Raw genomic sequence first — 144,179 nt, forward strand, 5'->3', positions numbered from 1 at the left:
ATTTAATTCTTTCACGACTTTTACTATATTACCTACTCCACCGGTAAGCGCGCCTAATGCTGATAAACCAGCAAAAATAGGAATTAAAGGTAGAACACCACCCTTTTTCGGTATTGGTATAGTTCTTGGTGTTTTAGTTTTCTTATTTTTAGATTTCTTATTTTTTTTTTTGCAGCTGACAGACATGTTTTTACTAATTTTGTTATATTATTTTCGTTCATTTTATTTTTGATGGAATTTTTAGCAGCCAAAACCATTTGTTTAAATCCGCAACCAGCTCCAATCTTGCGTTTGACCTTCATGGCTGTAGTAACTAGCCAAGACGCCGCTTTTTCCTTGATACCTGTGTTTTTCACTTTAACCTAACCTACACTTCCCAAGCCTGATTTTCTAAAACTTCGTCTGCTCTATGACGATCAGTTAACATATTACTTTCTTCGTATGCGATATCGTGCTCTCTGGCTAACTCGTCAAGTCTGTTTATACCACGTTCTCCTCGTACTAATCTTTGTATTAATTTGGTTCCGGGACCGGCAAATCTATAAATAATTATTCATAACATTTAGAACGGATTTATTATTAAAAAATAATAATATATTGTAGTGACTTACCTATAACCATGTAAATGTAATTCCACGGGTAAATGATTTATAACAGAGTTAATAAGTCCAGAGCCTTTATTATTGTTTCGCTTACAAACGTGAGACATCGTGTGACGCTTTGTTGGCTGGTTTAAAGTAGCATGGACATAATATTTTCTCTGGGACGAAGGGGGAAGAGGGTGCTTGTGTTATTAGTTTCCAGAGTTGAGTGTCTTTCTTTTACAGTGGAATGATTTTTAGTTGAATTAAAATAAACATTATCATGTAGAAAATTACTTTTATTGTTCGGCTTGTTTCGATGTTGAAGTTTTCTATCGACGTTGCATCCTCGGTAGTTGGCTGGATGGTTGGCTGAGCATAGGGCGCATTTGGGAGGTCAATCTCTTGATTTGGTATAGTCTGAGTGCTGAGTAGCCACAGTATGAACGCGTGTGACCATAATCTTGGCAATTGAGGCATTGACTAATTAAGTTCGGTTTATAGGATTCTTCGACTTTTATTTTTGTATGAAGAATGCTGGAGAATTTGAATATATCGTTCGAATGTTCAGTGGGTTCCAGATCGACAAATAAAAGGGGGAGCGGACATTTGGTGATTTTTTGAAGTACGTTAGTGACCTGCCCAACCTCAAAATGGCGCAATTCTAGCTCAGATTAAATTAGTTCTGAGGATGTAGATGGGATGTATATTGCGATTTGCAGATGATGACTCAAGTGGGTTTACGATCTTTTAGCTGGTAGTTTTGATACTGGGTATCCTTTTCATTTAATAAATGTATCAGAGATCTGTATGATTCAGGATTGGCCGTTCATATTTTTAGACGATCTGAGGAGGATTTGTAATAAAAATTTTTAACTACGACGACACCGATCAAGGTTTCACACATTTTCAAAAAGTCAATTATGCCTTTTACAAAAATCGGCGGCAATGGTTTAATTAGATGTTTCTAGCAATATTATATAAATAATATTATATAAATAATATTATATTCACAGTGGATGATGTAAAAGCGAATAGGCTTACAAATTAAATAGTACTCGATGTCTTGTGTATTTAGGGTTTTACTTATTAAAAATTATTATATTATCAACTGCACTGTCATCGTCGTCTCGTTTTTTATCACTTGAAAATGTACGGTTTTAAATGTTGTTCTTTTAAAATATAATTAATATTTAGAAGAAAAAAAAATTTAAAACATTTGTACCTTAAAAATGTAGGCATTAATAACAAGTATTGTAATAACTGTTTAGTATATTTATAAATGTATACAATTATATGTTTATATTATAATATGTATTATACTTAGGAAGTATATCAAGAGTTATATGTGGCAGTTGGTGTCAATCGGTGATAGCAGTTGCCGTTTTGAGATGTATATTTTTACCCAAGGCGACCAAATATTAAATATACTTTTTTTTTTTTATTGGGTAACCCCAGGTTAGGTAACATCGGCAACATAGGCCATTGGGTGTGGGGGAGAGCACTGTAGGTTTTTAAATTGGGTAGGTTGGTACACGTGTGTGTTGTGTTTTGGCAGAATTTCTAATGGGGCACCCGTAGGTTTCTGCCGTGCCCCGGGTGGGGGGATGGCAGCACTTGTTCTCCGGACACCGTGACTTGCCCGAAAAAAAATGACGCCCGCGGCCAAGGTATCGAACTCGGGTCGGCTGCGTCGCAGCCGACGCCTTAGTCCGCTCGGCCACTCCATCCCCCCTAAATATACTATTGTTTATTACTCTAACACAGTAATACATGTATAAATTAATAAAGTATTCTTTAAATGGTATGGGTTATAGATAAGGAGATTAGCCAGTGTCCATGCTTACGTCTTACGATTAAATCACTAAAAGTCGTGGTATAGCGCATACGACAAGATAGTCGAAACATCATACAGGTATGCCTAGAATCTAGACGCCTCGTACATCAATGTAGGTCACATCATCGTGGTTATGTTATAAAATTAATTATAAAATATATTAACTATAATATAATTTAGTAATTTACTAATATGAAGTTCCATACCAATGCATTCTAAAAAAAAATATAAAATACTACATTGAATAAATTATTGTATATTTAAAATTGACGAATATCATTGATTGGATATTACATACGTTATACTTATTATAATTATATTATGAAACATATCGATTTCTTAATTTTGGTACATATTTAAGCAATAAAATATATATATTATAGTTGTGAGTTTTAAATATTGTAAAGGTATGCCAAGTACAAAAAATGAAGCCACTTTACCATATTTATTTTATATAACAAACACACTAAACCTTGAAATTTTAATAGAAAAATTATAAAGGTACGTCAAGTTCATAGACAAAGAAGCTACTTCATCATCATGGCTGTTTTATGGTTTGGTCGTTGGACAATCATTTGTAGATTTCAAGTATTTAAAAATGAACGAATGAATAATTAATGTTATTTTCGTGTCAATAATTTTTTATGAATCCACCATGATATATTTACAATAATACAATATACATTATACATACACACAAGCATATATTAATTTGGGGTACAAGTATGTTGCTACTTGTTTCAGTACATAAACATTGTTAGAACTAAAACCAAGTTAAGGAAACATTTATCTGATATGTTATATAATTTATAATAAAATTCGCTATCACAGATATATAATACAAATTAGATACACTTCCTAATTAAATTTCTAAAAATTATAGCTGGCCAAATGAAAATACAAAGGCCCCAACTCTCTCATATGACTGGATGTATTCAGTCATCAATCGTGTTGAAAAACAATTTGCGAAAGTTTAATTTATTTAACTTCCGAAGGAAGTATTGGGAACCCAATGCAATAATTATATACGTAGTTACGTTTATTACAAGTAATTTAATTTGTGGTACGTACGAAGTACATATTATGCAAATATGCGCCTAAGTATATATTAATCTTTATATTATATAAACATATTTTCTAAAGTAAAAACTATATAAATACGTCTTTTTTATCACTTGTTGTTATTATTTTCTCTAAGTAATATTTAACATAAATATATGAATTGCAACTCATGACCGTCCCTTCTCCGTTCGCATTTTCAAAAAATGTTCAAGCCGTGGCGCAATCGCTAACTATACCCGCAATGCAAAGTTTTGAAAACGATTAAATGGTATGACTCTTCTTATCAAAGAGGTCCATGTTTGCAATATCGTCATTAATAAGAACCAAATAGCAATACATAAAATACAATTTATTTATTTACTTTGTTTACTGGCATATCTGCATACTTCAAAGAACCAACTGTATTAGATTAGATCTCTATGATTAGAGAAGTCAGCCATTTTACCTAATTCGACATTGAAACCAAGTCGGTTATCTAGTATTGTATGAAATAATATATTATGGGTTAGAAATAATGTTAAAAATAGGTGTTGAACAACAAGACCTGAGAATCATCCACAGTCTTTACAAGAATCAGACAGCTTTCATTAAAAAAAAGGAGAAATCACAACTAACGCTCAAATAAAAAAATGAGTCCGACAATAGGGTGTACGTTATCACCACCACTTTTCAACTGCTACATCGAAGAAGTTATAAATATAGTGAAAGCAAAGCTAACAAGACTCAATATTGGAATCAAAATTGGTGGAGAAATTGTTTCAATGATACGATTTGCCGATGACATTGTGGTAATATCAGAGAGTGAAGGTGACATACAGCGTGCAGTTGAAGAAATGGAGAGATGCTCAGAACATCAGAAATGAAAATAAATAGTGCAAACACGAAGATCTTAGTCTGCGCTAGAGACCCGAAAGTATACATAGATGATAGGTAGTCAAAAACTGGAGTAAGTAGAGGAAATGGTATACTTAGGGAGCAAAATCACATCTGATGGCACAATATATATAATATAGTATTATTTGTATTATTTGTTTATTTTTCGTTTTTGCAACGACAAATATGGTTAAAATGATCAAGATAATACAAAAAAAAACTTGTTTTTTTTACATCGGGTTTTTTTTATTTTACATGAAAACAATTGATACTGAACATGAAAAGGAAAAAACGATAAGAGGCTTGCACAAACGTACTATAAAAAGGCGAAATAATTTGAAAGCACGACGGAGAGGGAAACTTATGGAGCGGTCTGACAACCGGTGCATGCAATGCCAGAATAACTCCGACTATTGCCCCATAGGATGCGAGAAGAGATTGGATCGATACAATTCCAGAATAACTCTGACTATTTCATCATTGATCGACTTACAAAACACTCGAAAAGTTTGGCTGGGTCGACTTCTTTCCTACGACGTCAGAAAAAGTGTAATCAACCGGTGGTCGGTCCGCCGGGGCTTATTATACCTATCATTGCACATTGGCGTTTGCAAGTCGGCGGTCTCGTGTTCTGTGACTGACTTTGTATCGACCGGTGCTGACGTGCCGTCTTCTGTCTTCTGTGACGAGAAACGCGATGCCTCAAAAGTGCTACGTCGATAAAAACCATAATTCGTTATAATATAAGAGCAATAAGATAAATAATAACATAGAATAATAATAATAATGTTACCATAATCATAGTGGGTATACGACAAATAAAAATAATCATACATAATAATAATTATGTGTTTATCGCATGCAGCGCAAACAATAATAATATTAGTATTATACTGTAATATTTATTAATTAATATACATATGTATACTGTATTACTGTATACATTATTTTAATACAATTAGGTATATAGATAATAATATTGTTAGTTGTTACCGTCCACTGATCCATTGCAGCATATTATATCAAATATCACTGTTAATATTATTAAAACTTTATATGAAATCATAGTTATAGTTATTATAACTACAAAGAGCGACTATCAACTTTGCTTTAAAATGGATGTACGTAATGTAGTTTCTTAATACATAATAGGTACTATATTATAATATAATACTCCACATAAGAACCTATTTACTTTGGTGTTTATGTTTTATAACAACTAAGTAAACTTTTAAATAATATTTTCGTAAACATCTGCTTAAAATCCATTTGAAAAATTTTAATTTTAATAAGTTATAGTAGTACTTTGACATCAATTTGTAATATGATGAGGTAAAATAAGAACCAGTTATATTTTTTTACCACTCAACATGACTATACATAATAGCCTATATAGTATACAGCTTTCATAGTGGCGCCTTACATTAACTGTACCTATATGATTATTATTTATGAAACATGTTATCAATTTTAGATTCTGAGCGAAGCGATGAATGTATTGATTTTACAATAAAGTGTTTTTTTTTTTAGTTTTTTTTTTTAATTTAATTTTTTTTTTTCTGTCTGTCATCACCTTTTAGGACAGTCAAAGTGCTTGGATTTTCTTCAACAGTAACTTTTCTGATAGGAAAGTGAATCTCAACTAGATTCAAACTAGAGTACCAACTGTACTTTGGGGGGGATGGGTCAAAAGTAAAAATTTCCCAGTAGTTTTCAAACGCGACATGAAAAACAAAAGAAAAATTAAGGAAAAACGGGAATTTTTACGCAAAATCTGTTTTAGAGAAAATCGTTTTTGGTTTTTGGTGCAACTCTAAAACAAATCACCGTAGGTACATGAAATGTTGACTGAATGTTTATATTAGCATTTTCTATACACCATAACATTTTCCAAATATTTTGACTTATTTTGAGATGTATACGGACATTTTCAGTTTCCATATTTTTTAGTTTTTTTTTCTATAAATATCAATAAAATTTTATCTGTTGGGTAAAAAAGTTTGAAAATTTAATAGAAGGCTTCTAGGTTATTGTTTCAAATGCAGATGAAAAAAATTAAAAATCCTTAGTCACAGTTTTTATTTATAAGCGTTTAAAGTTCAAATCATGACAAAATACTAAAAAATCACAAAAATTAGCAAATTATTTTGAGTTGAGGGTTTATAAATTTTTTTCTTTTGAAATCTACGATTTGAAAATGTAATACAAGATTATCCATAAGTTTGTTTACCCTTATCAAAAAAAAAATGTCTAAAAGAAAGTCAGATTAGATTTTTATAAGCGTTTGAAATTCATATTTTTACAACATTCACTCGATTTCTCATGTAACGATTTTGCTATTTTATTGTTGTTCAAAAACAAATGACTGTAGATACATGAAAATTTTACTGAATGTTTATATTTTCATTTTCTATACACCATACAATTTTGAAAATATTTTGACTCTTTTTGAACTGTTTACGGACATTGTCAGTTTTCAATTTTTTTAGTTTTTTTTTCTATAAATATCAATAAATTTTTATTTGTTGGGTAAAAAAGCGTGAAAATTTAATATAAGGCTCCTGATATATCGTTCTAATAGCAGTTGAAAAATATTAAAAATACATATGCACAATTTTTTTTTATAAGCATTTAAAGTTCAAATTTTGACAACATTTATCAAATTTATAATTTAATAATTATTTTTGTAGTTGAAAATTTATAAAATGTTCAACTTTTATAGCTAATGATTGAAAACTTAAAACAAGGTTCTACGTAAATAGGTTATACGGGAGGAATACGATTCCGCACGTTTTTTTTTTTTTTTGAACACGATTCCGCACACTTTATTGTTCATAGGAATACAATAGGAATTGGGTGCAACGTTGTCAAATTTATTACAAACGGCTTATTATATATATTTATTATATAAATATTATGATGTAAAAAATATATAATAAAAATAGTTATCCCTAGTAAATAGATATACCTAGTGAGCCGTCATTACAATTTAATAAAAAAATAGTTATCTCATATACCTATAGTGAGCCGTCATTACAAAACAAAAATATGATGTAAAATAATTTAAAATAATTTTTTCCCTTGATACATAAAGCCAATAGATGTTAAATATTTTGTAATATTTTTATGCGTTTTATAATTATTAAAATGTCCTATAACGTTACATATACATTTTAAATCGAATGATCCCATTTTACTGTGCATGTTTCTAGCAATTGAATTGATTTTTGTCATAGTTTCAGCTTGTATTTCCTTTAGTACAGATATTACTACATGCGTTGGTGGGTGAGCACTGTGAAATTGTCCGTTGTACATTTTATGAAAACTTTCTGCTCCGTTTGTGGTTTTAACAATACAATTTTTTTCAGTATCCCTAAATAAAATGTATTATAAAAAATAAAATGTAAGTTACCTTGGACTAATTGAAGGTTCACTTGCCCATAATTCAGGGGGGAATAGACAACCAGATTCTATGTACGACTTAAGTATGTAATCAGAAAATATATAGCCATTTTCGTTTGGACACGTACTCATGAGTTCTAAAAAGCCTTCTTCAACCTTTTCCACTGGGAGAAACGGTAATCCAAAAAATGATTTTAACCAAATGCCTAATTCATCTCCATCTATCAAATATGAAGTTCTTAAAATATTGTGTTCTTGTATCTAAATATAAAATATAAAATATAAATATAAAAATTAAGTAACAATATTATTTAATTACCTTACGCCACCAAGCCTGACCTAAATGGAACCTACATCCAATGATAGCTATTCTAGGAAACATAGTTTTTGCGGCTTCATGTGCGGCTTTTTCAAAATCCACATGTAATTTGTGGATACATAGTATGGTGGATAAATATTCAAAACATATGTTTTTTAAAAATGTCTACATTTGAATGTAAGTTTCTTCACATTTATCGGGTAAAAAGAAGTATACAAGTGGTATATAAAAACCATTTTTAAATCCATGGATTGTATAAAGTTGTAAAAAATACTTAGGAGCGTATTCAAATGTGCCATCTATAAATATATCATCACACTGTGTGAGTAAATTAATATTTGTTCTCGTCGTAATACAAATGAAGTTTTGATTTTCAGAAACATGAATAAACTTTTCATTTTTAAATCTAAAGCGATCTTCGTTTTGCATTTCTATAAGTTGTGTGATAGCATTATTTAATGACTGTGGAAATGTTGGGTAATCTTTTCGACGTAAATCATACATACTTTTTCGAACTGATTTAATATAATTATGAGGTACTTCATAATCCGATTTTAAAAGCCCGGTTCTTATAATTTTTGAAGGTCTTACTGAAATCGTGTCATTAGCTTTTCTTTTACAATTTTCTCGCAAAATTTGACGCTGGATTTTTTCTACAGTATCTAATGTATGCTTGTGTTCTCCCAGTATTTCCAATAGAATTGTATGTTTTGAGTCAGTTAAAATACTTGCAGTTCATGTTTTATTTACGCACCTCCATTTCACTTTTCCGTCATTTCGTTGACGAATATGCCGATATTTACATGTATTTACCAACGCTAAATCGTTGCCCTTTTCAGATTTTATTATCTCCAATTGATTCTCCATGCCTATCAATATAAATTTTAACACTGTAAAAAATTCGTACACACGCGCTGCGTTTTAACTAGACAGTTCTGACTAGACTAGTATACTTTACCATCGCCATACTGACAACACCAACCAACAACTATATTATGGGTAATTTAACAAAATAATCTCGTCATTACGAGATTATCGTTATAATGTTAGGTCGCATAACAAATATTAATCAAATCATATAGACTCGGATGCTCGGTAAATTATAATGGTTGACATATAGAACACATGAAAACTTGTATCCGGCAGGTATTGATAATTATGTCAAAAAAATATAATAAATGTCATGTATTTAATTATGTATTTATTTATTTCTAATAATGTATGTATGTACCTAATGTATTTCTAATAATTTAATGTATTTCTGATAATGTAATGTAATATGTAATGTAATTCTAATAATATATTTATAATAATAACAAATATTTAATAATAAAAATAATAAATAATTAATACATAATATTATAAACATTTTTTATTTTATATTTCCAGTATCCGAACTTTTGCGTATCCGAACTAGGTGCGGTCCCAATTAGTTCGGATAATCAAGGTTCTACTGTATATAAATTACTTTATTCACAATAATATCATCAAATATACTTAGTAATATCATAGGCTGACTGACCGTTTCCGCTCAGAATCGTTTTTCTTATACAATGATATTATATCATTGAATTCAAATTTTGCACCATCCATTACAGTGACCCACTTAATGTCACCTACTGTACAGCAGAGCGACATCCACTTACCCACCTTTTTTATTATTACAATTTTAAAATTATTATTTACATTTTTAGAACACAAAAAAAACAATTAAAAAATGTTTAAATAAATATTAAAAATATTGTCGTAGCGGTTTTAAAAAAATAGCATTTACCATTAATGTTAAATGAAAAAAACAAAAAAAATCCTAATGTTCTCAAACTGATAAATTTAATTTAATTTATGTTATCCAAATAATGAAAACGCTACGACACCGATAAAGTTGTTCCCTAGCGTTGTGGAATTTTGGTAATTTTACTATAAATACCGAGGGAGTGGTTCTATCTCGGTCAAAAGTAGTATTTTGCCATGTTGTACATTTCTACGGAGACAACGCATGCAGGTATAGCGTCCTCTTAACCTGAGTATATTATATCGCTGAACATTTTTGATTGGTACACCTCCATCTCAAAAGATTATCTTTTTTCGATCTCCAAATAATTTATATTTAAATTCGGATAAAATTATTGTTAAATTATCAATTTAAGAAAATTGAACACACTGTGCGACACGAGTGATCAAACCCTACATAAACCGAATTATTTCTACAGTTATTTTGGAAAATATATTATTTATTTTAATAACCTTATATTTTCCCCAAATGCTAGAAATATGTTTGAAATGTCACATCTATAATTGTCAGTATATTATGGGTAAAACTATTATTTATTGTTCTGGAGCTAATTTATTAATTGATAGCATTGTCAATAAACTGGACTTGGTTCACGGCTTGCGGCTCGTTTAAGTTTGATATAATAATATTTGGTGTCATAATATACGTGAAAATAATAAATTACAAAATGTCAGCAACATGAATGCGTCAACGTCACTTACAATTTCGATGCTCAATCATGTTGTTAAAAACTAAAAAGATATATAATATGGTCAATCGTGCCTTACCGACACAAAAAGTCGTGATTCATGAAATAACACTCAGTACACAATTAAGTGAACAATATAATATTATAAGTTATAACATGTAAATAATACCCAAGCTAGCTGAAATATTATAAAAGTCGTGCAATTTAAAAAATGTGGGCACACTGCTGTTTATAAAGGTGTTTGGGGAAAATTAAACAAATAAAACAAATAAAAACAGAAATCGACAAAAATAAAAATACGTGACGTGCCATCATGGAACGGCACAGATATTGATGTCGGGGTTTTTCTCATTTTTTTTTTTTGCTCTAGCGCACTAACTTTTTGCATATAGGCACATAACATTTGAACACAACAAATATATTTATACAAAACAACAGAAGAAAAATGAGAAATATATTATCCAAACAAAGTGGTTCACATAGCATGATCAAAATGAGCAAATGTGCTCAAAATATTTATTTGAAACTTATTTTCGTACGGTGACCATATCAACAAATTATAATTGCCTTGTATTTAATGAAAAAACGCTTGCCAAGTCAGGGATTGGCATGTAAACTTTCTTGATTTTTAATTTTTAGAAATGTATTAACTGATATGACTGGTATAACAATTTGAATCCAGAAAAAAAAAATGTCTATATGAACAGCCCCACAAAAAATCATTTTCATTTTCATTTAGTGATATATATCTCCGAAACTGGAGAGCGGATTCGGGATTTCGTTGTTTGGGGTCTTGTTGGATTCACATTGGTTAGGAGAAGTGCAGTGAAGATTTTCAGAACTTTATCTTTAATAGTAAATTCACTACAGAACATTAAAAAAAAATTGATAACAAATTTTATTGGGCGTATTTTGATGGTTTTCAGATTTAGTGCTTTGTAGTGTATTAAAAATTGGAGATAATGTTCTAAAAATCTTCACTGCACTTCTTCTAGCCAAAGTGAATCTAACAAGATCCCAAACAACAAAATCAGTTTTCCAGTTTCAGAAATCTACCTCGCTAAATGAAAATCTAGCAAAAAAAAACTCTTTTTTATCTGTGAAAAATAAAATAATTTTTTTTTTAAATTTTAATTACACATCTAGTATCTAATTGAAAACCAACTTTCTAGCTATCATAGTTTAGAAGAAAAGTTAATATATAGAAATTTTGGGACTGTTCACGCCAACGTTTTAATGGATTCAAGTGGTTATACCGCTTGGCTGTGATATAAAATCTCTCTAATTAATAGTTTATATTAAAGCTAGCTAAATTACCCACCGGTTAGGTTAGGTTAGAAACGCTTACAAACGTGAGACATCGTATGACGCTCTCGCAGACGTAAGGTAAGACTTTAAGGAAAAATGCGCTTTATCGAGTAAGCAAAAAATCTCCGAATTTATAATATTGATTCTCCTGAGACAATTTAACAGAGACATGGAGAGCTTTTTCCAAATACGATAAGGTCATTGGTACTTGGGAGCTCGGGGTGTGGTAAAACCAATCTGATATATTTTCTACTAGTCGATGAAAATGGGTTACGATTTGAAAAAACATAATATATTAGTATATATTATATACTCCAAAACGCTGGAACAACCTAAATATAAATTATTAAAACGTATTATTGATGGAATACACGGTATTAACATTTTACTTTTTTCGAGAATGATAAAGTAATTTCACCCGAGAAAGTTTTACCAAATTCAATTTTTATCATGGACGATATTTTCGGTGAACAGCATTATGTAATAAGAGAATATTTTTCTCGAGGTTGTTATAATAAAATGATATATTCTATCTAGCCCAGAGTTACTCAAAAGTCCGTAAACAGCTGATACGTGATAATGCGAATTCAATAGTATTATTCAAACAGGACGAAACAAATTTAAAACATGTATACAATGAACACTGTTCAGTTAATATGTCGTATACACAATTTAAACATTTCTGTGTTACATGTTGGGACCGTGAGAGATTTACATTTGTAATTATTTGTAAAGATAGCGATCGTGATAACGGACGTTATCGTTTTGGAATTGATACTTATGTAGTTATATAAAATGAAACAACTATTAAATATTATCATTTAAAACGTAGTCATGTGTTAGATGAGCTAGTTAAAGCTAAGAAAAGTAATAAACGTAAATATATCGCATTAAAAACCGGTTCGGATAATGTTCAACAATTAATGACACAGACATTAAAACCAACTATCGATCCTTTAACTAAAATATTAAATAAACCTCGATTATCATTGAACAAAGAAAATATTAATAATAAATCGAAAAACTCAATTTTGGACTACTATCAACAAGAAATTGAAAATTGGTTTCAGTCTACAGACTTAGATAAAATCTATGGTCCGAAAAAACTTCCAAATGGACATATAATCTTGGGTAAAAAAGAAGTAAAATTCTTAGAAAACACTATACTTATTGACGGTACTATTTACCCATCAACATCGGGTCTTAATCAGTTATTATTTTTAAAAAATCCACTTATTTTTACTGATAGCGATTTAGAGGTATATAAATCTATATTGACTCAAACATCGGTACATTTATCTACAGTTGGAAATAAAATAAAAAAGGGTGGCACTAAATATTCAACAATTATTAGTAAATTATTCCCCTCGGATGGCTATGAAATTACAGAAAAATAACTTAGAGTATTGGGACAATCCAAACGAGTTGGTTGATCGATTACGTCTACTTCTCACGATTTTTGACAAATTATATGCGGCCGGACTAATAAAGCGAGTTCCTGATGTCTAAACGGGAAAGAGCTAATGAACTTCACAAGCCAGCAAGGAAAAATTTCACTAGGCGTAGAGTTAACGTCTATGGGAAAAATGATTTATGGCAAGCCGACTTGGTTGAAATGATACCATATTCAAAAGTAAATGGTGGTTACAAATACATCCTGGTTGTGATTGACTGATTTACAAAATTTTCTTGGGTGATACCATTAAAGTCTAAGACAGGTAAAGAAGTCGCTAACGCAATTTCTACAATATTACTTGATCGCTCACCAAAACTTTTACAACTCGATAACGGAAAAGAATTTTATAACACCACCTTCGACGCTTTGATGACTAAGTATAACATACACAAATATTCAACTTTCAGTATTCTAAAAGCGAGTATAGCGGAAAGGCTTAATCGTACATTGAAAGGGAAAATGTATAAGGAGTTCACTGCGAGGGGGACGCACGAATGGGTTTCAATTTTACCAAAGTTACTTGACGAATACAATAATTCATACCATAAGACTATAGAAATGACACCAATACAAGCAGATTCCGACCCCGTTTCAGTGGTAATGAAACAACGTAAAATTAATAATGTAAAAATTAAGTTCAAAGTTGGTGATAATGTTTGTATAAGTACACAAAAAGCGTATTTACAAAAGGTTATTTACCAAACTGGTCTACGGAAATATTTGAGATTATCAAAATAAATAAAACATTACCCGTTACTTATCAATTACAAGATTATATGGGTAAACCTATAGCTGGTTGTTTTTACTCTGAAGAAATATACAAGACCAATTCCCCAAACAAATATTTAATTGAAAAAATTATACGTAAAAAACAGAATCAAATGTACGTCAAGTGGTTAGGATTTGATAATACGCATAATAGTTGGATAAATACATGTGATGTAAAAAAAATAGTGTCAGTCGTTTTATAACTATGAACGTGTTCGGTAGTTCTCAGGCGAGTGATACTAAAAGAAATATATCAGATATTCAGTCAAGTAACAAAACGATTTTAAAAGATGTGAAACTCCAACAGAAAGAAATCGATACTTTGAAAAATAATATAGTTAATCTAAGTGATAAGATACAAATTCTGGAAAATAATATACAATCAAGTAATAAGTCTTTATTAAATTGTGAAAATCGTATGTCGGAGCTATTTGATGACTGTGCTGAAACTAGTACAGCAATCGGTATCCAAGGGCTTGACGTGGTCCAATTAAAAGCTGAAATAAATCATATAACCAGAATATTTGATGAAAGTTCATTACCGAATCATGGAACTTATATTTCAGAATTAAATTCACGTTTGATAATCTTGGAAGGGGAAAATATTAAGAAAACGTAATTTGACATTTTAGTTAGATTCATATGGTATTCTTATCCAATTGTCATGCAGTTTTCTTTTAATGAAAGAGATATTCTCTAACGGAGCAGGTTTTAGGCATAAATAAAGTTCGATAATGTTAGTCAATAATTAGTTATTTATACCTATAAAATCCAAATACCACTGACTCACTGATCGCTGTATCTCAAAAACTACTCAACGTACGGACTTGAAATTTGGAATAGAGGTTCTTCTCATATTTTCACCGGGCAATAAGAAAGGATTTTCAAAAATGTTTTGTTTTAGTGGAGTAATTAACGATTATAATTATTCACTGCCAATACGTATTGTGCGGCACGGCAGCCCGCGGGTTTCCAGCTACCTGCAACCTATCCTTTTTGTCATCGTCGTGTAGATAAGAATAATGATTCCGAGAATAAAATTGTTCCGAGAAGTTTATTGATAAAAATAATCTCTTGCATCGCGCGTACACCAATACTCCTATTTATACTACTATATAAAATGAATTCGGTTTTTTTTTGTTCGGGATAAACTCCGAAACTACTGAACCGATTTGGTTGATTCTTTTTTTGTTGTGTTCGTAATTGTCAGGACAAGGTTCTTATGAAAGAACACGTTAGAAAAATCCACCAGAAAAGTAGAAAATAGAGATGTCAAAAATACAAGTGGAGCCATCTTTTCAGAAAAAAATAAACTAAATAATAAAAAATTTAGTTTATTGTTGCAGATTAAAATAATAATAGTGTACTATATATTGGTTGATATTGGTTAATCCGGCAGTTTTGTTGATTTGTATTATTATTTTTCGTTAATATATATATATGTTACGGGCAATGTGGAATACTGGGCAATGTACACATTGCCCGGTCAATGTGGTCCTGCCAAGGCAATGTGAGCCACAATGTTTTTTTTACCAACTAACATAAACGAATATTTTAAAACAATTATAATACTAATAATAATAATTGTTAAATAATATTGACGGAATTAAAACAATAATTAATTATAAATATTTTGATAAAATAACAAAAAAAAAATAATAATAAATATTATCATTTTATTTTTATTATAAATTATACATTCATTATTACCTATTTATTTTCACAAGATTTAGAAGCATGGAACTTGGAATTACATAGTTTGTCTGCTTTTCTACACTTGCATTTATTTGTTTTGCAACCCTGTGTACAAGTACACCTATCATATCCCTTTCCTCCCAAATTAGAAAAGGAGCGGGCTGCTTATCGCAATGAAATTGAATTTGCCGGTACGTCTTCAATTTGTACAAATTTCTTTTTACAAATCGTGAATCGGTTCCTGCTGTACAGTTGTTGCAGTTTTCCTTCAGTCGTACCGATTTCGTAGAAGTTAGCTTTCACTGAAATATAGATATTTTAAAATGTTAATAGTGAGATAATATATAGTTTAATATTATAATTACTTGACATAATCACTCCGAGAACACATCTGAGATCACTCTGTACTCTATCTACATCAGAAATTTTTACTCTAACTGACTCCCCAATATTTCCTTGGCAAAATTGTTTTTCGGACATTTCCGTCATTTTTTTGGCTTGAATTTTCAGATTATTTAATGACTCTTTCCTGTTTTGGTTAATTGACGTTTGTCTTGTTTTTGTTTGTTTTTCAATTATTTGATCTTCATCATCTTCTTCTTCTACTTCTACTTCATTATGTTTGTTGTCGTTAGAAAGGATCTGTATTGACTCTAAGGCAACCTGAAGTTCTTCGGTTTTTAATTTCGCAATCATGTTCACAGGAAGTAATGAAGACGTTAAACAAATTTTAGGGGCTGTTCCAAACATCGCTTCATATGGTGAATGTTTTGTACTATGGTGGTAAGCACGATTTTTCATTGACTGTATGAATTTTAAGCCATAACTCCATTTTTTTGTTTTATTATCTTGAATCCATGATGCAAGCATATTTTCGACATTTTGGTTTGCTCTTTCAACTGAACCTTGGTTTTGGGAGTGTCTTGGCTTACCGTGAACTATTTTTAAATCCTTCCACATGGTACAAAGTTCAGATATTATTTTATTTACAAATTCACGTCCACTGTCGCTTTTTAATATATCAGGTGCCCCAAAAAGGGTAAATATATCCAACAAAACATTAGCAACTGCTTCGGCACTTTTATGTCTTAGAGGCCTAAGTATGAAAAATTTTGTCAAATGATCTTGGTAAACACATATAAATTTATTATCTCCATCTGGTTGATCTTGCATATCAATAAGTTCTATTTGACATCTCGAATTCATTTCCGAAGAAATCATTGGTTTAACTACCAATTCTTTTTTCGCTGTATTTCCTTTTCTCTCACATGTCTCGCAAAAATTTAAATATGACGTTATTGTTTCCCTAGTTATATTTTAAAATTTTTTATTTATTTCGTATTCCATGTGATTTCTACCACCATGCCCAATAGCTAAATGTACTTCATGTACAATTTTAAGTAACTCTTCATTAAAAGCTTATCATTTTACACAATTACCTTGTGCAGTTATTGGAATAATTAATTTTTCTTCTCCTAGTACTGTCATTACGTCATATTTCTTCATTAATTTTGAATTTGTTTTCTTCTCTAGCTTCAATTGTTTTAAATAATTAGTTATTTTATAATATTTAGATTAACTAATAATAGTACTGTTTGTACTACTTTTTTCGTTTCGATAACTTTGTTCAAATGTTCGTAAAATTTGGATTCCATTTTTAAAACACGTACAACGTAATGAAGTATAGTGTCGTGTACAGTTCAAAAACTCGACTAGTCATTATAAAATATATCAGTTATTGTTCATAATAATATATCGTTGAATTATTTAACAAGACAGTTATTAATTTTATCATTCCGATATGGCCATATCCATATCGAAAATCTATGATTCTTAAATAGGCAGTACGATAGGGAACAAAAACAAGTTTATACACTGTGTTTCCAAAATTTTATAGTTGAAATTATTGTTTTAAAATATTCGGTATATGATAAGATTTAATAAAATTAATATTGATTGTTTAAAAAAATAAAAAATTCCTTATTATTATTATATTTATAAATTGGTAATAATAAAATTATAATTTATAATAAAAATAAAAATAATGTCAGTCAATATATTTTAACAATTATTATTATTATTATAATTGTTTTCAAATATTCGTTTATGTTAGTTAGTAAAAAAAACATTGTGGCTCACATTGTCCGGGCAGAACCATATTGACCGGACAATATGTACATTGCCCAGTATTCCACATTGTCCGTAACATATATATATATAGGTATATATAAATTAATGTTTGTGTGTAGATTAGACCTCTGGGAAGAAGATAGATTAATTTAAAAAGAGTTAAATTTGGTTTTTTTTTATTCATCGGATTTTAGTACGATTAGGTTAGGTTAGGATATTGTATTAATTGATTATATTAATCCACCGTAGGTGGAATTAAGTAAAAACGACAAACTTCGTATAACTTTGATACTTAAGAGTTAAATCATACATTTACGTACAAACAGCACTGGGTCCGCGATCTACCGCAGGTAGATTGCCTACCTGATAATCTACTGCTGTAAATCAGAATTCCAGGCAACAGAAAAGTTAAGATAAATTTTGAACACCATACACTGAATATTAAATAACGGATTGAACAAAGTTTGAGTCATATAGGGTTGGTACTTTTGACTGGCAACGTAGTGCACGGGATCAGCTATTTTTGATAAAAATATATTTATCATTAATACCGCTAGAAACATTTCAATACGTTTTCATTAACCATTTTGTATATTTACTTGCCAATCACATTAAACGATAAAATTTGAATAAAAAATTATACATATCATCCTCCGGAGGCAAAATAAACAACCAATCACGGGCGAAGCTGTGACGGGTCGGCTAGTATATATATATTTATAGTAATTTTTGTATACATTTAATAAACTGAAATTATGTCGTCAGCTATCGCAGACATGCAATGCGTTCTTGGTGCAAACAATAAATATTTTATTAAAGAATTATCTATAGTCGACACAGAAACATGGCGAGTCAGCATTGGATTTTTAAAAATTCTAAATCTAAGCAGGACAACAAATCTCGTAAAACTAATAAGTGGCTAGAACATAACTATCATACACTAACTATAGAATATGGTGATATCGAGTATGAAGAACTAAGTAGAATATTGAACTCTTTAAAGTACTCATGCATTTACGTCAAAGGGGATCAGAAAAAACAGTTTCTTACAGAATTTATACCTATCACGTCGTACTCATCAACATCAAAGACCTCGGATGTCCACGTTTGGACCAAATATGTGACGATTAAACTCTACCTTGTTGTATTTTTCTTATGGAATTTAATCCAAAACAATGTACATTCTATAAAGTATTTGCTATATATACAATATACATACCATTTATATATGATAACATTTACACGATTATCAATTTTATATTTATATTAATATCACCATCCATTGATCTGAAACAGAAAACAACCCTAACCTAACCTAACCTAATTATGCGTTCGAAATCGTGAAATAATGTATAATAAATCGTCTTGGATAACCGTGCCCTTTAATAATACGTCATTAAGACTAATGCCATTGTCTGTTTTGCAAGACGCGTCGAACACTACCCGCAACTTTGTAGACGTGCTACTGTCCTTTCTAACGGCGTGGTGGGGCAAGTAACACGTTTGATCATTCCTTTCGATTTTGCTCTCATCTACCCGCTCCATGTGGTTTAATGACTCATAATCCTTCATAAAGGAAAAATATTCTTCCTTTAATTTCTTATCCTTTTGGAACTTACGTTCTATTGCTAAGAAGCGACGTTTTGCGATCTCGTACGATCCTCCTAATTTTATTGAATCGACCCGAAATGGTAGGTGTACGACAAAACGTCCCTCGTCATTTCTAATAACGGTCTTATTAAAATATTCTTGACAAGCACGTTCCTCGATCGTATAAAGTGGTGCATCGCTTACGTCTTCAATCAGCCAAAATCGTTGTAGTGCGTTCTCTAGTGTGGGTTCACTATCGATCGCGCTAAAAAATGTGTTCGAAGTCGATGCCTTTGATAAACTATTTTCCGATATTGCTCCAGCGGCCACCCATCCAAATACTGTTTCTTGGAATAACGGCCCGGTTGCCGAAGGACGTATTTGTCCGTCGCATAAAAATTCATAAAAATGCGTTGCGCCTAATAATATTATGTCGATTTTTTGGGGCATATTAAAATGTGGATCAGCCAATTTAATGTTATCGGGAACATAACATGTTGCTTTTATATTTTTCGGAGGTAATTGACCCGTAATCCTTAGTACTACTATCATTGGTAGAAACACAGCGTAATCACTTACGTGGGATTTTATTTTTAACCATACTGACGACGACGCATGGTGTACTTTTTCACCGATACCACTAATTACGTGTTTAATTTTATCTCTTTTTAAACGTAGAGTCTGCACCATCTATTCTGTTATAAAATTCTTCTGAGACCCGGAGTCTAATAAAGCACGACATGTTTTCGTGTAGGGACTCACAGCTAGAGCTACTACTGTAGATAATAATACCTGTTCGCCCGACGCGAATGCGTGGGCGGTCACAGTGTTTAACGCAGGTGTTTCTCCTTCAGCTTTACTGTTTGTTTCCGATGTTTTCGTCGAAATTTGTTGATGTTTGTAATTGTTTATGTGTAACATTGTATTATGTGGCTTGGCACACTTTAGGCAATTTCACCCAAGACATTTCTTTTTGTCGTGACGCCGGAGGCAGATGTTGCACAAATTAAGGTCGTTTACCTTTTTAATTCGATCGATCGCTGATAGTGTGATAAACTTGGGACACTTGTTTATAGTGTGCGATAGTTGACATACGTAACATTTTATTTCCGAGGTGTTTACAAATGAAGTAGATGATGTGGTATTTTTTGTACTTTTTTTACCTGTGTAATTATTATTTTCACTAAAATTTTTCGAAACACTGCATATTTTTTTAGATGATTCAGCTGCTTCTAATACGTGGAAACGTGCTTCTAAAAATTCGATTAATTCGTTGACCTTTTTGATTTCGTCTCTCCCGCACTTTGTTTCCCAATCACTTATAGTGACTGCGTCTAATTTAGTACATATAATATGTGTCAACAACGGTCCCCACTCTGACGGTTGTTGATCCAATGCTCTTAAGGCCGATATATGACCACGTAAACCATCTGAAAATTGTCATAAACTCGTGGACGAGCTCGCTTTCACTGTAGCTAAATACCTTTTACGTGTGTTTGTACTAATAACTTTTTATTATTGTATCTCGTAACTAAACTGTTCCAAACGTGTTCATAATTATTAACTGTGGTCTCTAGGTTCTTGACACAGTTCGCCGCATCGTCAGATAACGAATAAGTGATTTATATCGTCCGATAAATGAAGAAATTTTTCTACTGTTTTCAGGTGTTTGTTGTTGTGAACCAGTGCGGTATATATATCATAGAACGGAGCCCATTCGGAATATACACCTGAGAACACGGGTATTTGTAATGCAGCTAATTTTATCGATGGTACGGCACTACTTATCTCTCTTCCATCGATTTTTTCTTTTTCTACTTGTGCGGCGATGGACGAGTTTTCTTTCATTTCTGATTGTTGCAGTCTCTCTTCCGCTTTGGTCATTGCCTTGAAATATAACTCTTCGAAAATATCTACTTGATATTCTTCATGTTCATTTACATCCTCCTCATCCCGAATCTCCGATTGTACCTGTTGAAACTCTTCCCATGCCTCTTCAATCTTCGATCGTCGTATACTTATTTGTTTAGGATCGTATTGTCCGGAGCAGACACATAAGTCCAAAATCGTGTTAAATGATCAGTGGTATGATGATGATAATAATGAACTATGTTTAGAAGTTTTGGAAAATGTTCAAAATGCTGAGCTATGCGATGTGCAAGGTAAGATTTATCATGATACTATTATACATGGGGTTAGGGATAATTAGATTTTTATTCTAAACATTCTATGATAATATAAGTTTTATTATAAAAACTTATCAAACGGTTTGTGAATCGATAAATGGTATAATAGTTGGAGTATTCTGGCATTGTATCGATCAATTCACTCGTCGCATCCTATGGAATAATAGTCGGAGTATTCCGGCATTACACCGGATGTCAGACAGCTTATTAAGTTTTAATAAAGAACGATTTATAAAATTTAGTTTTGAGATTCTTTTTCAATATAAGTTTTAATTTAAACTTATCATACGGTCTTTTTTTTTTACTATCGTGGGTATGACAGATATTTATATTTAGATTTATTTTATTAGATATTAAATAGTTTTATTTTTTTTAATTGTTAAGATCATTACACCATGTTAGGTAAAAATCGTGTACATAGGAAAAATACAATAACTGCTCGTAATTTTAAAAAAGCACGTATGGATATGGTTAAGACAGGTGGATTCGTTGAAACTAGTTCATCACATAAACGACTTGCTATTCATTATTTTGCGAAAAATGTTAATAATATTCCGAACTTTCCTGAATTTCTTTTCTCAGTAAAATCTGATTTAATAAAAATATTAAAATCATCACTTGAGAAAAATCCTATCAAATTTAATCTGAAGTTAGAGGGCACATACAGAAGACCCGACGTAGAAAACTCATCAGAGAACAGATCGTTTATGTGTCCAGCTAAAGCACTTTATGCAGAGACTGATTTGGTCGAAAAAATAGAACAAACGTTTACCACGTTACTTGAGCAGGAAGAAGTGTATTTGTCAAGAGGAAGTGGTTTTATTTTAGAAACAGTAGACGGGGTTATATTGACGGTGTGTAGGTATACACCAATGGTTGGTTCATCTGATGTTCAACCCCCCGTAGTTAATTATGATGATAATAACGATGGTGAAAATGTTGACGGTAATAATGGCGGTAAAAATTTTGACGGTAATAATGACGGTGAAAATGTTGAAGGTAATAATGACGGTGAACATTTTGACGATAATAACGAGGGCGAAATTGTGTACGATAATAACGAAGGTGACATTAATATAGATAATCCACAAATTTTAAATTATATTAATACATTCAACCCTGAAACTGTGTCATCATATTTACCATTGCCAGCTATGATTGAAAATAAAAATGGAACAATTAACCCCCAAAATAATGACCGCAAATGCTTCAAGTGGTGCGTTTTAGCTAAACACGTAACGGGTAGAAATAAGTATTACATAAGTAATAATTATTACCAACATGAAAATAAATATGACTTCGCCGGTCTCTCATTCCCGACACCCATGTGCGATGTTAAGATATTCGAGCGTAACAATCAGAACGTGTCAATAAATGTTTATGGAATTGAAAAAAAATTCGATCCCTCATTAAAGTCTGAGTCACATATAGTTTTTCCATTAAAAGTCGTAGAAGAGGAGAAAGCTGATCGTTTAAACTTGTTATTTATTACCGATAGGGAAGATTACCATTATGTATATATTAATAATTTTTTCAGACTTATACGAGCACAAAAAAACTAGCCATAAACAAAGTGTTATATTTTGTAAGCGATGTTTCACGTCATTTGACGATAGGTCATTGAAGCATAAATTGAGTGGACAGGCAGCTCTGAATGCACATAAACTTATCTGTGGATCTCATAAGGCTGTATTCCCCCATATTACCGGTGGCGGGTGAGTGTACGGAATTTAAATCGTGGGAGAATACACATAGGCATCATTTTGTGATTTATGCTGACTTTGAGGCGCTCCTTGTGAAGACCGATGAGGCGAAAGGTAGAAACATCACCATAATACAAAAGCATGTCCCTTTGAGTTATGGATTTATAGTGAAGGCATCCGACGACGTGCTATAGAGCTATTGGAACAATATAACATACCAACGACGCCTATTATTTACCGTGGTAGCGAAAGTAGGCAGGATGTGGCTCGACGTTTTGTAGCAGAAATTGTGGGTATTAGTAGACGAGTGGAAAAAATTATTGGAGACTAATATCCCAATAAATATGACTGAGGACGACACTCGTAGGCATAATGCGAATAATAACTGTAATTTATGTAAACAAAATTTCACAACTGTTGTTAAAGTCCGAGACCATTGTCACCTTACCGGCAAATTTCGACAGTCACTTTGTTTTAAATGTAATTTAGATTTGAAACAGCCGAAATTTGTTCCATGCTTTCTACATAACTTGTCCAATTATGATGCTCATTTTATTGTCACGGAACTTGCATATGATGCAAGTAAGATAGATGTCATACCAAACAGCGTGGAAAAATACATATCATTTTCCAAGTATATATCAAAAACATTTACCATCCGTTTCATATATACGTTTAGGTTTATGGCGTCAAAATTATCAACACTAGCAACCAACCTATTAACACCGAACTTTGAGAAATTCCGCGAGACATCAAAATGTTTTGCAGCAGTTGACATGACACTAGTGACGAGAAAGGGGGTATATCCATATAAGTATACGGATGGGTGGGCACATTGGAGGAAAATACGTTACCGGAGAAAAAGGAATTTTTTAGTACATTAACTGAGACAGGGGATCAAGGATGACGAATATGATCACGTGGTGGAAGTGTGGAGACACTTTAGTTGTAAGACGCTTGGTTTTCGGATCTATAATTGAAAATTGACGTATTACTGCTGACAGATATTTTCGAAAATTTCCGCGATCTCTGTATGAGTACATATGGTCTGGATCCGGCATACTATTTTACAGACCCCGGGATGGAATTTCCCTGTATGCTGAAGAAAACTAAGATCAAATTAGAATTACTGACTGATTACAGCATGCTTCTTCTATTCGAAAAAGGTATGAAAAAAAAAGTTTAAAAGTTTTTATAATTTTCTGAACTTTTTATAATTATTTGAATTTTTTTTTTAGGTATTAGAGGTGGCTTGGTACAGGTAAGTATACGGTATGCAACGGTGAATAATGAACAGACCCCCGATTATGATGATAGTAAACCTAAATCATGGTTGATATACCAGGATTGTAATAATTTATATGGTTATGCTATGGGTGAATCCATGCCCTATGGCGGGTTTAAATGGGTAGAGCCCACGCTGAGAGGGTTGAATGATTTGGATGATTCATCCCCTATAGTCAGAATTTATGAGGTAGACATAGCATATCTAGAACAATTTCACAATCACCATAATGACCTACCACAAAATGCCATACCTAAAGGCTCAAAAATTAAAAAATTGATAGCAAAATTTGAGAAGAAAAAAAAATTATATTATTCACTATAGGAATCTACAACAGGCCATTAAAAACGGTCTTATAGTTGAAGAAGTATATACATAATTTTTTTTATTATAATTCAAGTTTCAATAAAATTTTTAATAATAATAATTGACGTTTTGAAAACAATGTAACAAAAAAATTCTCCCAAATAATTGGTTTCGAAGTTATAATCACTTGAAGTTCGCTATTTTCCGTATTTATATACATATTATATGCACAACGATCTAGTTTATCACGTCTTACGAATTTATATACATTTATTTTAGGAATTTAAGTATTTTAATATAACTAACTTAGTTATATCATAGCTATTTTAGTGAAATCCCGGGAAAAAAATCCCCAGACTACAATATTACTCACAACCACATGCATTTGGTTGAACAAATATTTTTTAAACGTTAATTAGTATCTATAATTAATATTTAATTACAAATACGTACCTATACTATTTTTTCAAATGAGTACGCACCGGACGGCGGACGAAAACCGGTCGAAACGCGCGCACGTCCTCCCCACTCCCGACAATTTCAGCTGTCGTTAGTGGTACCACCTTGTGTACACAGTGAGTTGTATTAACACAACACTTGACGGCCGCTCGTACGTGTAAAACGATATATTCTGTTGTTTTTATGCGCGCTCAGTTAATTTATTGCATTTTGGTTTCAATTTATGCGTTTAAATTATTTTTTTTGTCGTGCACCGCTTATTCAGCGAAACTATGGATGACCGGATAATTGTTACACCAACTAAGCAAAATCCAAAGGGAAAGGTTAGTATTATTGTGATTAATTATATTATAGAAAAGTATATAATATATAACATAATATGTTACTTGCAACGTAAATAATACTATTATTATCATACATTTATTTATTCCAGTTTGTTTCATCAAGTCAAAAACTTATGATTATCAACGCCTACAAGATGGAGTTGAAAAACAATCCGAAAATTACGACCAGGGAATGTCGGATAACTCTTTCCGAACAACTTGGCATTGGGCAACGAACAATTTCGAGCACTATAAGTGAGTACAATACCTCAAAAATTGTAAGAAATCGTTTAAAGACGCGTTCGACGATTTGTGCGACGATTACGACACTGTGCGTCGTCATGTACACTCCTTTTGGTACAACAAAACGATTCCTACATTGGCCAAAATTTACAGAGTTGTGAAAGACGACTTACCTTATATTTCAGAAACAAATTTTTATCGTCTTTTAACAAACATGGATTTCGAATATACCAAACGAGGCCGAAATAGTGCCCTTGTTGAAAAAGACGAAATAGTTGTATGGCGTCAACGGTACCTGGAGGATATACAAAAATATCATGAATAAGGGAGACATCTGTACTACTTGGACGAAACTTGGGTCAATGTCGGAGAATGTACCAACAAAGTATGGGTAGACAAGACCGTTAAATCGTGGCATGATGCTTGTGTTGGGAGCCTAACAACGGGAGCGAAAAATCCAACCGGGAAAGGTAAACGACTTATTATTTTTCACATAGGATCGGAAGACAGATTTGTACCAGGTGGACTCCTATGTTTTGAATCAAAAAAAAACACAAATGATTACCATGATGAGATGAATGGTGACACATTTCATCAGAATGGATGCAAAGTATACTACCGCGACTAAAAGAAAACTGTGTCATCATTATGGATAACGCATCATATCATTCTGTGAAGACGGACAAAATACCTTGCACCTCAACCAGAAAGGCGGACATAACTAAATGGTTTGAAGAAAAAGGTCAAGTAATCGACAAGCCTATGGTAATTCCTCGACTACTTGAAATGGTAAAGAAAATCAGACCAATGCGTCTATAGGAGCCGACCAATGGCGACTAATTAGAAAAGAATTACTAATTTTGTGGGAATGGTGTGTGGTCCCGCCTCTGATAACGATGCGCGACGCGGTTTTCTCATTTGAAAAATAGTATATATTATAATATTATACTATTCCTTCTAAGGTTTTTTTTATTTTAAATAGGTTTTTATGAAAAACCTATTGTATTTATTAATTAAACTAATTTTAAAAAATACTAGACAATTGTCTGAACTTATATATATTTTGTACCTGCAAGTGAGTATAAATTAACATATAAAAAAAATTAAAACATTCTTGTTGAGCAATTAAATAAGTCTTTTTACTGTAAGTAGGTGCCTCGTGCCTACATTCAATAAATTATTGTTTGATAATTATTATTATTATTAACTATATTTTGTATAATATTTTTGTATACTATGTTTTTAACTGTATTTTTAGATTATGAGCGAAGCGATGAATGTATTGATTTTACAATGATGTGTGTTTTTTTTTTTTTTTTATTTTTTATTTTTTTTTATTTTTGTGTCTGTCATCACCTTTTAGGACAGTAAAAGTGCTTGGATTTTCTTCGATAGTAACTTTTCTGATAGGAAAGTGAATCTAGTTGGTACTTTGGGGGGTCAAAAGTAAAAATTTCCCATTAGTTTTCACAAGCGACGTGAAAAACAAAAGAAAAATTAAGGAAAAACGGGAATTTTTACGCAAAATCTGTTTTCGAGAAAATCGATTTTGGTTTTTGGTGTAACTCTAAATCAAATGACCGTAGGGACATAAAATTTTGACTAAATGTTTATATAAGCATTTTCTATACACCATAAAATTTACAAAATATTTTGACTCTTTTTGAGCTGTTTACAGCCATTGTCAGTTTTCAATTTTTTTAGTTTTTTTTTCTATAAATATCAATAAATTTTAATATAAGGCTTCTGATATATCGTTCTAATAGCAGTTGAAAAATATTAAAAATACATATGCACAATTTTTTTTTATAAGCATTTAAAGTTCAAATTTTGACATCATTTATCAAATTTATAATTTATTAATTATTTTGTGGTTATAAATTTATAAATTTATAAATTTTTAACTTTTATGGCTAAGTATTGAAAATTTAAAACAAGGCTCCACGTAAATAGGTTATATATAAATTACTTTATTCACAATAATATCATCAAATATATTTATTTCATAGGCTGACTGACCGTTTTCGCTCAGAATCGTTTTTCTTATACAATGATATTATATCATTGAATTCAAATTTAACACCATCCATTACAGTGACCCACTTGTAACCTACTGTACAGCAGAGCGACATCCACTTATCCACCTTTTTTTTATTGTTATTATTTGACGTATCGATCATTCGAAATATTTTTATATGCTATACCTATTTGTGAAGTTGTTAAGTTAGTTAAGTTGAATTACACATAATACATTATCGTAATTGAAAACAAAATATTATTTATGATATATAATTTTTTTAACAATATAATATAATATACGTATTTGTAATTAAATATTAATTATAGATACTAATTAACGTTTAAAAATATTTGTTCAACCATCTGCATGTTGTGAGTAATATTGTAGTCTGGGGATTTTTTTTCCAATTACCATTTTAGTGATGGGCACTACCGAATAGTAAAGTTTGTACTATCGAATGTTAGTACATATATATTATGTAGGTAGTAGTATTGTACATATTGTATATGTGAACAATAAATGGACATTTCCCACCCGACTGTTTTCGGTCTAGTATAGGACATTTCCCCCCCGATATATTTTTGATGCGGACATTTAACCCCCCCCCCCCCATTTTTTAAAAAGTTTATTGTTATAACAAATATAATTTAATAATACAATATTATTTATTATTTAATATGAAATTATTTATTTTTTAAATAAAATATAAAATATATAAACATTTTTTTATTTTCATAAATATAATAGATTACCTATAAATTAATATGTTTGATCAATTGAACTAATTGAAACAATACAAATTTAAAAAAAAATAAGTATAAAATAAAATATAATTAATATTCAATAAAAATGGCTATAAATTCCGAAATAAAAATGATACAATGTGTGAAAAACATTCAATTACTGATTCTGTTGTTGCTTCCAAACACATATTTTTTAGCCTATGTTCATATTTATTAAAACTGTACCAGTTTGGATATTTAATAATTTAATAATTTCTTTTGAATTTGATTCAAGTAGTTCGGTTAATCAAAAATGTAAAATATACATCTATAATTTATTACATTTATGAAAATATTTGACAACAGGCAAAAAAAAATGGGGGGGAAATGTCCGCATCAAAAATATATCGGGGGGGGGGGATGTCCTACTACACCGAAAACAGTTGGGTGGAATATGTCCGCGATTCGTAGTTTATTTTTTATTAAATAATTAATTAATCGGTAGTTTTATTCCAGGTCAACAGAATAGTAAAACCGAAGAACTATTCGATAGTTTTATTCATAGACTTAGTAAAAACCATGGCTTAAATATACGAGGTTATTGCAGTAGTACCCCCACTTAATAAGTAATTGAAAATAAAAGCTAATATATTATTAGCTATTATAACAGCTGAAATATTACCATATGTACCTATATTAAATAGTGGTGGATCCAGGGGGAAGGCAAGGGGGGTATTTGCCCCCCCCCCAATCGCCGTAGTTTTCTTTTGTTTTACACTGTGTTTAGCCAATTTTGTAGCTAATTCTCCAAGAGCTAGACGAATATACTAGTATATAATTTATACTCACAAAATCATGTATGACCTGCGTTTAAATGTGTAAAAAATGAATGTAAAATATGAAAAAATTGGTGTGTTTCTAAGATGTAGTCACTTAAAGTTCTCGATTATCCGCATTTATGCATACACTCATTAAAGTTCCTAAAAAATATATATAAATTCGTAAAAGATGTGGTAAACTAGAGCGTTGTGCAATGTGCATACGGAAAATAGCGAACTTCAAGTGATAATAACTTGTATATGTTGTTCATATTTGAATTACAACAAAATAAAAAAATTGCTACGTGATAATTTTAGTTAAGCTAACTTCAAACGATCAAAAAATTTAATTTGAGTTGCTTGTAGGCATTTTTTTGTTGATAAAGGTAGACAAACTTATGAGTAATCTTGTATTATATTTTCAAATTTTAGATTTAAAAACAAATTTTTTATGAATTCTCAATACAAAATAATTTGCTAATTTTCATGTTTTTCCGTATTCTGTCAAGATTTGAACTTAACATGCTTTAAACTTTTTCATGAAATATTTTCAATTTTTCAGGAAAAAAACCAGTTTTTTTTCGGAAAACTTTTTTTTTCGGAAATTTTGATCCCTAATTATAACGATCTCGTGGTCAAAATAACGTAAAAAATTACAAACTCGCTACAAATCGCTCAAATCTTAGATTTAAAAAGAAACATTTTTATAAATTTCTAACTCAAAATAATTTGCACATTTTCGTGAATTTTACGTATTTTGTCAATATTTTAACTTTAAATGCTTATAAAAAAAATTGTGACTGGATTTTTAATATTTTTCATTTGTCTCTGAAACAATATATTAGAAGCCTTCTATTAAATTTTCAGGCTTTTTTACCCAACAAATAAAATTGTGTTGATATTTATAGAACATAAAACTAAAAAAATTGGAAACTAAAAATGTCCGTAAACAGCTCAAAATAAGTAAAAATATTTATGGTCGTAGGCCCAAATAGGAGGGGGACTTTAGGGGCTAAGCCATCCAAAAATGTCCATAGTCCCCTCAAACATTTTCTACATTTTGTTTTAAGCTTATTCGGTATTATCAAAGTAAGGCTTACCCCCTTGGTGAACTTGCAACATTTATCCTAAAAAATGATTTTTCTATAAGTTACTCTGAAGTACTAGGAGCCTGCATGCTATTCTTAGTATTGCCAGTTACAGTTGCCCCTGCAGAAAGATCATTTTATAAATTAAAACTTATTAAGAACTTTCTGAGAAATTCTTTAGCACAAGATCGTTTGACTAATATAGCTATACTTAATGTTGAACAAATTCGTTTGTGATAGATTTTTTATCATTTTAAATTTGGTAAAGATTTTTTTTTATAATATAATTGAATGTTTAAATATAATATAGGTGCAAATAATCTTTTTGCTATGCAATACTTTTTTAGAACCATATATTATTACATAAGCTTTAATTAATAATGGTCACTGGGTATATTGGGCCTTCACATTATATTTTTAGGCTTATTAAAAAAAAAATCACCATTATTATTTATATTTTTATAAGTAACCTATAAAAAATATTATATACATAGACCTCGGGGGCCCCATATATTGACTTTGTCTGGGGCCCCAAGAATCCTAGTTGCGGCACTGCCCCCCCCCCTCCCTCAAATCCCAAACACTATTTGCGCTTATGTTTATGCCGTTTATGGTGTATAGAAAATGCAAATATAATCATTCAGTCAAAATATCATGTAGTTTACGGTAATTTGTTTTAGAGTAAGTAAAAATCGATTTTAGAAAACTACTGGAACATTTTTACTTTTGACCCCCTAAAGTACTATTATCAGAAAAGATAATGTAGAAGAAAATCTAAGTCCTTTTACTGTCCTAAAAAGTGATGACGGACACAAAAAAAAATTAAAAATTAAAAATTAAAAAAAAAACATCATTGTAAAATCAAAACATTCATCGCTCTGCTCAGAATCTAAAACAAAAAAAATATACGTAATATTATAATTTATATTTTATAATACTCTTATCGCACAATTATCAACAAGAATGATGTTGTAAGCTTGGCGGTAAGACAAGAAGTTACGAACAATTTCAAGGCCATGAAACATTCTAGACTCAATAACGTTGGCCGCCCGAGAGTGTCGCTTCAATAATGTTCAATGGTGTAATATGAATAATATGTGTAAGGGATAGTCCGTGAATTGATAATATTTAATCAATGGTTTCGCCGTTATCGTAATTTTTTTCATCGTAGTTTTTTTATCTCTCGTCCGACCAGCAGTTTTCCACTGCCTTGTTCGAACGATTATTATTTCATTATTCTATTATAGTAGTTTACAAAACATTACATCATCTCAATTCCATTTCGGACTGGTACGTCGTCGAATTTCTGTTGGGTTTCACGTGCGTTGCGCACTGTCCATCAATAGTCGGCCGTACGGTAGCCGTTGCCACCATGATCAAGTCCAAGTCGTTTCTGTACATGACGTGCTTGCTGAAGGAGACTCGGCGGCCTTTGAGCGCCAAACTGGAACCCATCAAAATGTCGTACACCTCATACGAGTCGGCCGCCGACGGTGAACGAAAACCTCCAATCATCATCATGCACGGTCTATTTGGCTGCAAGTCCAACTGGAACAGTCTGTCCAAAACCCTCCACAACATGACCCACAGAAAAGTGAGTATTCAAATTATAAATTCATATTATGTTGTCTCCGTCTGGCGACCGTACAACGTAACAAATTTGATATTCAGCAAATCACGTTTAGCTCCGTTACTTTATAAATTAGAGTGAATTATTGATCTCTTATAAAATTTAATTTAAGATTATTATCAAGAGCATCTCATAGGCTTTTTGTTATATATTCATTTTAAAGTGAGTTATTACTATATTTTAAGATATACCTACAAACAATTTACAGTTTTAAAATACTCATAACTTAATTTAAAATTAAAATATAATAAAAAGCCTATGATATGCCTTAGAACTTAGATAAAAATCTTCCCTTTACATTTTATAAAATGTGAATTCACTCTGATTTTTAAACTAAACGTGATCTGCAGAGCTTACAATTTGTTATTTTGTACGTGTGTCAGACATTGACAACATATTTGGGTGCTATGTCCTCTTAATAAATATATAAATAATTATTGCAATAGGTAATAGTAATACATTATTAGGTATGCTTTTATTTTCAGTCTTCAAATAGGTAACCATGAAACCTAACCTAGGTAACTATTTATAATTTAATTAGTAATTGGTAATTACTTATACAAATTTAGACATTAGTATTGTCATATGTTGTTTTTATTTGCTACTAGCTGATCTATTAAAAATTGTATAAATTAAAAATGAACTCTTGTTATTAATTATGAAAAGTTATTTGGTATAATATTATGATTATCTGAGTTAAGACTTTTATTGTTGTAAATTATGAATATTATTTACTCTTTTAGCTCATCATAACATAATATTTTAGTAAATGTACTTATAAAGAATTTTAAAATGTATAGAACACCTACTAATAAAAAGTTAAGTAAAAAGGTCAAACACCAACCTTAGATTAGATTAGAAATACCTTCATTGAGTAACAACTATTCAATTAGTTTTAATAGTTAGGTATGTACTTAATATATTTATGAACTATTGCTTTTGTTAAACAAATCTTAAATCATTAAACTGAATATACACCTAAAACCAATCTACAGAATTACTGATTGTTGAATCATATTTTTCTAATATAATTATTTATTGTTATTTTATCTCCTAAATACTTTTGTGTTATCTTAAATTACTAGGTATATGTATAGTTTTATTTTATTCAATGAACTGAACAAATTGTGTTTTGGTCATATGTTAGGTAATTGTTTCATGACGTTACATTGCATTTTAGATTCTGAGCAAAGCGATGAATGTATTGATTTTACAATGATGTGTGTTTTTTTTTTTGTGTCTGTCATCATCTTTTAGGACAGTAAAAGTGCTTGGATTTTCTTCAACAGTAACTTTTCTGATAGGAAAGTGAATCTAGTTGGTACTTTGGGAAAAGGGGAGGGGGGAGGGTCATAAGTAAAATTTTTCAGTAGTTTTCAAACGCGGCATGAAAAACAAAATAAAAATTAAGGGAAAACGGGAATTTTTACACACAATCTGTTTTTGAGAAAATCGATTTTGGTTTTTGGTGCAACTCTAAAACAAATAACCGTAGGTATATGAAATTTTGATTGAATGTTTATATTAGCATTTTCTATACACCATGACATTTTCCAAATATTTTGACTTATTTTGAACTGTTTACGAACATTTTCAGTTTCCATTTTTTTTTAGTTTTTTTTCCCATGAATATCAATAAAATGTTATTTGTTGGGTAAAAAAGCCTAATTAAATAAATTTAATATAAGGCTCCTGATATATCGTTCTAATAGCACTTGAAAAATATTAAAATTACATAGGCACAATTTTTTTTTATAAGCATTTAAAGTTCAAATTTTGACAAAATTTATCAAATTTATAATTTAATAATTATTTTTTAGTTAAAAATTTATAAAATGTTCAACTTTTATAGGTAAGGATTGAAAATTAAAAACAAGGCTCCACGTAAATAGGTTATATATAAATATTACTTTATTTACAATAATCTCATCAAATATACTTGGTAATATCATAGGCTGACTGACCGTTTTCGTTCAGAATCGTTTTTCTTATACAATGATATTATATCATTGAATTCAAATTTAACACCATCCATTACAGTGAACCACTTGTAACCAACTGTACAGCAGAGCGATATCCACTTACCCACCTTTTTTTATTTGGTTCATAGAAATATATATCATATTTAAACATGATAATTACCTATCTAATCTTAATAATTTATACTAGGTAGTGAATTATTACCTAAACACAAAAAAAAATACCTATGTAGCTATAATAACATTATTTGGTACATAACAACTACCTATTTAACTTTTAATTGAATTATTATTTCAGAACTAAAAACACCATAAATGTCCTTGAATGGAATACCTATATAATTACTTTAAATCTGATAAAAAAAAAAATTATAGCATTTGCATTAAAATTAAGAACATAAGTAGATAGTACCTATTCAAAATTTGGATTATCAGAATGGATCCAAAATGGAGATATATTCCGGAATAGATTTTTAGAGAAAATGTTAGAATTTTAAGTGTACAGAAAAATGTGATGGATTAAATAATTATAAAAATGTGTTATTTTATTTTCAATTTTATATTATTCATTAAGTATAATTGTATTGAATCATATCACATGATTTGTTTATAAGATGTTTATATTTTGTTTTTTTGTTTCAAGGTGATTACTGTTGATGCACGAAACCATGGAGACTCACCACATACTTTAGAGCAATCATATCAGCTTATGGCTGAAGACGTTAAATTTTTAATGGAAGACTTAGGTGTGGAAAAGGCTTCATTGATTGGTCACAGCATGGGTGGCAGAACAATGATGTACTTAGCAGTCATCTATGTAAGGTTTGTTTTGATATTAATATTTTTATTGATGACATGTCAGCTAAAAACTAATCAGTAAAATATATTTAGCCAGAACTTGTGGAATCCTTAATACCAGTTGATATATCACCAATAAACAGTAAAGAAGTGAGTGATATCCAAAGTGTTATAGATGTCTTAAGAGGTGTTAATTTAGAAGTTAATGGACCCATATCTAAAGTTCGGAAATTGGCAGATGAACATATGAAAAGTTTGATAGAGGTATGTTATGTTATAACTTACAAGTATAACCAATCTGTATTGTTAAGTTCAAATAATTATTATATAAGCCTTTTAAGGTAATTTATTTTTTAATTAATACTTTTTTTTAACAAAATTAGTCTTATTTACTTATTTTATATTTATATATTATTAAAATTGGTGAGTGTTATTAATGGATGACTGCTCACATCAAAGAAACATCGTTAAATATTTTATTTTTATTATTAATTGTGTACGTGATTAATAAAATCAGTATTCTACACTAATCACATCAACTAATTATTGTGCTCCTAAGGTATTCATTTTGTAATTCAAATAAAGCAAAAATTAATAATATTATTAAGAGTTATTGTCGTTGTATTAGTTGTAAATCATCTTTTGTATTAGTTACCTGCATCTTATTTTTCTAGGATTGCGACGAAACGACACGTCAGTAATATTTGATATTTGTGGTAGCAATACGGAGGAATCTCACACGCATGTATCATTTAATAATGTTGTGACTGAAAAAAATGTTTATTTTTCATTCAAACAAACAACTGTAATTCCAACCATACGTTTCAACAATTACCTTGATTTGCAATCTGTCAAAATATTCTAATTTTCCACAACATGTACGATGGATCAATAGAGTCACATTTTTATTATTGTATTTAGTTGATTAAATATTTAAGTTTGAAATTTTGAAAATTTTAACAACATTTTTTGCAATCTGAATTACAAAAATTAAAAATGTGGCCCCATCGATCCCTCGTACATATTACGGAGAATCCGAATATTTTTTTCAGAATGAAAATTGTGATAATTGTCAACATGTATCATTGAAATTAAAAAATGTAGTTTTTGAAAATAAAACGCTCATTGTATGAGGTCCCTTACTAGTATTTAGTTATTATAATATAATACTTATTTAAGTTTCACAGATAATAAATTTGTATGTACATTTATATCTAACATTTGTTAATTCTTTTCCAGGGTATTAAATTATTTTTTTAGTTATAACAAAGCAATTCTATAGGTACTAGTTATGACTTTTAACAATTTATTTGTTTAAATTACTACAACAAAAAGATATAGATTTTTAAGAAAGATATTTCACAACGATATGTTTCAATTTACTAACAATTTTATTATAAAAAAAATAATGATAAAATATTTAAAAAATATTAAATCCTTTAACAAATTTTAGTTATAAGCACTGATGGTAATTTAAATTGATTATATTTCTAAAACTTAGGCAAAAACAGTAAAAAAACTTAAATATCTATCTAAACTCCACTCATATAATAGTTTTTTTTTTTTATGGTACCTTCAGTTTGTTAAATTTTAAATTATTTATTACTTCATTTTAAATATCTGACTTTTGTTATCTTTAATATTTATTTCTCTCTGTATTTGTTTATTAATTAGGTTAGGCGAGAGGAACTATTTAATTTCTTCATGTCAGATAAAGGAATAAATCTAAAGTTCTTTGGCATGTAGAGATCAAAATAATTATATATTTTTAAAGGAATTTTGAAATTTTAATAAATTACTGATTTGACATTAGATTTAATAACATATTGGATTTATTTTCATATTTGAATTAAGAATTAAAATGTATACAACAATTATTAGAGAATAGCTGCGATAGTTATTAATATAAAATATTATATTATAATCATATGTTTATAATAGTTAATTATTAATATTTTTTGTTTTTGTGTTATACAGAGTCCAATACTTCGACAGTTCCTCCTAACCAATCTTATCGAAGTGAACCAAAAATACAAATGGCGTATAAATTTGGAATCCATCAATGTTAATTTTAAAAATAATATTGCAGTGTTTCCACCTATTGAATCAACATATGATGGTCCAACATATTTCATTGGAGGTGGAGATTCAGTTTTTTTGAAACCGACAGATCATGAGGCCATCAAACAGATATTTCCTTCAGTTAAATTTGATTATATACCTGGTGCTGGTCATTGGTTACATGCTGAAAAACCTCATGAGTTTTTGAAATTAGTCACACAATTTTTAGCTACTGTGTAGAAATAATATTTTTATTTTGTAACTTGTTAATAGGTTTTGTGTTCAATGTTTTAATTTGCAAATGTTACCTTAATAATACTAGGTAAGACTTGTTCTGTAAAAAAATATAATTGTTTATTCATTCAAACCTTTAAGTCTGAAAAACTGTTACCCATTTATTAAGCTATAATGGTAAAATTTGTTATTTGAAAATTTCAAATAAATTCCTTTGTTAAATATCATTGTTATAATTATTATTTGATTATTATCAAACAATAAGACAAATAGTAGATAATCTATATTGACAATATTAATGAGTTGCCAGTTGACATGGTTACAGAAAATAAGATAGTTATTATACAGACGACTTTTAACAAAGTTAATAATGGTTATGAGGAAATTTTTTTTAAAAAGTTTTCATTAAAATTAAGTTTGTGGTCAGTATACTTAATATTTGTGCCCTCTCCTCTACTGACCAAAAAATGGAAAAAAAATTTAGAGGTGTCAACAAACATTGAACGCTAGAGTATTTAGAACAATTCTACATAAAAAAGTTGGAAAATAAATAACGCAATTCTATTAATTTCTAGAATTTTACTAAGTGAAATAAGTCCCTATTGGACTGCAACACTGGTAAATGTCATATAGTCTAGTAGAGTGCATTAGCATAGTGACCCGGAAAACCAAATTGGACACTTATATCAATCGTCAATTCTTTTTACATTTCACACTTTCCAGTTCCAACCACCTTTTATAAGGATGCTGGTGAGTCTTACCTCAACAGGCCTTTTTTAAGATAGTAAGAAATATCATATACCTATTAAGTATGGTTGAAATTGGTCCAATCGTTCCAGAGTTAAGCTGTAACATGCATACACACTTCCATTTATACACAACTTATACATTAATTGTTTAATGATGATTTTAATCTTTTATATAGTTATTTTTATAAAGTAAAAATTCTTTTAGCAAGTACCTGGGGAAAAAATAATGCAACGTTCGGACATACCAATACGGTACCTAATATTATTAATAATTTTTCTAAAAACTAGTTTTGTTGAATTTTGTCAAAATTTGAACTTTAAATTGTTATAAAAAATAATCGTTTTTACGTATCTTTAATGTTTTTAATCTGCTACTATAACAACTTATGAGGAACCTTATACTTATTCAACTTTAAAGCATTTTGAGTTTTGACCGACTGAAAAACTTTTATCGACATTAATTTTTAAAAAAATTATAAAAATCGAAAATTTGTCTTTTACTTCAAATAGCTAAAAAATAGTCAAAATATTTTGAATAATTTGTCGTGTTTGGAAAATAATAAAATAAACATTTGGTAAAACTTGCTAGTATCTACGGATATTAGTTTTTGAGTTAGGTACACCAAAAAAACTAAATCGATGTAGTCAACAACTGCAGATTATGCTTAAAAATTCACGGTTTTCCTTGATTTTTTTTTTTTGTTTTCCCGACTCATTTGTAATTAATTGTAAATTACTGAGAATTCTCTACTTTTGACCTCCAAAGTACCAACTAGATTCACTTTCCTACCAGAAAAAATGCGATGCAGAAGTTCAAAGCATTTTTACTACCCGGCCAAAAAGTGATGACTGAAGATGACACATAGGAAAAAACACACTTCATTGGTAAACCAATTCATTCATCGCTCCGCTCAGAATCTAATATTATTGACAGTAAAAAAAAATGTATGTACTTTGAAATTGTAACAAAAAGTGCATCGAATTATATTTTTGTTTCTATAGGAAACCCTGGAAACCTATATAATACCCACGTCGTCATGTTAAATTGCAGATAACATAATTAAAAATAAACATAGGTTGTAACGTATTATTTTATTTAGTTGATTTAAGACAGCGTGGAACTCTTCAGTTCCTAATTTAACTACAATATAGAAGTTAAAATATATTAAAAATATGAGTATTGTTGGTCAAGGAGAAAATACCCATAGGGTAAAAAATGAAATTTTAGAACGCCGGAAGTATATACATTTTAAGATAAACCAACAATTGTTGTTGCGCGACCTCATGGTGGCCAATTATCAGCGAATGGTGGAAGAGTGTGTTGTGTACGAGAAGGAATTGGCAAAGATTCGTTCGGAAAACTCACGTTACAAGTTCGTCGGGAAGTGTCTGATGAACAAGGTCGTAGAATTAACCGGTTGCAGCAAATTCGCAAAGAGTTTGACTGGATCCGGCAAAGACGACGAAGAAGCCGCCTTGCAGTTGGAAGTTAGTCGTAAAATATTGTATAAATAAATGATTAGTATTTCAGTTGTTAGGTAGGTAGGTATAGGTACCTATTATTATATCGGCTCAAAATTAACAAAATATTTTAAAAGAAAAATGGTTTGTGAATCTCACATTATCATAATATAATGTGTATAAATATAATGATGGCACATAATTTACATAATTTTCATATCAAAATATTATATATATAATATACTAGCTGATCCCGCTGGCACTTTGTTGCCCGTTAAATGTCTATATGTCTATATGACTCAAACTTTGTTCAATTCGTTATTTAATATTCGGTGTATGGTGTATGGTGTTCAAAATTTATCTTAACTTTTCTGTTGCCCGGAATAAAAATGCTGATGTATATTATCAGGTAGGCAATCTACCTGCGTTATATCGTGGATCCCGTGCTGTTTGTACGTAAGTGTATGATTTAACTCTAAAGTATCAAAATTATACCACGTTTGTTATTTTTACTTAATTCCACCTACGGAGGATTAATATAATCAATTAATACAAAAGCCTTAGGCAACCGTACTAAAATCCGATGAAAAAAAAAAACAAATTTAACACTTTTTGAATTAGCTTATCTTCTTCCCAGAGGTCTAATCTACACAGAAACATTCATTTTTATCTATATCTATACTAATATATAAAATGATAGCGTTTGTTTGTATGTTCGAGATAAACTCCGAAACTACTCAACCGATTTCGAAAATTCTTTCACCAATACAAAGCCACATTCTTTGTGAGTGTCATAGGCTAATTTAAAAAGGGAAGTGATCACAATCAAAATGTTTGTTTTTTAATGGTTGCTATGGGTTATATATCTACATAATATATAAAATAAAAATAAGTGTACATTTTGAATAAATTTTATAACTCAAGATCCACCAAACCGATTTCGATAAAAATAGACAGGACATATTAAGATTGATATGTAGATGGTTTCTGTGAAGTTTGTACGCTGTGGGATAAGTGGTTCCGGAGTTATGGCCTCTTAAGTGCACACCTGGCGACATGGCCAAATATAACAACAACGTCAACAACGTCTATACAATTATTTTTATCTATACATTTAACTTCACAGAAACCATTTACATATCAATCTTAATATGTCCTGAAATTTTTATCGAAATCGGTTTGGTGGATCTTGAGTTATAAAATGTATTCAAAATGTACACTTATTGTTATATAATATATAGATATGTCAATTGATAAATATTAAATTTAAATATACTTAGCCAGTTAGCCCTCATATGGATATAATATGTTGAAAAGGTCTAAGGCCCATGTATATTTTTAAAAGTATTTTTTATGAAAAACCAAACACATTAAAATACAATTTTTTTGTTAACCAAATTTCAATTTTCTATAACCACTATATAATACCGCTATAATTTCTATAGCGGTTATGACTTATGAACATATGAAAATTTGATGATTTTCTAACCAACATTAATAATTCAACACTTTTAGTTAAAAAAAAATAGTGAGTGAATTATAGACTAGATAATGTTATATATTATTATTATTAATAAAAGGTGGGTAAGTGGATGACGCTACGCTCTGCTGTACAGTAGGTTACAATTGGGTCACTGTAATGGATTATGTTTAATTTGAATTCAATAATATAATATCATTGTATAAGAAAAACGATTCTGAGCAAAAACGGTCAGTCAGCAGCCTATGATATATATTACCAAGTATATTTGATGATATTATTGTGAGTAAAGTAATTTATAAATAAACTATTTACGTGGAGTCTTGTTATCAATTTTCAATCCTTAGCTATAAAAGTTGAACATTTTATAAATTTTTAACTACAAAATAATTATTAAATTATAAATTTGATAAATGTTGTCAAAAATTGAACTTTAAATGCTTATAAAAAAAAATTGTGCTTATGTATTTTTAATATTTTTCAAGTGCTATTAGAACGATATATAAGGAGTCTTATATTAAATTTTCACGCTTTTTCACCCAACAAATAAAAATTTATTGATATACATAGCAAAAAACCTAAAAAAATTGAAAACTGACAATGTCCGTAAACAGCTCAAAAAGAGTCAAATTATTTTCAAAATTTTATCGTGTATATAAAATGCTAATACAAACATTCAGTGAAATTTTCAAGTATCTACGTCATACATTTTTTAATTACAACAAAATAAGAAAATCATTACATGAGATATCGAGTGAATATCAAAATGTTGTAAAAATATGAATTTCAAACGCTCATAAAAATTTAATTTGACTTTCTTGTAGACATTTTTTTTTTGATAAAGTTAGACAAACTTATGGATAATCTTGTATTATATTTTCAAATCTTTGATTTAAAAAGATAATTTTTATGAATTCTCAACTCAAAATAATTTGCTAATTCTCGTGATTTTTCTGTATTTTGTCAAGATTTGAACTTAACATGCTTATAAATAAAAACTCTGACTAAGGATTTTTTTCATCTGCCTTTGAAACAATAACCTAGGAGCCTACTATTAAATTTTCAAGCTTTTTTACCCAACAGATAAAATTTTATTGATATTCATAGGAAAAAAAACTAAAACAAAATGGAAACTGAAAATGTCCGTAAACTGCAGCTCAAAATAAGTCAAAATATTTGGAAAATGGTATGGTGTATAGAAAATGCTAATATAAACATTCAGCCAACATTTCATGTACCTACGGTCATTTGTTTTAGAGTTGTACCAAAAACCAAAATCGATTTTCTCGAAAACAGATTTTGCGTAAAAATTCCCGTTTTCCCTTAATTTTTCTTTTGTTTTTCACGTCGCGTTTAAAAACTACTGAGATATTTTCACTTTTGACCCCCCAAAGTTCCAACTAGATTCACTTTCCTATCAGAAAAGTTACTGTTGACGAAAATCTAAGCACTTTTGTCTTTTACTGTCCTAAAAGGTGATGACAGACACAAAAAAAAAAAATAAAACACACATCATTGTTAAATCAATAAATTTCATCGCTTCGCTCAGAATCTAAAATGTTGTAAAAATTATAATAAGGATTATAACACTAAAATAAACAATATAGGTACCTATATATATATCATACAAATAATAAGTAATAACATAGTAATTCAATATTATTTTTGGGTAGATCGCGTATGACATCACTATTCACTACCTATGTCCTATACCTACTTGTCTTTTATATTAATATGTAATATTTATTCCCAGTGGCATCTATCATAAATTATAATACTCTTATGTCCGTAATCTATTGATTTCATATAATATGTGTGCAAAATTTGGAGCAAATTGGTCAGAAACTGCGGATTTTCATATGCGTCATCGCAATGAAATATACCTTACCAGATTAATAATATCTGTATTGGCTGACTATTATCTTTTATAATTTATAAATCTATCCATTTTTGTTTTGCTTTAGTTGAAATATTATTATTCCAATAATTTTTTTGTTTTTTTCAAAATCGGTTGAGCTCACACAAGTTCTAACCTCTAAATATAAAATAGTCGTTAGTTGTTACTCAATTTAAATTTATGTATAGTAAAATAATATATAAAATACAGGAAATAAGACACTGCAGACTACCTATTTCAGAAAACACTAACGTTTATGAAAATATTTCTTTTACATAATTATGGTACCTAGGTACCTACCTACCGCTCGACAAATATTGTTTCTCTACTCGGCTCACCTATACTTTAAAATGTAAATACTTTTAAGTTATAACTAATAAACTATAATTGTCTATTAACAATATTCTGCTTCAGAATATTAAATCATAAAATATCTATGTCGTCATACAAAAGAATTTAATTTATCTAAAAATATTTTTTTTTAGAAAAACGTTGTTTTGTTAACGACTTTTATAACTATGTAAAAAGATAGGTTCAAAATCATATGTATAGTTTTACATTAAATCACCAGGTATATATTATGTAATTCTTATTATTTGCATAGATTTGTCGATTAGACTTACCTCCCTTTAACATTATAGGTACTATATAATCCCTATTATTATGAATTCGGATTACAAGTTACCTACTTAAAAAATAACAAAATAATTTTATTTTAACAAAAATTATGCGACGAATGGAAGTTATAAGGTATACAACGAAAAATAATTTAAAACGCGAAAGCTACTTATACTCGCGTGTATTTTGATTAATTAATATTCCTACGTAACTAAAACGTCCCAGTGTTTACAGGTGTGTAGCAACAAACTGTTGGCCCAGCTGGCGACGTACAGGGAGCGGGCCGAGGCGGTGTCCAGAAACTTGGCCGACGCCAGAGATCAACTGGCCAAGGAGTCCAAGTTGGAGGAGTGCTTGAAGCACTGTGCAACCAACTTGACGGTGCTCGCCGAAGCCGACCGGACGAGGCGGGACAGCGAAGAGACAGAGTTGCGGACGATGGCTAAGAGACTGACTGCTGAGCTGGGGGACGCGCGGTCCGACGTGGATCGGTTACGGATGGCCGTGGAAGAGATGTCGGTCGTGGCGATGGGGTGCAATCCGGCGCCAGTCACGTGCAGCGGCGAAGAGCTGCGCAAGGACAACAAGCGGTTGCAGGCCGAACTGAACGCCAACTTCGAGAAAGCGGCCAAGCTGCACGCCAGAATTGTCCAGTTGGAGATGATGCTGCAGTAGACGTGTTGTTCGCGGGTATATGATATGAGTTATAGTCGTAGACATAGATATAGGTTAGGTACCGTAAATATATTATAAAATGTTCAATTTCTAAACAACCGACCATATTCATATGTTTTATATTGGATAGGTATTATAGGCGGTATTATATTCTTCGGTCTGTCTTCGGACAGTCAGTGAGGTGACGAAAGAGGAAAACCTCGTGCAGTGCACTGTCCCGGGAAGGTATTTTTTCTGGGTACCTACAAACCTGCGAAATAATGTTAAAAAAAAAAGTAACAGAAAAGACATTTCATTGTTGAATTATAAGTATTATGATTTATAACTAAAACAATACTACATAGGTACCTAATTAGTAATTATGTTGCATTTGTCGTCTTTGAGGTCTATCTATGCTATAGGAATAATTTATGATTTATTGAACATTTTTTTCCTGCATAAAACCAAACCGTTGAAAGATACAAATTTTATCAAATGATATAATGGAAAATTTACTTTTATAAAATTATATTTTTTTGAATACAATACAATCTAACCAGAAAATACAATTTTCGAACCAGTTATGGAATGGAACTTACCTATACCTTTATTGGAAACTTAAATTTCAGAATAATTAATATTTAATGTTTCATAATAAATTGAGGTAACCTTGTTGTACTACTCGCAGAATATTATTCCACTATAATCGGATCATCTATAATTAAGTATTAAAAAACAATTTCCCATAATAAACGATACCAACCTGCGAAATGAAGTTAAAAAAGTAACAGAAAAGACATTTCATTGCTGAGTAATAACTAAAACAATACCATATTATTATTTGTTCCATTTAAATTTACAATTCGAAATTTAGTGTTAAATAGGTATTTCAGAAAGTTACATTTTTTGAAGATTTTTTGTTCACTTGAATATGTATTATCTTCTATATTTGCAGAATTACGAACAAACATTATTATTTTGTATAAAACATTACTAACATTACTTGTATAAAATAATAATGTTTGTTCGTAATTCTGCAAATATAGAAGATTATACATATTCAAGTGAACAAAAAATCTTCAAAAAATGTAACTTTCTGAAATACCTATTTAACACTAAATTTCGAATTGTAAATTTAAATGGAACAAATAATAATATGGTATTGTTTTAGTTATTACTCAGCAATGAAATGTCTTTTCTGTTACTTTTTTAACTTCATTTCGCAGGTTGGTATCGTTTATTATGGGAAATTGTTTTTTAATACTTAATTATAGATGATCCGATTATAGTGGAATAATATTCTGCGAGTAGTACAACAAGGTTACCTCAATTTATTATGAAACATTAAATATTAATTATTCTGAAATTTAAGTTTCCAATAAAGGTATAGGTAAGTTCCATTCCATAACTGGTTCGAAAATTGTATTTTCTGGTTAGATTGTATTGTATTCAAAAAAATATAATTTTATAAAAGTAAATTTTCCATTATATCATTTGATAAAATTTGTATCTTTCAACGGTTTGGTTTTATGCAGGAAAAAAATGTTCAATAAATCATAAATTATTCCTATAGCATAGATAGACCCCAAAGACGACAAATGCAACATAATTACTAATTAGGTACCTATGTAGTATTGTTTTAGTTATAAATCATAATACTTATAATTCAACAATGAAATGTCTTTTCTGTTACTTTTTTTTTAACATTATTTCGCAGGTTTGTAGGTACCCAGAAAAAATACCTTCCCGGGACAGTGCACTGCACGAGGTTTTCCTCTTTCGTCACCTCACTGACTGTCCGAAGACAGACCGAAGAATATAATACCGCCTATAATACCTATCCAATATAAAACATATGAATATGGTCGGTTGTTTAGAAATTGAACATTTTATAATATATTTACGGTACCTAACCTATATCTATGTCTACGACTATAACTCATATCATATACCTATAGCAAATATTATACGTATGGATATCATAAATATACATAAATATATAATGTATAAACATATTTTGTTTATTACGCCGTGCCAGTTTGTATTAAACTATTTTAATTTTTTTATTACAAGCGTATACCCAATCGTTCAGTCTTAAAAATTGTGTGTACATATTATATATACTAGCTGTCCATCCCGGTGTTGCCCGGGCAAAAGTTACCTCAGGTGAAATAGTTGGAAATAACCAATATTATAACTTATGTGTAAAAGTTCAAGGACTCAAAAATGCATTAATTGTATATATATTATAGCTGATCCCGGTCACTGCGTTGCTCGTTAAAATATGTAGGTACCAACTCTATAGGATTCAAACTTTGTTCGATTCGTTTATTTTATATTCGGTGTATGATGTTCAAAACTTAAAAATGTTCATCGATCATCTTGAATATATAACTACCCGAGAGACATGCTTGTATGTATCGTATGCGTGAGACACATAGTATGTTTTCAGGTAGGCAATCTGCCTGCGGTGAATTGCAGACTCCTCGAAGTGCGTACGTAATTACGAATGTTTTATTAACACGCGTTGATATTACGTGTGCATGTGTCGACAAACTAGTCTTGGGGATACCGCTTTTACTAAGCTACATAGCTACAGGTCTAAAATTATATTCATTATTCAATCATGACCAATAGCAACCTTACAATAAACAAAAATATATTATTATTTAGTTTCTGTTTTTACTGGATAGTTGGCACCTAAATCCAAATTTCCTACTTTTCCGGTAGATTTTCTTAAAATTATCTTACTTAAGAGTTAAAAACCTTCTCCTGACAATATTACGAACACAACAAAAAAAGAATTAGCCAAATCGGGGGTCAGGGAGGATCGAATTAGTAGTGATTGTGGAAACCCAGAATGCTTGCCATGTTGCCAAGTCTACGTAACAGACCATTATTTATAATAATTGATAACTCCTTTATTTGTTAAGTTAGAGAATCGATCAAATGCCAGAACCTTCTCCGCAATGAGCTCTTTAATTTAAAAAAAAAAATCATAACGATCGGTTCAGTAGTTTCGAGAACATAGGCCTCAAAGGTTTTCATTTCACATTTATTTATAAAGATTATATACAAACAATATAAACATACACGTCACAAATAATGGCGTTTTACATAAATTATGAAAAGGTATATAGTAGGTATCTATATAGATATAGGTACGCATAGTATATTATATACTGACTCGAACCCTTTAAAGAATAAAAAAAAAGAAACTACAACGAAAACTCGGTATTGTCTGTCTATTTTTCATTCGCTGTTTTCAGGATGTCCCATGAATGTTTAAAATCCAAAAATGCATCTGACGCGTATAGTTTGGCATTTTACGAATCCCAATCGGTGTCCATTTAACTGTCACGCTATTTAGTAGGTAGGTTCCCTATCTAGAAATGGTGTTTACAAGGGGTCTGATGGTCGTATTGTCAACAACATTTTTATTTATTTAAAGTTCACTGCGCCGCTACACCAAATGGAATAATATTGTTGTGAACGTATATACGCTTTTCTAATATATATATTACCTATGTTTTATTTTCTTGGTGCAAAACTTTTATATACCGCATTAGGTGATAGGTGTGAATATGGCAGTTACGAGAAGTAATCAATTAGACCAAAACAAAAGTCTGGTGGTAGAAAATTATTGTTTTGAAAAAGTAGAAAGCTTTAAATATCTGAGAGTTGATATAAATAGCCGCAATAATTACCACGTGGAAATAAAACAGAAAATAAAAGCTAGAAACAGGTGTTATTGGGCGCTACGGAAAACCTTCAGATCTAATGAGATATTATCAAAAAAATAAAAAACGCAATTATACGAGGTTTTATTATATTATTTATGTTACGTTAGCTACTATAATCTGATTAATACGAGTATAATAAACGAATAAGATCACACAAACACAAATACACAATAGGTTTTATATATTATTTATTATAAAGGTATGAAGTCATTGACTTCATGTCAATTATAAATATTATGTACCTATTGGACCTTGTGGACTTTTTTTTATTAACTATAGTAATATCATTAACTGTGTATTTATGATTTGAATAACTAGATGCAATTTTAAGCACCTAACCGATAATCAAACGATTAGCAAAAATAATAAATATTTTTTAGTTTTATTAAAATATATATTATACCAACTCTTAGCATTATATTGTATTATAATCGATTATTGTCATCAAATATTCAAATCATGTTTATAGTACAGATTTCTATATTCTGCTTAGCATTTATTTTTGCGTTTGTAGACTATTTAGAAAATAAAGTTTTGTTAAGAACTAGAATACCTTTTGTTTATCATTGTATATCATGAATCACAAATCTTATTGCAATATTTAAATATGCACAGATTTTTTTTTATAAGCGTCTGAAATTCACTTAATTAGCCAACCTATGAGTAATTGAAAAATAAATTACTATAACAATAATAAAACATACTTAGAAATATAGGCTGATAAATGGTCTCCGTTCCAAATCGTTTTTGTATACTATACAATAATTTATCATTGAATTTAAATTTAACCCATCTATTACAGTGACCTACTCGAAGAGGATTAACACTTGACTACTATACAATATAAGTAAACTACTAGTAGTTACTACCTTACTAGCAACATTTTCTATATTCTAAGTGTATATAACATTTATACCTAATTATAATAGATGAGCATGATGAGTGTATTTTAAAAATGTTATTCCACAAACATAACACTAGGTATTGACAAAACATTTAAACTTTATTAAAACAAATCTCAAACTATACATTGTCAAACATTTTGGGACATTATTCAAATTTCTATAGGGTTATAGCTTTTTAGGTTTAAGTTGCACCGAAAAAACCAAATAGATTTTATTAAAATCTGGTTTTGAGTAAATATTCCATTAATTGTCTTTATTTTCCCAGACACTTTTAAAAATTACTGGGAATTTACTACTTTTGACCTCCCAACGTATACCTTTCCTACCAAAATAGATGCTGAAATTGAAAATCAAAGTATTTTTACTAACCTAAAAGGAGATTACAGAAACAAATATATATAAAAACACACATCATTATAAAATCATTACATTTACCGCTCCGCTCAGAATCTAAAAACATACCATGTATCTTATATTGTAGTGAGAAACTAAAAATTGTATGAACAATTTGGTACAAAAGTCTGATACATCCACAAATAAAATATACATAACGGTTATATTTGAATGTTTATTTAGTAATAATACATTTTAAATTATCATATTTACATTTTATTATTTGAATTATCGTAATACCAATATTTACCAGGTACCTATTCAACAGAAAAAAATTGTAACTAGTTGTAGGTCAGTCTTGTAAATATTATATTTTAACTGGCAATAGTATTAATTACGGTTCTTAAATCTCTCACTTTTCTCTCTAAATCTAATATTGTAGATCCCCTGAAAAAATAAAATTACATTTTAATACATTTCAACTGCAATACAAATACACTTAGGCATATAATATGTTACAGATTAAAATAGTTTACTTATGTATACATACATTTCAGATAAATTTCCTTTAATAACTAGTTCCTGTTCAAGAGTTAGTTTTAATGAACGGCCTCCATATAATTGTTTATATACAGCTGCTGCTGATTCGGATTGCACAATGTTCCATTTGTCTCTGGCTTCTTCAATACGTTTATTCATCAAATCCATCTTAGTTTTGTACGCATCCAACAGTTCTCTTTTCTTTTTTATTGATATACTATCAGGTGCTGCTGATACTAGTCTCAAAAGCATCGATGAAGCTCTAAATACAATTTTACAATATTACGTTAAAATATACAATAATATATAAAATAATTTAAAATTTGTGTAGTTATTTATAGAAACCAAAATATCTTTTGCTTTAATGTTTTTTTTTTCGATAATGTTAGAAGGTTTAACTATTCAAGTTATCATAACCAATTACTCAAGCCCTAAGGCCTAAATATTTACACTAATTAAAAAACTTAAACATGTTTACTATTGAATACAGAATTAAGAGAACATATTATCTCAGTTTGATATTTATTAGTACTTAAAGCAAACAATGAAAAACTCAAAATTTACCTTTGGGTCAATTTTTCTTGTTTGTTACTAATTTCATCTAATTTTTCAGCTTTATTTTCTACATCATCTTGTAACTTTTTCCGAGCTTCTTCCAATCGCTGCATTTCTTGTAATTGCCTTTCCTTTGCTTTAGCTAGCATGCGCACTCTTCGTTCAATTTCTTCAGAAACTATTTTATGATTATTTAATGTACCTCTTCGCATGTTCATAGTTTGTAAGACCATCTAAAAATAAAAGTTTAAAAATTAGCTTTCTTTACGTAGAAAAAATAAATAGTGCAATGCTGTATATTAAGTAAAAGCTATATTTACTTGTACTACAATCTCTTTGGGAACATCTGGACCTAATTTCAGAATAGTATTTCTGGTACCATTTTCTTTTTGCAGTAGTGCAGATATAAATGAGCTGAAGTCATCTTTGTCAACCTAAATAATACAAAAAATAATTTTTAAAATATAAAATAATCATACATATTAGCAATTGTTAGATTTTGATTTAGATTTAGAAACAATTTTGATTTGTTTTTTTACTAATGTAAATCAAATTTTTAGTCATCAAACCTAATTAGACAATTATAAAAATTTAATTGTGGAATATGATGTGAATGTACAATCTTACATTTTCAGAACTATCCACTTGGTCTTCAGAAGCAGGGTTATCTTCATTCGTATACATATTAGCAATAGACAGTTTGTTGTAATGGAAATCCGGAACAGCCTGAGTTACAACTTCGCCATTGCTCAACAAAGTGACTAATAGGTCTGTAGGAAAGCTTAGGATGGCAAAACCTTTAATAGGTTTCGTTTCACCGTTCATAAGACCCGTGCAAATGTAATATTCTACAAAACTTTGTCCTTGTATGTCGGGTGATCCACGGAAGTCATCTGAAAAGCACGTAGAATTAAATTAAAAATGTACTTTTTTAATAATCTATTTCACAATACAACTTATAGGTATATTGTTGTTAATAATACATAGATCTATACATCAATGTAAATTTAATCTTGTTGAGAATATCAAATATAATATATGATACAATTATATCATATTCAATAAGTGTAATTTTTAGAAATGTGATTTTTTTTTTGAAGTATAAAATTTAAAGAAAATTACCGACAGTAAAAACAATGACTTAAAGTATACAAATATCGTAAAAATATAAAAAATTAGACTAAAAAATAAAAAGGCACAAAAATGCAAAATAAAATTGATATATTCTTCATCTATGGACCATCAATTGAGTTCTTAGCCAAGATAGAATTTTATAGGGTTTAAGGGGCGAAAATTGAAAAAGGCCATCAACATCCTATCTTTAGGTAATATTGACTATTATATTAAATAACTTTTATTTTTTTATTTAATAATTATTATGGTCCATACCAGGGTTGGTTTTTGAAAACTCGTCCAACAACTCGCTGAGCGGTACGGTGACCGAGTGTACGCCAGTGTTGTGCAAACACCAATATCTGGAGGTGACAGCCGCGTCTCTTTTCAACTGTATCGTGTTGGAGCTATCGTATTCGCCATTGTCCTCAATGTTCAAGCCCAACTCTAGTTCGATGGTTTCGATTATGTGCAAACTGTATTCGTGTTGGTATTCACTGGGCTCATATTCATCTTCGTTCTAAAACACGAATGATATTGAAAATTCGAGATGTATATATTACAGATTACAATACTAAAATATAACTTAGGCTAACTAGAATAGTACGACGAAAGATAGCACTACGAAAGCAACTCCGTTCGGAGACATATAAAACCTACAACAATACTAGGTAGAATTATTTATCAAGGAAACGGTATACGAATTGATGAGCTGTGTAGGGTTTATGGGTGATTATAGCCATTTTACCAACCAGTCAAATGTGACTAACAGACAACGTCCAAGTTTCGTTTACATTTTTAGTTGCATATATTAATATTTCTTTTTTTTTAAAATTTTTTATTTCTAGGTATCACCTTTTGCGTCATCGTATTCTATATTTTGTGCGAGGGTTTAAAAAAAATGTATTTCTCTGATGTGTCACTGTCTTCACACAAACAGGACTTGACCAATTTCTCTATTCTAATATTGTAATAATAGTATATTAGATTGCTATGTGAAAAGTATTCAGGATTTTATAGAAAAATTGTTTTTAAAAGGTGGTTTAAAAATTCGAATGCAATATTTTGTTTCATTTAATCGGTGTATATAGCACCTGCGGGTTAGAAAACAATAAAGAAACATCGTTAACGGTTAATGTATTATTTTACGGTTAGATTAAACCATCGTTAATTATCGTTAACCACAATAGGGGTTAAGCTCGTTTGACAAACTAATTCGACGGTTGGTTTCACTTAATAGTTTCCAGATCTTAGTGGATCAGAAACTTTTGCGGACCTCTAAACTTTTAACATTTAATACCAACAATCGGTTGTACTATATACAGGTACATCAATTACTATTATACACAATATATACAACAAACCCCGCAGTGTATATATCATTACGGCGTCATTGACTAGAATTGATACCTACTAACTGTAATACTGGGATTTTGATGCCCTAAAAAGTTGCATAAACTAAATATATATGCAAACATTTCAAGTAATACACTAAGAATTAATTAAAATAGTTTAACATTTAAAATAAAGAAATTTCTTAGCAATTATTAAAAACAAAATTTTATAATATGTTGTATGATTCAAATGACGTTAAATTAATAGAAAAAAAAACAAATTGCAACTTGAAATCACCACCAAAATCCCAGACCCACCCTTTAAGTAATAATTCAATATAATGAAATAATTATAAATAGTAACGAATGTGTGAAACACTGACTTTGGCTTGGGTGTCCGGCAACAAGAGGCAATTGTACAGTTCACCAAAATTTGACGCTATGACAACCGAGGGCGGTATGGTGTCCATGACAAGAATGGAACATGCGTCCTCGCTGTAGTTGTCGTCGGCAGGTGGGTACATAGTCAGCGGACCTGTTATTTTGGCTGACTTTATGTTCATCGAATCGTCGACGGTCGTGTTCATACATAAGACATCACCTGCGGATGGAATCATAATATATATAAGTTAGTTTAATACCATTATTAAAATTCTCATATTTTCAAAATCAAAACAAATATCTTGCAGTATTGCACATATTGACACCCACCCTCCCAATATCGGTAAAAAAAAGTTTGCTCGTAATTAAGTTTAAACCCATTCGGTAACCGTGGAAATTTAATTAATTTTAATTTAATCTGAAATCATAATAAATATATAAATATATGTAAACACAGCAGCTAATGTTTTATGTTTGTAACTATAGGTATTTATACGACAAATATATTATTATGTTGTGTAGGTATTGCAAAAATGTAAAAAATGTATTTTTAATTTTTCAGGCTGACCACATTAAGTATCAGGTTAAATAGTACTTTTAAATTCGTTTAAACTCTTAGGTACCCCATTCATATATAATATTTATTTATTTAATTTTGTTTTCTTACTAAAACATATTCGGCTTCAGTGCATCATAGAGAAAAAGTCATGAGGAAATTCTATTGTAATATTATACCAGGTTAATCTTACCGTTTCCTTGCAGCACGAGTATGGGCCACATGATTGATGGGTCAGATTGGATTCGGCTGCCGAGGAGTACAGGTGGCGCAAAATCAAAGTCCACAGCCGTGTCACCCAGCGAAGCCAATATCCGAGAAGTCTGTGGGCCAAGTCGCCAAATGGACACGAGCTTACCGGTGCCTTTGTCAACTTTGAACAGCCGCAAACAGTTTTTGTTGTTGGTGAGTACCACGAGGTGGTTATCCTCGGGGCTGCCTGGATACCACCGGACTCGTTTTACGTCCGTCAAGTGTTTGGTTATGAAGAATTTGTCTTGCAAAAGCGATGTGCTATAAATAAATAATATTATACCTTTGTTTTAATATTTTTTTTTTGGTACACGTCATTGATATTAGTCCAACTATAATCGCCCCAAAATCTTTAAAATATGGTTCCTTGTTCACTTTTATAGTTTTTTAAAAATTCATATTACAATGATGATTATTGAATAGGAACTAAGCAAGTAGGTACCTATAAATTTTTCGATCGTCTCATTCCTTAAATTATACGCGAATTTACTATAACGTTGTTTATACTGTTTATAGAACGCATTTACGTATTTAAAAAATGTTTTCTGGCATTGTTAATTTAAAACTCCCTCAAATGTTGTCCAAATATTATAGTTAAAACGTATAATAAATATATATTATTTTTGTGAGTTCTCCAGGAAAACCATTTATACTGAACCTCATGATGTATATTTTTGATATAGTTGTATAAATTATATGAATTCACATCAAAAGATCGTAATTAAATTGCTTTTTTATGATCACATAACTCAACGAACTATACGCAAAAAATTGAATAGAGAAATAAAATCATCAATATAACTATAATACAATATATAGTCAAAGTAGAGAGACAATATTGTAAGCAATTAGAAAGAGAATATTTCGTGTATGAAATTGTAAATTAAAGAATTAAGTAATTCGCCCCGTAGCATTTAATAACGCCGGAAGACGATTACGTCGTGTATACTTACACGGTGCGTTTGGATACAATAACGGATGTTTAAAGCGCACTTGGAAGTTTACCGAGACGGAGCAAATTTGAAATTGCGAGGGACGACCTAAGTCGGTCGTTGACAGAGCAAAAATGTTTTTGTTGTTGTATTTTTTTAACAACGACTCATGTACGGCATATAAGATAATTCGCAGAATATTCACTGGGAGGGTTCATCTCGGTCGAAATGTAATTGCGCGCTGGTATTTTCGTTCGTAAACAAATACGAGGGGATTCGGATTTAATTTCCATTCTAGTGAAATTCATTAGGAAACCATGCGTTTTACAGTCATTAATAAATCAGCCGAATTTCGAATAGAAACCATATATACACAGTTGTTACAATTTGTTAAGTCAATAAAGTTTAACGTTATTAGTAAAGTTTACGTGGCTCCGCCACGAGGTGCAGAGGCGGATATGATGGTTTAGTATATTATATACAAGAATAGGCATATATTATAATATATTGTACCTGCAATACGGAGTTAACGATTATGGAAGCAGTGGACTTGAATAAAATTCTATCCGACGACAAAACTCCTCTCTCGTGTAATCTTACTGTTATTTAATATTTAATAAACCAAATTATGTACCGCAGCGGCGACCGATGGCAACCGTAACACAGGTACCATGCAGCAGCAGGACATACACGACCAAACGAGTGTATTAAAACATTATAATATTATAATAAGGGCGAGTTAGTGGAATATATATGAGATGGTTGGACATATTCCTTTTCAACGAGTTGAAATAAATAAAAAAAAAAAAAATATTATAATGTTAATATTTGTCCGTTATTGATCATGATGCATTCACGCGATAATGATTAAGTGCCGAATAACACATATGCATCGTTGTCGGCAACGTAAAAAAAATTGCAGTAATGTAAGATTAGGTCAAATATTTCTTATATCTATAGGTATGATATTTGTTGAAAAAAAGTACATGTATACTATTTTTGTGCGCTTATATTTTTTTTAGTCAGTATTTAAGGCACTCTATATCAGCACTATAAGCAACGCGATAAAATAATAATAAGCCGTGAAAATTATTTGCATAAAAAAACAAAAATAGTCAACTCAAATTAGCTGACTATTGATAATTGATCGAGATGATAATATATAAATATTTCAATCGAATAAATTATGCACCCGCATAAGCTAGCTGTTCACCCCTTTTTGTTTTTAGCATAACCTACTTTTGTTTTTTTGTTTTTATCACGTCCATCGCATTATCGCAATACCGTTCGAGTATCTATTATTCGTGTGTATAAATTATGTACAAACTCTAATTTGTTTTTCACTCGTTTCCCGGCCGTCAATTAGTGCTGAATGATATCGAGCCAACGTCAATTCGTCCCTCTTTTTACCGATATTTCGAAAACGTCAGGAGCACAAAAAGGGTGTGTACTCTTGGCAAGTCACGCCGGATGTACCGCTTTGTTGATAAGCGCGCGGATTTGATTGCGCGTTACTTCCGGCCAAAATTGGATGAAAAGTAATCGGAGCAAAAGATTTTTGGCCCAGTTTTAATAAAACACGCGTTAAGCAGCCGAGTGTACACACCCCTCTCGAAAAAAGAACCAAACGGACTAGAAAATGCGCGAAATGAAATATATTATAATAAAAACTTTTGGGTACCTACCTTAAAAATGTCGTGCTTATCCTGTCATAGATAAATAAAATATCGTAACACACAAAGTACCTACTTATACGAGACCACGCGTAAAGATAATTAAATATAATTAGATTTTTGGAAATAGTTGTTTCTAAAATGTTTTTAGTTCGGTCAGGTTAACTTATTAAGATTGTGTACAAATAAAATAAGTAATTAATTTAATTCTTTTCAAATATAAAAATATGACTATAAGTACAATTTGACAGGATTATATTATAATATTATACTATATAGCTATAACTAGCTAACTGCGTACAATTACAGAGGCCTGATAAACAATATATAGTATGTTCGTTAGTTTGTGAAAAAATTTATTTTTTGTATGTACGTTCCGAAAACCAAAGAGAGACCATTGTATTTATAGGTACGTTAGGTGTTTGTTTATTACGTTTTAATATTGAATATCTGAAAATTAATTTAATGAAGGGATTATTTTCTATGTCCTGCAGTCGTTTTTGGTTGTTATATTAGGTAGCAAAAATGCGTTGGTTAGATGCGTATCCATAAGAGACGTTGGCAATGGTGAATTTTTGTTTCTTTTAAACGTAGTTTTTAACGAAACAGGGCATTTTAACGCACAGCTATGTCAGAAGCGGAAGTAATAACGTATCGTTTGGTGTGCGGATTATTGAATAATATGGTGCAGTATTCGATGAAAAAAAGGGATGTTGACATCAGAAATAATATATATGATGCTAATATATCGAATACTCAAACGTTGGATTGATTTATTTTCGCAAAATGTTCTCTTAAACATTCATAACGGAATAATTAAATTTTATCATTTAGTATAATATTTTCAGACATTTGTTGTTAGACGCTGTATTGCAATTATAGTGTTATTAAATTATTCATTATAATATTATTGTGTAGGTACGAAAAAGCCGGGAAGTCGTGTAATCACACATATTTTATACTATAGATACGTCTATATGATGCGTTGTAGCCGTCTGCCTTTGCGTGTGCGTGTGGTGTAGCAGTCGTATTATGGTCGCGGTATAAAAAGTGTGTTTGGTGGTATCGATTATCGGGAGCGGGTGGACGTTGCAGTGTCAGTGGCGATGGCGTCGGCAACGGTGCCTTAATAGCCGGTCCATTAGCGTAAAAGTTAATCGCCGTTCCGGTGCTCGTAAAATACACTCGGTGCGCCAAAAACAAAAGTATGTGCGCATCATCCGATACTCGGCGGTTCTTTATTAAATGCTTTGCGTGTACGCTCATGCTCAGATAAAGTATATATAGCGACCGACCGAGCACAGGACTACATTATACACTATACACGCGGGTCCCGTCGAGACATCGGAAGAGGTATCATTAAGAATCGCTGCGGATCACGTGTGCAGGCCCCAGCTTCCGGCAGACTTATATTATAACGCGCGAGCCACCACCGCGAAATCCGTCGTTCCGCCCGGCCCCCGGATAACCTATAAAAACCCGTCATCGCCGTTTCTTATCGAAAGAAGTTTCGTCTATTATTTATGGAATTCATTAAAAGTTCTCCGAACGACGTGACCCTCGCTCTTCTCTGCAGCAGCGGCAGTAGCAGCAGTAGCAATAGCAGCGGGCGCGTGTAGGTGTATAATATAGTTACACTCCCCCTCCCCCCGCACCAGCGATGCGATATTACATATATTATATAGATCGCGGTGTGGTTTTTATAGGCGTTCAAAAGCCCGAGATAGTGGATTTGACGTGCGTGCGTACGTATTAGAGACAGCTGAAAAGTAGGTATATATACATATAAATAAGTATATAGTAATATTTTATAGAGGGCTCGCGATGTTCGGAAAACCTCCTATATCACGAATATACGGTAATAATAATAACGTCACCGTCGTGAATAATAATTACTTATTAGTTAGATGTATGTACATATATATATATATATATATAATATATATACACCGTCAAAAGAACATAACCCCGTAGGTATGACGTATAAATATATGTAGGTAACAATTATTTCTGGTCGTACATGTCGTTTTGTGTACACCGGAGTCACCAACGTTCCAGTTTATGTGTAATATTGCCGAAAACGGTTATTAAATATATTGTATCGTTAAATAAATATCGTTTGGATAGGTATTCGAAATGCTATTAAAACTGTACAAATGTGTACTATATAGTATATACCGCCGTACATTATATAGTTAGTCGTTACGCTATTAATAATTATATTATTGGTTTGCATGCAAACACGGAACACGCTCATTACTTTGATTTATAGATTCAATTCATATATAATAAGAAAATCCATACTCTGGTCTCTCCTTCACTCTAACAATAATCGAAAATACAATAATCGTGGTCTACATAATATAAATTATACAATATACCTACATACGTGGTATGCTAGAATATAATAAAAAAAAAAAAATAATAATAATAATAATAATAACAGTTATTTGCTACTTATTTGTTTTTAACATTATTACAACTTAAACAACGAGTTGAAAAATAAATATAAATACTAGGTATAAAGAAAAATGTTGTTAAATTTGCATTTTATAAAATAATAAATTTAATTTTAACTTTGTTTTCAAACTTTTTCCAAGATTTTAGTATAGTTTTATTTTTATTATCAAAACTAAATTCTTGCATGACATTGAGGTCGATATATAATATTATCTTAAATATAATATATATATAGCGTTGTTGTATTATTTGTATTTTAAAGTTCAGTAGTATTATAGATTACCTCCTTTACTAAATGCAATAATTATACATATAATCTTTTATTCTGTTTTAATAATTTCTGAAGATGAAATATAATATACCCTCACGCTGCCTCTGGTAACACTATAACAACTGTCAATTATTGTAAAAATACATAATTTATAATCAGAGAGAGCAATATAATTAGTGAATCATACAATACCCTATATATAGCGTGGTTATACAAAGGAAAAGATTAATGGAAGTTAAAACTCGGAGAAACAATAATGACAAAATATTTAAATCACTTTTTCAGTTTCCATCTAATTATCACAGCATTTTAACGTCCTTCACGTGACTAATCAATCAGTAACCATATTGATTGCTAAAGCACTGTTAAATAAATGTTTGAAATTAAGTTTGAATTATACTTAACTATAATTGAGAGGTACCAAACAATTTCTATCTATGTATAATAGATGTAATAAACATTGTTTCTATTGGCTATAATAATACATTAATACCTATATGAAATTACACAAACTAAAAAATTTAAAATACTGATCAAAATTACTTAAGATATTTTATCATAACACTTTTCTCGATAAACATCTCAATTTGATGGATATAGTATACAAACTAAAATTTTAACTGTAAGTTTTCAGTATATTGTATTTTTATCTAATCGGAATATGCATACAGGATATTATATTATTTAATTTTATTATTTACCTATTCATTTTTAATTGTTACACACCTATTGCAAAACTGCTACTACTTTGCTAAGTATTACTAAATTATAGTTCACAGTTTCTTCAAGAGTAAATTGCAGTGAGATGTGTATATAACAGTTGAAATGATAGAAAACGTAGCAATTTAGACTCGGTTATTATATTGTGCATCAAATCTTATGTTCCATACCAATTTAAAAACAAAAACACTAAAGTAGCTATAACCACTAAACATTATAAAAGATTGTACTGAAAATTATACCAATATAAATCCATTTGATATTACCTTTTAGATTCTGAGCGAAGCGATGAATGTATTGATTTTACAATAATGTGTGTTTTTTTTTTGTGTCTGTCATCATCTTTTAGGACAGTAAAAGTGCTTGGATTTTCTTCAACAGTAACTTTTCTGATAGGAAAGTGAATCTAGTTGGTACTTTGGGGGGTCATAAGTAAAAAGTATTTTTAAAACGCGGCATGAAAAACAAAAGAAAAATTAAGGAAAATCTGTTTTCGAGAAAACCGATTTTGGTTTTTGGTGCAACTCTAAAACAAATGACCGTAGGTACATGAAATGTTGGCTGAATGTTTATATTAGCATTTTCTATACACCATACCATTTTCCAAATATTTTGACTTATTTTGAGCTGTTTACGGACATTTTCAGTTTCCATTTTTTTTTAGTTTTTTTTTTCTATAAATATCAATAAAATTTTACCTGTTGAGTAAAAAAGCTTGACAATTTAATAGAAGGCTCCTAGGTTATTGTTTCAAAGGCAGATGAAAAAAATTAAAAATCCTTAGTCAGTTTTTATTTATAAGCATTTAAAGTTCAAATTTTGACAAAATACGGAAAAATCACGAAAATTAGCAAATTAGTTTGAGTTGAGAATTCATAAAATTTTTTTCTTTTTAAATCTAAGATTTGAAAATTTAATATAAGATTACTCATAAGTTTGTCTACCTTTATGAAACAAAAAATGTTTACAAGAAACTTAAATTAAATTTTTATGAGCGTCTGAAATTCATATTTTTACAACATTTGATATTCACTCAATTTCTCATGTAACAATTTTCTTATTTTATTGTAATTAAAAAACGAATGACTGTAGATACTTGAAAGTTTCACTGAATGTTTATATTAGCATTTTCTATACACCATAAAATTTTGAAAATATTTTGACTCTTTTGAGCTGTTTACGGGCATTGTCAGTTTTCAATTTTTTTAGTTTTTTTTCTATAAATATCAATAAAATTTTATTTGTTGGGTAAAAAAGCGTGACAATTTAATATAAGGCTCCTGATATATCGTTTTAATAGCAGTTGAAAAATATTAAAAATACATAGGCACAATTTTTTTTTATAAGCATTTAAAGTTCAAATTTTGACAACATTTATCAAAGTTATTATTTATTAATTATTTTGTAGTTAAAAAAATATGTAAAATGTTTAACTTTTATGGCTCACTAGGCTCCACGTAAATAGGTTATATATAAATTACTTTATTCACAATAATATCATCAAATATACTTGGTAATATCATAGGCTGACTGACCGTTTTCACTCAGAATCGTTTTTCTTATACAATGATATTATATCATTGAATTCAAATTTAACACCATCCATTACAGTGACCCACTTGTGACCTACTGTACAGCAGAGCGACATCCACTTATCCACATTTTTTCAATACACATCCAGAGTCAACCCCCGACCCGATTACTTTAAATCGTGAATAATAAAGTTTTTATGTTTATGAGTAAACTATAGAATCACTTATTTGATAATATCTAATTGTACCAATTATTTTTTTTTTATAGAAATGCATAATATTATTTATTGGACGCTTTGTAACAGTAAGACAAAAGTTTTTCAAGCACTTATTATAATTTTTAATTGTCTGAGAGTCTATTAAATATTAGATTGTAACGCAATATTATTATTTCCCAACGGACGGTTGGCGGTGTGGCTAATAACAATATCCAAAAGTCCTAAACAAACTACTGCGGGATTTTTAACATTAATCTCACGTGCTTTCATTTATACCCTTTGGACCTTGGGCAACCACCCGACACACAATAATAATGTATAAATTCTTAATTTATTATGCGACCGCGAAACTGGCCACCGAAAGGAGGCATATATACATTCGCGATTCCTGCGGTCAGATTGCGGTTGGTGGAAATGGGTATATTACACACAGAGCATACGTATGGATTTAGAATACTAATTTTAATATTTCACCAGGAGCCAATCCGGAACTCGGTTTTCCCAAAACCCCTTATTATATAACCCTATGGTATATACCTATCTGTCGTTCCAGTCCCTCTAAACGTCCTTATGAATACCGCTATTTGGTTACATTATAGTCTCACTTTCAATGGAGATATATTTCCTCTAACGCGAAATTTCCAATCATAAAAAAACACATTAGATTTTAATCTTTATACATTTATTTGAAAATACTATATTCTTCTTTATAGACCTAAGTATTATGCTTATGGTCTAACAAAGTGTAGGACGTAGGTATTTATAAAAACATTGACTTAAGTTATGCAAACGATTTCCTATACTATCATAATAGGTATAGTTAAATATTAGCTACAATATATTAAAGATTATGTTATTTACTTGTGAAGCAAGTTTAAATTTTATTTTTTATACTAATTATTTCGTTTAATCAGTTATGTTAGGAGTTGCTATAATCATGTGATGTATTGTGTTGTTTCAACCATACATAAACCGATTAATATAATCTTCAAGTTAGGATATGTAAATGAATCTTGTGGGATTTGAAAAATAGAAGGTATAAAAAGACAATGTACCCAAACATTATGTCTATATGACTAAGGCTAACCTTATATATTAACCCACGAATTACGAGACAAATAAGACAATAATAAGTATGTTGAGTAGAATACCATGGTAAATTGTATTTATTTTATAGAATATATATAAAAAAAAACCGTTTATGATTATTCGCCTAAATATATTTTCAACAAATATTTTTATTAGATGACCATTATTTACACCAAATTTTCGACAGTTTGAAATATTAATAATTTTCAACAAATGATACAGTCATTAGTACATACTACATAATGATTGTTACATTAGGTAAACAAAATTAAAAATGTTTCCACCAATGGATTAAATAGAATAACTGTAGATCTACATTATATACAAATGATTCAGTATAGTGCAGCCAGTGCAGGTAATGTATAAATAAATAACAATAAGGAAATTAAGTTGATAATGTAGATAATACAATTATCTATATAATAAATTTATAAACCATGACTTATAACATTCGTTAATATAACGAACACATCATAATTTTACTTTCGTATATTTATATACCTAGTATATTATGTAAAAAAGATAAAACGAAAAGAAATTATATACTAGAAAACTAATGTCATAAAATGCAAATTTAAAAATAGCGTTAACATATAAAATTCTCCTTGTTAAGTAAAAAGGGGTTTTTAGATATTATTTATGTTTGTTATTGTATAGCTATAAAATCTATTATAATTTGAGTAGTTTCAGTATTTTATTTTGTCATTATTATTTTATTATATAATTATTTTGCTTAGTGAACTCATAATTTAATTTTAGATACAATTACAGGTAGGTACATTAAACGAGGTAAAGAGAATATTGTATAAGGCAACACAATTATAGTATATAAGCCTGTTACCATATAATAGAAGTAAGTTGTTAATAGCTTATTTACCTACGTTATATAATTATAGTTCGTACTCTATACAGATAAATCCAAAGTTATTTACTTATAGACTAAAGTTAAGTGGTTATAAAAAAATGAAACAAGGGTGTTTTATGGTGAAAGGATTCTGGTACAAAACAAAAAACAACTAAAATAATACATACCTTACATATGAACCCCATACGGTGGCGACATAATGACATGATAACAAAAAGCTATATTATATTAAACGTTATAAGTTTATGTATATAGAAGTGATAATCGAATTTCGAGAGAAAAAAATCGATCGCATGCACATACTGAAACGCGTGTATGACAATAGACTGTCGGGGACATAATATTGTTTAGTTCATATAATTTAGATATTTTTATCTGATCTGTCATACATACTCGTGACGTGGATACGACGTCGGCGGCAAAGGGTTAATTTTCCGGGCTGGCGGATACGCGGGGGCTTTTCCTATTTTCCATAACGTCAAAAGAACGCTCTTGGACTTTTTGACCGTTAATGAAATCTCCTCCTATCAAAGACCTCGCACGTCCTCCGGTCTACACCCAAGTAAAACCCCGATGTTTCTGTCACACAAAGCTATATCGCTTTGAACCTAATTTATGCTGATTCCCTCGGTTCCACGCTAGACGCGTACATATAATATATATTTCTCCTTCATTTTATTATTATTTTTATTACTCTTTTCTTTTAGGTCCACGCAGCAGAGTTCATTTGCATAATAATGTACGTATAATTTTTACCTGCACGTTATGCCTTCTCCTTGACTGCCACTAGTGTCATACAGAGATTTAGACCCCATCCGTTTCGGAAACCTCATCACTGATACGCCTTTGGAGCCCACAAGTGCACACAGCGTGCCAGGTTCATTGATCAATATTTCGTCAACGTCAAATAGGGGTGGAGATACAGGAAAGAGTTTCTAGAAAAAAAAACGTTTGGTTACAATAAAACAAAAAACAAAATTAACAAAACATATCATAAATTAATATATTATATGTATGCACTTAAGCCTAGCCCGAAGGGTAAAGAATATCGCGGTGACCCAGTCGGATTAGTAAGTAAGTAAGGGACATGTGGCGTCGTTTTTAAATACACAAATATACATATTCGCGTATTTGAACGCGAGCTTGTGCGTTTTTTCCCTCCAGGTTTTTGTAATACGTGTCGTATAATCCTTTTTTGAAAAGGGAAAGGATTAAAAAGCTCGGCATTTACCTTCGGTCGGGAAAAGAAAAATGGAAATCTGAAAAAAAAATCTATCTCTGCGGTGTTGTTTACCAGCATAGCCACCGATATTACGATTCAGTTTTCGCAGTAGGTTGTCTTTTGAATATAAAATAATACGTAACAATACTACATAATGCAACAACTATATTATTACTATGGTAGGTACATTGAATGTCCGCATTCGCATTTTCCCCCAAGCAAACGGCACCGCAGACTGCATGTAGCTGAATTGCCTATACACAACCGCCGCGTGTTATCGAAATCGACAACAATATTATTGTTGCAGTTAACCGACCGCCGCCGGTGGCTACAGAATCGGTAGGACGTTCTTATTCTTTTCAACTTTTCATTTCAATGCATTCGGTTAATTGCATACCCCTTATCAATGTATGCCACTCGTTGGGTAAATCAGTTTTGGCTTCTTATTGAACAATGCAGTATAGTAACTTGCGCCTGACCATACCTCCACTAAAATATAATATTATTCGATAATCGATAATGTAAAAATAGGTAGACTATTACAATTAAAACCATAATTTTTTGTTTTCAACATTGTATTGGATGGAACTTATGACTTTGTGTCTATATTGTTCTAAATTTAATTATTATTCACAGGTTCCATTCATGCAACACTTTTTAAATAAAATAAGTAATATGGTGAGTTGATGATGGTCTCGAATATCAATAATTACAATTGTATATTACTGACAAACGCTCAACGAACTTATAAATATTTAACAGACTCTTAATAATAGGTACATAACAGTAAACCGCAAGATTGATACACTCACGTAGGTATGCATTTAGTTGTTTTAGATGGATTATGTGGAATTTAATATTAACAATCGTAGTATCTACTATTTTAAATTTCTAATATACCTATAGATTTTTTGTGTACGGTCTTTATTAATATCTTAAATTAGATTAGATACGTGAATTATTACTGACGACAAAATTAATAAACAATATTAACAAAGGTGCACATATTATATTATTATGTATTATGAATTATGATATATGATGGAAATTATTGTACAACATGATAATGTACTATCAGTGCACAGTGCACACGCAGTTGAAGTGTTTTATCTCCTTCCTACTACGATGGATCGGCACTACAAAAATGTTGTAACGTTCGGAATGTGTTTGCGCCAGCGCGCGCGTGTGTGTAACCAAAGGATAATAGCACATAGTTTCCAGTCTCTCGGAAGACATAAATTTTCAGGGTCGTCCCTTTTGTGTGCTCTGCTGAAGAAGGCCGCCGAAATAGAAGCATATACACATACCCACACACGCGCACACATTACTATCCCGGTGTATATGTGTACACACATAATGTTGTATTAATGAAGAACAAGAATTTCATTAACCAGTGTCATTTTATAATGCGTGCACGGAAGAGAGCAATACATTATCAAAAAGGGGGTCCTCCATATTCGCGTTTTCCCAGTTTTCCCAAACGTTAATTAAAAGGGTAACAAATTGACCGAACCCGCCACTCCTCTTCCTCCTATCACACCATTCCGTTATAAATAACCACACCGAGCGACGTTTGTTTTATTAGATTTTCCATTTAATTTTCATAAGCACGCGGGACATTATCGGTATATAAACCCGAACAGCAGAACAGGATGACATATAGAATTACCACTTATTTACTGAAATTCGATATGCTATAAAACTATTCTAGTTATATACATAGTTATTGAGCAAATATTATACAATTAATCAACAATCTGAAAACTGTATGCAATTTTAATGCGTTGAAAACTAAACGGTATTATTATATTTTATTTATAACATAAAAATATGCAATTAACATAACAACTCATGTTAAATATTAATACTAGGTATATACGCGACTTATATTAATTGTATAATTATTATACTATAGTATATTATGTATCAATCAATATATAAAATATAACACGATTGAAACTGGTATTTTTGTCACGGGTTGGCTCTGTCAATGAACCAGCTCACCTTAGAACAGGTTTGTTGCATCGTTTAATAGACCTAAATCTTACCCCCAGAAAATTGAGCGATAAAATAGAAATTTACCATTTCTACGGAACCATTCACTTGAACGTGTTAAAAATCTATGATGTTTATAAGTTGAATATACACCTAAATTGACTGGCTCATGAAGTTATTACACTTAAACCGAAATACACTAAGCACTATGTCTAATTAAGCGGTATATATTAAACGATTTCCCATCTCCGTCAGATTTGTCCTCAAAGCGAGGTACATTGATGACCGACACCCTGATCAGAGGAACACTCCGCCCAAAATACACCAAGCATCTTATTTTATATCAGTTAATTTTTTTCCCGGACGAAGTAAAATAATACTGCTAGCTGTCAGCTAACAATATATTATATTTGTGAAAAATTAAATTAGTTATAATTTGCATACGTTTCATATTTTAAATGCATATATGCAAGTTGGAATTGTAAATTGTAAATAATATTTAATTTAAAAAATATTCTAAAATATAAGCAGTCTCACTCTACTAATGCGTCATTAATATCTAACATTTATAATTTATAACAAAATAGGCGCATGCAATAATATTAGAATATATTTTTTATTTTGCAGCTATAACCATTTTAAAACGATTTCTACCGTCATTAAGATCGTTATGTTGAGATCGTTTATAAATTGTAAAAAATCAAATACAGAGATTAGCTTTTACACATGACAATATATTATTTTTATTTTCATCGCCCGTAAAAAAATGGCAGTCTCGTTAAAACTTTTAAAACTCGCTTTGTAAAAAAAGGCGAGAAGCACATTAAAATCACCGATTTTACGGTCCAAAGATGTGGGTTTTTTTTTAAATCAAAAGATTTTCTCTTAACGTTTACGAGTTAGCCGAACCGTTATCAGGCTTTGATTTTCACTATTCTTTGACGTATTTTATTATTGATAAAGTCATTAGAGGACTCGAGCCGCCAATTACAGTATTCAGTCGGTAAAGAGCGAAAATCACGCACTTATAATACCAAAGTAAAAGGGAAAAGAGTGGCATTTTTATTTTTCATATATTATTATTAAATTTCCAAAGTCATGATAGGAGGAGGAGGAGGAGGAGCACCCACGTCAAAAACAAATCGAAAAAAAGTGTTGACTTTTTGTGGTGCGTAAAGAAATGGAGTTTAAAAAGACATCAAAGTCGAATAAATGATTCTAAAAATCAAACGGAAACACACTCGAAAAGTAATTCAGTGGTTTTGAACAAACGGAAGTGCAGCGCGATCAAGAATAGGGTTTTTAATGAACACGCACGTTTAAAAATTAATTGGAACATATTATAGTAATTTTGAAAAACTCTGTGTAATAAAAACGATATGTTATATGAACGAGTACATCTATATATGCAATATGCATATATAATATTATATACAGCTATTGTATTGTGTACAAACCAGAGGGGTGCCGCATGACTTGACAGGAAGTGCGATACATGACTATAGAAAAGGAGTAACTATTCACTTGAAAGTAATTTTTTTAAATAAAATCTTAAGTTGATTAACTATGTACAATACAATTCTCTGATGTAGATCGGAGGCCTTGATAATCATAGCCGAGTATAAAAGTATAAACTATAGTTAAGTCTAAAAACATTCACATTACATTTTCAGAAGAGATGCTTATTTCGTTATGAAAGTTTCAGTAATTATTGTCATACTACGAAAACTGAAAAAAAATTAGTCTATAGGAAGATCATCTATTAATGATACAATTAACATTTTGAATACGACTACACAGAGTAAACATTAGTTACAAAGTAGGTACCTATAAAAAATAAGGTTATTTAAAAAAAATAATAGTAAGCATAAGAATATAATACATTATAAATATTATATAATTTGTAAATCTATACCAATTTTCCGATCTTAAAGTACATGTAAAGGTATTAGTTAGTTATTCAAAAGTATAACTATAAAACTAATGTTATTGCATGTCAAATTTATGTCATTCAATGAAAATCGAATTTAGGCAAATTTCATTAATGTGTTCACCAGCTAAGTTGATATTATTCTCTAATTTGTTCGACTTTTCCGACCTTGTGTAACATGTATAATATCTATTATATAAGGTGACTTTGATGTCAGTAAACTTGAGAGAATACGCTCGAAACTCGTTTAAAAACGTTGGAAGACGAAGACATGTATACATATATAATCAATCAGGGAGAGTAGAGCCCTTTTTCGCTTCGCATAACGATTACGTTCCGTGGATATTTATTATAATAATATTATAAAACTTTCATCTCCCTCATGGCCTCGGCTACGAATCGTTTTCAATTTAAACTTTTATTAAAACATCCAATACGCGACGGCCTTTTCCCCATCAAAGGTTATTGCTTTCTATGTTCTATATAAAGACGAAATTGGTTACACGAACACGCTGGCGTGGTAGAAGAGGAACAATAATAACATCACACCAAAAACGTTAGACTACTCTGATGCCTTTTTATTCCCAACGACTAAGTTCACACCATGCTTTATTTCAGTGAAAATAAGTAGAGGATAGTTCCTTGAGGTAGATTACAAAGTATCTCGCCATCATCAATTCACTCAGATAAAATTAATGAATTTTTTCAAGAAATTGTAAAAAAAAATGATTTGTCATTTGAGAAATTAGCAAAATTATATAAATGTAATAATATGCACTTATAACAGGTTTGTATTAGTAAATCAGTCTAAATCAATTATTTTATTGTTGGATAAGAATATTATATGTGCGTTTAATATATTCTATCGGATGATTTGTTTTACAAGCACAATGCTATATAATACTGTTTTTACACAATTCACATATTTTGATTAAAATGTGTTAAATTAACACGGTACCTATATTTTCATATAAGCTTTCATTCAAACCATTGGATAATTTGTATATTATTAAAAGTAATCAATCATAACCATTTGCATATTAGTATAGGTATAGCTAGTACATTTTACTTCAAAACCACGGATCTCAATCGATTGTATAGCGAGAAATTCCCAGAGGAAAAACAAGTCATTTTACAAAAGCAAGAAAAAACATAATAACAACAAATATAAATAAATAAAAATAAAAACCTAATTTTACGAAATATGGCCTTCGGTCGTTTGCAGACGATATTATTCGGTCGGTTGTTCTTATTATTTATTTCCTTTTATTATTATTATTTTTTTTTCTTCTTCTACCCGAAGAGGGTTCGACGGCTCAAAGTGTAGACGATTAAAGAGCCCGAAGACCGGGGGATGGAAAATAATAAATAAATAACGAATAATAAAAAAACGCAGAAAAAACGCCCTCGGTAAAGTTTTAAGAACAATATCTTCGATTAAACAGTATTTCATATTAATGGCTCGGGTCGCTTGAGTGTGTGTGTGTGTGTATGTGTTTGTTTCTCATTTCGAAAAACTGCGGTGAATAAATAATAACAATAATGATGGAAATGGCGCGCGAGGGAAAAAATACCGTTAGAAGTTTTACACGAAGAAGACCCGTGTGCGCGACTTCTCAGGCGCATATAAATCAATCGGTGCACATAACCAAACATAAATAGTGCCGCATAAAAGCTTTCTGCTATCCATTAAATATACACACGTACGCAACTACAAACCGAGATAATGGAAACTATTTAATATATAAATTAACCATCCGTTCCGGCAACCACTTCTTTCTAAACGTCGTTGTTTTCAAATCGTCGAAAGCCTTTTTCTATAATTTCTCTTTAGAAATTTACGGTTTTCTAAAATGATTTCCACCGCGGAAGACACATCCCACAGATTCTAGACCAACGGAATATTCTTGCCGGAAGACATATTTAGGTACAACTGAACGCTCTTTATCGAACAAAGATAGAAAAATATGTTTAACGTATTGAGTAAACAATTTTTAATTGTAAACTGTTTTACTTAAAATAAATATTTTTAAAAATGAAAACAAAATTCTTTAATATTATGCATGTAGGTGAGAATAATATGCAACACCAATAATACCATTTTACAGTATTTTTTTCATTCTTGGTTCTTTCGTTATTCTTACAGAAATAAAACAAAACATATTAAATTTTACTTCTTTAAAGTTCTTATATTTACTGTACGTTTAAATAGTCGACTGAATTTTGCTTACGCGTTGTCTGACTGAGAGTTCCGCAAAGTTGGCTTGATTTTGTTTCGGTCCATTTACAGACTCGAAATAATAGCGGTTTTAGAGGTTAAACGTTCCCATTCAAATTCCTATTATAATTGTTGCCACAAATGGGGTTTTAATACACCTACATAACGACTATGTACTTGGAATATGAGGCTATATTATAGTATATGGTCTATGTATCGTAATATTTAACGTTTTTAGGAAAAATGTTGCTTATATAATGCTATAATACATATTATATATAAAAGCTGAATTTATGATTAATTAAATAATCGTGTAGTAGTGTCAAAAAATAAAAATAAAACGGGTATAATATTGCGCATGACATCACAATAAGATATAAAATCGCTTTGTTTTGGTCATAACTTTTATTATTTTAAATTCCTCGAGCAAGTTAAAATTAATAATTATCAAACATTATGAAACGAGCCCGAGGGGTAGAGCGGGACAAAAGTTTTTCGAAAACGCGCGCACAAAAGCCTTTGTGATTAAACGTCCGAAAATCCAACAGGTACACTCGTATATCACAGGACACGCGAATTACGACGGACGACAGACACCCTGCCTGCTTACCCCTATGGATGTAATTTAATTGTAGAGGTGGACGGCCATTATTTAAAACTCTCCGGGAGAGAACGAACACAAGATTTGGCTAGATTACACGCATGACGATGATAATATTGCTGTTGTTATTATTATTATTATAATTACCAGCAATATATTACTAGTATGTGTGCCCCGCGGAAAAGCTTAATGGTCGAGTTGAAAGGATGCCACTTGCACAAAGGACCTTTGTGCAAAGTCCGAACCATAAGCCCTTACTGTTATTACAGCCATCCATCTTCCTTTGAAGTCGTTACAAAACGCCTCGGAACATTAAGTTTTGGCCTAACGTTTTTATCACGGTATAAGTCGAAACAAAAAAATCGAATACCTCACGAATACGGAGTATGTAACATATGATGTCGAAAACAATTCAGGTAGAATTGGTAAAATACATATTTTGGAGGGACTAACCAAAATACAAAATACAGTAATTTCAAATCTCAGAATAAGTACTAAAAGAGCTTATTACATGGACCATTTACATTCATGTATTATATTATATTGTTTATCGAAAACCCAATAAATTTATTGTATTAAACTTTAGATTAACAAAAAATTTAAAAAAATTGTTTTTATTGAAAAACTTGGTTAAAATAGTATTTTCCACACACACACACGTATATATATATACATCTGAAATTATAATTTTAAAATAAACTTTAAACAACACAAATCTAAAGAGCAGTTTTTAATTATTTTAATGATAAAATCAATATAATAGGTACTTACATTGATAGGTATATAATAATGAAAATTAATTATATTATTATCTAACAATGAATTAAATAGTAATAACTTTAAAATGAGTGAAGGAAGGTTTTATATTTATTTTTTAATGTTTAAAAATACTTTAAGGAGAAATGTACTGAGTTCTACATTTTTGTCGTCACATTAACACTGACATCCGTGAGACCAATGTTAGTGGAACTCTGCATTATTTTATAGATTCATTAATAGTGAAATTGTTAATGATTATTTTACTCTAATAATGTATAATAGATGAAGTATAACTGTCACGATGTTGACAATATTTTACAGTTATAAAATTATAAATATTTTGAACATTTGTTTTTATTTCCCATTTATATATTATACATATTATTATACGAGCTTAAGAAACATTTTTAATAAACATATTTAAAAATTCATTTAATTGTAGACAATTCAAAACACCATAAATATCTAATGAAGTAATAAGCTTATCTTTTTATTTAAAGTTTTTATAATATTTAAATCAGTAAAATAAAATCAGTGAACTTTATATAGGTACTTACATCATATGCATATTAAATTATATATTCCAAAAAAATATATTAGAATATGTGTAGGTATTATGTAGGTATAAATAAAAACTATTTAAAATTATTATTTTCTATTCAAACTGCAGTTTAAGGGGCTATTTTGGTTGATACGTTTTTTTGTAAATTGTGTGGTACTCAGTTTTCTTATAGCAGTTCGTTTCCGATTGTCATATTTTTCCATCATGTGATATAAATCGTATTCTACCCCAAAAGCTGTTTATAATACTTTGATTCCGGTTAGGAAATTAGATAATATCAATCAAATAAAATAAAATAGCTAGTGCTATTATAATATATAAAACCATAGAGACGACGAGACCTGAATGAAAATAGAAATGATTGATTCCAGTTTATTTCAATAGGTCGCGTGACTCGGTTGTGTTGTGGTTTTTTTACAACTATTTTCTCTACAAAAAAAGTAAATAAAAAATACACAAAACCCAATAAATCGTTGTGAAACGATGTCGTGACAATCAGATTCTTTTGTATACACATAATCCACACGGAAAAGTTTTTCCTTATCTGGTAACCCTCCTTAATTTCGGTCTAAACTTCGGCAATCCCAATCTCATTCACACGCGATGTAGGTACCTACGTGAAAAATACAATTGGTGCAAATGGAGAAAATTCCAACAAAAAAGTACAGATGTCATTTCTTTAAAAATAATTTTACAATGCAGTATGAATGGGTAAATTTTTTTTTATTATGATTATTATTGTCTACTCATATAATATGGTGAATCACGGATTGAACAGTGGCCATAAAATTATTGTTTTATTTACCAGAAATCCGATCAGCAACGGCGTTGACGGTTTTCCATTTCGCCCGATGTATACATGCGTATTTTGCATATCAATAAGAGCAAAAAAAAAATTAAATATAACTCTCAAAAAAATATTATATAGGTTCAAAAAGAAGGGGTGAAGGGGGTGATAAATAATGGGACGAATATAAAAAAATGGTACACCACTCGTAATCCGTCGGCTTTTTATTATCATCGACGATATAATACACACCGGTTCATTGAGTAATATAACGAAGAAATGATACAGCCATACATCATTTGATGTGAAGGGTTGATAGGAAAAGGTTCATTTAAGTGATAGGGTTGGTATTTAAAACTGCAGTATACATTTTTTTTATCGTGACCATAAAATAACAAACGCAATATTTGACCTTTTGTGTTATTTATATTCATATCAGGTTTATATTTGATAAAGCTAACATTATTATATTTTAATAACACAATTCTACAACACATTTAAATTAATTATATCACGCGAATAATTTTTGAAAAAAAGTTTAGTTGGTATCCAATTCAGTCAAATTTAAATAGTATTAGAACACTTTTAATGAAAATTATAATTTTATATAGTTTTAATTATTAAACAAGGCAAATATTTAATGATATACATTTACAATGAAAAACATATATTTATGGATTAAAACAAAATTGGGTATAATGCACAACCATGCGAGATATACGGTAGGTAGGTACACAACTAGCCAAATTCATTATGTTAATATTGTTTGAAATAACTGTTGTTTTTCTAATGTGAATTAATGTCAATAAAAAAACTGTGAGTGAAAACGAGTTTTGCATTGTTAGAACATAGCGTATTATTTACATTGCCACTGGAGAGCTTTTTTTTGAAGTTCAAACATTAGGAGAGTATTCACATTGGTAATTTTAGCCAAATAAGCCTGAAGCATTTAGTGGAAAAAATAACTAAGAAATGGGAATGGATATTTTTGCGTATTTGTGTGGAAAAGTTACCCCGGGGTGTTTGCTTCTGTTTTTTTTTTAATATCATTTTAACCCTTTTATTACATTATATATCCATTTCTTTTCACGTTCAACTGGGAACTGAAAACGAGTTTTAGAAAATAAAAACTTTTTAATTATTTTCCTTTAATTAAAAAACAACATACAGTTAAAAATCAAATATCAAATACCAAGAAACATTTTAGTTATATTATGACGAGAAATGTAATATGTTATTCATATTTAATTTGGGAAATTTGGGAAAAAAAGTGTGACGTAGACGCTTGTAAAATACATTTACATGTCCTATAAAATTGAAAATAATTAGGTGATACGTACTCTAAAGCACCTAACTAAAGATATTTTATGAATATTTTTTTTTACTATTTTGTTAAAAGTACCTATTAAATATTTTGACCAGCTATTACCGACCAAATTTAAGTAAACGAGTTTTTAAAATTTTTGATGCACCATTGCGCCGTGAATATTCTGATGTTTTGTCATGACTATAAATATTTTAATACAATTCGGTAAGTTTTGAAGAAAGTGATGCTGAATATAAATTTAATACCTAGAATTAGTCAATATTTTTTTAGAGATTAAAAAATTAAAATTGAACAGTAAATTGTATGTTTAATAATACAGTTATATTAGGTAGGTATAGAAATACCTATATTACAAGTCTTGTATAATAATAGAAAATTTGAATTTAACACTGTTCCAAATGAGTAAGACTATTTTTTTGAAACAATTAGCCAAAACCCATATAATTATATGTATAGAAGGTAACTAGAATAAATTAGAATAAATTAGATAACATATTAATTGTGATAAATATATTATAAATTCTTTGATATCTAATATAAATAAAACTGCGGTTGAAAGTAATTAACAAATTATAAATGTAACCGATTCACTTCATTATAAAGTTGTGTTTTTAGTTGATTTAGTTGTGTTTTTTAAATGACTTAGATAAGGTACTTATTATAGTTTACTTAATAAATAAATAAAAAATACACTAGATATAGGTAGTGATAAGAAGTGTATATCTATCATTTTTTGTTGTCACGATTTAGACATTCTTAAAAATTCGAGGTCGTAAGTTTGTGTTGGTTGACGTGGTATTTTTTTTTTTTTTTTTGAGAAATCGTCTGTCGTTGTTCTCCAGTCATTTTTCAGTATTAAACCCACCGCTTTTCAATCATTGTCCCTCAAATTACACGAACGTGATGAGAGTCCCCGATGCTATTCATCTATTTTCTTGGTCGGTAGGGCATATACATCCTACGTTGGTTGTTTTTCATTATCATTGTTACCTCTCTTAGATATACCCCAAAACTAACTACAGGATGTATATATAGCTTATATAATGTATAATGTATATATATATATGTGAAATAATATTTTTTAAATCTCCAGAGATTTAAGATAATAACACTGCTAGTACCTACATGAACATGATTGTAATTTTCTATTATTTCTACAATAATGTATTTTACCTCTAGAAATATTGGGTAAGAAATGAGTTATGTTATTTGAATAAAACTATAAATAATTTCATCAATTAAATAATTATATAAATAATAATCAATTACAGCTGTAAAGATAAAAAAAAACATCGTTGTAGTATTAAGGATAATACATTTTAGAAGATGGTTTAATTTCATATTTGTATATAAGTACGAACTTCATAGGTACCCATTATTTGTAACACGTCATACCTAATTACATTTCAAAACGAAACAAATATTTAAGACATAATACGGCAGCTATGCCAATTTAATTTTTTTAATAAACAAATTTATTTGTTTCAAGATCAACTTTGTACCCATATTAAATAGTAATATTTAGAAAAAAATTATGTTTTTTGTGGTTTCATGTTAAAATACCAAAAACTAAGAATTAAAGATCCTAAAAACAAGCACAGAGGTCTCGGTTAAAAATCATTGGGTTCTAGAGAGGTAAAGCAGACGGTTTAAACCTCCACCGCGTGCATAGCGCACATAAATCGTTCAAATTGTCACCGCAAACAAAGTCTCGTTTCCCAGAGGTCTGAAATCTGCACATAAATTTGTTCGCCACCCCACTTCTTCACCTAACCCGCTCATGACCCCGGGGGCTTGTAATTAAAGCCGCCTGTATGCGCGTATATACGAGGCTTTTAGCGGTATTTTCTATCAGCCGTAGACGAAGGACTTTTAATTAAACGTTTAATTATTCCGATATCAAGTAATACTTATGTACAATTCGTACTATCTGCATAAATCTTATGTTATTTATATATTTATATAAATACAAAAATTTATATACACACTTAAAACCAAACGTAATCAACACTATTCCAGAATTAATACTGATTGGTTTTTAAAACTTCAAGTTGAATGTATTTTTAAGTATAAGAATATGTACCTTAGCTAAAATAATATATTTACATGCATAATTTAGATACATGATACAATCTAGGTACATATTTACTACAAAAACCTCAAACACTAGAATCTAAAATTAATTGTTGTTCTATCTCTTTGAAAATAACAATTTAGGCATTATTATTTAATAAAATGTCCCATTGTATTTTTTTAGAGGTACCTATTTAAATTGTATATACATGACGCATTTCTTCTGCGTTCAGAAAATAAAATTAGGTATACGAACTATTCTAATATGCAGATGTTTCACCCACCTCCGATACAATTAGTATTATACTATTTTTGATTTGATAATCTGCATTAGATTTGATAAAACAACGATTTTTAGTGAAACATGAATTCAAAAATTTAATTTTTTTAATTAAAAATTAGTGCTTTTACATATTTTACTTATATTGTTTTAAAAATTAGTTATGTATTTTTTTCACTATCATAACTAAAGTAATTAAGATAATAGGCATAATACTGGGCCACAGATTATAGTTATAACTGTTATAACACTTATATTATACCTATCGGTATAAGATTACAAATTACAAGCACCTACCACATATTTTTTAATAGAGCTAAACTTTACAATGAAACAAACAAATTAAAGCACTATATGCTCCAAAAAAATGTGTTAAAAAAATAACAAAAATTGTTTTGTATTCTAAACTTAAAGTAAACATAAAATAAAAAAGTGTACATATAAATTATTAGTCTATAATATTAAGATAATATCCTAGAACAAATATCGTATTTTTTATAAGTGTCGAAATACCTTTTTTTATTTGTAAGAATACAAGTTAATTAAACTTTTCAATTTTAATTATGTATTACATTATTATGGCTACGATAGGTACATATAAATAAATGGGTGTTTGTCAATAATAAAACAAAGGGGAGTCTTATGGTTGGGCATTTGCAATTGTAAAATAAAAATGCAAAGATAATTTGAAAAAAGTTTACTAAGACCCTGATATTAAAGTAGGATATGAGTTAAAGCTTATTTCAAAAATTCAGAGTAGCTCTTAAAAGCTGCTACGAAATCCAGTGTCGAGGATGTTTTTTTTCAAATGTCTTTTTAAACTGGGCTTAATCCTAAAATGTCCTTTAAACTAGTTTTTTACTCGCCCACTGTCAGTTAATCCTTTACGTGTCCGAGCTTAAGAATACCGCAGATTACAAAAACCCACTCGGACCTGCATATCTAATTACCGAAAGGCAACTTTCGTTTTAATCTCCGAGAGAGGAGGAAATGGGAACCAAAGGGGTAAAAATTAAATCCTAATTGCGACATAATGGACAAAATAAAAATGCCACGCACTTCCATTTAGCCATATTTCCTTCCAGGCCGTGGATCACGTGTACCTATACATTTATTTTTTTTACCGCACCCTATCTATTTGACCATTCCAAATATCTTTGCTATAATGTCTTATCATTTTTCCACGTCGAATGGTTTTCATTATTTATTATATTGCCAAGTAAAACCCGTTGATTACCGTGTCACGGATTTGGGCGGCCAACTACTCAATACAGAGGGCGCAAAAGGTCTAATGGCCGCGGATTTAACTTAATTCCGTGTTGTTTTAAAGCAAGAAAAATCGAGTCGAATAAAACATTTCCCCTTTAGATTGCAAGGCCCAGATAGAGATATTTTTTTTATCTTTAGATATATTTTTCATAAAGTGAGAAACGCGACAATAAATAAGTAAAAGTTTGGTCCTTGATGACGATAGTAGTAATAAGAACAGAGAAAAAGAAATAGAAACACAGGAAACAAAAAAAGAAAGAAAAAGAGAATAAAGTTCATCCAATAAAACGCGTACCCGATCCGTCTGGATTTTCTCTCGGGACAATGCCGACATAACGGGTAATCGCATCACATCCGTTATGAGTGCCTTTTTCTCTGACACTGGATAATGAATTAACCTGGACTTGTATTTATTGGTAGAGCTGAAATATATACGTACGTTGCTATACCTAATACATATAAATAATAATTTGATAAGTGTATATAATATCTTAAAGGTTCTTTCGATATTATTATTATACATATTATTCTATAGAACGTAATAACGTATTAACCTTTAATCGTCATCAAAAACATTAACCTTTCACTGTCAATAAATGTATTATAATATATACATGTATAAACGTAAGTATTTTTATTATTGATTAATTTATGACAAATTATACGGCTCATAAACTTCATTACTACTATAAACAAATTAATTGCACTGACATTCAATATACGATTGTATTGGGGAAGAAAACAAAATATGTTATGTTATACACACTATTAATACCTCAAGAAAACATTAGTGTATTTTTATAGTGTATACAATAACTTTGATATTTTATACTATTCATTATTCAATGTTATATTATGTTTTATTACAATATTATTATTATGCTTACAAATTAAAATGACTACCCATTGACGATTTTTTTTTTTTGTTAAAATTAATTTCAACTAGATTTAAATAATTCAGACGAGAATTCAGAGGATAAAAAACATTTATTATGTACAATATAACATCGTTATATTAACATAACCCATCCAGCGATAATAATGAATTCTTTGACAACAGTCAGCGTGACCACAGTCGATTACTATAACAGTCCATTGCAGTTTCATTTCGCTCTTTCCATCAGTCACGTCATTAATATTTTATTTATCACTGTTATTTTATACATGAACATCATATGACACATTGCCTAATATTCTAATGACCCATAGGGTGTGGTCCTACTGTTTCGACTTTTTTTCGTTTTCCAAAACGATATTCATTTTTATAACTATAGGTAGTAACTACTACGTTAAAGTAATAACGATAATTACCGATCATATAGAATGACGGGTGTATGTTATTTTTTCTCGTTATTTATTTTTTAATTAAGCTAATACGATTATTTTCTGATACGGAATTGTAATATAATATCCCGGCCACGCCCTATATTTTTATTTAAAAATGTTCAATACTCGCAGTCGATTTAATCTCCGACCATCACTTATCATTTTTATTTTTCAAAATTCAACGTTCATTAAACAGACTCCGGGGTTCGACAGCACAATATTCTAAAAATGTGCATAATAAACATCAGTCTTCGAAATAGCACTCAGGATTAAAATAACAATAAAAGGAAGTATAGGGGAAGGGAGAAAGTGGATACGAGACACTAATGTAGCGTGTAAATTTAAAGACTTTGGTTTTTAGTACGGTAGACCAAATGGATCGAAAACTATGATGATCCGTGAATGCGCGTATAATAGATATTCAGAATAATATTATTTTCAATCCAGTCAACAAAGTTATGATATTATGTTCTTTGATTTTTGTTAAATGCTGGATTTACTATTTGCAGTGCCTATACGGCTATACCTATAAACCTATACCTGCCTAGTTTTTATAATATAGTATAATATCTTTGAACATTTTGAGTAATGATTGTACCTACATATTATTAGTATTATGGGTACACGGAAATAGTTACTCTCTATTATATATATATACTACACATACATTATCTATATATATAAAAATGGAACGTGAAAAATGTATGTTACCTCATCAATCGAGAACAACTGGACCGATTTGGCTCAAAATTTTTTTAAGATGTTCGTAATTTCCAGAAGAATGTTTTTACGAAAGAAAATTTAAGGAAAATTCACCGGAAAAGTAGAAAATCTGGATGTAAAAATCTGGATATAAAAAATACAGTGGCGCAACAGTGTATTATATATTGGTTGCTATTGGTTAATCGGGTATGTTTGTTGATTTATATTATTATTTTTTGTCAATATATATATAAATGAATGTTTGTGTGTAGATTATACCTCTGGAAAGAAGACAGGCTAATTTAAAAATGGTTAAATTTGTTTTTTTTTATTCATCTGATATTAGTACGGTTAGGTTAGGATTTTGTATTAATTGATTATATTAATCTACCATAGGTGGAATACGACAAACTTGGTATAACTTTGATACTTTAGAGTTAAATCATACACTTACGTACAAACAGTACGGGGTCTGCGATCTACCGCAGGTAGATTATTACCTACCTGATAATGAACTGCTGTGAATCAGAATTTTTATTCCGGGCAACGGAAAAGTTAAGATAAATTTTGAACACCGTACACCGAATATTAAATAACGAATTGAACAAAGTTTGAGTCATATAGAGTTGGTACATTTAACGAGCAACGAAGTGCACGGAAACAGCTAGTATATTATGTATAAATATTAAATACGATTTGATAAAATAATTGCCAAGCAATCATTTACTTTTAAAATTAATTAACAACATGAGTTAACCATTTATAATTCTAAGTTAAAAGTTAGAATTTTACTTTAATTTGTTCATAATATAGTATTTAATAAATATCTACAAAATACTCAGTTGGACTAAAATCAAAAATAATGTGGTTCGTAGATATTTTTAAACTATTTACTGTAGATTTATAACAATTTTTTAAGAATGACATCACTCTAAATGGGTAAATAAAAAATAATGTTTTATAATAAATAAGTACCGAACTATGTAACTTATAAATTATAAACAATACACTGTTTTATAAAATATAAATAAATAATAAAAAGGTGGATAAGTGGATGTCGCTCTGCTGTACAGTAGGTTACAAGTGGGTCACTGTAATGGATGGTGTTAAATTTGAATTCAATGATATAATATCATTGTATAAGAAAAACGATTCTGAGCGAAAACGGTCAGTCAGCCTATGATATTACCAAGTATATTTGATGATATTATTGTGAATAAAGTAATTTATATATAACCTATTTATGTGGAGCCTTGTTTTAAATTTTCAATCCTTAGCCATAAAAGTTAAACATTTTATCATTTTTTAACCACAAAATAATTAATAAATTATAAATTTGATAAATGTTGTCAAAATTTGAACTTTAAATGCTTATAAAAAAAAATTGTGCCTATGTATTTTTAATATTTTTCAACTGCTATTAGAACGATATATCAGGAGCCTTATATTAATTTTCACGCTTTTTTACCCAACAAATAAAAATTTATTGATATTTATAGAAAAAAAAACTAAAAAAATTGCAAACTGACAATGTCCGTAAACAGCTCAAAAAGATTCAAAATATTTTCAACATTTTATGGTGTATAGAAAATGCTAATATAAACATTCAGTGAAATTTTCAAGTATCTACAGTCATTCGTTTTTTAATTACAATAAAATAAGAAAATTATTACATGAGAAATCGAGTAAATATCAAATGTTGTAAAAATATAAATTTCAGACGCTCATAAAAATTTAATTTAAGTTTCTTCTAGACATTTTTTTTTTGATAAAGGTAGACAAACTTATGAGTAATCTTATATTACATTTTCAAATCTTAGATTTAAAAAGAAAAATTGTTATGAATTCTCATCAAAATAATTTGCTATTTTTCGTGATTTTTCCGTATTTTGTCAAAATTTGAACTTTAAATGCTTATAATTAAAAACTGTGACTAAGGATTTTTAATTTTTTTCATCTGCCTTTGAAACAATAACCTAGGAGCCTTCTATTAAATTTTCAAGCTTTTTTAATCATCAGATAAAATTTTATTGATATTTATAGAAAAAAAAACTAAAAAAATTGAAAACTGACAATGGCCGTAAACAGCTCAAAAAGAGTCAAAATATTTTGTAAATTTTATGGTGTATAGAAAATGCTAAAATAATTGAGAGTAATAATTTATTTTTTCTAAAGCAGGTAAGTACTACATTTTTAATTTCATGATTTACATAAAATAAAAAATGATTAGGTTGTTTTTTTTTAGAGTCCACAATGTGTCAATGTCTAATACTATAATGGAAGTGACTCCGGAAGTGACTAAGAATTGTATAGATACTAGGTATATGTACCGTTCAATGGTTTAAATAAATAATAAAGACACAATAAAGATGATTTAAATAAATGTCTGATTAACTGCAGTGTTGACTAATAATTTATAATTCGAGAAGTCTACATTGTACGACCGAGAATTTTCTGTAACATTACAATATTATAATGGTGTACCCACCATTGTGCTAAAAATCGCTCGAGCTCGGCAAATGTTAAAACATAAACGATATTAGTGTGCCGGGGTAGGAAATACGGAATTGTCACGAAGTACAGGAGGGTGGGGTGATGGTAGAAGGAGCATCCAAAGGAACAATTGCAGTTGTTGGGCGGGCAGCGACGTTTTCGTGAAATACCATTGTGCGAACTGAGTCCGCTTCTTCCACGGGGGTGTATATTAGCATTAATAGAGCCGTTTTGCGTGCATGAGGTCTGTTCTTTGGTTGAGAGGAAGACGACAAGCAAGCGCGGGAGGTGCGAGAGGGAAGGCGCGCCATGCCGCCGAATAATAAGAAGAGGATTGTAATAAACGATAATTCAACAGCCGGACGAAGACGTTTCCCTACGACATTGCCGCTAGCGGTTTACCCCAACCACGACGACGGTGGCGGCGGCCGACAGGAAAAGGAAAAGGATGAGACGCGAAGAAGAAACACCCGCGGCCGTGGACTTATATACATAATTACACATAATATAATATAAGGAACAATCGGGAGCGATAATGGCAATTTATTATTCCATTTTTCCTACGCTCCACTCAAACACACACACATACATATAAACTCAACAATGGCCTCAAAAGATAAACCGCATCTTTGGTCGTCGTCGTAGTATAGTTGTCGTAGTAGTCAGAGTAGTAATAGTGGTGGTGGTGGTAGTAGTTGTCGCCGAGGGAAGTTCGGGCCTGTTTATATTTATGATAATTGTTAAGTAAAACCCCTTAGTCCTGTGAAGTGGTGGCACACACCGTGGCACGGTGGGCTGTAGGCAGGGGGGGAGAGAAGACGCGTATATAGTCATCGTCCCCGCGCTCGCGTTTGTGTTAACGGTTCGTGTTTATATTGCGCGATTCCGAATAGGAACTTATATTTCATGCCGATTTATGGCCGCTAAACGGAAACCGAGGAAAAACGGCAGAGGAATCAACGCCAAATGGTACTTTTGCGAAGAACGTCCCCGCCGCCTCCTGTACCGCTATCGTATAGTGCCGCGACACTGTAGCGGCGGGGGTCTGCAGGCGGAACAACCAGCGGCGCTGTAAATTTGCAAATTAATGGATATTATTATTATTGTTACTAAACGTAGAATTATATATATATAATATATACTATATATATTATATACATATTGTATACACAACGCAACCGGAGTCAGTAGGGGATGTATTCGGATTTTATTAGAAAATTATGCTGGTTTTCCGAAAAGGTATAATCTAAAGTGATTGAAGATATATTTTTTTAAATCCACCATTATTTATTTCAGACTTATTCAAGGGCTTATTTAATCGGGACTCGATAGTCTCATACAGAATTAATAGTTTCATCAAATTAAGTGCAGCAAATATTTTGTGGATTTTCATTCTTTTGCAAATGAAATATTCACACGTGCACTTTACATGTAAACTTAGTTTTGAATTATTGACTTGATATTATGATCAATTCAAGTATATTTCGGAAATTTAATGCTGAGAAATGTTGTTTTTAAATCATCACAAAAATCTTATTTTGTTATAAATTAATAAAATTGTAAACATAGATAAATAATAATAATAATCAATACGTCATATTACATTTATTGAAATTTAACATAAAATATAAGTATTACCTAGCAAAGTAAAATCATCATTTAATATTATTTAATATAGGTGTAGCCGTGTAGGAGTTGTATGTTAAATATTTACAATTAAAAATACACCAACAATATATTCATAATAATTATAATTTTACTTAGGTACGGGTTTAGGTATTTATTCATATTGCTATTTATCGTGTACCTATATATTTTATTTATTGTAAAAAATGTAATGTTAATTTATTAGATAAATTTACTTATGTTGCATAAAAAATTTATTAATTTTATGGTTTACTAATATTGAATGGAAGAATTGTGGGCCACTAAAACATGTTAAGGATGATTAGGCTCACTATTGATTCATTAAATGTTAAGTGATCGCCTTGGTAATATCTTATGCAACCATACACAAAATTAGTCCAAGAAGTTAAATCACTGAATGGATTCTTCTTTCAAGCCTCCAACCCATCAACTCCCACAGCGCTTGTACTTATAGAAAAAAAATTAATTTACAGATTGTATAAATAAATTAATAATGTAACAAAAAAAAAAGATTAAGCATGTCATTAAATAATAATAAAAAAAAGAGGCTAAATAGAAATGCATTGGGTTCTATCAAGATTAAGCATGGCATACTAATTTACGATTGCAACCAATGACTCATATACATATCTCATACATAGTCTTGACTGTAGATACTAATTACACATTATTTTCAGAAAAAATATTACTCATTTAGCTGTGTTCAATAAAATCCCTAACTTAAATGTTTTGAATAAAATTCAAATTCAAATTGAATTTATTTAAAATCATTAACTAGTAACTAATTTACATACCTATATTAATGAAATGAATAGGTATTCTGCAAGAAGTAAAAATTTGAATTGTAATTACAAGTGGCTAAAAAATAATACCAAATGTTTTATTGAAATTACCAACTTATAGCAGGGATTTTTCACATTTTAGGGTCCACCGCTCTTCCAATTTTAAAAATGGTTTAAACAGCTCCCATACAAAGAATGATAATAATAAAAAACAAATTGTTGTTTCATATTCTACTGCTGACGTGGCTTCCTTGGTAATAACTAACAACGCCCCTGCTAGTCGTGACACACAGATTAGATTGATAACTACTGACGAATAGGTATAAAATTATATAGCAATAATTATAACATTGGTTTTATAATATTCCTACAATTAATCTATGATAGTACAAAGCAATTATTATTATACATTGAAATGTAGAATTTGTATGGCTAATACTAATAAGTAAATTAACTGTAAGAAATAAAGTTTTATTGTATTGTATTTACCGAGTATTTATTAAACCTACTTACTTATTTGTGTTACCTACATTATATTTTATAATTTAGGTAAGTATTACATTTCTAAAACAACAAATAATGACAATTTGTATAATTAATGATCTATGTAATGAAAGAAATTATAAAAGGTTATTATCTATTTGACAAACTAATAATAAAAAGTTAAATATTTAGACATAAAATATTATGTAACTAAGTACTCTCAATCTATTATTTAGATTATATTGATTTTGTTCAATGATTAGAAATACTTTTAATGTTATGTGAACACTTTTAATCATATCCATTATCCCATATTTAAAACATACTCAAGATAATTTAGATTATAAAAATAAAAATGCTTCAAAGTTCAAATACCTATATAGGTATCTATTATTGATTAGTGACCTAATAGCTTATTAGAAAACTGGCACAATGATGTAATTAGTAAAACAACACAACACTTAAATGTCATAATTTAACACCTATTAGGTGTTCCTAGGTTAGGTTAACAACCTAACCTAATCGTGTAGCCACTTATTATCATAAAGCCGGTATGCAAGTTTTATCTTAGTACCTACTTCGTTGTTGGGTAGGTACATTGGTCAAACAAGCCCAATTACGATATATTTTTTGAATTCATTATATGTTGTGATGTTATTATTATTCCTGTCAAGCACATTTAGAAAAATCAAATAAAATGCATTGATAGTATACACCATAAAGGTACATATATTAATATATTGTTTAAAAACGTACTACGATAGTCTATACCCATTTTATGTGAATACATTTGACATATAGTAAAAAAAGTAGTTATGAAGCATGATGTAATGGGAAATAAGAAACGTTATATGTCTGTTCATTTGTAATAACAAACATACTACTATTTAGCGAACACAAAATGTTACATTGGTACCTACAACATGAAATGCTCGGATAAATGAAACAAAATTATTAATATAAATTTCTTACTTGGTATGAAGGTTGTTCTTCATGAACTGTGTTCAACAGTAGCGAATACAAACAGCATTCGTCGGGATTCCAAATATACAATATTTGGTCTTTGTATGCTATTAGATTTCGGATGGTGTTTGCGCCATCAGTTTCTAATATCTTCCTCATTGTCTGGAACATTTCTAGTTTGTTCAAGTTCAGCATGTCTGTAATGGAAGGCATTTTGAGGCCGCGAATCAGAACGTATAGCAGAAAAAACAATTTTACGATAAAATGGATACTTGATTCGAAAAATTCAAACGGAAAAAACACGATTTTATAAATGTTATCACCTAAAAAAAAATAAGTAATAACGTTGTTTATCACACGTGAATATAATCACAACAAAATATGCCTAACCGGCCGCGACTGTGCAATCGTGATAAGCTATAACTATAAAACCAGTGCAACCATACAGACCAGCACAAACTTTCGTAAAAAAACGCGCGAAATTTCAAAGTTGAATTTCGTTCGGTGGGGGTGAAAACTAATCACACACTTTACTACTTTAGTATGTGAACCCTGAATAAGCGTTTGCGTTTATAATTATTACTTTTAAAAAAAATATATTTATACACCTGTATTGAATACTTTAATATAATTTGTATTTAATCCTTAAAATGATCCAAGTCTTAATTTTTACTATAATGAACATTGCATTGATTTACATTTAATCACTTCTATTCTAAGTTAACTATTGATTGTTTTAAAGTATGATATTTAGCCTATAACTTATTGAAATATATTAAATAACAGTTTATTATTTTTTGTTGAATTTGTTTTTCCTATATAATTAATTCATTAAATAAAATATTGCAGAAAATTAGTTTTTATGATCGATGCTATTATTGTACTATTACTGCAGGACATGTTTACTTTTAAACGTCCTCTAGCTGTAATGTTCTCATCAGTGGCGAAGTGTCATAGGAGACAAAGAGACAACGTCTCCCCACTTAGAAATTAAAACACGGGACAAATAAATAATTATTATTTTGTTTTATAAAATATTTAAAAATGTGAATTTTATTTTATATGTTTCAGTATTTGTTAAAATCGGTTTTTTGTTGTACCTAGTGTTGTACAGTTATAGAATTCTTGAAATAGATTAGAAGCGCGCGATACGAACGTGCGTACGAGATGGCGATACGGGTCATTCCAAACAGGGGCAGTTCCATAAGGGGGGCCTAAGGCCCAAAACCCGTATTTCTAAAAAATTGTATATTGCTAACAAAAATTACAAACAAAAAAACATATTATAGTATCGACTATTATAGACACGTAAAAGTATGTAATTATTGGAGGTACGTCGGTGTATGACTTGTAGTATGTATCTGCTATCTGTATTGACTACGAGAATCCTAATTAAGTAAAAAAGACTTGAATTTGCGTTGTAAAAATTGTTATTTTGTATTTTTTACTATAAGTTTTGTGAAAATTATAACTATTAGCCCCCCCCCCCCCCCCCCCCCCAAACCAAGTCACTGGAACCGCCCCTGATTCCAAATATGGTATTATATCTAAATCTAATAGACGTTGCGAGATAAAATAATAATAGGGGGAAGTCTATGCATATCATTGCCATTTTTTTTCAGTGTCTCCTCAACCAAAAACCTCACGCCTCGTTACTGGTTCTCATAATAATTATTTTTTACATGTACACATAATAGGTACATATACATTTTTTTTGTATTCGATTTTATATGAATTATCTACACGCGTTATAATATTACCTACTTTATTATTTTAAAATACAATATTATAAACGAAGTGAAAATAATCAACAATAATAATCTATATTTATAAATTGTTCTAAAAAATGACACACTGCACTTCACTTTCTAATTAAATATTTAAATCGTAATCAATAATACATTTAAATCTTTGGGTAATCAAATTATTTTTATATTTTTGTATTTCCTTTTATTTATTAATCCAATTCAAACACTGGGAAACAGGGACACGCCTTGCAAACATTTAGGTAGAGACTCGTAATAAATACAATATACCGTTGCAAAAATTCTACTACCTAGCTATGTATCAATGGACAATGATAATAAGTACGTACCTAGAAAGACTCAGTCCTTTGGAATTTTGTCACACTCGTGGTCGACGACTAAAAAACGGTTAGATCAAACCTATGAAGGGCGTGGAGAAAAGGGATGGCACCTAAGTACCTAAGCACGTTTTTCTAAGATTTTCATATGTTACACGCACACTCGTGAACGTAGCACAAAAACACGCGTTAAGATTATAAAATGTATATTTCCTATATAAGTGGAACAAATATTTTTTATCATCCCAAATATTCAGATATCGAGGGACTCATTACTCGAATTTCCTAATAATTTTCCTACCACATTAAACTATGTTTGTGTATAGATATTATTAATATACTAGGCAATAGGTAGGTATATAATTGTATTAGGTGTATCGACATATATTGACTATTAACTATGTTTATAGTCAACAATAATTATTCATAAAATATTTAATTATTTTATTGTTAACTTAAGGAACCGTTTTTTTCACCTTGAATTCAAATTCACATTAATGTAAGCAGTATAGTTACCTAAGCCAAAAATATTTTATCCTGAAATTTGTTGTTAGTTTGCGCATTAATTTTAATTATAATTTAACAGTTAAAATACTTATATATAACTCAAGGGTCTATAATAATACCTTTTAGTGTATATTTTACCAAAGTTTCACGAAAAGTATATGTTGGTCCCAAATGAGTAACGTTATTCTCGGCAAGTAAAATATTTATCTATGTCCTGTATATTAGACTTAATAAAACCAATGGGAGGTTTTTAGTGTACGACATAGGTGCGTGTGGGACGTAGGTACACTGCATTCGATATTTTAGCATAATAATGCATTATATTATAATTTTAGTAATACAAACAAGCTAATTTTCGTTGAAATGCATAAAAGTGACAAACCCTGCCATATTTTAATGCTTTTATGTTATATTGTATACCTTCCTGCAGTGTTGACTTCAAAGTCAGTATATTATAGGTTCCTAAAAAAAAAAAAAACTTTAGAACTCGTAATTGAATTTTATTTTACTTGCAGAAAGTTCGGGGTTGTTACGAATGCGTGTGACGATCAGTTAAATGGTTGTTATTGTCCTTGTTCCGGACGACCGATTTTGTTTCTTCTACTGGTGTCGGTAAACAAATTATAAAAGGGATATGCGGCAGGTGAAATTCTGGTCACGTATACTCGGAAAACACAGACACATCCCGCCAGTCCTCAAATTAAGAACTATATAACTATATGGTCGAGGGAGAGTTTGGCCTATACGGAATAGGCGGGTACATGAGCTCATTACACACAACCATCTTATATATGACATAACACACAGTTACAAAAGTGGTAAGTCCGGCGTAAATTATATATAATAATATATAGAAAACAGCGGGAATTTTTTTTCATTTATCCTATACGCACAGTTCATTCAATTAATAAGGGTCTATATTATACATATATATATATACGGACGAATGAGCGTGTCTGTACTCGCGTGTGTTTATTCTTATACCTATGTGTATCTATACACGATATAGGTGCTCGTTAAAATATAGTAATATCTATATAGAGAGCGCGGAATGTAAACAAGAAACCGATTTAGTACGTAGTGAAATTTTAATCGAGCTGAAGCTATTATGTGATGAATGGCGCCCGGGGTGTGTATCGCCGCTGTTGTAGCCCTTCGGTGCCCTGTTGCAACTGCTGCAAGTACAAAATATTATGTTTGCACAGCGCCCAGTCAGTGGAAGGGGTGGAGTGGAGCATAATATATTTTGAATTATTAAGGCGACGAAAAAATTGTTTCGAAGATAATAGACTCGAGGAACGAAATTGAAAAAAAATACTTCCCATAAGCCTTATACATGTATTGAACAACGATCAAAGTGTTGTTAAATTATTAATACTAGCTGCCGTATAGCAGACATATATACGTGCAATATGTATACACGAGTACAAATATATATATATATATATATCATTATTTTCCCTTCTTTAACGACTTATCCTGGATGTGTACACGTGTTTTTTTATTTCTTCTCCTGGGATTCGCTTCTGTATAGCGCGTTGTTTCAATAAGGACACGTGGTTAGGTTATCCTTTATAAAGACGATTGCCGCAGTGTTTGCCAACTTTTTGTTCACGTACTATATACACGTCGTATAGGTAGCTTGTATATATGTACGTAATTCGTTTCCCGTAAATTGGACAATTTGGAAGATTGAATGCTCTACGAGTTTATCATGGTCTCGTGCAGACGTTAAGCCAAAAATACGCTTTGGATATTTTGAAATTATACACACATCATATCGTATTCAATGAGTGTATAAAGTATTCCAACAATGCCAAAGTTACATGGTATACATTTTTAATATGGGTATTAATCATTAATGTATATTTTGTAAAGATTGATAAAATATTACCGATATTTGTTCATGTATATGGTACACGGTGCTGTAGGTTTTTGTAAGCAGGGGGTGTGGATTATGCGGAACAATAATAAATTTATGAGACCCAATGAAACGCTAAGAAATAACTAACAATCGGTGAAATTATTAATACAACGCAGTTATAATCACACACTATCCAATTATATAATCTTTTTATTTTTTTTTATTTATTTTAAGTAATCTACAATCTATACATGTTCTTAGACAATCTTAGTATAATAAGTAGGTTTAATAAGTGACAAGTAAGAATGATATGAATAGTAAGATTAGGGAAGATACCCAGTGGTAACACCCTGAATTTATATAATCTAAAACTATTTTATCTATATCACATACCTACCTACTTTATCTAAATCGTGATATTGAATATTCTTGAAAAAAAATGTATCATTAACTGGTATTTAAATTTTTTTTTTTATGTTATATAAGTTCAAAAAAATATTATAAATATAATAAATTTCCTCGAGTGATTGAACTTGGACACCCCCATCCCCCTTAAATAAATACTGATTAGGTATACAATAAACAAATATATTTACAAATTATTTTACTGCTTATAATTTTAAATTTTTGTCAATCCTAAGAATATTGAATGTTTGGTAAGTACCTACATGATATAATCATTTTTAGGACGGTAGTATCTACAGTTATAATAATGTAGCTTGTTTTTAAATAAATTATTAAATATTTCTACTCGCATAAAAATTAAATATTAAACGAACTGATTATAAATCATTCTTTAACTTGATATTTTTAAAAATATAATATATATTATATATTTATATATTATGTATATACTTTGTGTAATTTTATTATTATTTAAAATTATAATGAAAATAGAGGAAAAAATACGTATTTAGTAATTATTTTTATTTCATATTATTATTATTATATTTTTCTAGGTCCTTATGTACTAGATAAATATTATAGCTTAAGCCCTTAGATGCACAAGTAATTACTATATATAGATTATAGGTTATTATTATACTATTACATTAATATAAACAGTAGGTATTATACAATAATATTTAATTTTGAAATATTTTTGTAGTTTATAATATTATTATAATAACAACTATTGAATGATCGTTTTGAATAGTTTATATAATTTAGCATTTTATTAAAATTATTACAATATGTTTGATAAATTAATTAAAGTTTATGCTGGCATAAGTTCATGCAGTTTATCATTTCAACAATTTAAATAATTTTTATTTTTTAATACTTTTTAATATCTGGTTTAAGCGTTTAGCATACAAATTACTTAGGTATATTATACTTATATAGTTATATAATCATAAAATTATTTCAATTTATGTTCCTATATTATTCAAATATATGAATATGTTTTATATAATAATAATTATAATATTAATGTCAGTTCATGTTCAACGTACGACTGTTCAACATGTGTGTTCTCCTATAGTATCGCATTTATAGCTATCGATAGCAGTAACATCACACCAGTCTGTTTTAAATCTCAGCGTTGCAGGTAATATGATTATAATTATTGCCTTAATTACACCAATTAAATAAATATCCCAAACCTATTACGATGGGCGATAAGCCCACTACCATAACCACCATATCTGACGATATGAACAACACAAACAGTGCTTCCCAACATATACGTAATACTACAACATTTGCTGATATAACCTCCAATATTACATTACCAAAAATGAACCAAGCAATCGTTTTTAACTCTATTAACAACATCAAACAAATCGAGTACGTTATCGCAATCAGTAAAATTATACCCGCAGAAAATATTCAATTTGTATCATGCATTTCAAATAATTGATTCAGCATATTCTTCAATAGTCAAGCCGTCATGGAAAATCTACTCAAAACTCACTCTGCAATTCATGTCAATGAAACAGAAATCCCCATCCGTAGACTTATAAATGCGTCCAAAAGAATCATTCTATCCAATGTTTACCCTACTATCCCAAATCACCTTATACTAAACGCTCTCCATGAAATAGGAATTAAAACCACTTCCCAAATCTCTCATATGAAAGCTGGTTTTGCAACAGAACAATTCGCGCATATACTAAGTTTTAGAAGACAAGTATACATTAATCTAGTTCAATCACAGTAACATTAGAAAACACTACCTTTAGAATATTTATTACCGATGACACGGTAACTTGTTTTCAATGTCATAAAACCGGTCATTTTTCAAGCCAATATAAAAATATACCTGAACAATTCAATATCATCGATATGACCGAAACCGACAGAGAAGAAACCAACCCCAAATGTAGAAAAAAATGTATCTCTCTTGCCACCTGCTAGTGTTAATGCTCAAAATATCCATTCCACTCAAAATAATGTTCCTTTAACACCAAACCAAGCAAATGATTATGGTGATCTAATCAGTATCGATCAACCCAAAAAACACTCGCTAGCTGAAAAACTCAAATCATCATCCAACAAAATTGTCAACGTAACTTCTCCAAACCAAGTTAAACCTCCTGCCCCGTCCACCACGTCTCAACCACCATCTCCAAAATCTTCGCACTCATCCAACCCGCCTTTAACAATGAAGCCTCCCAACGCACCTGAAGGAAAAACAGAGCCATCAAAAAACACTAATGGAAATGTACACAAAAAACCAAAAGTTAGAACCAGCACCAGTTCAAATGATAGCTTCTATTCAAATATCGATGTAGGGTTAAATCTAACCAAAGATCTGTTCAACTCCAACCCTCAAATGTCCTTATCACTCAATCAATTTCAAGGTTGCACTGATCTCGAGAGTTTATGTATAGAGCACAATAGCAGTCCAGAAAATATAATCCAAATCATTACAAACATCTACCCTTTCGTAACAATTAAAAGTATTAAAAACCGTCTAACCAGATTATCAAAAACACTCGAAAAAGTTCGAAACATAAATTCTAGTCAGACTTTCTATTCTGACAGCAATGATGACGAAACCTACTAGCTTGTTCGATATCCATTCACCTACTACGTACCAAATAAACTAAATATCAAACTTATCATGACAATTAATAACAGTCTTAAAATACTTCAATGGAATCCAAATGGATTCTACTCCAAATTAGACGAAATCAATTTACTATTAAACAAATACTGTCCAATCTCAATATGTCTACAAGAAACTAATTTTATCAATGACAAGGTCTGCTCCCTAAAAAACTACACAACATACTACAAAAATAGAACCAATGCTGGCAGAGCCAGTGGTGGTGTGGCAATCTATGTAAATTCAAATTATCTTTCCGAAGAAATTATCATTAATACCAAACTAGAAGTAGTCTCAGTAAATGTTTTAATCAAAAATTCAATAACAATCTGCAATTTATATCTACCAAACTCTCAAAATTTTGAGCAATCCTACATTCAAAACATTATTAATCAACTCCCCTCCCCTTATATTCTCTTAGGAGACTTCAACAGCCACAGTCCTTTGTGGGGCTGCTCCACTCTTGACTCACGAGGACTCTCACTGATACAAACGAACTTTAGACCTACAAGATTTTATACAATTTAAAAAAAACAAAGCGCTAGTCAGATACCTTATTAAAAGTGAAAAAAAAAGTCATGGATAAATTGTACATCTAGTTTAAACAGTCATATTTCCCCAACCATAATGTGGAATAAAATTAAAACATTAAAAGGAGTCCCTTTTACGCAAATAAAAACACTGTTGGTAGGGCAAACCGTTTTTACAGATCCTAAAGAGATAACCAACCAAATAGGACAGTTTTTTTACTCTAACAGTAATAACTCTAGTTTGAATCCAGACTTTTTGAAATTTAAAGAAACGCAAGAATTGATTACCTTACCGAGCCCCACAACAACAACAAGTCAAGGTTCAATACTCAACGATCTTATCACAATGTCAAAACTTAACTCTAGTCTTGAAGGAAAAAAAGTAACAGTTGTGGACCAGACAACATACCGTTCTTATTTCTCCAGAACATCTCCATTAAAGGTAAAATCCTACTCCTCGAGTTGTATAAGAATGTTTGGTCGTCCGGTATTATACCATCGTTATGGAAAAATGCTAGCATTACCCCTATTCCTAAGAAAGAGCAAGACAAACATAAACCTTCAGGATATCGCCCTATTTCTGTCTTATGTAACCTGAGCAAAACACTTGAAAAAATAATTTTAACAGGCTTAATTGGTATGTACAAAGATTTAATCCGTTATCTCCAAACCAGCACGGATTTAGGAAATCTCACTCCCCTTCAGATTGCCATGTTAAAATTGAAACAGAAATACTAGAATCTTATGCCAACAAACAAACCATGATTCTCATTAGTTTAGACTTTCAGAAAGCTTATGACACAGTCTGGCGACATATAGTCTTAAATATACTGAGGAAATGGCACATTAATGGGCAAATGTTACAATTTATAACAAGTTTTCTTAAAGAACGTTCTTTCCAAGTAAGAATTAATGAACACATGCCAGATAAATTTGATCTCGAGAACGGAGTCCCACAAGGATCCCCCCTGAGCATTCTACTTTTTCAAGCTGCAATCAACAACCTACCTGATAAAATTTCACATCCTGTCAAATCAATTATGTTTGACGATGACACACATATTTATCTTAAAGGGAAAAACATTAAATCAATGACACGTCAACTCCAAGATTGCCTAAATGATCCGTCCAAGTGGTGCTTCCACTCAGGTTTTATTTTCTCACCAGAAAAAACCAAATGTATAATGTTTACCAAAAAGAAACAAAGTTCAAAACCAAAGTTATTTTTGGGAAACACCCCCTTACCCTTTGTAAACAACATAAAAATTCTAGGTTTGATTTTTGATAGCAAGCTTACTTGGAAACCTCATATAAGTAAGACCAAAACAACCACGACCAAAAGTATCAAAATCTTAAAAACGTTGAGCCACGCTGAATGGGGAGCTGAAAGTAATATATTAATCAACTTACATAGATCTTTCGTTAGGTCCAAACTAGACTATGGGATCTATCTGCTATACCAATGCAAACCCCAATATTCTTAAAACAATTGATATAATTCACAACAGCGGTCTAAGAATTGCAACTGGAGCATTTCGAAGCAGCCCCATTTCAAGTATATTATCTATCTCTGGAGAACCTCCCCTTCACATTTGTAGAATCAAATTAGCTCTAAATTATATTGCTCGCATCCTATCCTCCCCAGAAAACTCAACATTACCATTTTTAACACAAAATCGTTTTGCAAATACATTTTGCTCCAATCCCAATCTAAAAAAACCACTGGGTTTAAGGATGTTATATGAAATGTCACACACCAATATTGATCCAAATTTAATTATCAAACGAGAATGCAGTGTGGTGCCTCCTTGGAGGGTTCCAACATTTCTTGTGGACACCAGTCTAGCGGATCATAGTAAAAAAGAAACGTTAAATGTTATATATAAAAAATTATTCAATTAAATCATGGACTCTTTCCCATCTAAACCACAAATCTATACAGATGCCTCCAAAACAAACTCAGGTGTTGCGATCGCTATCATAAACGGAGAGCAATCCATATCGTACAAATTACCAGACCATAACAGTATATATACGGCGGAATACTTTGCACTCCTGGAAGGAGTCCACCTAGCCATTCAACTACCCGATTCCACCATTAACATTTGTACAGATTCGCTCAGCGCTCTAAACAATCTGAAATATAATTTACACTCAAGCATCCTAGCAATCAAAATAAGCAACATCATTGAAAAAGCCAACAAGAACATACGGTTCATATGGACACCTGGCCATTGTGGAATTGATGGCAATGAGAAAGCTGACAAAGTAGCTCGTGAAGCAGTAAATAACCCTCTGACCGAAATACGCACGTACTCCTCACTCATCGACATCCATAGGAATGTCAACACCTTTTGTACTAATTTATGGGAATCTGAATGGCGTCGTACACCCAATAACAAACTGAGAGAAATTAAAAATACTACTGAATACTGGCCTAAACCCCATACATCAAATCGCAAAGATGAAGTAGTTATCAATAGATTACGTATAGGTCACTCAAAGATGTCCCATGGACATCTTATGCGCAGAGAAGAACCAGCAATGTGCCTTACCTGCGGAGAACCTCTCACAGTCAAGCACCTCCTTATAAACTGCCGTATCCATACAGATACCAGAAAAGTCTATAATTGCTCGACAACCTCTTTGAAGCCCTCAGCCCTATCCATGACAACACCAACAAAATAATCATATTTTTGAAACAAATTGATATGTATAATTTAATTTAAGAATTTATTGTATAACTATACTCTATTATGTACTAATTACCAATTTTTGTTGCAAGCTAATAACCTTAGCAGTTGATGAATAATAAAAAAAAAAAATAAAAATATTAATGTGTAATACAAATTAAGTAAATTGGTTTCATCGAAGTGTTAATTGATGATTATTTCAATGACTGTCAAAATTATTCATTTATTGAAGTAATAACTGTCTGAAAATTCATGCCAGAAAACAAATGTTTACCAACTCGTATATTATCCACTTTGATCTAAAACTGTTCATATAAGACCAATAAAAAAAAAATGAAATACAAAAATAAAACGTTATAAGATATTATTCAGTATTCGATTTATTATAATATTATTATCATTATCATTCAATAATATTTACCAAAGTTGTTTGCATATATAAGTAATAAAATAATTATTATCTTTATTTATAGGTAGTTAGTTTGCTTAAAAGTGATATAGAATATAGATTATAATATTATAGTAGACAAAGCGTCAAAAATTGAAAACGCATCTTTATAATTAATACGCTCCAGGTATGTATATAACATAATAATAATATATACTATGTACTTGGGGTTGTGGGGTGGGCATGAAAGAGCGTCTTTAACAGGTTAAGTCTCTAGACTTGCGAGGTGATTTACGCACAGGTGTGGAGACATCGATGTGTAGGGGTTTAATGGAGAAAAGGGCTCTTAAACGCACACTTGGGCCAAGTTTTGTATTCAAACATTCACCCCACTTCCTCCACATGGTATATAATATTGTAGGCAGTACCTATGGGTATACGTAACACGCACGGGGATTGTCAAAAGTATATAGGTAGCGTACCCGGTTTAATAGCTATTGTACGTTTTTGCCGCCAACTACCTTGTCCAAAATAGATATAGGGTGGTGATTGGTGGATGAGAGGGAGTTGGTGAACGGGTAAACATTGACAATTTATGGCCTTGATGTGATCAAATGCGCACGGTGGAAGAACCTTCCATCCGAAATAATATACCGATTGTGCATGTATATATATTATATACTGTATATAGGTATATATTATAATATATATAATTGTGTTTTGGGGTTCCCTAAACTTTATCAATCGATTTGGATGATTTCATAACACTCCGCGTGCGGTGATAATGGTCCGATGTATAATTATACCTACAACACACCACTTATAGTTGGCTCTAAATCGAGTGTAACTATTGTGTAGGTACTGTCTGTTCATAGCGGCAACTGCATGCACCTTTAAAGCTCAACTCGCTTAGCTGGAAACCGTGTTCACGTCTACGGTGTTGATAACAATTTGCTATAATATATATGAAATGCATTTGACTAGAAATAATAAATTAATATGAGTGTAGTATATCTACCTAAATATAATAGGTACTAATGTACTATCCATCACTATTTATAACGTTTTAAATTGATGGCCTGAAATAACCAATAATAATTTCGCATAACATATTTTTTAAGTTCTTACCTATCGGCTATCGTATCACGATATTATCTATAAAGATAATTTCTAACCACAGATTAATAAAATTAAAATGTTTGAATTTGTGTGGAATATAATATAGATCATATAATATTGCTATTTTTATTATATAATATGAAATGAATTGCATTATTTAAATTTGTATGATAAATAAAAAAATAATGATACATAGCAGGAATCACCAATTAATATTTTTGGAGGGCCACTTTAGGAATCGAGGGAGTTTTCGCGAGCCATAAAAATGTAATATACATATTTATCCAATTAATTAAAGGCAAATTCAAAAGATAAAACTAAAATTAAGGAAAACCTCATTTAATTCACCATCAAATAGAAATATTTAAAAAATAAATGTATTATCTGTAGCCTGTAGGCAAGAAGGTTCGTCCATGGGCCGGCGGTGAACTGCCATTCGATGACCCCTGATATAAAGTATTATATATAGGTAATAAAACTAAAATTACAGTACTATTGTAGTGACAAAATAAAATTCTATGTCAAATAGTCCTTTTATTGTACAATACGAATTAAGACCGATATTTTTTTTATTCCATATAGGTGTACTATAAAAACGATTTACCAGATATGACGCAAAGGGGTCCTATATTGAAGTTATTCCTATGTATAAATAAATCTATATATTATGTTTATACATACATAATATATTTTTGTATATTATTATACAACTGAAAAAGAAACCACGTCAAAATCGTAACGCTATGAGAAAACGAGGCGGAAACAAAATTATAGTGAGGGGGTTAGTAATCGTTACGTATGCTGTATAGTACATATACATGCGTAATGCATACTTGTATATACGACCAGACGTCATAGTCTCGTTCTTTACAGGATTTGATATCCATCAAATGTTTCGTTCTGTCAAAGGGAAAGCGGGAAAACGTTTTTCTACAATAAAATAAAAAAAATACACACACACGTGCCCACGCGAAGAGAAGGGTAGGAAAAACCAGAGACACGAGAAAAGAAATGTCAAAGCTTACAAACACATAATGCTAATATCGTTTGTCTTGAATACCACCGCGTTTTGTATAGTACACATGAATAAAACCGGAAGCGTTCCGCCGCTGATGGCGATACATTTTCTCATGTTTTCCAGAAAAAAACTTTCAGACAATGACCGTGTATTGTAATACAAGACACTTGTGTTCTACTTATATGGGCAAGGGGGCGGGTTCACGTCAGAAATGTAAAAATTTGAATTCGACGATCATTTTCCGGCCTATTTATATGCAAAACGTATTCGGTGGAACAACCGTGCATGAAATATATCGTTTCGTAATATTTTTCATGTCTTTCGCTTCGATCACGTGACCTTACATGCGAAATTCGTATAAATTAACTAAGAGCTTATCTTCATCGGCGGTCATCGTAACCCCTATTTTTATTTTTATTTTGCTACCCTACGATTCAATATACCAATTCTCTTTCGGGTTAAAGGTAAGTACCTACATATCGTTAAAGCCGACCCTTACGTCAATGACCGTTGGTCAGGAGTTCCAAAACTTTGATTTTTTTGTGGTTTTTATTGAACACTATTCAAAGTATAAGTAATATAAGTAAGTAAGTACATTTTTGGTTTATTTAAAAACAAAACATTAAAATAATAAAATGTACAAATCACAATAAACAATACAGTTATACATAATATTATAAGTAGTGTTTTATTTTCTATTTGCCATTCACGAACCTTTCATTAATGTAATTTTGATTGATTTCAATACTGAACTAATCAACCTACTAAATTATGCGAACATAATTAGATAAATTATATTCATTAAGTATTGATAATTAGTGCGTTTGATATCATTATAATAAACATTAACACTTTAGTGACACGTGTATCTAGGATACTAGGATAGTCCACAAAGTGTCATGTGCATACTAAAATATACCTACACACCATATTAAATTGGTTTTATTTTTTAAATTTACTCAGATAAATTCATTGTAACAATAATAATAATTATTATTATTATAATTAAATATAATATAATAATAAATTATTAATTTAAAACAAAATGCTATGTTCAAAAATCGAAAGTGGGTAAGTCTTATTTAAATAATATTTATATATCATATGTTATACTATTTTAGTTTAACATATTATTATAAATAATAAACCAGACTAAAAAGAAACCAATAAAAAAAGATGCTATATTTACTACGAATAAACGTGATAATAGTTTACTAACAAAATAATGCTTACAGCATATAAAAAATAATGAATTGATATAAAAGTGAGGTAAAGTTTCTTTTTTCATCACTACTATACATCTAGTAGGCAAGATATGATCGTGGTGTGAAAAACTTATTTATTTTAAGGTAAATAATAATATGTTGTTACGATGTCAATACTATAACATTGTCAGATTATCCGTTTGCCACTGCGAAACATTAACAAATTATTTAATTAGACATTTTTACAAATCGTTCAAAAAAAATACATGAAAATTCGTATTTTTAGTCCACCTTGAATTTAGAATAGTTTTCATCGAATGTCTGAGAACCACTGAACAAATGTTTCGATACTGTTGTTTTGACCGAATCGCGTCCGATCGCGTCTACTGTTTTCGAACATGATATTTGCTCGTTAAAAACACAAATAAGTAGTTTTTTTTTCATTGTCGGCCCTGAAAGTTATGCGGACAGAACACGTGAAACACTTGTTAATATATTATATTATATTATATTATACATCATGTTGTATGTATTACAAATTTCCATAGGGTAATTGAATCCTGAGTCCCGACTGGATGACTCCGCGGCCTGTAATTGAAACAAAAATTAATAAAGGCGTTCCGAGTGGGCAGAAATTGGGGAGTGACCGAAACGCTAAAATCTATTATACACTTTTTAACACATAAAAACAAATAAACCTTTAAAATATTTCATGTGCATAACAAATCACAAAAATTATGGTTTTTTGTTATTTTTTAAGCTGATTAAACGGATAAAAATGTATTTCTTTGAATACCTATAGGTGCCTACAAGCTTTTAACCTTCAAATATTATATTTTTAAGTTCCTAACAACTGAGAAGCTTTTTAATAATATATATTTGAGTATCTCAGACATTTTTAATTACAGACATAATTTATTGAGCTGAATATTCATTAATCAATTTAATTATTTTAATTCAAGGCTAAAATTAATTTAAATGTAACAAGAAATTGCATTTTTTAATAATTTAACTATTATAGTTATACCAACCATATTTCTTTATGATCGTAATATTTTTAATAATTATTTTATATAGAATATAATGTTTTCAGAATATAGTAGGTATATGGTTATAAATTAAAAAAGGAATAATTGCATGTTGATATTACAGGTAAGCCAATTGTTTTAAAATAATAAAGTTCAACATTAAACATTAAACATAAGTTGTAAGTTATAAGTTATAGTGTTATACCTTCACTTAACACTTAGGTTAGGTTAGGTTAGGTTATGTTATAACTAGTAGTATATAGTATTATAATTTATATGAATAAGTACAAAAGTAGATACGTAATTGAGTTATATAGATTTTGGTCTTTCATAATGTTTAGGGAATTCAATTTTTTTAATTTAGTTAATGTATTATAATGGATTTATTTTAACTTAAAAAGTGAAATATTTGTTTAAAATATCATTTTGAGTCTATTTTCATTAATTTGATTCGTAAAAATTATGTTAAAATATTTACCAATTAAAATTTGTATAATTTGAACATAAATTTGATTTATCTCGTTTATTTTAAAAGAAAGAAACATTAATATTTTTACTTGTCAGTATAAATCAAAACCTTCCAAATAAAAAATAGACTTGTATACTTTTGGTGTATGATTTGGATAAAATCTACGATTCGTTAGTAATGAATTAATGCGTTTAACATGCAACTATTGTGTTTGAATGCAGTCTTTTTTAAACTTAAATTAGACTTTATGTGTATTTATAAAATAAAAGTGTTGAACTAACTCTACCAACATGGGATATTATTTTTTTGTAGGTGGGTACACATTTTGTTTTTGCATGCTTACTAGATTGTCATAAAATACAGTATGTTAATTAAACAATTATTAATATTATCAAAAATCAGGCGTGTATAAAAAATTGTATTTGTAATTTTTATTTTAGAAATATAATTGTTGAATACGATTACCGAATCAATAAGCTCATTCCGTATAATAGTTTTAAGTATTGGTATGCATTACCTAAACAATTATTAAATAAAAAGTTAATTTAATAGGTACCGCTATAATAGGTACTTCATTTTAAATTATTAAAAATTATTGCGGCAAGCGTTTTATATTATTTTAATCTAAAAACTATTAATTAAACAAATACAAATATTTAATTATTCAGAGTTTTTATAAAGTGTCTAGCGCATTTTTTACATACATAACATAGGATACCATATAATTATTATAATAATATGATAGTGTATATTACTATACAGTACAATTATTGTATTTGAGTGTTATGCTTTATCGGTATCAAATGATATAATAATATGGTTTTTGTATTAAATGCGGGAAAAATCGCGCGTATACATTTCAAGAAACGACGGACTTTCCACTGCGAATGAAACAATACACTTGTACGATATTTAATATCATACAGTGCTGCAGTCGCCTATAGTGTGCTGAAGACTGGGTGGATGAATATTAAAGACCGAGGTGGAGTAGGAGCCATCAGTTACACACAGACAGAGGTAAGAAAAAAAGAAAGGCTTATTTCCCTCCGGAACAAACTGCCGTGCGCTCGCGGTTTTTATTTTTTTTTTGTCGAGAGGAACAACAGGAGTTTAGGGGTGTACTGAGGATTTATTTTTTCACGCATTTGGTGTACGATGCACTAGCCGCTGCCAATTATGTGTTTGTTCATATACGCGTATACATATAAATTTATTTATTTACTGCGATGTATAGTCGTGGCGCAGATCGTAAATTCAAAAAGTCTGGCGCACTCGCGTCTTGCAGTGCACATAAAGTTTGATTGCTCTGGGCCTCCGCCGCCACTGGATTCGGCGGCCGCGCGTCTTGTCGATCCACCGGGCGACCGGGCAGTTTGTATTAAAAGCAATTACGATGTGCGCTATTAATTTGGACTGTTGGTTGTGTGCCCTCGGGGCATCGGAAAAGATATTGTTTAGCCAGCTTGCGCCCAAAGGAACTTGCCACCGCCGTGGAACGGCGGTAACTAATTACTCCTTTTGTCTTGGCAGAAGCCAAACCTTCTTAATTAGTTATCAAAGGAGTTCGGCCACCCTGCGCTCCTAGCATTCACCTCGCCGACCTCGCGCCCCAATGTTTAGCTCCTATTTCGACACACACACACACACACACACACACACACACACACCCGCACACACATATTATATATATATATATACATTATACACCTTCGAGATTCCTTCTGTCTTGTGGGAAATCTACAACGGGTTTTCCGTTCACCCCGACCATACCGAAAGTGGCGGTGGCGGCGGTGGACAGAGGGCGCGCCCGCATAGTGATGGATATCCGTTTAACGGGGTCGTAGAGACCGACCACCCGCGGCCGCCGAGCCGAAGATTTATATGCCCGCGCTCGATCGTGGATCCGCGGCGCGGCGGCGGTCGAGACGTTAAAGACGTCCGTTCGTCGTTTTATATAATATATATATATATATAAACGCGCGGAATTCATTTGTTCGGCATCTCGACGACCACGACTTCCGGACTCCAGTCATAAACATAGTATAGTCTGCCGCTGCCGTATAAAATAAGTCACAATGACGCATATATATATGTGAGTAACGAGTGGTTTTCAAGTTTTCAACCTCCTTTTTTTTGGTTACATTTGTAACAACTAACGCGAGTTAGTGTGCATGTTATTATTATACATATATGCAGCTAAAATTATAGGAGAAAAAACTAAAATATAAAACATATATCTTAACATGAAAATATTATTTTTTTAAATTAATCGTTCGTAAAATATAATGAAATATACAAACATAATATTATACAAAATCAAAATAGTATATTGTACCAAATTTCAGCATTTCACAAAACAAATTTATATCTTACCTAGAATACTCTATATAACCACTACAAAAAAAAAAAAACGGGACGTCAATCTTACTCGTAGTGTTATTATATAACTAGCCAACCGTAGTTGGAATAACTGTAACTACTATATGTATATAGTATTTGAAGTATGAAATATTTCACAAAAACGTGAAACATTGAAATTTTTTTTAACACAATGTTCAGTGTTCTAAATTCTAATATAAGAATTCAGTAGGTATACAATATACATATATATACTATTGTACACTTACTTGTATTATTTAAACATTAAAATATTTAAAAAATTTTAATACCATTTTAAATGTATAATACCAAAGGTTAAGTATACATTTAGGTACCATATAATTATGAAGGTGATTTATGACAATTATATGTAAATATAAAACTTATTTAAAAATAAAACAAAATTTATTAAAATACTGAAGTATTTTACACATTTGAAATATTTCATTATTTTAAATTTCATGAAATTTTCAAACACTATAATATATGTATATATGTTTCACCGATATGTGCGATGCATGATTAGGCTATAGGCATGTGAAATTTTTTTTTCATCACTTATAATAATAAAAGTGACTAATTTTGTTTTTATTTTACTGATTCGATATAATTTTTAATGCTAAATATTAACCAAATTTGTTGTGTAAATATGAGGTTTAATTTTATACCAAATATAACTATTGTAACATATAGTAATATAAAAAAATCATACATTCTATATCAATAACTAATATTATTATATCAATAACTATTAATAACTAATAATTATGTAAAATTAGTATAATGTATCAATGTATCATTAATAATATAAATTTATAATTATTTAAATGTGTTTTAAATATACTTTTAGTTTTATAATTTGATAAGCATAAATAATTTAGCATAAGCTAACATTTTTACGGCATTTTGACTATAAGAGTAACAACACATGTTTAAAAACTATAGTTGTATAATTTTAATGGAATTATATACCTACTGCGCAGTGCTTAAAGTTATATAATTTTTCTATGTCAGAAATAAATATATTTTAATGCGGTTTCTACGTGTAATAAAAAAGAAAAATGTACATTGAACATTTGTAAAGTTTACACTAACTTGCACTATAAATAATGTTATGTAACGATTGTTGTTTCCATTGTTATTTAAGGTTGCCGTGATTTGTGAACTCATAGTTCTCACATTGCACTTAACTAACGGTGCATAATATATTAATATAATGTTTAACGAAGAATTTGAACGGTGTTATCAGTTATTTCTTACCTATATAGAACGAATACATCCACACAAGTAAACGATGTTGTATGCGAAAAATTTGCATATTAACGAGGGTGTATATTGTATAGCGTATCTTATATATATATATATAGGTACCTATAATCTACATGATGTATGCAGCTTATAACTTTCAATATTTATTAAATGTGTTTATGGCGAGACGAGTGATCAACACTGCTACGTCCTATATATATTATTACCTATGTATTGCTGTATAATATGTGTTTATACGTCATACATCATGTCCGAGATCAGAAACTTGCGATTCGTGTATAACATTTTTATCCAGCCTGATCTTCATTTTCAAATTTTTTATAAGAAAGTTTAAAAAAGTTTAATATAATATCCAATTTGCGGCAGGACTTAAAAGTCTTAAAAGCTGTTCCGACTGATAAATGTTGATGAAACACGATATACGCCTATAGCTACCTATACTAATGTATATTTAATATTAATATGAGTAATTTGTAGTCATTTAAATTATATTTTATAATACTTTCACTCAATATCTTGAATTAAAAAAAAAAAACATCAGCAGACAAACAAACAAAGGAAATACCGAATTTGTACAACGATGACACTCGACGTAGCCCATATACATAGGTTAGTGTTCAGTATAACCATAGTATATAAGTTACCTATATATTATTATGTATACACTATATACGTACCTATATATATAATTATACTTGTGGTCTGATATTCCAAATGTTTGCGGAGCCGATTGCGAAACGCAACGGAGCGTTAAATAAAGGAGAACCCCCGCACACACCAAACACTATGTAATAATATATACCTACCGTATCGGCGGGACATATTGTATTATTATACGTTTATTGTCTTTAGGAGAACGGATGAAAAAGGAATATTTAATATTATATATATATATGCACACGAGTAACGACTATCATAAAAAATGGCGGGGAGCAGTGTTCGCTCTTTTAATACCCCCGAGATATTCGAGCCAGGGTTTGTTTTTAATTAGTCAAACAATACGTAACGATGGCGCATTATCGTTTATTGTTTGCGCGAAAAAAACAAAAATCTATACCGCACGAAATAAGGGGAAGAGAAGGATCGCCCGCCGCGGCCGTACCCTTACACCACGCCACCACGAGGAGCTCTCGAGATTAAACTCTCTATGTCGTTTTCGTATAGCGTCTCCCGATAATAATAATGATAATAATAATAATTATGATAATAATATATAGATAATATTCCGTCTTTTCAGTTTCCACCCCGTACGAATACGTGTGCGGGCTTTCGATGGATAATAATTTAACAATAATTAATTATCCGCGGCTCCATACGGGCCGGGCCAGAATATATAATAATAATAATTATATTGTGCGTTCGTCGCGCGACTTCCAATCAGCTTTCTAGATTATCGCCAACGGTTTTCTCGCAAAATGCTATAATTTTGCATACAATCAGTTCGTTATATTATATATGTTCGATATATAATATAACGAACTGACGATCGAACACAACAAACTATATTATACGGTTGAATACGATTTCATTGCGATCGGCTGTAATGAAAAACCCGTGAAAAATTACGGTGTGTAGTTAGTTAGGTTATGATATTAGGCTATGAGACGTGTCATTCGATAATTAATAATGATGTACCTACACGTCATGATTGTTGAATTTGGGAGAGCTAAAATCCGAAGGGATTTCGATCAATTCACATAAATGAGTTTTATTTTTCATCGAGGACTAACGTTCGCAATTTAACGAAAGAATTTATTTGTTATTTTTTTTCTGTCCCTAATGGTTTGTTTGTTTTTGTTTCACTCGAAGAAACTTATCCCCCATGACAAATATTTGGATAAACGTTTACAATGCGATTTGATCGCTTCGATTGATACGTCGTCTGGGAACTTTTCTGCAGATATTATCTTTAAAACGACGTCGACGATGAGATAATTCCAATATTGTTTGTGCTCGGGTTACGCCCCAAAGAATCGCTGAACAACGTGATTTAAATAATGGCATCAAGAGTAATAAATGTGTACGTAAATCATTATGCGTGTGTGCGAGCGCATATTCTTTTTACAAACTTATCCTCGGAGACGTCTGAAAAGCGAATAAACAAACAATACAATACGATATATTGTGTACAATGCGACAATATTATAAAATATATATTATAACGCTTAATGACTATAATAATATTAGTCCGATGACGACAGTATGGTATACGGAAATCGTGCTTAGGGTGTTTAAAACCTGCAAGTCCGGATTAAATGGGGTAAGGGGCTCTGGTCCAGAGCTTAGAGATATTGGAGGCCCATTGGCCATTATTTTCCCATACAAATTTTTTTATTGTATATTATATTTCAAACGATTGGCTTATCAATTAAATAACAATAACTATAAATATGAAATTAAATTAAATTAAATTTGGCCACACGTTGAACTTAGTAAATTGATAAAATGCTAAAAGGTTTTGTAACGTTACGTATTTCAATAAAAAAAAATTAAGAAAACACTGAACTTTTGGTTTCATGTAGAAAGTTTTAGAGGCCTGTTTTGGATACTGCAGTTTCTAGCGGCCCAAATTACCCTTTATCAGGTTTTGGATAAAACCAAAGGTGCAATGTATACCTCCAGGCTTCAGTCGTGGGATTTTATATGATGTAGCATTATAATAACATTTAAATGACTTCTTAGTTTTACGGACTCTATGATTCCAAATAATCATACAGCAACCATACCGCGTTATACTAACAGCCAACAGGTACAATTAATAATATAAACTTACATAGTTTTATATTATAATTTAAAATATCAATTAAACTCTATAGTTTTAAATTTTAATACCTAATAATAATGAATAAAAAAAGACATAATGTTTATTTAGTATACATATTTCCCTAACAGGAACACTTCGCACAAGACGACCTTCTCCCACGGAATCCTGAGAGATATAATATTATTATGTCTCTGTGTTTTGATAACATGCCCATCATAAGACGTAGCGCATCGATTTGACAATTATGCTGAGATCTATCACGCGTGTCTTCATAATGTAAACACTCAACAAACTATTTATACTTACTTATGTTAGTTGTAGTGTCCCAATTTTCGGTTGCTTATTAATAATATTCTAATATGCTAAATTGATTGCTATATCGATATTACAACACTTTAGGTACCTATTATAATATTTATGTAGCTATTCACGCAGTTTATTATAATCGTTATCGGCGTCTCGAACGATTTGAGAGACTTTAGGGGAAGGTGTAATTTTTGCGAATCGAGAATGCCCGTACAACAACGTATACACAGTACGCGTGTATAATAATAATATTATAATATTGTGTACGTATATTACACACGACCGAAGTGATCTCACCGACACGCGATAATATCTCTCCGAGGTCTGACAGTGGCGGATGCGGATGCGGCGTGGCGGGACGATTTGGCGGATATTGCTCTCGATTCGGTCCCCGAGAATCATCGAACGCAATTTAAAATAATGGCGTTGAATAAACGCACGTGTGAGTATATGTGAGCGTATATGCAAATTTTCTGATGGGTCCCCGCGATGGGCTTCGGTGAGAGGCAGTTTAGCAGGTGATATCGTTTCGGAACAAACGCGCGAGCACCGAGCACGGTTACGTCCTGAAAAATCGTACCCCAGAGATGAGCGTCACAATCTGAGCGGAAACCGTAGTGAAATTTAATGGCCGACGGTTTTATAATACCTATATTGCATATAGGTAGTATAAAATAATAATATTACGTGCGCACTGCTTATAATATATTATTATTATCATTTTTTTTTCGTCATTTCGCTCTCGACTTTTTAACAACTTTTTATGCACTATACGAACGCATTCCGCTTCGGTTAATTATTAGTTCGAGCGCGGGCTGTACACGCCGATTTGTTGTTTTAAATATATTATAGACTGTGGCAGACCGATTACGCTGTCGAACGGCCTTCGTGGGCGGTAGACGTGCTGGCTGTGGTGGTGTCTGTTGTAGGGGTGAACAGAGCTGACGTAATAATATAATTACATGTTATACGCGCGTCTTGCGGGTAGAAATACCACGTCAAAGCAGACGAGTTTCGCCGACGATGTTACGACGTTAGACGTGTACGATTTGTCTATACATTTATAATAATAATATATTCCGTGTTTGCAAATCAATACTAATTAATATCAGAACACCCTATAAAATATTTCCGGTGATGTATACATATAGGAAGTAGGTTACACGCCGTCACGGGAATGCGAGAGATACGCTCGGTACTCGTCGATTTCGTCGATTAGTTGGTATTTATATGCGTACAATATTATGTAGAGCAATAATTAACAGCTGAAATTAATTAAACACATATTGCTCTCGATACGAAAATAATGACACACATAATTTTATCTTCAGGACGATTTGGCTAAAACCTGCACATTGTAGGATTCTCTTCGTGACGCCATTCGCAGTTTCATTTTACTAAAACCATTTTAAAAATAAACAAATTTTATACGCAATTATGTATATGTAATGTAAGGTGTGTAATAACAAATTATTAGTTGTTACATTTATAATTGTATATTACGAAATTACTTTATCCAGTACTAAAAAATATAGAAAATAATACCATTAAGAATAAAAACTAACTGTTTTTATCGTTATTACAGCTAGGTACAATAACTAACGTTTGTTAATCCCATTTTAATACAATATTATATTATTATAATATTATTTTATGAAATAACTTATAATATTTATAGGTACACAAACATTATGATGTTTTGTTTTTAACCATTTTTCAACGATCTATATATTATTTTGATTTGTATACAAATGTGTCCATCTATATTATGTATTATTTTACTGTTGGCTGTTCTTTGCCTTTTGATAATTTATTCTCAACTCTAATCTGATAAACGTTTATTGTTCATTTGTACACGATAAGTATAGGTACACTATGCTGATAAAACTTAGTATTTTAACAAGCCACTGACATATAACACTGCTGAAATTGACAATAATTTGAACAGCTGAAAATTATACTGAAAAAAGGTCTATAATAATGGCAATGCTCAGGGGACACGTATGGGGGGTGGCGAATACTCAATCTTCACCCTATTGTATTAGTTTTGCAATCTTAACTCAACATGCATACACAAAAAGTAATTTAGTATACTTCCTTTTGTGTTTTATTTCGTGTCAACTTTAACCAATGTCATAATTTTTACTTACTTTCAATTTTACGAGTTATGTAGTCTGCTAAAAAAACGATATCATGTAAAATATTATGTATTGGGTGCAATCAAATTTCTTTATGATAAAGGTGTTTCATCACGATATGTAGTTTATTTTACAGTACATTAAATAATTAAACGATTTCAAACTGAAATTAACAATATATCAGTTATTCTGGACTTTCGTATATAATATCAAATTTTGGAATTTGTGATTAAATATAGGTATTATCTAGTGACTAGTCTATTATTTACTAATGGTAATATTATTATTGATTCAATAATAATGATTGAAATGTATATGAGTTTTACGTGTATATATACAATTAAATAATAATAAAAAAATTAATATAGAATAATATAATTTATTGTTTCAAAGCAAAATTTAACAAAAATGAATGGGTAGTATTATAATCTTAAAAACTATGTTTCGTTTAATCGTTCTTTGATTCCCAAATGTTCAGTTAAGACAGTAAAGTCTAAATACAACTACTGATACTTCGTCACAACTTACAAGTAATGCAGTTGTAATATTGTGGAAATATATATATAACATTGATCCACATGGTGCTTACAAGTTAAAATACAATGAAAGTTTAAAGCGCTTGAAACCAATATTGGATACCGATTTCAAATACCGGTTGAAACCATTATTAAAAACCGAAATCAATACCGAAACCGAAAACAAAATAAAAAAAATAAATACCAATATCCAAAACCGAATTCAAAATCGGGAAAAATATTATAGGTATTTTATACAAATACTGCACGTGATATAAACAGTTGTGATTTTTAAGAAAAAAACAGTTTGTGTGGATTAATATTTAATTTCATTAAATTGTAAAATTATTATGATTATTAAGAAATACATTTGGTGCATTATTGAACAACGTTGAAGTACGACGATGTTAAGGGACATGACGTGCTCTAGTTTTATTATGCTTTTAATATTTTTGACAGGAAACATTATAATATTATGAAATACCTATTTTTTTAAAATAGTTTCATTTTTATTACAAAAGTTTGTAATACAACTGATGAATTGCTTGCTACCGTATTATAATCGAAAATAACAAAGTACTGAGAAAATATATAATAAATTATAATATAGATTTCGTCTTGTTGAGTTGTTTATCGCGGTGATAGGTGGACTAGATAATAGTGGACGTATATGCATTAATAATTGACACATAAATGGATAGGACATGCCCACGAATCACAACTAATTAAGATATTATATATTTCATACATTATAAATGAATTTAACTTTATTAATAAACAAAAATATATGTATAATTTGAATGATTATGTGACCAAACAGTTTACCTGTTAGGGTAACCATATTTATAATAACAAAAACGGGGTAATTAGTTTTAACTTAATTCTAGAAAAAATATCTCCAAAAATTGTTTAACACATTCACTATAATATAGTATAAATATTATTTCACATGCCCATACTAATCGCGCGAGAGTTGGCCAATTTAAGAGAAAATTATCAATTGCTCGACTGTTGAATGGAACATACTATTTTAATATTTCATGGATAAGAAAAAAATCGTCTTATCATTCGAACTTTTGGTTGGCCTACAACTGATTCGGCTATGTCCAATGCATTCAGGAATTTATTATCTATGCCCTACCTATAATATGAGAATACACATATCAGGCATTGGATATTGAAAAAAAATGCACAACAATTTGATTTCTTAATTTATTATGAGTCGTAATATTGAACTCCAAAGTTTCAAAAGTTTACGGAAAAACGGGTTTTCGTGTAAACACGTCTTGAGAATATATCGTAATAACAATAAGAATAATGGCGAAATAAATAGATAATACAGCGGAACTCGACTCGTCGCGGCGCTCTTATATTACAATAAATTATGTTATACATACATATTATAATATTATACACACACGTATTGTATTATTATTAAAGAACAATATCACAGCTACAGTGCACCACACCGTCGTCGTCGTCTTCGTAATGGTTCATTTACGCAAATCCCGGTCGGTGCGTAAAACCCGTTTAAAAGTTAGTTAGATATTATTATACGATACAATATTATATAATATATATATTTTGTATACGTGTATTATATTCGGTCGGCCCGCCGTAATCCTTTCCGGTTTAATTTCGTTTTTTTTCATTAGAAATATAATATATATATAATAACAACAATAATATATGCTCGGTACGCGCGCGTCGTATATAATATTCTTTATTGCGCCCTATTGTTTTTATTGCCCCGCCACCACCACACCGGTGCAGTGCATCCTGCAGTAGAGTATATTATTATATTATTATTATTATTATTATTATGGTATATCGCGCAACGACCGGCAGATCTATATATACGTACGTACATAATATATATATGAATCTCCACCGTCTTTAAGCGTTTAATCTGTCGAGTTTCGTTTCTTCCCGCGAACTTCCGTAAATATTATTATCATCGTCGTTGTCGTTATTATTGCACTTATTACGATTATTATAATTTCCGCGGCGTAGCGCGTCATTAACGTTATTATTACTGCGATTATAATAAGTGCAGTTATAATGTGCCTCGTGTCTTGTTGTGTGGCTACAGAATCGCATTGGGAGAGAGTCTTCTCGCGCGCGTATCGTCCGGGTCGGATTAAGTCCGCCGCGACGGCTGTGCAATAATAACGCGAACACGCCCCCCCCCCCCCTACGAGGGCGGATGAACTCGAGCGGAACCGTCGAAAGTGTATTGATAAGACGTACCATGTGGACACGATAACAATATCGTACGGGGTGTATCTGCGACGAGTGTCACTGTCTGCGGGATAAATTAATATATAGGCAATTTTTCTACCTCAATAGTAATACCTATAATATTATAATATTATTTGGAATGACGTATGTAGGTTAAAATATTGTGTAACGCATCGTTGAAATAACGAAAATTCCAATTATTTTAACCTTGTGGTATACCTACTGTCTCAGCGATGTTAACACTTCAACTACATATCCCCGACACATAAATCTATGATTTTTATTTTATTCTCACTTGTAATAATAATCTAGAAAGAAGTAGAGTAACCGACCAACGTATATAATATGAAATTAAAAACATTCTATAATTATCGTAATAATATTGACATATTGACATAATATATATAGTTATAACTCATGTTTGAATTTTAAAAATGTATGGTGTATATAGGTATGTGTTGTTTTCCAAAATAGGTACTTTCCGCCGAATACCAATTAATTAACTCAAAACACCATGTACACTCAGTGGCGTATTTAGGTTTTTGTCATGGGGGGGGGGAGGTCTTAAGTTTGAACTCCGAAAAATTTTGCCTATTATATACAGCCTATGGAGAGGGGAGAATGATCCCCCCCGTAAATACGCCACTAACTACATATCATATAAAGAAATTTATGAAATTTTCAATATGTCACAGTTGTTAGCACGTGACGCGTGAGTGTAATAATAATTATGCTCCACGTTTTTTTGGGCACTACATGTAAATTTCCATTTTATCACAAAAATCAGTAAAATAAAGATAGAAACGAGTATCGAGAACGTCTACTGACCATTATATTAGTTCTTATTGTTTTAACATAGGATCGACTTTTGCGTCCTTTATCCAGAATTGGTTCCGTTCACCGCGTCCTCCGTTAAACAAAAGTGTAGTTAAATTGACCGTTTGTTGTTTATTTTTGCGTGGAGAGAGGTGACGATAAAGTTCGAAAAAAATCCGGTAAAAACCGCGCAATACGCAGAATATGTATTTGTATTATTATAATATATAATATAGAAAGGGGCACGTCCTTTCGGGGCCGAGGAGAAGAAAAACTTCCACCGCCGCGGCAGTGGTCACATTAATATTGTAACTCGTTTTTTCCGGACGGTGGAATAATGTATAAATATATATATATATATATTATAATAATATAAGAAGCATCAGTCTTATCGAAACGAATAAATGTGCATTCGTTTAGTGTATACACGCGGGTGTGTGTTTGTATATATAGAATAATATATATATATGTGTATGCTCGCTCGCAGAGTCGGCTGTGCGTTTCTTATCTGTACTCCACGGTTATTTACACATTTTTAATTACAACTCTCGACCTTCGTCCGCCCCCGTCGTGCCGTTTTCAGCTCTCCCGCGCTCGCATAGCTCATCCGCCGTAGGCCTTCGCCGTGGTACCCGACCTGGGTCATTCGTCGTACACAGCCTGCCGCCCATATATATATATATATATATATATATTATACTGCACAGGCTGCTCTCGAGAAACGGTTCATTATAATATCTGTATAGGTATATACGAGTATATACAGCTGATAATTATCATCCCCTTGCTTTTTATTTTTTAAATTACACTGGTTTAATCGTCGTTCACAAACGAAAACTGTATAATACACTGCAGCTATATATAGGTAGGTATATATACGCGTATACATATATGTATATATATAGAGAGAGAGAGAGAGAGAGCTGTCATCGTTTTCTCAGCCCGGGGATAACTCTTCTGTCGGTGGCGTAGAAAAAGAAACCCCGTCAACTATATATACCGTGACAGTCAACCGTGGTGATTTATAAAACTACTACATTTCGCTTATTTATTTATTACATAATATATTATATTACTATACAGAGTGTTTGTTCGGACACGCTCGACTACATTTCTCGCTTTTATTAAAGGTGCAAATTGTATTCAAATTTTTCAAATGTGTTGATCAATTGATTCTGGCAGCAATCTATTTGTTTCTCGATGATAAAACCTCCCTTTTTTTCTGAAAACCATATATGATGAAATGTTGACATTGAATTGTGAGTTCAAGTTTTTCTATTATAGGGATACTTATTAATTGAATATAATTGAGTATAATAATATTAAGTGTACAAATTATATTATTATAGTAATTTTTTTAGAATCCATGAACTACGCCACTGCGCGGATATAATAATATGTGAAACATAAAATATAATATGATGATAATGGTATTTATATAAGCTGCAGCACTGCAACAGTATATAAGTAATAATATACTCAGTAAGTTTATTTTTGTTTAGTTTTTTTTTTTATGAAGTACATATTAAAAAAGTTCCAAAATCACACGTATTTATAAATTATAATAGGTACCTACTGAGTTTAAATATCTTTAGACTACCGTTAGTTACATAGGACATAAAGTTGAATAACTAGGATTAATCATCGTTTGAATATAAATTTAATTTCATTATATAAAACTGGTATGTGTTACGGAAAGGGAGGTACTCATTCGAAAAAATAAAATATTGTAATATACGCATATATTAATGCTGTCAAAATCATAATTCGAAAAGAATTTATAAATATTATTTTGAATAAATTTATAATTTAATCATAAAGACGAGGTGAGCATGTTTAAGTAAATCACTTTATATGCTGAAATCATGGTCTTATTAAATATTTCATTTTCAACTCAATATATATAATTCCGGTACTTATTCATAATATCAAACAATTATTTATTTGAATCTGCACGCAATGTAATATAGGCCTACTCGTGTCAGCTACTGGCTTACCCGTCTCAAACAGTCTATTCTCCCCCCAAAAATACAAACTTTCCAGTTTCAATAATATGAACTCGGACGCGGTTGCATAGATCGCTTGACAAGTCGTTTTTATTTGGTCTCCAGCCAATTTTACCCTCGTACGTAATGTGACATTAATAACGGTCTATAGATTTTTATTTCTTTCTTTTTAACATACTTTTCGAACATAATATTTCGAAGTCTGATCTCTATTTCAATCGTCCCGCAGTAAATAATTATTGTGTCCTCCACCGCATTGTATTTTAGTTTTTTTCCATACCTATAAATTATAATGTGTATACATATTATTTTCCGATTTATTTTGAGAGAAATATAATTACTATATATCATACCACGTCGGAGCACATAACGCACTTGCGCTATCCATTTAAGCCGTCAGTGCCATTTTATTCACTATAATAATTTCAAACTTGAATTCGATACACCTAATGGATTATTATGTGTGGTACGCGCGCACACAAGTACCACTTGGGTTATATTATATACGTATGATGCGCATGCAATGCAAATGTTTACCCTAATTAATGTTTGCAATTTTTAACCCTCCCATTCAATTAAGCGAGTTGCTATCGTTTAATATTATATTATATATTATTTTTCGTTTGACTTCTTCTCCACGTAGGTATTATAATATTAACGGCACCGGTACAGTAATAAATTCATTTATAATATTATACGTTTTCATATCAAAGCGTATGATCTGCGTGTTCACTAGTGAACAAGTAACTCTATAATATGTTAAAAGTCCTATACTAGTATGGATTTTAGTTTTTATTTTGAAATCGATTGTTAATATGGAATAATATATAACAACAAATCAATAGCACGAGAATGCACGAGATGTCTTTTTTGCTCAATAAAATTGTCTCTAGAGAGACGAAGATATTTGATATCATCACACAGTGAGTAGCATACCTACAGGAAATATGTAATAGTATCCCCATTCCACATAAATATCAGAGATCATAATACGACCTGTGATTAGGTTTATGAGTATGAAATTTTCAATTTGAAATATTTCAATATTGAAAAATATATTTTTTAAATTTTTTTTTAATTTACAGTTTTTTTGTAAATCATAAAATCATCACTAGATGGTCAGACTTATTTCATATCTGATAAGTTATTATCAATATTTAATTTCCGATCACGATGCAAATAAGATATATATTATAAGATAGATAATTATATTATACAATTTATATAATAATTATATTATATTATAATATATTATAGAAATCTATACAATGTTCCACTTAACATTTAACTAAGTAGGGATGTTTACTGCACTTCTGACTATAGTTTTAAATTAAAATTTTATTTTTATTTTTCATCAAAATGAAATATTTCAAAAAAATTAATCTTATGAAATTTTAGAACCTAACCTGTGATACTTATCAGTTTTCAGTTAACAGCATTTATATATTTTATAATATAAATTAACAGTTGAAATTAACAATGATAGTAAAACGAGGAGAATGATGAGAGGCATCAGGGGCGTATACAAGGGGGGGGATGTGGGGGTCAGATCCCCCCCAATAGGCCTTTTTTTAAATTTTATAAAATAGTGTTCTTAATGACTTAATGTAAGGAAATTACAAGAAAAAAAATAGGAAGGATTTTTTGTAAATTTTTATTTTAACACATTCAACAATTAATTAAAAATAATTTACTTAATATTAATCAGTAATCATATATTTATTTCATATTCATATAATCGTATTATGTGATATTTGATAATATGTATATTATATATACAAGTATAATAAATTATTATAAGATAATAATATGTGGCAGACCAGCCACGGGCCGTCGCCAGTCGCCACCGTCACCGATATCAACGCGGCGGAGACGACGCCCGCATGTCCGTGCGTATAATAATACATTTTCCTATACATTAGAAAAAGAAATATAAAAATAGCTTAAATAATAAATATTATTATCTAAAAACATCAACAACAAATATTATGTCAGTTGTACGAACAAGTCATAACAGATGTAATAGTACCAATGCCGATTGCCGAATTGAGTTAATTGTGCGAAAAATAAAATATAATGAGGAAACAACAATCTTTGAACAGTTTTATAACTACTTGTAGAATTTAAAATAAAATGTATTGAATATAATATATGTGTTTTATCATTTATTAGGTATTTAAATGTGCACATACCTAGGTTTAGGTATTTTTGTTCCATAATAATTTGTTTGCAACTGATCCCCCCCATACAAAAGTTATGTATACGCCACTGAGAGGCATAATACCCCCATGGCATTTTACAAAAAATATTTTCAATAATTATTGCACATAAAATTATTGATATTTGTGTTATTTGTGTGAATAAAAATAATTGTTTTTATTATATCTGATAAAAGTATATGCATTTTATTCAAAATTGACAGAATTTTTTTTTTTTATTATAAAAATAATAATCTCTTGCAGAGGTAAATACTGTTACTTAAAAAATCTACTTTAGACTAAAAGAAAATATTTGTATGAATAAAATAATTATTAAATTAACAGTTCAAACAAAACATTTATATCATAAAGAACAAAGTATAACTTTTTAGGTTTTTTCTCATTTCATTTCTAGTTAAATTAAAAATATGTTTATAAATATATTTATTTAAGACTTAAATATTTATTAATTGTGTTTGTATTATGTTATTAATTATTATTATGTCATGTCAATGGCTTGGCTATAATGGATATTCGTTGTGGATTCTATATATAAACCCAAGTATTATAGATGAACTGTAAAAAAAATATTTCCTATTTATTTAGGTACAACTGTTATCTATTAACTTTATATTGTTATATAAAACTTCAATATATTATAATATAAGTATCTAACAGTTTTGTTTAAATCATGGTTTAATTTATCAAATGTAATTTTAATTATAGACTCTGCTAGTTCATTAAGAGCTTTATACTTAAAAATAATGAATTAATAGGTCGATTTTTACATTATTTTTTTTGTATTTCTCGAAGAATTGTAAAATAAAAAGTCGAATTAACGGAATTAAATATTAAAAGGTTTAATTTTACGACTTTTATTTTAAGTATAAATAACGTGTGTAGAAAAATAAATTATAATTATAAGCGTTCGGCTAAAAGTTAACACTATAAGGAAAGCAAAACACGTTGAAAATATATTTAACGAATGTTAACCATAATAAAAGTTTTTAAGTGGTGTTCCGTAATCAGTTTATAAAGTTTATTTATTTTTTACGCAAATAAGTTTTTGATTAAAACTATTCAGTTAAAAATGTAATCCGATTTGCATTTACTTAAATAATTTATAATTTTATGATTATTTTCAGGCATAGGTTTAATTTATACCGACGACAGGATTAATTTATTTTCTCGATATGCTTTTACGGAACGAAATGCTTGTGAAACCAACCGAAAGACAAACAGTAAAAATATAAAAATTGGCTAGTAACATAGTTAACAATATTTTACGCAATTTATGTTAATAATATTAATACATATTATTATGTAGGTGTTTATAATATTATAATACCAAAACTATATAATATTTTACGATTTCCCCGTCCGTATCGTAATAATATTAATAGGTCCCCCTATATATACTATTGTATAACACGTCGTAACTCGTATATTGTATCAAAGTTGTGTGACCGTCACAAAACTTTCCTGTTAATCACATGTGTATGTGCGTGTGTGTGTGTGTGTGTGTGTGTGTGTGTGTGTGTAGGTGCGTGAGTGTGCGTGACACCTAGACAACGTGTAGGTATATGTCGACTCGGCAAACACTCATTTCGTTCTCGACTCACACACTCGCATATTGCGGTGTGTAATATCTTCGGTTATTATTGGTTTAACGGCCTAAGGCGTTGTTTCTCCCCGTCATCTCCACGTCCATTAGCCGCATTAGCAGTGGGTCGGTGTACACACACACACACACATAAAATCGCTAGGGACGAGACACCGTGTCCGTTGACAGGATATTAAAGGCGACCTTTTTCATCTATCGTACTTTTTCTTTTTGATTTTTTCCTCTTCCTCTCTCCCCAACGACACGACGTGCTCTTTGTCTTACGGTCACACGTCGTCGTACATCACATGCACACGCACACACACACACACACACACACACACACACACACACACACACACACACACACACACACACACACACACACATACACACACACACACACACACACACACATACACACACACACACAATATATATATATTGTTATTCTCGCGGGTGTTAAACCATCTCGGGCACGTATAGTTTTGCCGAATGCCTAATCCCCATAGTTGTCACCCCACCTCTGCACAAATATGTACACCCACAGCGTAATATCATTGTCGAAGAATCTAATTTCGGACACTGTGTCGGCACGGTGGTGGCTAGAGGGAGTGAAAAACAGTGCGTAAGAAACAAGAATAGTATTTCCGTAAGTGAATTTCAGGATTTCAAACAACAACGATACGACGGCGGCGCGCCGCGGCGGTGAGACCTGCTTCACCTGCCAACGGGAGCTCGCACGCGTAACAATTTTGTTTTTTGAGGGTGCCCGAGGTGGTGAATTTTGTACGTACACGCCATATACCTATATTATATTATATGCTATACGATAATATAATAATATATTACAGTTATATTATATTTGTGGTCCACTCGAAGCCGACACACCGGAACCGTAATGTACGCGTAGTGTGTGTGTGTGCAGTTTGTGTGTGGATTAGGAGAGGGGGGTATAAATTTCGAATCGGACGAGGCGTCACTTGCAATCGTGCTTTTTCCTCACTACCATGGGACCCATGGCAGTTTCGTATCGTTTCCTCGCCCTTCCATCGTGCTTTATGAACATCCAACAGCAGTTTGACTTGGTCGAGTGGTCGAGTGTCCTGCGGTGGTGGAGGTGGTTTCCATTAACGTATATATATATAGTTAATTCACGATATTTTAATCGGTCGGTGTTTAAAATCAACAATGGCGAGGCGTGAAAAACGGCCATATCATACGGTTTCGAGTGCCCGGACGTCCCCGACAAATTTCTACTAAATCATCGAATATACACCACCTCCGACGACCTACCACCCTCCTACCATACCGGTTGCTTTCATTTCATTTCGTAGGTATATATTATACCAATGATGTGTCACGAGAACAATAATATACGATACGTTTACGCAATATATTCCGAACACTTATTGTGCTCGAGTTTACGATTAATGGCATTTAGATAGTATTATACGCGTATCCTGTTTAGTTTTCGAAAAATCTCCACACAATCTGGACTTGGATGTTTAAATTATCTAAAAAGTCAGACAAAACTTTTAAATAAGCTGTAATAATATACGTTGCATTATTATTTTCAATTCATGTTTTCAGTTATGAAACGTACAAAGCTTTTTGTTCCAGTTTATTTTCTTGTTACTTGTAGTTTTTACAATACTATACACGTATTATAATTAGTTAGGTACCTAAAAAATTCATTACATGATTTAATAATTGCATTTATAAGTTTTTGTTTGATATGCTTGAAAAACGGTTACCTCATACTTTCTATGATTTTTTATGAAAAGAAAATTACAGTCAAACTTTTAAAGAAGCTTAATAAAGGACATTTTTATATATATTGTTGTTAATTTTTAATCCACATTATATTATTGATTTCAATAATCTCGTTTTATTCAACTAAAATGTGTTGAGAATGAAATAGCGTGGAATCAGTTTTTCAAAATTGAAAGATTTCTAGTGTATTTATTATTACATATCCTGACAGTGGGTACCTTGATATTATTGTCTCTCGAGATTTTCTGGCTTGAACGAATTTTTTATCCGGTACCTCCTCGTATTTCAGAAATGCGTTTCCCCGGTGAGAAAATCGTAATTGATAACCGGCAGCAGATATATACGTTTCGCTGTCCCGTATATAGAAGCATATCGGATGGATTTTCACGACGAAAGGGAAAAATCAGAAAACGGATGCGAAAAAAAGAATAACGAAAATAAAAACGAACAAACGTAATATAAATCTACAAATCTTTCGACTTCTTTCTAATTTACGGTTCCGAGTCCTTATCTGCGTTGCCATTAATTACCGGAAAACTTGGCAATATAAAATATATTATGTACATTTTTTTCGCTTCCAAACACTCACCACTGCACCCGTAACCTTCATAAATATGTATATATATATTATTTTTTTCGTCGTCCCGCCGCGAGATAATTCAATTTCCCTTAACCTATCGTGCCGTAATTTTTAATTACTTTTATCGGCTTTGCAGGGGTAGGGAGATGACGACGGCGACGGCGACCGAAATAACAAACCTTTTTTTTTTACACCTCCTGTTTCCACCACTGCCACCACGAACGCCGTGGTAGACGTGTATATATCTATATATTATTATATATACACCGATCCCGAGGAAGTCCGGCGCGTCACGGAGGAAACGATTTATGTTCGGCGGAGTACATTTCGAAATAATTAAACAAACACGATGGGAAATCACGAGGGGCGTCGGGGAGGCGGGTAAAAAAAAAATATATATAAATAAATGTATACGTTTCTCCACCCTATCCAACGGTTTGCGATTCCGCCGACGCCACCACCACCTCCACGCGCCATTTATACTGCTGAAGATAGCGTGCTCGCGATATCTCTCCGCGCTGAATCTATCTCTCTCTCTCTCTATATATATATATATATATATAAATAAGTATATATATATATATATATATATATAGGTACAAGACATTACGGAACACTGCGCGTAGTAGTACCTACACACATTTATGTATACACTTTTGCAATATATACAATGCCCCCGACACACACATATACGTGGTGCCTATGCGCATATATAATATTATTATATATAAGATATATTGTACGCGTCTCGCGTGTGTGCGGGCTGCACGTTTGACGAACCATCCATCATGGATTTCGGTGTCGGTGGTGGCGGTCGTGCTCTGAATTCGCGATGAAGGTAAATTGATACGTAGTAGTCGTCCCTCTTAAAAGCGGTGGCGGCGACGTACGCTGCTGCTGCAGGGGTGGACATACGGACGGACGTCGGTGGGATATATATATTATATACGGCGGGAGTACGGTGTGTGTGTATTTATACATTTATATATATATTATATATATACATAGTGTTATTATAGTGGCGGAATTGTTATTTTTGCAGCATAAGAAAACGGTATATGTATATATAACATACCTACAGGAGGCGGCGGCGGCCGTGGAATCATTATACATCCGAACCGGATAATCGACGAAAATCTATTATACACGTGGGTAGATGGGTGTATATAGAAATGGTCACGCACCAGTGTGTGTATTAATAACGCGGTTTATAATGGGCTAATGATTCCTAAAAGGGTCTGGCGGGGGACCGCGGGATCGAAAACACCCGTAAGAGGCCACGGCGTGCAGCCGGTGGCAGCAGGGTACGACGGCGAAAAAGGGATATCTGTTGCTTAATTACGGCACCACACCGGTCACTGTTTAAAATCCAATTTGGCCCCGAGCCGATCCTTTTAACCCTTTTGCCCTTTGATTCGCCATCGACGATACCCGGCCTTGCCGCGAATTCATTATCAGCCGAGTATCACCATGCATTATTATCGTCGTAATTTTGTACTATTATTATTATTATTATTAAATAGCCACCTTGTTTTCCTCGGGTACCATTCAATATAATTACCAAAACAGGAGAAGTAAAAACAAACGTAGGTAGTACGGCGTAGTGTACCCACAAGCATATAATATTATATAACTCTACCAGAGTTCTGTAATTAATATAAACAACATATTATATTGGTATATATTATATAGGAATACGTCATTACGTCGTATTTACATCATATTACATATTATAATGCGACTTGACAGCCGTCGATTGAAAAACCGTCTGGTTTTTGACAGTAGTCCACGTGTATCAGCAGTTGGTATTCCGACATTCGTTATAATTTACCCCGTAATATACCATTATGCGTCTTCTATACCTACCACATTATAAAATGTCATCCGATTGTATAAGCTTTTAATTTATTGCGCTTTTTTTTTAGATTCTGAGCGGAGCGTGGAAGCTAGTGGTTTTACAATGATGTTTTTTTTGTTTTTATCGTGTAAACAACATTTCTACCAGAAGGAGTGCATCGATTTAAACATAATATAGTATCTTAACTTTTAGAAAATTGGATCAAGATGATACTTTAAAGAGGTCATTTTTCGATTTTTTAAATTATTTTCTCAAAAACCCCCAACATTTATTTTTCTAACCTATTTTTTTTCTAACGCTTTGTTTATATGAAAATAATAAAAATAAAAATTACCTAATTCCCACTAGGAGGTATATTATATACTATTAACGGTTACTCATTAATACATATTTATGGTTCATACATTCTCTTTCGTCCACTCAGAATTGTCTTTTATCGAATGCAATCATTGCATTAAAATTGAATACTATAATAATGCACTGTACTGTCCGAGGACCGAAGGGAACGATGGACAAACTTCCACCACCGCTGACCTACTCCACCTCGCTGCACTTACTCGCTTTTTTTAAACCTGCTATCAAACGCTATTATATTAGCAACGCGTATGTATAATGCTATATAATATATTATATTGATATTACATTTGATTTTAAATTACTAAAAATTTTCTCAGTTAAATCATTGTACAGTACCTCACATAGAGCACGCTTTCGAAGTTCTATTCTCGGGTGAACAGATGTGTTTAAAATTCAATACGGGCTTACTAAACAATAACTCGCTGATGTGTGCGCATATTAATATATGCATTGTCTGTAAAACACATATTATCTCTTATTAATTGTTATTTGTTTGACGTCTACCTTTGCGATTATCCATAACGTGGACCAAAGGGATAACTATAACAATATATAACCTACTCCTACCTAATCTGGTCGAAGAAATTTAATCTTAAAATATTACGGTTTATTCGTAGTTAGTACTATATTATTAATTATATTTAAGTTCAGCGTCATCGAATCACATATAAAAATAAACTCATAGTTAAGGTTAAATATATTTGTTCAACTGGTTCTACTGAATATAGAACATACCCACTAAAATAAATGGTAGTTTTGAGTTATACATCAAAAAACATTTAGGTTGATAAAACAATTTATTTATCAAGTATTACAAAATTCAAATTTATTGTTGAAAACAATTTAATTTGCACAATATTTTAGAGTGAAATTTATTAATGTTTGATGTTCTGTTTTTATGACTTTTGCTAAAAGAATATTAACACGAGAATGCTTAACATTGTATCCTAATATGATATCATACACGTATAGTGATGAACAAATTCCCGGGAATATAGTTTGGGGAGTTTCCCGAGAATATAATAAGTTTTTAAATATTGACCATAGGTTTCAGTTTTAAATTAAACTTATGGTTGTAAATGATCCAAATGATAGACCTTTATTGATATTATGTCAGTTTAGATATTTATTCTTTAAAAAAAGTTTTTAAGTAATTATAATTTAATTTTAGATTCTGAGCGAAGCGAAGCGATGAATGTATTGATTTTACAATGATGTGTGTGTTTTTTTTTTTTTATTTTTTTTTTTTTTTTGTGCCTGTCATCACCTTTTAGGACAGTAAAAGTGCTTGGATTTTCTTCAATAGTAACTTTTCTGATAGGAAAGTGAATCTATTGGTACTTTGGGGGGTCAAAAGTAAAAATTTCCCAGTAGTTTTCACAAGCGACGTGAAAAATAAAAGAAAAATTAAGGAAAAACGGGAATTTTTACGCAAAATCTGTTTTCGAGAAAATCGATTTTGGTTTTTGGTGTAACTCTAAAACAAATGACCGTAGGGACATAAAATGTTGACTAAATTTTTATATAAGCATTTTATATACACCATAAAATTTTCCAAATATTTTGACTCTTTTTGAACGGTTTACGGACATTGTCAGTTTTCAATTTTTTTTGTTTTTTTTTTCTATAAATATCAATAAAATTTTATCTGTTGAGTAAAAAAGCTTGAAAATTTAATAGAAGGCTCCTAGGTTATTGTTTCAAAGGCAGATGAAAAAAATTAAAAATCCTTAGTCACAGTTTTTATTTATAAGCATTTAAAGTTCAAATTTTGACAAAATACGGAAAAATCACAAAAATTAGCAAATTATTTTGAGTTGAGAATTCATAAAAATTTTTCTTTTTAAATCTAAGATATGCAAATGAAATATAGAATTACTCATAAGTTTGTCTACCTTTATCAAAAAAAAAAAATGTCTACAAGAAACTTAAATTAAATTTTTATGAGCGTCTGAAATTTATATTTTTACAACATTTGATATTCACTCGATTTCTCATGTAACAATTTTCTTATTTTATTATAATTAAAAAACGAATGACTGTAGATACTTGAAAATTTCACTGAATGTTTATATTAGCATTTTCTATATACCATAAAATGTTGAAAATATTTTGACTCTTTTTGAGCTGTTTACGGACATTGTCAGTTTTCAATTTTTTTAGTTTTTTTTTCTATAAATATCAATAAAATTTTATTTGTTGGGTAAAAGAGCGTGAAAATTTAATATAAGGCTCATGATATATCGTTCTAATAGCATTTGAAAAATATTAATAATACATAGGCACAATTTTTTTTTATAAGTATTTAAAGTTCAAATTTTGACAACATTTATAAAATTTATAATTAATTAATTATTTTGTGGTTAAAAATGTATAAAATGTTTAACTTTTATGGCTAAAGATTGAAAATTTAAAACAAGGCTCCGCGTAAATAGGTTATATATAAATTACTTTATTCACAATAATATCATCAATATACTTGGTAAAATCATAGGCTGACTGACCGTTTTCGCTCAGAATCGTTTTTCTTATACAATGATATTATATCATTGAATTCAAATTTAACACCATCCATTACAGTGACCCACTTTCAACCTACTTTACAGCAGAGCGACATCCACTTATCCACCTTTTTTTAAATTAAAATCTGTTCAATGATCACAAAATAAACTATCCAACTTTCGTTTATATATGCTGAAAAATTAAAATAAACCTACTGGAATTGAAATACCGAATATCATAAGAATAATAAGAGGTTGGGGAATATTCCTAATGGCACATCACTATATACACGTATATACACACCATAACATAATAATATTATATAGGTATAGTTAGGTTTGTATGACCAGGCTGGAGCTTGAAGGTTGTTGCGGAAATTGTCTGAATAAAACTACACTATTGAATATATTTATATATTGTGTCCCTTACCCTTATTATTTTAAACGTGACTGTCAAGATGAGCCTCGTGATAATAATAATAGTCCTGTTTAAAAATATTTCGGGTAATTAGAGTAAATTGTAAAATATAATAATAAGTAGACAATGGAAATTCGGCGAAGAATAAGTGCGAGAAAGGAAAAAAAAGACAACGGATATAGAAGCGTTTACAATTATTTTTGTCGTCCGGATAACAAAGGCCCTTTGGCGGATATTCAACAAGTCATTAGTTATTTTCGCGATTAGGAACGTGATTAATAATGTTTTATTTTTTTCTCCTTATTCTTTTCGTTAGCCCGCGTGAACAATAGATTTTCCGCGTCGCTAACATGGCGTGGTGAAGGTAGTGGGCTGGAGCGATAAGTGCACCGGACTCGATTCGGATTCTTATCGAGACCGTGTTTATTAAGTCCTCATCTCGAGACACCGTCGGGGAAAACTAAAATATTATAACCTGCAGAGGAAAACTAGAGCGCCTTTCAATCTTCTGACAGATGGCGGATTTCGGTAGATACTGCATCAGGAATCTCAGGTGCGGTGTTCAAGACCGAGGGCCATTCACGCTGCTGTAGTTCCGTCCCAGCATAATATACCGTAAACTTAATAATATCGAAAGAACCACAGTGGTATCATTATAATATGCGGTTATGGTCGTTTGGCGAGCAGGGTCAAATAGTTGCGGTGAGACTGCACTCACATTTTCATTGTGTGCGCCGCCGCCGCTTGTCCACACACACACACGCCAAATCTGTGAAATATAAAATTATAATATTATAGGGAACGTGGTCGGAAAAACTTGTCGACCGCCAACGTCCTATGGCTGCGTCGTCCTCGACGACGACAAGTCCCCAACAGAGGCGATGGCATTGTTTTCGCGCGCCTTTTGTGCGCCGACCGGGGTGAAACAAGAATTGCTAACTAATTGCTCGTAATTCGCGTGTACGCGATATCATATTATTATATTATATAATATAACGACGTTGCGTTGTTACGCGTAGGTACCTATTCGCGTTTGTGCGACTCGTTATCCGCGAACAATGCGGACACTCCGGCGGCGGGCGCAGAGCTCGACTCAAATATTCTTTAAACGTGGGACTCGAACTTCCGACCGGGAACCGGCCCAAGTCGACGCCGAATCGGAAATCTTCAGGCCGTTTGGTTTTGCATGCGGGATTCAAAGAAGCAGCCACTCGACGACGGGGAAAGCTCTGCAATTTTCGATTTTCAACGAATATAATGCGAGTATAATAATTGTTCAAAACTCAAAAGTACGTCTCGTCGTCGTCGAACACTTGTTATTATTATTCATCGACGCAAACAAAAGAAACAGTTGGCGAGTTAATCGTGTTCAAAGCGCGGCGTAGGTACATATTGTGTACACAATATGATAATTGGTCTATAATATTATAATTATAGTGTGGATAAGAATACAATTGCAATGTATAGTTATACTGTGTTGCAATACGTATTGTTATATTTTCTCGAAAAAAGAAAATCCACTGTTTCGTATTGTCTTGAAACACATTCATCGTTATAACATTAATGTTATATGTTGGTTGTTGAATAATATCATTATTATGCATAGACGGTAACCTATGTACGATTAATATAATATATGGCTTTATGTTTAATCTTTCATCAATACTACAACTACCGAATAGGTAACTAAGTGTTGAATTATTGTATAATCATCGAACATTTTGCTGTGAGGAGCAACTGGTATAAGTCGGAAAAATAAATGAATTGTTCAATGGGTAGAAAAATTGCACTATGGTGCAGTTTTAGGGTGATCTACAGAGTGATCGACAGGAATCGGACATTTTTTTTGAAATGGGTATAGTGGCGTCTTTGGTCAACCTATATAGTGGTGAACGAAATTCTGTTATTTAACGTTGGCATTCAATGTCATTACAGTAGTTTTGGAGAATTGGATGATTCAGCATCACGTGTATATGTTAGCGTTAAAGTATTTAATGGCAATATTTCATGAAATACCTAGCTATTACATACATTAACCAAATCAATGCGATAAAACATATAATATTAAATTTAACTAGGTATTTTATGAATCTCCCGTGATTGCTCAGTTATAGTTTATATATTAGATTTCGTTAAGATAAGGCGAGATAACGTCAATAATAAGTGACGGTCAAATCTAACCCAACGTTCCGATCAATTTATTATTTCGTTGTGGTAGAACATATAATATGTTTGTTTCTCAACCAGTTGTTTGCAGTACACCATAGTTATACATTTAACGCATCATACAGCTGTATTACCTACACGTGTTTTAATTTTTTTTTTATTCGAAATTATATTCAATATGGATGAAACAATGATTCTTATGAAACAACAATTTTACGAATCAATTGAAAAACGTGAGTATAAAAATAATAGTGCTATTTTATCTAGTGAAAAATATTTAAATTTGATATCTGACGTCAAAAATATGAAAATTAAAAAAACTCAAACCCGTGATTATTGGCTTGCGAAACATTACGATTTAATAACAATAAATGGCGTTGAAACATTAATTTACCCATTTAATGAAAACAATCCTAATTTCAAAATATACGTTATGATAGACGATATGTTTGACATTTTAAACAGTGTTCATAAGCCAATTGGACACGGAGGAAGGGACCGAATGTTATTTGAACTTAATAAAAAATATAAAAATATTACCCAAGCTGATGTGAAGTTGTATTTAAATTTGTGTATTCCATGTCAACAGAAAAAAAATCACAAAAAAAAGGTATTGTAGTCAAACCAATGGTTTTTAACGATTTTAATAGTCGCTGTCAAATTGATCTTATAGATTTTCAATCACAACCTGATAGAGATTTTAAATTTATATGTGTCTATCAAAATCATTTAACAAAATTTTGTATTTTAAAACCTTTAACTTCAAAACGAGCAGAACAAGTCGCATGTGTGTTATTAGATATGTTTTGTTTATTTGATGCGCCCGCTTCTCTTCAATCTGACAATGGCAGGGAATCTTGACTATTATGACTATAAGATAGATCCAAAACCAATCTTGTATAAAATATTTTTTTTAAATGTTTATTCATTTTTATGATTTATTAGATTTTTTTAGAATAATTTATAATATCAATTAATATTAATAATATTTGTTTATCCACTTTAACTAGTTATCAATTTAAAATGTAAACACTTTAACGATTCATTATCTGTAATTCTATAATATAACTAGTTATTTTATGCATTTTCTAGATAAAGTCTTTATATAATTTGAATGTAAACACTTTAACTAGAATGTTACGTTAAATTATAAAATAACTGGTTTAATACTTTAACGGTAACATATACACTTATAAACCCCGTACATTTACCAAACTAAAGGAGAAAATTAGGAAACAAAATAATAAACTAATAATAAACTAATCGATGGTGAGATAATGGCCATATAGTGATATAATTTAAATTTAAAAAAAAACTCCAACTAGTTATAAACACTTATCAATGATTATACGTATATTATAGTACGAGAGTACAAACGAGACATTTCTCGGGAGCTGAAAAGTGGCTGTTATGTCTTTTCGACCTATTTGCTGTAGAGGTGAGAGTTACGAATTTTATAGCAAGTGGACTTTATATGCCATGCACATTATAATAATGTAGTTTCAAAGAGGGCAGCGGGCTCGGTGAACCGATTCGTGTGTGTTCGTATGCACGTCGCAAGTTTCCGCGACATAACATTATTATTATACATATATTATACGTATTTTAATATTCTTTCTCGGGACATTAATTAAAGTATGCGACCGACGGTATATGATAATATTATAACGTGAAAACGCCGCCGCCGGGGCGTTTTCGTATTCCTTGCGCAGCGTTTTCCACTTTAAAATTATATATTTTCTGGTCGGGTCGGATGACCATTGACGCGGTGGCCGCCACGTGCGAAATCGTGTGGCGCGACTTTTGCGTAGGTACATAATATTATTATTATTATTATACACGTATTAGTCGACAAGAATTAATATCCTCCTAGGGGCGGCGGCGTGTGTCCCGCTCGCCGCGGAGACGGAGACACAAACATTTCGGGTTGTAAATTTGCATTCGTGCGTGCACACGAGGTATGCAACAGACGTAATGTGTATATAATTTAAAACGTGTATCGGTGCGACAAGGGTCGTCGACGAATTTATGAGGCCGAGGTCCGTCGTATTTGTAAATTCTTCTTCTGATAACACCGCAGAAATTGCGTTTTATCGCCGACGTATAGTGGCGTGGCACTTTAATCCGCATATTATTATAACGCGCACATATTATACGCCGTAGGTAGGCACATTACATAACAATAATATGTATAATACTGCATGCCGGGACGATAGTTGTATATAAAACGCGCGCGAGGGTCGTGTGTCGCCGTCGTCCGTCGACGAATTTTCCGAAACTTATGTCGGGGGGAGGAAAAAAACGCTTAGATATATAATATTATGTATATACACAACACATATAACGCGGGTATTGTACACGCGTACAAGCGCGGCGCATTATACCCCGGCCATTATTCGTATTTATTTTCAAACGGGCTGTTTCGTTTTTCCTTCCCATTTCACACCCCTCCTCAGAGGTAATAACCACGCGGTCAGGTACGGTAGTAGTAGTGGCAGCAGTAGCAGAAGCAGCAGCAATTTATATATATATGGTATATATACGGTACACAGGGTTGTACAGCATCGGTCGTTGTATAATAGCGATCGTACAAATGAATGTTTCTCCGCCGAACCAATTATATAGACGCATCGCCTACATAATAATATATTATATCGTGTGGGTGTTTGCCGTCCTTGTCGTCGTCGTCGCGAGTCATATGCCATTAGCAAACAACATTACAAACCGTATTATCAATGGCTACGTAGTTCGAAGACAATATATTTATAGGTCCCCGTTTATCGTCGTTTCTGGCAGTAGTGTACGAGTTGTAGCACCGGCATCGCCGACCGCTGTTGTACAGTTGTTGTAGTACACTGCAGTTACCGCGGTAATACGACAGTATACCATGTATGTACTTGCACAAAGTCCCTCCACCACAATGTCCTACCGAATGTAAAACGCCACCAATTATTTGAAAATTAACGAAACACACACCGAAAAGTGATTCAATATAATAATATAATATCCATGCGTGTCCCGGTTAATTTTATTTTTACAATTTATCTGCACTTATCGTGCACCTATATGTATAATAAATTAAGTACTTTATATTATATCTTGACCGCTTGAACTTATCACAAATACTCGTAACTTATGAGTTAAGATTTCAAGAAATATTAATAATAAAAAATTGTAACGTGGACAATATATAATGCAATATAAATAGATTAGTCGTAACTCGTAACACCTAGTCGTTTCCCGTAATCATTTTTTCATACAGAACATTAAAAATCAAATTATACGGTGGAGCGTGGTTTTTGTTGGTTATATTATTATCATTGATTAACAACATCTAACGAAAATTGTTTCTTCTACTCCGTTTCTTTTATACGATTATTGTTATGCGGTGGTGATACAAATAACATCGAGTCGTTAGCATTGATGGTTCCAGGTCTTGAAATTGGTATGGGCAAGAGTATTTTATATGATAGGGGTTAAGGAACAATTAGGGAATGGGTTTTTGAAGAGCTTAGCCGTCAAAATTGTTTTCAAAACATTTGCTGCGAGGGCAGCTGACTACCCTATCCAGCAATCCAAACAATAGAACCACCACTGATCAATCAAGTACAACAGTCGTAGGAACTAAAAATAAATTGTTAAATGTATCAAATATATAAGTATAGAACTGAAGTATTAACAATTAATGTATTGTAATATCTAACTTGTGTTGTTGTGTTACCTAATGATTTATTAATATATCGATAATGATAACTTGTTTATAATATAAAACGATTATATTAAAACATGGAAAATAAAATAGGTTTTTCGGATTTGTATGTAGAATATAAAGTTTAAAACAAAATTCATATACAAATATTAATGGTAATAAGACAAAAAGTTATGATGTAATAAATCATAATATTATAGCATTGAATTGCGATATTGATAATTATTGACATCAGAGGGTAGTCCAAAATTGTCAGTATGTCAGTTTTGTCTTCTCAGAACCTGGATCTATCAAAGAAGGTACTTATTATAAATTATAATAGTATAAGGTATAAGTTTATACACCATTATATTAATAACTTAAGATAGTTGACAATGTGCACCAACTAGGTTAGTATTAAACTAAGTTAGTACAACTGATAATCTTAAATGAAACTTTTAATTTTATTTTTAACTTGGTATGACGTTCATAAGCCATAATAAAATATAAATTGTATATTATATAACGCTAAATTTTATAAAGGTTTCCAAACGGACTGCAGGAAAAACATAAATAATAAAAACAAATATTTAAGTCACAAACGTATATGTTTGAATTTTGAATGTACATACCTATTATTTTGCATGGGCCAATAGTTATGACTTATGACTTTTTAAGTTTTTAATATTATCATATTATTTCATATAAAAAAAATATATGTGATACTTTTGAAATACATAATATTATAATATTTATTTAAATAATAAATCTATGATAAGACGGCGTTATAAATAGGTAGGCTATTTAGCTACAGAAAAGTTATGGATTCATTAATAAATTACATAAATGACTTAACTAGGTACAACTTGCGGTCTGAGCTGAAACACCACCGGTCTTCGTGGCCATAGCAGGTGGCCGGTGCGGACACAATGAGGACGTCCACCTCTATCTCGTCTGCTGTCTGTGCCATAATCTTCTCCGCTAATCAGTTCGCGTTCGGATTAGTTAAAGAAAGTTAATCGTCATTTTCGCTCCTCCGGATTGTTTCCTCGCAGCGCACGCGCCCGAGTCCGGCTTGTGTGCGACCCTCTGTAGTCCAGCGGTCTCACACGCTATGCAGCGGTCGTCCGCCTCCTTGCAGTCCTTCATAGAGTGACCTGTAGTACCGCATTTCCAGCAGGCACCCGGCCCTGTCCTCGGCTTTGCAAGTCCCCGCGTTGTGGCCGAACGCCTGTCACCTGAAGCATCTCTCCGGTGGTAGCGTCCTGGGACGTAATCGGCACATGGTCCACCCGATCGGATAGGTATAATTATCTGTTACCACATGAAACCGATTTGCTATATTATTATGATTCTGTATGTTCAAAATATTGTTTATGATTGAAAATTATAATCAATAAATATTAATTACTAAGTAAGTTACAAAAAAAGTCAATTTTTTTGTTCAAAGTTTTCCATTATAATAAATTGTCAAGTGAAATAGGTATCATGCACTGAATACCAACAACTGTACATTCATACACTGGTATGCCGATACTGATCGGCATGGTGCGTAAAATCAAGAACATAGGTCAAATTGGTGAGATAAGTTGTGGTGATTGGATTACACTGATATTATACCAATTATTTGTCACCAAATTTGTGTGACATTTGTTGTATATTTCGGTTTGTCAATTTATTTATTTATTATTTACTATCCCCCCCCCCCCCCCATTATATCATTCCTGATGAGGTAAATTTATACCAGCTATTATATTATTGGCATATTATCACTAATATTATTATAACATTAATATGGATTATTCCGTTGGAGTACAATTTTTTCAGAAATTCATATTCACAATAACCACATTAGTGATTAGGTACGTATTTCTTTTTTGTTATTAATAATAATATTGTTACGATGTCAAAGAATTCTTATACATTTCTCCTGGAACCTTCTTTGGAAATAATTCGATTTTTGTAGTAATACTGAGACATAGGTACACATTAATAATGCCGCAAAGAATAGTATCATACCGGCTGGATTTAATTTAGTTTACTTTCTGTGAAATAATAAAAATTTCTAGTGTATTAACAAAGTCGTCGGGATTAATATATATGGAATAGTAATAATAATAGTAATGATATTTAACGCACACAAAATGATAATGGTAATGCCACACTTTCTTTTGTTGACGATATATTATACTCTCTCGAGGTGTAAGGTACCACATCCCCATTGTTTCTAAAATTTTTATAAACCACGTGATTTCTCACTCCTCAGAAACGCGTGCACTTAGCAAAGGTTTTACTGCTAAAGGTTCAATCACACAGTGTTCGTAAGAAACCAAATATAATTACATGAGCATAACAATATGACAAATTCAACTAACACACGTTCTCAACACAACCCAAATGATAATCATTTGTTATATTATATATAATTAGAAATTAGAATATAGGGAATCCGGTCTTAAGGTACATCGTAATATACAATGGTGTGCAATAATTAAAAATGATTACATAAGCATCCGTCGCTAAAATATTTCAACATTTAAAGTCACCAACAACTTTTGCAAAAACTACATTATAGTACTACTGAATAATTTTCTATTGAAATTTTTTTTTTTTTGAAAACAAATATTTACATTGTATTTTACCCATATAACACTATTAGTACAAAGGTAGGTAATACATATAAAATAAGATAAATGGACAGGACGAGGTTAGGTTAGGTTAGGTTAACAAAACAAAAAAAATACATGAAAATTACTAAATTGTATAATATGTACATTGTACACTGATAATACAATTATCGTGGTTATCGTAATTTATTGTAAGATTATTGTTGTATTTGATAAGTTAATTTTGTAGAAACGTTTGAGCATTAACCATAAAGTAATACACCATGTATGCAAAAGATGTTTTTTCATATTGTAGTATCTAATATATGTTCTAGAATTTCGGGTCCATAAAGTATGGGTTAACTTTAATTAATAATTCTCCCTTGGGATTGTACCCAAACTCGGTTTGAATCATTCAGATACGTACCAATATAATCGAATTACATAATATTATGAGTCAAACAAATTGTTCAGAGGGGTAACGTTATTCAAAAATGACACTTTACAGTTGAATTTCGGTTATTGTTTTCACGTTTCAGCTCAATTGTTGTTGAAAACCCGAAAACTTATTAAATGTTTACTTCGATATTAGTTATGCGAGTAAAATACAAGTATGATATAAATAAGTTTGTCAAATAATACAAAGTTTTGCAGCATCTATAACATTCTATACTGAAATTGTATTTGAAACACATTTTCGATTAACACCCAAAAAATATATTTCCTTTCAAACGTGCAAGAAATTATGATATAACGAGACGTGAACTGCTCTCAAACGACAAATTATAACGTTCAAAATCAAAACTTAAACAATGATATATAACTGCATTATTTATTCTTTTGACAGAATTTGACGTAGGTATGAACTATAGCAATAGCTCAATATTACCAAGTGATCTGCAATTGAAGCTATTGTCCGTGTGTCGACCTTTATCGAACTTACATCGGCGACTTGTAAGAGATTCAATAGGTGCATTATACACGTTAACAACAATGTTTTGTGCCGCCCAGACATATACTTACGTCCATATGGAATATATATTTCAGAGCACCCCTTTTCACCCCCGTTCAATTTTTGACGATATTGCCTCCGCAAAAATTCGTTTCGCTTCGTTTTTCAAAGTCGCCTATAAAATTTATATCGAGTCCGCGGCCACCGCCTCACCGCACGCGCAAGTGATAACAATAACAACATCGCCGCCGACCTTCGACCGATCGGAAATATCGCTCGCCGAACATTTATTAAAAACGGTTGAGAGGGGGAGTTGAGGCGGTGGCGGCGACGACGGTTCCAGAGTCTCGGAAAAGAAATATCCGGCGAACCGATGACAAATAGAAACGCAATGATTTTTAATCATATAAATGTTTGTGGAGAGGACTGGTAGATAGATGGATATAGACAGAGAGACAGAGACAGAGAGGGGGCGAGGGCGAGAGAAACAGAAACCCACGCCGCCGGTCAGCTCTGCAGTGCAGTCCCGGTGCAGAAGAAGAGCAGGTGATGTACGAGCGTCGAGGACATCGAACGCATTTTGACAGACGCGCGAGTCGTGTGCGTGCGCGGTGTATATATATATATCGTACATGTGAATATACGTATACACACGGAGCATATATAGCTGTGGGCGGTGTATAATACAAATATATATATATATATATTATATATACGCATCGGCGGGGTGGAGGACAGAACGCGGCTGGGAATCTTTGATAAATGACATCGTCCTTATTGGTATGGACAGGGTTTGTTTCAGGGACAAGTGAGAAATGGATTCTTCCGCACACAACACACGTACGGCTCGAAGTCGCCCTCCCCACTCGCTTGCCCTCGCACACGCACACACTAACGCGCTCGGCGAAACAAAAATATGGGCACTTTTTTTTGTCAGTGTTTTTCGTCCGCTCTCTCGTCCACACCTCCGTCCGCGCGCACTCTTCCCGTACACACTCGTTTTTCTTCTACAACAATGCCAGGTTCTATTAAGGGACAATGCACCGCAGCCGGTTAATGGAAAGGCCGGAGGTGCGACCCCTCGGGAAAGATGATAGAGAGCGAGAGAGAGAGAGATAGTGAAAAAAAAACAAAACAAACACAAAAACTATCAAAACCGAACGTCTCCATTGTGCGGCGTAACGCCTCTGTACGATATACGAGTATGTAGGAGCATCGATGTGAGCGCCACACAGTCTCGCTCACAGAGCACTGAACTTATCCATTATACATGTGCACATTAACCGCTAAGACAGAGCACCGATTATACGATCATATTGCACGGTGGTTGTCCGACGGGCAGTCACGCAAATGATTCATCTACAGCGCTGCAGGTGATCGAATCCACTCGGACGGCTTATGAAATTATTTTATGACGATGTACTTTACGCTCGCACGATATCAATATGATAATATAATAAATATAAACAGAAAACCAATTATTTCACACTATACGGTCCGAAACGCGATTCACGAGCCAGCGTATACCAATATCCTGGTACCTTATTCGTTAATCGTTATAATATATATATATACATATATCGTTATAATATAACGGTTGGGGCTATATGCGACTTATCCAATAAAAATATATATATATAGTTAAATATTCGCAGAAACAATGCGACTTATATCACCGTCGTCGGAATTATTCGTCGCAAGGACATAATATTATAGTTACCACGAATAACGTTTTATGCGTGGACTGGCCGTGAAGTCTGTCAGAGCCGTGAAAATTGGTAACTAAGACATACTTTGTAGTGAAACTTTGGTTGTCACGGAACTTAAAACTTAAAACTCTCTAACCACATTTTAATATGATGGTTAAATAATATTATGTATTTCACGTTTGATTTAAAAAAAAATGATAGTAATATAAATAATATGACAACCTAACCTCACGTAATACCTAACAATTATGTGCTATTTTTGTGTATAGACTTAAAGCGCTTGAATACAATATTGCAATAATTTATAACCTTGTAAATAATAATTAGAAAATATGTATATATTAAAATTAAAGTATTAGAATATATTACAAATAATAGCTATGTGTATAATGTATGTGTAATATATTATTATTTATGTAAAAACAAGCGTATTATAAAATCAATAGTCTGCTTTTCTATTTTCGTTGACGTCTATAATACGATAATAATATTATAATGTGACGTATAAATGGTTTAAAAGTATATAATGATCGTTTTGTTTACATTTATATTATTATTACTACAATTTTAAAAATGATTAATTTTTTTCAGTTTGTCGTTTAATATAGGTACCATGCGTTATTCTATATTTTTCTGCGATGGTATATATTAATTTAATTTTAGAAGAAGTGACCGCAGGTACTTTATTATGACTCACACTCATACCGTTTTAATTATGCGTAATAAGCCAAAAGCAACATTTTATTTTATTGACATTTTTATTCACAAAATATTTTATGCAATCATGAAATTATGATTTTCATTTAATAATAGATAATACACGCAATATAGATCAAAATGGGTTTGACGGGTATAAAACATTATATTTATGTATTTTATACATTAATGTTTGATCAAACTCAAACATAATAATTCATGTCACATTCTAAAATTAATATTTTTTTCCCATCACCATGCGATTAAAACATATAAAAAATATGATATACGATTCATGCTTAAGTGCTCTGATTTTTTTTTTCGTGTGTCATTACGACATTATGTCATTTTGTGTTTAAAATTGAAACGCGAAGGATTAAAATACATTAAAGTCCGTTGACTTTAATAAAAGTGGTATATAGAATATTGCTCGTGGAAATAATTTAAATTACTTTTTTTAAATATATATACCTATATATAATTGTAATGGATATAGTAGTAAAAATAAAAATCAACTGAAAATTACTTTTTGAAGCGGTTAAAAGGTGAAAACATCTTTATTGCCAATTTTTCTGGAAGTTCTTTGACTTTAAATTACTTTTTGTCCATCTCGCCCCCGAAATTCGTCTCCTGAATGATATTATACATAAATTTATAATAATATATTGTGTATAGGTATAAACTTTCGACTGAAAGAAAAAAAAAAACAAAAATCATTTATTCCTATTTTTCTGATATTTCCCACATCTTAATTTTTTTCTGACATTTTGAACCCATTGAAAATTCTATCTCCGGAATATATTATATTATCTCCGTATCGCTGCTTTATGAGTATAACATCATGTTATTATACTCCAAATGCGGCACCTGCAATGGTCGGTTGGATATGTCAGAAACGAAATGAAGGTTAAAATTACTTTATCCGAAAATGAAACCTTAATGAACAAATAATATTTCAATGGCTAACAAATTCAAAACGAAATCACACGACTGCGCGGCTCAGAGCAACTTTTCATTTTTTTCGTCAACGGTTTCCTGAAAATTAATTTGTTATGTACGATCGCTATCAGTGTGTATGTATATACACAATAGCTGGTATACAAAATGAGATTGTATTGACTTTGGAAAATGTTTATTTTTTACATTACAGACACTTATATAAAAGTAATAAACGACAAAAACACACGTTTTAACGAAACGTATATTATTATATAATAATATATTAGTAGCTACCTAGCTACCTATTTCGACTTTGGTTCAGCGATGGTGTAGTGAAACGTGACGTTTGATGCGCGTGACTTGTGAAGTAGAAAATTCGACTTGCCTCGAATTTGAGACGATTTAAAATAAATTGAAGCATTGGCGCTGCAGACGTCTGGGCATACGCGTTTAATGTGGTTAGTAAATGTTTTATTTTCGATCGAGATCCCACAATCGTGAGTGGTGCCTGAATCGATTGAACGAAAACTTTTTCACGCTGTCACCCTTGTTTCGCGGTTGTAATATAATATCATAACGCGCACTAGCTTGTATTTGTGTATTCAGAAATACGTTATTAATAATTATAACAATAGTAATAATGTACAATGTGAAATTACGTAAAATGAAATATGTGAGCTTGTTGATCGCGTAGCGAGTTGTGCAGTCGCGTCTTCGAATATCTATACATTCATATAATATATATACTCGTATATATATATATATATCGAAAGGCTAATGTTTAATCTCTTGTTCGACACAGCCCGCCGCCGAACGATGCCGTATAATAAGAACTCGTATTAATTTTTATGTCTTATTGCAGTTATTAAAAGACGCAAAACGACGAGACGCCGCCAACACCGCAACCGATTTCCTTTTTAATCGGTTCGATTAAAATAATGACACTGTTGCGATAATTGATTGAAGCTGCTGCTGCTGCTGCTGGTGTTGGTCCTCTCCCCCAGCAGGGTTCGCCCACAAAATCGATTGACAGTAATTTGTGAAATTACATTATGTACTCGATTAGTAAAGTTTTTCGCTAATCGTTATTGTTATTGCTCCATTATTTTTTATGGCATGTAAAAATATGTCTGCAGTTGTACGCTGTTTGCAGAGTTTCGTTTTTATCATTTCATTATAAGACGCATGCGTTTCTGCACATTTAGGTCTGTACGAATGTATGTATAATATATTTTCGTATATTCGTGAGTTCGACGTTTTCCCGGCATACATATCATTTTTCAAGGATGTTGGAAATACTATGACAAGTTTAAATAAAATCGAAAGTTGATCTAACACGCTACTATATAGGTTAGGTATACACGCTAGTATATTATATAGTATAGATATGTCATGCACAATATTGTGCAAATATTGTTTGTATTTATGCACTTGATTAGGTAGATAAAAATCTTTTTCCGATTTTTCGTGACGTAAGTAAGTTGAAACAATCAAAAAATTATATTATACGTTGTGTGTTTATTATTGGATATTTTAGATATATTTTTTTGTTGATTAATAATAATAATATCGAGAGACCTCGTCATGTCGACCGTATAAAATATCATTCATTTTTGTGATAATTTGACGAGACGACTGATAACGTTAATTATAGGTCTAATAGGTGTAATGTTATTACAGTAAAACCACGATAACTTGAATCGGTTAAAGGTGAAAAAAAAATTTGAGTTATAGAAAAAATTGTGTGTACCTACTTATTGAAATGCATGGGCGAAGATATTCATTCGGGTTATCGAAAATTCGACTTATAGACTTATACACTTATTTCGAGTTATCGATGTTTCACTGTATATCCCTATATACTGTAACTGCACTACAGGCACCTATATACTATATAACTACGGCATTACGGCGGACTGAGGCCATTTAAATTTGCGTTTCTCGATGTCAAAACAAATAAATAAATAAACCGACGAAAAAAAACAACAACATTAACTGAAGGGTAAAACAAAAAAAGCGTTTCGGTACACGCGTATATATTATATATATATTATATGTATTTATGTACTGCCACGACGGTGGAGGTATACGTTGTCGGTCTCCTTCCGCGCGGCGGCGGTCGGGCGGGCGCATAACGGCTAAATAATAAAACTCGTTGATGAGATCGGACCGGATCACCTTTAAACTTTTCGAATTGCCTGCAGCTCTTAATGTCTCCGGGTAATAATAATGGCATAGGACGGACGACGGGAGTTAAAAAAAAAAACAACGATACAAATATAATATACCTATATAAATATGTATATTCGCAACGACGACCCTTCAGTTATACGGTGACGGGATAGGCCGTCGGGTGTGGGGGCCGGTGGTGCGGCGTGTAAAGATACGACGATCCAGGGAGCCATTGATAGAGCGCATTAATATAAATGATCGCGTCGGAATGGAAATATGAAAAAGTAAACAGGAAGGGACAGCGGGTGGGTGGCGGGGTGGGAGGTGTATGGGTATACCTAATTTGGTGAGACAATATGGCTCGAGTTGTGTTTCTTTTTTTTAGCTCCTAAGAGTTTCCCTCGGTTTTTATTACTATTAATCCCTACGTGCAGTTATAATAAAATCCCACGGCGTGTCCCCGG

At 31.0% G+C, this 144,179-nt stretch overlaps 4 protein-coding genes and 2 pseudogenes across 4 annotated transcripts; 2 read left to right on the forward strand and 4 right to left on the reverse strand.

The window, feature by feature from the left end:
- Positions 1–5,335: 5,335 nt before the first annotated feature.
- LOC132950617 (uncharacterized) lies at positions 5,336–8,941 on the reverse strand. Its single transcript, XM_061022138.1, is given in 4 exon segments — positions 5,336–5,385; positions 7,524–8,016; positions 8,075–8,239; positions 8,888–8,941. Coding segments are annotated over 4 exon segments (762 nt in total).
- Positions 8,942–16,214: 7,273 nt separating this feature from the next.
- LOC132950364 (KRAB-A domain-containing protein 2-like) lies at positions 16,215–16,741 on the reverse strand (annotated as a pseudogene).
- Positions 16,742–19,231: 2,490 nt separating this feature from the next.
- LOC132950621 (uncharacterized) lies at positions 19,232–20,191 on the reverse strand. The gene has a single exon (XM_061022142.1). The coding sequence runs from the start codon at positions 20,189–20,191 to the stop codon at positions 19,232–19,234; it is 960 nt and encodes a 319-aa protein (XP_060878125.1).
- Positions 20,192–31,749: 11,558 nt separating this feature from the next.
- Positions 31,750–37,580, forward strand: LOC132951071 (protein ABHD11-like). Its single transcript, XM_061022764.1, has 4 exons — positions 31,750–32,248; positions 34,907–35,080; positions 35,155–35,325; positions 37,039–37,580. Exons 1-4 carry the CDS (start codon positions 32,027–32,029, stop codon positions 37,360–37,362), a joined length of 891 nt encoding a protein of 296 aa, XP_060878747.1. The 5' UTR covers positions 31,750–32,026; the 3' UTR covers positions 37,363–37,580.
- Positions 37,581–39,182: 1,602 nt separating this feature from the next.
- LOC132950623 (uncharacterized) lies at positions 39,183–47,569 on the forward strand (annotated as a pseudogene).
- Positions 47,570–49,411: 1,842 nt separating this feature from the next.
- Positions 49,412–87,439, reverse strand: LOC132950891 (nuclear pore complex protein Nup88). The gene is made up of 10 exons (XM_061022494.1): positions 87,116–87,439; positions 64,444–64,622; positions 53,869–54,188; positions 53,122–53,339; positions 51,681–51,924; positions 50,919–51,184; positions 50,612–50,725; positions 50,301–50,524; positions 49,747–49,998; positions 49,412–49,643 (listed from the first exon to the last, which is right to left on the reverse strand). The coding sequence occupies exons 1-10, from the start codon at positions 87,317–87,319 to the stop codon at positions 49,571–49,573; spliced, it is 2,094 nt and encodes a 697-aa protein (XP_060878477.1). The 5' UTR covers positions 87,320–87,439; the 3' UTR covers positions 49,412–49,570.
- Positions 87,440–144,179: the final 56,740 nt, after the last annotated feature.

This window comes from Metopolophium dirhodum, chromosome 8 (genome assembly GCF_019925205.1).
Source record: "Metopolophium dirhodum isolate CAU chromosome 8, ASM1992520v1, whole genome shotgun sequence".
NCBI classification, from domain to species: Eukaryota; Metazoa; Arthropoda; class Insecta; order Hemiptera; family Aphididae; genus Metopolophium; species Metopolophium dirhodum.

Coding starts and splice junctions, on each gene's coding strand:
- LOC132950621 (XM_061022142.1), bottom strand. CDS start 20,191: ATGGTGCAGACTCTACGTTTAAAAAGAGATAAAATTAAACACGTAATT.
- LOC132951071 (XM_061022764.1), top strand. CDS start 32,027: ATGATCAAGTCCAAGTCGTTTCTGTACATGACGTGCTTGCTGAAGGAG. Junction 32,249..34,906: donor ACAACATGACCCACAGAAAA/GTGAGTATTCAA, acceptor TTTTGTTTCAAG/GTGATTACTGTTGATGCACG. Junction 35,326..37,038: donor ATATGAAAAGTTTGATAGAG/GTATGTTATGTT, acceptor TGTGTTATACAG/AGTCCAATACTTCGACAGTT.
- LOC132950891 (XM_061022494.1), bottom strand. CDS start 87,319: ATGCCTTCCATTACAGACATGCTGAACTTGAACAAACTAGAAATGTTC. Junction 51,925..53,121: donor TGCCGGACACCCAAGCCAAA/GTCAGTGTTTCA, acceptor TTCGTGTTTTAG/AACGAAGATGAATATGAGCC. Junction 49,999..50,300: donor CAAGAAAAATTGACCCAAAG/GTAAATTTTGAG, acceptor AATTGTATTTAG/AGCTTCATCGATGCTTTTGA.